At 36.6% G+C, this 144,179-nt stretch overlaps 7 protein-coding genes and 1 pseudogene across 7 annotated transcripts in view; 3 read left to right on the top strand and 5 right to left on the bottom strand.

Annotated features, from left to right (window-relative positions):
* LOC141911520 (uncharacterized) overlaps positions 1 to 1,547 on the bottom strand; it is a 1,678-nt pseudogene extending 131 nt beyond the window's left edge.
* The window catches only part of LOC141911963 (uncharacterized), a 16,962-nt gene extending 9,436 nt beyond the window's left edge, over positions 1 to 7,526 (top strand). Inside the window, exons 2-7 of the mRNA XM_074803093.1 lie at positions 1,837 to 2,194; positions 3,085 to 3,242; positions 4,230 to 4,458; positions 4,868 to 5,149; positions 5,507 to 5,648; positions 5,834 to 7,526. Of these exons, the coding sequence (XP_074659194.1) occupies positions 1,866 to 2,194; positions 3,085 to 3,242; positions 4,230 to 4,458; positions 4,868 to 5,149; positions 5,507 to 5,648; positions 5,834 to 5,857 (1,164 nt within the window). The 5' untranslated portion in view covers positions 1,837 to 1,865 and the 3' untranslated portion in view covers positions 5,858 to 7,526. The remainder of the gene's footprint in view (positions 1 to 1,836; positions 2,195 to 3,084; positions 3,243 to 4,229; positions 4,459 to 4,867; positions 5,150 to 5,506; positions 5,649 to 5,833) is intronic.
* Positions 7,527 to 23,038: 15,512 nt separating this feature from the next.
* Positions 23,039 to 37,454, bottom strand: LOC141911519 (allene oxide synthase-lipoxygenase protein-like). Its single transcript, XM_074802508.1, has 16 exons — positions 37,237 to 37,454; positions 34,805 to 35,066; positions 33,351 to 33,395; positions 33,011 to 33,145; positions 29,665 to 29,762; positions 29,361 to 29,493; positions 29,099 to 29,194; positions 28,920 to 29,016; positions 28,689 to 28,806; positions 28,002 to 28,094; positions 27,066 to 27,126; positions 26,877 to 26,982; positions 24,457 to 24,548; positions 24,157 to 24,330; positions 23,598 to 23,761; positions 23,039 to 23,356 (listed from the first exon to the last, which is right to left on the bottom strand). The coding sequence occupies exons 1-16, from the start codon at positions 37,452 to 37,454 to the stop codon at positions 23,242 to 23,244; spliced, it is 2,007 nt and encodes a 668-aa protein (XP_074658609.1). The 3' UTR covers positions 23,039 to 23,241.
* Positions 37,455 to 44,709: 7,255 nt separating this feature from the next.
* LOC141911694 (twist-related protein 2-like) lies at positions 44,710 to 46,982 on the top strand. Its single transcript, XM_074802695.1, has 2 exons — positions 44,710 to 45,582; positions 46,803 to 46,982. The coding sequence occupies exon 1, from the start codon at positions 44,802 to 44,804 to the stop codon at positions 45,525 to 45,527; it is 726 nt and encodes a 241-aa protein (XP_074658796.1). The 5' UTR covers positions 44,710 to 44,801; the 3' UTR covers positions 45,528 to 45,582; positions 46,803 to 46,982.
* A 2,386-nt stretch (positions 46,983 to 49,368) lies between these two features.
* On the bottom strand, positions 49,369 to 56,134 carry LOC141911695 (protein twist-like). The gene is made up of 2 exons (XM_074802696.1): positions 55,325 to 56,134; positions 49,369 to 49,491 (listed from the first exon to the last, which is right to left on the bottom strand). The coding sequence occupies exon 1, from the start codon at positions 56,004 to 56,006 to the stop codon at positions 55,365 to 55,367; it is 642 nt and encodes a 213-aa protein (XP_074658797.1). The 5' UTR covers positions 56,007 to 56,134; the 3' UTR covers positions 49,369 to 49,491; positions 55,325 to 55,364.
* Positions 56,135 to 58,352: 2,218 nt separating this feature from the next.
* Positions 58,353 to 90,597, bottom strand: LOC141911693 (testis-expressed protein 10-like). The gene is made up of 15 exons (XM_074802693.1): positions 90,492 to 90,597; positions 87,921 to 88,128; positions 86,188 to 86,846; positions 84,892 to 85,031; positions 84,012 to 84,121; positions 71,672 to 71,800; positions 71,077 to 71,263; positions 70,150 to 70,276; positions 68,810 to 68,991; positions 67,458 to 67,626; positions 66,456 to 66,520; positions 62,843 to 63,036; positions 62,283 to 62,580; positions 60,849 to 60,967; positions 58,353 to 58,455 (listed from the first exon to the last, which is right to left on the bottom strand). Exons 2-15 carry the CDS (start codon positions 88,107 to 88,109, stop codon positions 58,381 to 58,383), a joined length of 2,643 nt encoding a protein of 880 aa, XP_074658794.1. The 5' UTR covers positions 88,110 to 88,128; positions 90,492 to 90,597; the 3' UTR covers positions 58,353 to 58,380.
* Positions 90,598 to 90,828: 231 nt separating this feature from the next.
* On the top strand, positions 90,829 to 100,599 carry LOC141911811 (U1 small nuclear ribonucleoprotein C-like). The gene is made up of 6 exons (XM_074802865.1): positions 90,829 to 90,914; positions 92,291 to 92,333; positions 93,970 to 94,078; positions 95,405 to 95,509; positions 95,592 to 95,711; positions 97,726 to 100,599. Exons 1-6 carry the CDS (start codon positions 90,907 to 90,909, stop codon positions 97,830 to 97,832), a joined length of 492 nt encoding a protein of 163 aa, XP_074658966.1. The 5' UTR covers positions 90,829 to 90,906; the 3' UTR covers positions 97,833 to 100,599.
* LOC141911812 (uncharacterized) lies at positions 100,381 to 103,272 on the bottom strand. The gene is made up of 3 exons (XM_074802866.1): positions 103,132 to 103,272; positions 100,851 to 100,960; positions 100,381 to 100,599 (listed from the first exon to the last, which is right to left on the bottom strand). The coding sequence occupies exons 1-3, from the start codon at positions 103,190 to 103,192 to the stop codon at positions 100,381 to 100,383; spliced, it is 390 nt and encodes a 129-aa protein (XP_074658967.1). The 5' UTR covers positions 103,193 to 103,272.
* Positions 103,273 to 144,179: the final 40,907 nt, after the last annotated feature.

Genomic DNA, 144,179 nt, shown 5'->3' with positions numbered 1-144,179 from the left:
CTATAAGTCGTTCGATGTGCACTCTTGCAATTTTCCTGTCACAAAACAGTATTGTTTTTCAAGCGGTTTTTGTTTTTAAAGAACTTTGGCATATTTATCGATACATTTGACGCTACAAATAAGTCCTGCACGTTAAAGCCTTTATCAACCATTACGCTGTCTCCTGAAGTGCACATATCTTGCATTGCACTTATTTCTATGATTTGTCGATCACTTGCTGCACCGCCATACGCATCAGAAATATATGATATCAAGCCACTTGGTGTTGAGCCGACCACTACCTTAGCCGTATTTCTGTTTTTATATGATGAAAAAGTTGCCTGCTGGAGGAGAGGATTTTTTGGCTTTTTAATCGGGTATTCTGTGCCGTCAAGGATGACTCTAGTTGTTGGATATTTTGCTTTGAAATCTTTGGGACAGAAGAAATAAACAAGATCCTCATCTGGCCACCAATTAAACTCACTCCATTGGCATGACATAAAATTTATCCGGGTGACAAATATATTCGATACGTGATGAAGTGATATGTCAAATGTTCTCGACAGTCCGAAATTAGGACTGGTAACGGGGGTGTAAATCCATGCTAATAGTCTAGGTTATTAGCTTCTGGTCCGAGTGACAGGAATACTAGCATGAATTTCACATCACTAGTCCTGTATAATAATGCATTCCCTCTGGATCATTGATGAAGAATTCAACTGAAAATCTGGCTGTCGATCTACTACATTGTGTTCCTACATCTTTAACTGATTTTATTTCACCTCTTTCCGACTGACAGTCTGAAAAAAAAACCAAATGTGATCACTATTGTGAATCAAGAAATTCATATATTTTACTAGCACCGAGCGTCCTAAAGACAAATGAAATCAAAACTATTCCTGTACCTGGGACTGAGCTATGATCTTCATCCACGATGGTCTCCTCATACATATCTATGCCACATGATGTGTTGGCATTATCACACAGTTTCTGATGTTTCTGACTTTCTATTTCTGCAACATTTTCGATCTCTTGTATCCTTTTGGCCCGCAGCCTCCTATCGACTATACTTGGTGTTGGCTCTTTGGTCCATGGAAAAATGTGTGGGACAGCAGTTTTCTCGTCGTTGCAGTCTTTCAGTCCCTCAAAATAAAATCACAAAATTAGCTGATTTAATCAAACAACAGACAGTAGGATATGGTATTACTACTACAAGTCAACAAGATCTGCAGCCTACAGAGTGTAGGAGTATTAAAATCAGATATACAATATACAATAACATTGAACAGAATCTGGTTTCTCTCAACAAAATACCTCATCTTGGCTCTGAACTGAATAGTTAGTGAAATAACAAAATGTATAAAAAATGACTTACCGTACGTTGTGATTCCCATATAGTCGTTATCATCGAAATGCATCGGACATACAACAGAGTGCTTTGTAGGATTCCATGAACTTTCACCTCGTCGCACAGCGGTTTTCCAGGCTTTGAACCGCTTTTCATCTGATCTCGGGAAAGCATGACCTCCTCTATTTTTACACATAGGTACACAACACTCAGTTGGCATCTTCTACTAAAACAGAGCTTTTGTTACAACGAAAAAACCTCCAATTCAGCGTAAATACCGATTCAATACAATTCAATTAAATCTTTAAGCCCGAGTTGCGTTCAGCGCCGCGTAGTGACCGATCGATATTCGTAGCTCCCCATTGCCATTAAAACATATAGAGTACGGTAGTCATATTAGTAATGTATAAAAACATTGTTGTAACAGTGAGTTTTAACGGCGTAAAAAACTGCAGGTCAAATTTGACACTGACAAATACTTAACGTTATCATCATTTCTTTTTTTCAAGATCAAGTAGAGAACTCCCTTCTTACTAATATGAATGATCCTTCTATATCGATTATGAAGGATCCTGTTACAGGAAGTCACCCATGTAGCGACCGTATCGAGGAAGTACTAGTTCGGAAACGCCATTCTTTATCACGTCGAGATTCGGAAGAGTTCGGTATTATCGAGATGCGAAGCACTGACTCGAATATCCGCGCACGTGCAGCGTTGCGTCTTGCAGCACGGCCAAAGAATGAAGCAATCGTGGAGGTCCTCGTCGATGCTTTGCACGATAGCGATCGTCTGGTCCGTGAATCCGCGGCCCTGGCACTAGGACATTTGAAAGTAGAAGATGCTGTACCGGAACTTTTAGAATTGTGGTAAGTAATAACGTACACAAGCAGAATGAACATGAATACGTAATCCCATAATAAGAAGTTAAAAAATATCTACCAAGTTCATTGTTCTTAATCTCAGCTTAAATGTCACCACATCCATGGTTTGACGTATATGATTAACTATTTATGAATCCCAACTAAAAGCTTATTACTCTTTAGTAGTACAACGCACGTTGGAGTGTATGTTTGACTAAGTTGACGACAGCGAACAGCGATTTCACCTGCTGTGTACGTGCACCTGGAAAAGTAGCCGACTTATTTCTCAGCAGTGGCGGTACTAAAAAAATCAAAATTAGTAACATTTCTTATCATTTATAGATGTATTCCGTTCAAGAAATAGATTTTAAAGAATATTCTTTTTAGAGGGTTGACCGTTAGTCTCTACCATCGCAGGCTTGGCTAGACCAGAGGTCTGTCGCAGTCAGTGCTTCTCACCCTGATCCAACGTCATTGACGCTTAAATTTCCCCATTCAAACCATAAATGGTCGCAATCGTCACTTTTGGAATTTGGAATGAGGCTTTTAATTTCTCTCTTTTTAAGTAAGGTAAAAAAAGACCTGCCTCCCTCGTCAATTGAAGGGCTGATGAAAAACGAGGGTATTCTTTACGGGACTTACATTATGACTATTATTATGAATTATCGTCATTTAATTCTTATTGCCATTATAGTACTTACTGCTGCCATGCCATCACAAAATCTTTTGGACATTGTTTTAACTGGATATTCTTTACATATGTATTTCATCCATGAGTGGGAGAGTAATGATCGTTGTGTGTCGGGACAATTTTGTTACAAAAAGTTTTTTAGAGCTTATACGTATACATACTAATTTGTGCCAAATCATTTTTCACCGTGATCTTGTTTTCACAGGCGAAATGACGTCATATCTAACGTTCGCCAAGGTGCACAGTTATCATTGAAGCTTATCGGAAATGAGGATGCAAAGAAAGCCATAGAAATAACGGACATGATCGAAACTGCCGTCGATGAACTAGATTTTGAAGTGCTTGAAAGATTTGTCGGGAAAGGTAGGTTCTTGTGTAGGAACCGGAATATTGTTTTTTACCAAGTCCCTTCCATTATTACGGTAGCGTCCTGGGGACACAGACAACAATTCAATCATTGAATAGAAAATTCTATTATCGAAGGAAAACAAACCTATTTTTGGTTCGAAGAATGAGAATCTAAGCTATCGTCAAGTTGCAGTCATGAAGTCACGTGACAGGATCGGAAGATTTTTTTTTTTCAGATTGCGTGATACGCCGCAATGAAATAGGTCCACAGACGTAATTCGCTTGTCTTAAGAATATTATAATTATTATGATAAAAATATTTAAATAAATAATAAATGATATCATTTTTTGAAAAGCATGCGTAATGAACGCCGATTTAGCGGTTAAAACAAATCATTACATCTACTCGCGCATAAACACACCATTAATGCTGCGCCTGTTGTAAGCGCCAGTACCCGTACGTACAGCCTAGCTCTTTTGACATTGGCAGGTAGATCTTCCGATAAAAAGCTCTACCTGCCAATGTCAAAATATCATTACTGCAAATTGAAATGGGATTAATTGAAGATCAAGTAAATGTAATCATACGTGTTATGTTGTGGTGGAATGCAAGAGGAATGGTGTAGGCAAGCAAATCTTTCGTGGTGCAAAAAGAAACATTCCGAAACCGAAAAAAGCAAATTTGGAAAAGAGAAAATATTGGGGAAAATAAAGTGGAAAATCGGAAAGGAACATATTTGAAAATTTTCTATTATAAAATTGAACTTTTCGATGTCCCCAGGAAACTTCCGTACCTTCTTATATCATGATAGGATGATATAAATCGATCTGTAGATTATCATTACACGTGCGTTGGATGATGCGTAAATTTAGAAATAAAAAGAGCGGATGAATCGAGATGTCTTAAACTCATTCGCTATTCTTCAATAAATATTTAAGTGGCCTAAGTTACCACAGAAACATTTTTGAGATACTTAAACGCTTCACAATTTTTTTATCTAGAAAATGTTGGAAATATAGGTGGTTTGCGGCACCTGCTTTCCGGTAGTGACGCTAATACCCGGGCAGCAGCTGCTATCGGCATCGGTTTGGTTGGAAACATTGACGCTAATACGCTTGAATCACTCGTGCATGCTACAGAAGATAAAGACCGACTGTGTCGCCAGGCAGCATGTACAGTCTTGGGTTACCTAAACTACGACCAGGCCATTTCACGTTTAGCAAGTGTATGGTAATTACTATATTATTGAGGGAACTTTCCATATCATTGCATTCGTATCATACATCCGGGGTACTCTATATTGCGGTGCCCTGATTTGCATATTGTACTTACTTTTGTTGGTTCGAGTCTCCCGATTTCGCCATTTCTATGTTAACGGAAAATTGCGTTTCCAGAAAAGTTCCTTGTGCGACACAAATATCGAGGCTGCAGGTAGTCCTGTCCTATGCGTTCATCATGACGTATTGAAAGGCCCCTAAAATCTGCGTTTAGTAATCAAGAACTGGCATCGTTTTTAAATTCACAAAATGACGTTATCATTTTGTTATAACTTCATGGTACCCCATGTTTTTGCCTGGCCCTTTCAGCTTATCCCTTGAAATCCCCTTTATTAATATCTTACATAAATGTCTCTCGTTAGGAAAAACGACTTTATATCAAGTGTTCGACGATCAGCTGGTAGAGCTTTAGATCGAATAGGTGGAGATTCCGCCAAGAATGCGGTGATGGAAACGACGTTACTCTCTAGAGCTATCAACACTTTAGCCGGTGAAGGGTCTGGGGAAATCAGCTCATCAACGGAAGCCGCGGATGATTTCATTAAGGGACTCACCAGTCATGATCGAATAGTACGAGAGGCATGCTGTCTTGTACTCGGTCACTTGAAAACAACTTTGGCTGCGCAACAATTAATTAACATATGGTAATATATACGGTATAGATAAGACACCGAGTCAGCGTAACGAGTTTCATATTTTATCATCTGCCCTTGTCTACGAAGCGCTTTGCGCGACAAATATGACAGTATTTCTACGATACCTGTTTTGATATGTGAAAATTTGTTTTTGGCAATGTACGATAGCCAGGTATAAGGGTTTTGTAGTTTAACGGGCTTAGTTTTGAGAAAAAAAATTGCCACTGGAATTATGTATCCATTTCATCTTTACTGAAACTGAGCTAATTAGATATCACATGTTGGCTCTGCCAAAAGTGGATTCTATATTCGCATTTAAATTACACAGACATCCATGGATATGATTTCCAATAATTCATATTTCAGGAGTAACGATCCAATTTCCAATGTTCGCCGCGCGGCAGAAAATGCACTGGAAAAAATCGGAGGAGACGAAGCAGAAAAGGCCATTCGATTGACGAATGCAATTACAGATGAAATCGAACAATTAAGCAGGTCACAATTATATGTAAGCGTTCACATTTGATGCGATACTGTCTACATTCTTTGTTTCTGGCTAATGTATATTATCGAAGATGATACACGTGTGAATTATAAGATGAATAATAACGTTGAAATGAATATCATGGTTGTTTCTTAAACCCGACATGTTGCATATGAAACGTATGTAATTGTATTCCCCTTTCTTTTCAGAGAGCGTACAGCATCCAAGAATAGACGACAAAGTGCGACAATAATTTGCCCTGGGAGTAAAGAAAATTATCAAGATTCTCTTTAAATGTTTGTGGCGAAATTGGCAAGACAAGTTGCCGATATTCAAATCGTATATGCATGTATTTTTTGGAACATGAACGTCGTAAAGAATTTCTCTTTCATTTGAACCATTACCCGTATCCGTGTTATCCAAGGTAGAATAATGTCACTCTCCTGGTGGAGCAGATAATATAAATTTGATCACCACTTGAGAGAGATAACAGAAAATGTAGTTTTGTGGTCACAACGACTTGGAAGATGAGTACCATTTAGCAATTAAATGTCCCCGTTTTGACGATATTCGAAAGCTGTATATCAAGCCTTACTACATACGCCATCCATCAGTTTTTGAATATACAACTCCGCAATACTAACGATAAGTTTGAAATTTTCAAAATTAGCAAATTTAGTTTTTTGAGTTTTAAGCGCCTCACACTACTACAAACTACAATAGATGACTACAGTATATTGTATAGGAGCTGACGGGTTGTGTCAGCCATATAGTAATCTGGAAATTTCGGGTTTGTTTTTTGACGCTTTATAAAACGTTGCCATTATGAAACCTAAACAATGTTAACCATTCAGCGTCATTTTACAAATCACAACCGTAAATCGATGTGCAAAACGTCACAGGTCTATGTGTACACATTCAAGCTATTTGGCAAATATCATTGACAAAGATGTATAATGTCTTCCTGTGATTATATGAGCCATATTTGAACGTCGAAATATTATATTGCATTGAATAGTAAATCGGATATTTCGGTCAAAATTGCGGATGTAAACACGATGCGGAAGTCTGATATAAAAGTAAGACCCTGACATGGGGATGCTGGTGGAATGACGAAGCTATCTATGATCTGTGTAGGGCCGGCGTGCATTTTATCGGCGGCTACAAGCGGTCAATATAAAAATGTGTAAACAATATTCAAATATTTTAGAAAATATGTGCGATATTAGGGGTATGTAGGTTTCATGAGAACGATCGTCCCGATTAGCAATTTATAACAGCATAGCTGTCGTATTACGGCTCCGCGTCCTCTGATGGCATGTGTATCAGGGGACAATTCAATTCTTTATTGATCCGATTCCCAAATTCATTTAAGTTACAAATTTAAAAAAAAGAAAATACAATATACAAAACACAAAATACAAAACACATGCGTCATTCATACAGAATAACATAAACAAGTTATTTCAAATGACGTCCACTTCAATCCAGAATGTCAATCCGAGGATTCTCGAGTGGCAGCCAAACCGACTGGACTAGGCCACACGATATGCTCCAAAGTCATGATGAAGCAGACATCAGAAGAGCTTTTTCCTCAGCCATGAATGCAATGAAGTTGCAGACCAGCTTAGGGGCAAAAGTAAAATTGACAATTTGTAATAAAAAAATTAAACCACTATACAGTCGAAAGGCTGTATCACCTACCCAATCGCCAACTCAATTCCCCAAATTTCTTTAAACTTCGATTTCAAATTTGCAATCCTACATTAGCTCATCCATCTATACGTCTACACTTTTTTCCCAGGCGTCAACTAATTTATTAAGATTAATTTTCTTTTTTCTCTCTGGAATTAAGGGCCATTGCAGCCTATTCCATATATTATGTAATTGTGAATTATGTATGACGATCAAATAAAAATGATGATAATAATGATATTGATAATATAATCATTTTGATATAAATTCTTGAAATGTCTGTCTTATTTTTTAGTCCGGGCCCCATTTAACACAGAGAATGTCAACCATGTCCGTTCGTCTTGATTCGGTCTCGGACTTTGTGGAAAGTTCTCTGGACACTTTGATGATTTATCCTGTTATAATTGTCATATGTTTATGCATCCACTCGGCAGGACACACGTGGAGTAAAATACGTACGGTGTTGTCATATCGCGGAAAGACGGAATCGCGGAATTTTCCAAAAACGCGGAATTTCTTCATTTTTACTTTAAATAGTAAACGGGTTTTCCCACGGGGATACCAACTGTCGGACAGGGCACCGGACCGATCGATGCAACGACTAAGGTTCGAATCCCATTATTTGCAGGCAATTTTATATGGAATCATTATATTACGATACCGTTGACTGGCTGCCACCTGTAGAAGAAGTCAGAATCAAGTGAGGTGAAAGAGACCAGGCACCTAATGTCTATTTCTACTAGGCAAACTTCGACTATCGAAGTTCATCGACTTTTTGAGAACTTCAGAAACGAATATTATCAGATAAATATTGAGCACGTTCGCGGTGTCGGACTGTAGTTGTAGATGGTTGCAAACACGAAATCCTACGACCAAACAAGTACCGGTTCCAATTCCTTTGAAATCATTATAATTTTACGGTCGTCCAGTACCGGTACGAATAAGATTCTTTTGATCCAAATAATCAGCATAGGAACATATATGTTATAGCAGTCACAAAGTAAACATTAAAAAAACGAAACCATTTTATAATCTTTCATATCATTTAATTCTAAAAGATAAACCACATTCTTCGCTTATTACAACAATGTAGACACACAACACGCATGAACAATCCTAAACCAGAATGAAATACACATAATGTCTATTTATTTTCGTCTGACATCGATCCAGTTCCACAGTTGTGAGTTAACTCTGAGTCACTTAGAATCAATTCATTTCCAATGTTTTAAATCCAGAGACCAGAGTCAAATCTTACCTCGGAAGTGAGTCCTTGAGAATGACCCATGGTGTCACAAATCCTACGTTTACGTACCATCGATTTGTATTCATTCAGTTAATGCAGCGATACTCTGTATCACTGAATTCGCAAAGCACGTATTGCCTAGGTTCTCCATTATTTGGAACAGTATCGTTAAGTTGTTGACTAGCGATATAATAAATTATCAAATACTAATTCCCAGTGTTGAAAAGCTGGGTCCGGTGCCCTGTCTGACAGTGGGTATCCCCGTGGGAAAACCCGTTTACTATTTATAGTAAAAATGAAGAAATTCCGCGTTTTTGGAAAATTCCGCGATTCCGTCTTTCCGCGATATGACAACACCGAAATACGTATGCCTCGACTAGAATCAAGATGGCGATTTCTTAAGCTAAATAGCCACTTTCACGAAATTTTAGCTTTAAACAGATTCTCCAGGGGCAGGGCGGATCTAGGATTTTCCAAAGGGGGTGACTGACAAGAAATGTAATGACAAGACTGTGACACACTCGACTAGCGAGCCGCGCAGAGGCGAATTCCGAGCGAGGAGAGTTTGTGGGTATTTTCTCGCCTATCGAATCAGTCGATGTACTCACTGTGCAAGACACTTCCGGTTTATCAGAGACGGAACTGCCTCAGCCCCAGCAGGATCCCCATGATTTAAAGGGTCTTTACGACGAACTAAATGTCGATAGTCTCGAGATTTCGGAGGGTGATCGGAAGGATTTTAAGAGGGTCCTAGCGCAGCATCAGGGTGTATTTTCTCGGGGGCAGGGGGGAATTTGATATTGGGAGGACACCCCTCATAAAGTTTGAGATCGATACCGGGGAGCAGAAGCCGATTAGGCAGCATCAACGACGTCTGCCGCCCCGTTACAAGCAATTTGTTGAGGGGTACACTGCAGAACTGTGTGACCAAGGTCTTATAAGGCCATCCCAGTCGCCTTGGGCTAGCCCAATCGTCCTAGCCAAGAAAAGTGATGGCAGTTTGCGTCTGTGCTGTGACTACAGGAAATAAAACGACGTCACGTCACAACTAAAGACAGTCACCCATTGGGGCGAATAGATTCTACCCTCGAGGCGCTTTCGGGATCGTCATGGTTTTCCTCTCTGGATCTGACCAGTGGCTACTGGCAAGTGCCGATCCAACAATGTGACAAACCAAAAACAGCTTTTTGTTCTGAGAACCGTTTGTGGGAATGGAATGTTATGCAATTCGGTCTCAGAAATGCTCCGGCCTGTTTCACACGGCTCATGTCTTTGGCTCTTGACAAGGTGTTATGGAAAAAGCCTTGATCTACCTCGATGATGTCATAGTCCACTCTGCGGATGTGGCGTCACACATTTCTATTAGCTGTCAGAGGTATTCGGTTGTTTCAAAGCAGCAAATATGAAATTGAAGCCAAGAAAAGGTCACTCCTCCAAAAGCGGTTAAAATTCTTGGGCCATGTGATGAGCAGGAACGGAATTGAAACTGACCGGGCAAAAATTGACAAAGTCATAGGTTGGCCAGCCCCTACTAATGTATCAGAAGTACGAAGTTTCACTGGCCTCGTCACTTACTATTCAAGATTTATCAAGGGATTTGCGGAAATGTGTAAACCCCTCCATCTGCTCACAAAGAAGGGTCAGCCTTTCGAATGGGGTATAAGTCAGCAAGGAGCATTCGAAGGAATTAAATCTGCGTTGACAAGCCTTCCAGTACTGGCTTTCCCTGACTTTTCAGAGGGATCGTGGAAATTCATAGTTGATTGGGATGCTAGTAACTGGGCTATAGGTTCAGTTCTTTCACAGTTTCAAAGCGATCACACTAGTAATAGCATATGGGGGTCGAGTTTTGAGAGGCGGGGAGGAGAACTATTGCGCCACGAAGCGAGAAATGCTTGCTCTAGTCGAATCAGTTGACTATTTCCGCCACTACTTATTGGGCTGTAATTTCCTTGTCCGGACTGACCACGCAGCCCTAAAGTGGCTTCGGCCATCCAATATTCAATCAGGCCAAGTCGCCCGCTGGAATGAAAGGCTGGCGGACTACGATTTCGATATTGAGCACAGGCCCGGGCGCAATCACCAAAACGCTGATTCACTCTCGCGGATTCCCAAGAGGGTCCAGCGTAATGGAGATTTCCCTAGTTGCGGCGTTACCGGAATTCCAACAGTGTCATTCCTGCAAACAATTGGTATAGGGGATGTCCTAACTCCGGTCGAGATCGGTGATGCTCAGGATACCGATGATGACATTAGATAGTAGTCAAGGAATTAGTCCGAAAGGGTTTACAAAAGTCAAACACTGATTCCCTGTGTCAGTATGGTTCGAACGTGAGGATTCTTTTGGGCGAATTTGAACGCTTGGCTGTGGTAGAAAGCCTGCTTGTTCTGAAACCACTTCCTGGTGCCAGATTAGCCAAAAACCGGGTAGTTCTGGCAAATGTGCTATTACCTAAGGTCCTATCTCACCTCCATATTGGTATATCCGGTAGGCACTTAGGGACCACTAAGACAGAACGTAAAGTCCAACGGTTTTGGCGTTTTGGACTGGCGAAGGCAGTCAATAGCTTTGTCAAGCAGTGTCGTAAATATCAGCAATGCAAAAACCCTCCTAAACGACCTAGAGCGCCACTGGTACCAATGCCAATCGGTAGGAGAGGACAAAGGCTGCATATCGACATTGCTGGCCCACTGCAACGAACAAAACGTGGGAATATTTATATCATTGTGGTGCAGGACGCTTTCACCAAGTGGGTTGAGGCCTGGCCGGCTAGAAACCAGAATGCACCAACAGTTGCCAGGAAGGTCGTGAACCAGTGGATCACACGCTACGGATGCTCCGAAAGTATTCATTCGGACCTTGGATCCAATTTTGAATCTCGACTCTTCAGTGAGATGTTGAGCCTGCTTGAGATTGAAAAGAGACTAGAACGACCGCCTATCACCCCATGGGAAACGGCCAGGTCGAGAATTTTAACAAGTCTATTAAATCAATGTTGACCACGACGGTGAATGACATGGGGAATGACTGGGACGAGAAACTTCAGTCCTGTTTGATGGCTTTTCGTTCCAGTGTGCAGGAATCGACTGGCGAAACGCCATTTTTCAAGACATTCGGCAGTAAGATGACCTTACCACTGGACATTTTAGTTAGCCCTCCTGAGGAAGCTTCCACCTAACCAAGTTTAGCCAGGACATGTGTAGAAACCTGACTGAAGCTCATTAGAGAGTCCGTGGCCGCCTTGGAAAAGCCCAACGACGTCAGGCAGCAAATCACGATAGATTTGCTCAGCGTGGGGGGTACAACGTGGGTGACCGAGTATGGAGGTATAGCCATGCCCTCAAGACTGATGAGGCAGCCAAGTTCCATAAGCGCTGGATGGGTCCTCACATAATTGTTGAGAAAATCTCTGAGGTCACTTACCGGGTTCAGTGGGAGGGGGGTTTAGGCACCAAGGTTCGGACAGTGCATTTCAATAATCTGAAGCTCTGTCATGGACCCATAGCTGAGGTTTCCCCAAACAAATCGCGGATGAAAACACGAAGACGCCTTAGAACCCACCAACCGCCGGTCCATCCGACGAGCCCTGAACAGTCAGAGTCGGAGGATGAGGCATTTGTATTGGTACGGCGCCAGTAATAGGGAATATGGGGGTTCAAGCCAAAGGTCGAAGTGTCGAAAAATAAATTCTCGCACACTCGAATTTATTTTTCAACCCTTCAACCTTTGACTTGAACCCCCATATTCCCTATTACTCTTAATAATATTCATACATATGAATATGAATAACTTCTAAAATCAATTTTAATAGAATATTTGATATAAAAATGGAAGCAAATAAGAAGTACTACTATTCAACATGTAAAATCACTATAGATAAATCTCCAATAAGGGTAAAAAAATATTTTAAAGCGTAAGGTTTTAGCGAACTCTAACAAAAAGTAACGAGTAATTAACGAGTTGATGAAAATATCAATTTTAATAAAAAAATTACTAATAAATTATGAATGAACAGATACTACCTAACAAAAAGTAAAGAGTAATTAAAGAGTTGAAGAAAATATCAATTTTAATAGAAAAATTACTTATAAATGAATGAACAAATACTACAATTCAAAGAAATCGATTTACATGAATTAGAAAAATATTTTACAATTAAAAATTTTATTCCCAATAAAGATTTGATTAAAACTGCACGTTTCCGTTTTCAAGTGAAAAATATTACTGAATTAATGTTTAAAAATCATTATCTAATGATAGAGTTCTCGAATGAAAAAGATAATATCTTATTCAATACAATAATTCCAAAATTCACAACATTTGAAGAAATAGATCAACATTTGATAATTACAGATGAAATGCAATCACTTTTTAATAATGCAAATTCACACAAATCATTATTCATACACTTACGTTATTGCCCTTTCAGAGAATGTTATGTATTATTTTTCAGATTACAAGAGAAAAGATTTATCCCTGACATTCCAAATGAAAAATCATTCAAAGATGTTGGAATTCAATGTAATTTAGACAATAAAATCGAACCACCTAAATATGAACCTAATGAAAAAGCGTTATGTAATTGTGGAAAATATTATACTTGAAGCAATAAATCACACCATCTTAAATCAAAATATCATAACTCAAAAATAATAATTCAACTCTAAATATTCAAAATAAGATATTTCAGATTCCTTATCAATCTTTTAATTTTTTTTCTTAAATAAATGGAAGATTTCAGCATTCCAATTGGGAAAAGTGATTTAAAACATTATTTAGTTGCTGGAGGGTTAATATTGGCTGCACATTACTTTTACTATGAAAATATCAGTAAAGATCTATTGAATGAAAATATGAAATTGAGTAAAAAGTTAAAGAAGTTAAATGGAAACAATCACAGAAAAAATATTCATAAAAAAGTTAATATTGAATCAGATTAGTGAATTAATTAAATAAATAAATGGGTGAAAATATATTAAATTTATTACATCTTATTTACAGAAATCAAGAGCAACTGAAATTAATAATTATGGTTTCAGGTTTATTTTCATTCTCAGTTTACTCATTGAAACAGTTATTTGAATTTTATGATAACTGTAAAATTAGGTATACAGAATTAAAAGAAAACATAAATTATATTTCAGATAGAATTAATAATATTAAATGCTGTGAAATATGCAATAAAAAATATAAAAATTCAAAATCATTAAGGAATCATAAATATATTCACGAATTGAATGATAAATTACATAATTCAAATTAAGCAATAGACTGTTAAATTAGCTGAAAATGTGAAGTATATTGGCTGAAATATATAAAAATAAGCTATATTGTAACTATTTCTATACTTAGATTAATAATTTATATTTATAATTTTTATAAAAACTAATTTATATATGTAAGAAACCAAGAATTCTTACTTTCTTACTTTCATGGCAAGAATTCTTGGTTTCTTACTCGTACCTCTCATACATACATATATAAATTAGTTTTTATAAAAATTATAAATATAAATTATTAAACTAAGTATAGAAATAGTGATAATATAATCTATTTTTATATATTTCAGCCAATATATTTTATATTTTCAGCTAATTTTTCTAGTAATTTTTCTATTAAAATTGATATTCTTCAACTCGTTAATTACTCTTTACTTTTTGTTAGGTAGTATCTGTTCATTCATAATTTATTAGTAATTTTTTTATTAAAATTGATATTTTCATCAACTCGTTGATTACTCGTTACTTTTTGTTAGAGTTCGCTGAAACCTTACGCTTTAAAATATTTTTTACCCTTATTATATTGATTTATCTATATTGATTTTACATGTTGAACGGTAGTACTTCTTATTTGCTTCCGACTTTAGAAGTTATTCATATTCATAATATATATGAATATTATTAAGAGGAATAGGGAATATGGGGGTTCAAGTCAAAGGTGGAAGGGTTGAAAAATAAATTCGAGTGTGCGAGAATTTATTTTTCGACACTTCGACCTTTGGCTTGAACCCCCATATTCCCTATTACTGGCGCCGAAATCCAGAAATGAATTTGGACAGCTCGGGGTCTGAGGAGGAGTTAACCCCTGATCGGGTGGGGACTGACAATGAGCCTGGTCCGCAAGCAGCGGACATCGACCAAGTCGAAGCTCCAGCGATGCCTGCTGAGGTTTTCCAGGACAATCGCAACCAGCTTCGGTCTCGGAATGTTATTTGACCACCAGTAAGATACCGCGAGTTCGCCAGGTCATGTATCGGTTCATCGAAAACATGCACCTGCTGTCAGCAGCGCTGGTCTAGTGATAATGGACAACAAGGCAAAATGGCTAGAGAATGGGAGAGAAAGCACCTCCATTGGAGCGGTGTGGCCGAGCGGTTAGAGCGCTCGACTCTGGGAAGCCAGGTCGTGGGCTCGAACCCCGTACATTGCCGTAGGGCAAGACACTTATCCTCATTGCCTCTCTCCAGCCAGGAGTAAATGGGTACCTGGCCTGATAGATGACTCCTGAGCGTTTGTTGGCAGCTCGGTGTTACTTCTCGCCAGAGAGAGATGACTGATACATGTTAGAGTAAAGATTGGCCGGGGTAATAATATCGAAAAAAAATGTAAAGCGCTCTGAGCAGCCTGGCTGGATTTAGCGCTATATAAGACACATATTATTGTATTAATATTATTCATGGTTGAATCTCATAGAACGCATAACTATAGAAATGTTTTGTCGCTACTCTCTTTTTAGGAACAGACTGAAATATGGATTCTCCCACATTGGACGCCTTTAACTCCAAGACTAAGCGTTTGAAGGGTCAGCTCATCAAGGACGTGAGAAAGCTGCACGGGCTCAGGAGCCCTTATTTGAATTGAATGCGGGTGAGTTGGTACAGTCATGTGTTGAAAACCTTTACGGCCCTAAAATGGTTGTGGTGGGTGCGGTGATTCAGGGAATATAGGCAGCGGTCGCTTCGTCAAGGAGATCGCCAATCCACCTCTCCACTAGCCGGTTTAAGGTTCTGAAAAAGACCTTAATCCAGTACGGTGGAATGGGCAGCGTACTTGACCCGAAATTTTCGGTATTGGGCAGTGCGGCGAAGGTCGGGGAGCTTAGGAGTCCGATTTTACTCCTCAGTGACTCCATGTTCAAAGATTCCCGATCCACAAACGAACTGTTCATCATTGCTCACCCTGGGGAGCGTCTGGAGCAGCTGGATGGGGGGGGGGGGGTTAAAACAACACGAGTCACCTGTGGTGCAGTCGTTGTTAACCACGGTATTAATAACGTCCGTAACTATGGCCAGACAACGGAGAGTATTTACTCGCTATACGATGTTCTGGCTAGGAAATACCCAAACCTTCCTCTGTTCCACCTTTGGCCCAAAGCTCCTGTTATGAGAGGAAAACGAGAGACGGTGGACCCCATAGACCGGATAAACACGCACTGCGAGAAAGCGGGATTTCGGACCATAAACCACCCCGACCTGGAGGATGCGGACTTCAGAGAATCACTACCATCGTTCGGCTATGGAGACTGTCACCCGGCATATCGTCACTGTGGTTAAGGGTCACTTGGGGATATGATGTGGTAGTAGGGTGGGCACCGTACAGCGGTTAAATCATCCATACTCTCCTTTCATTACCCATAACTGGTTACCGAGCTGACATGTTTTACCTCGAATTTGGGTACGGCAGTTGTTTTTGATTTTGATTTTTAGCTTACCTTGTTGATACGGAATCAGACTCATGTTGGAACCTTCTACAGGAGGCCCAACCGACCTGATGAACCTTCTGTGATTTTTGCACGTAGAAACCTGCTGTTCACCGACCTAGGCAAGTGTGTTGATTATTGAGCGAGTACCTTCAAATGGTTTAATCGCCACTAATCTACCCCCAGTGGAACATAAGCGTAGTGTTGGTGTATCAGTTGGGTCGCGTTGGATAATTGGATTTATTGCGAATTGCGAACTGTAAATACCGAATGTGTGCGAATGTGTGTGTTTGCGTAACCCGTAGTTTATGACATTTTGTAACGGACACTGAATATCGACATGATATATGAACTGTAAATACTGGACGTATGTACGGTTGTAAGCTACGCTTACGACACTTTCGGGGGGAGGGGGGGGGGTGGTGTAACGGGTCTCGTACACGTTATTATGTATATAGTTTACCGTCGGTAATTAGTGTAATGTATAGTGTAATAAATCACCGCTAGGTGGGGTCTCTTTGAAGTGAATCCATTGTCCGAGTAAGTTCGTTGTTCTTTTGTTCGGGATAAATTGCCCCTTTATAGCCTATCGTCGGAGCGTAGATCATCCTTAAAGGAGGTATTAGACATTTAGAAGACAGGATCGTTACATTTGCCACTTACAATTTGTCATATTACTTACTGGTTTGGGGAATTTTGTTGACACAGATACGGAAAAATTCAGATAATTTTGACTGGGAAAATGACCGTTTACCGGCGGAATACCTGTAACCGAACGAAAAACTAGGGCGAAATAACACATCGGAGCGCTTCACTAACATAATGTATAGACTGCGTTATAGGTACATAATACCAAGTTGCTGCGCTACTGTTATTTCTGGTTCCGAGGCAACAATCTTATGGGGCCTACTGCAAATAATTCCTAACCATTTTCAGCTTTTTAATTCGTAACGTTGGTTTCTGGTATGCGTTGCTGTTTTTAGGTGTCAGATAACAAACGATGTAGTAAGCTTATCTGCCAACGCAGACCATAAATCAGCATACGTTAAAACAATTCTTTTTCGGTTCTTGGCTGATATACCTAGCAAAGATTCATAAATCTGTAAATAAGACCTCAGCATTAACGGAATCATATTTGGGTTAGTCTGAACATTGGAATTCATAAATAATACGGCTCGTGATGGTATCACTCTGATCCTTGCTGATATTTCTAAAAAGGAGAAAACCGGAAAATTTAAATAGACATTGTTGTTTTGATGTACGATAATAGATAATTGGATAGATAAATTGTCAGAAAGATAAATTAATCCAAAAATACAACACATTTTTCAAATATTTTTCATTAGATATTCACTTCCCTAGTAGTAACATTTGATAACAGACCTCCATTCATGTATTTCTTCCGTTTTTATGATATTTTGGGTGAAGTGTTTTTGGTTTACCTTTGTCAGCAGTATGAGGTTGGCATTGAGCCAATTCATGTAAAATTGCGTTACGTTTTTTTTTATGAGAGCATTTTTTTCATTGGTTCTCGGGTTAAACGACGTATAATCGATGCGATTGAAGACATGATGAGCCTCCGTCGATGACATGGTCAACTTTGTTTAAATTCGACGAAAAACTGCTTTTGGCGGGAAAATTCTTAGCTCTTGCGCATAAAATTGCAATGACCTCAATCGGGGGGCGTCGTCTCTACGAGCGAATGTGATTGGCTGTTTTTGGGATATACGGGGAATTCCGGCGCTACTAAAATAATTATGGGCAAGCCATTAATGGCGAACGTTTTATTGGACTGGTGCCGTAAATGTGCGAATTTTAAATGCTCTTTGCTGGTGAGAATATAATTATTTCACATATCGCCAAAGGTATTGTTTCATTTTAATACCCGGTGATTGGTGATTGAGATTGAAGTGAAGCGAACGTTCACTATACAAGGCCTCTACTTGCGCGAGAGTGCTTGCTAAACATCATCCTCCCCCGGCAGGGATTCGAACCTGATGGCATCGAGATTGCCACGGCACGAAACCCTGCCATAATCGACCGTGTGCGCAGATACATGCGCAGTTAAGATGATGTGATTTTTAGCCAATCAGAAATCCCGTTTTATTTTAGCCCGGGTTTTCCCATTTATAGTTCTTCCTTGAAATTTGCCTCAACGATTATACAACGAGCAATCTGATTGGTGCCGCCAGTTTTCGTTCGGAAAGCTACGCATGTACCTGCGCACCCGGTCTACTGATGCAGGGGTTCGTGCCGTGGCTGAGTGTAGCGATGCCATCAGGTTCGAGTCCCTGCAGAGGGAGGATGGCTAAACATAAGACTGTTGCACACACAAACATACGCTCGCTCATACAGACTACTATATGGTGATGCTGTAGCGCTGCTTGGTGCGTGCACGTTTGGTATGATAACAGGCTGAATAATCGTCGTAGCAGAAGATGAGCGCTGTGTTTTCTGTTTGATGGAATTTGTAATAAATTGTAATTTCTTGTGACCTGAAAATACTAAGCAGCAAACTATGGGTATAGGTCGAGGTCTGAATATTGTAGTGGTAAATTCCAGGATTTAAAACGATCTAATGCTTCGCCCCGGTGTTTTAGCTTCCGCGGCCATACATTGGAAGAGGTTTCGTTCCCAAGACTCAATATTCAGCCACCCTCTGTTATGTGACATCATATGAATTTTATTTGAATATTTTTTCATATTGTGAAAAATATTTTTTTGAAAATATGAAATAGTTTCCCTGCCGCGCCTGCCTGTAATTTTGGACGTAGACCATAAACAAATGTTTATCTTTGGCCTTATTTGACTACAAAATAATACTGTAAGAAAGATAAAATACATTATAAACTTCTAGAACTTTGAAGTCACGAAATAATAAGATTTTTCAAGCACTGCCCTTACTCCAAACAACCTCTAGCTTCCAAGGTAAACCACACTTTGCCCATGGGCAATTTATGTCAAATGCTTCAATTTTTTTTCATCCGTTTCTACCCTAATGTCAGAAGTACCGAAAATTATTCCTCGTTTTATAAAAAATTCATGAAGACTAGAATTCTTGGTTTTATCTCATTTCCAAAATTGGTCTGGAGTTTCACGCACCTTATACATACACCTCATAAAGTTTTCACAAAATGAACTTAAATTTCATTTCGAAAAGCGATCGACTCACCTGATGGCACCCGCGGCATCTACGTGTAAATACCGACATATAGCCCAGCGTCTAATGAACACTTTAAAAATTTCAGTATTGATTAAATGGTGAACGAAAACATCATTATCATACATTGATGAAGGAAAGAACTCTCCCAATAAAACATAAACATAAATATTTGCTTTCTACATAAGCAATTTTCTTTGTTTCAATGATTTTATAACAAATGGAGCGGGTGTCGCTAAACCTAAGACCTTATGTTTATCGGTTCTTAGGTTTAGTGACACCTATATATAATATACTAAACCTAAGGCCCATAAACCTAAGACCCCCAAATATACCGGCCAAAGTACACAAAAAACGAATTAGAGTCAGGTCTTATGTTAATGGGTCTTAGGTTTAGTGATACCTTTATATAATATAATAAAACTAAGACCCATAAACCTAAGACCCCCAAATATCTGGTCTCTGATAAATGAACCAAATTTAAATAGACTATTGATGGATCATTTTAACTAATACCTAAATATTAGAACCCTTTAAAATCGACCAAAGCACACAAATAAAGAATTAGAGTCGGGTCTTATAATTATGGGTCTTAGGTTTAGTGACACCTACTAAACCTAAGACCCATAAACCTAAGACCCCCAAATATCTGGTCTCTGATAAATGAATCAAATTTCAATAGACTATTGATGGATCATTTTAACTAATACCTATATATTGGAACCCTTTAAAATCGACCAAAGCACACAAATAAAGAATTAGAGTCAGGTCTTATGTTTATGGGTCTTATCTTAGGTTTAGTGACACCTATATATAATATACTAAACTTAAGACCCATAAACCTAAGACCCCCAAATATCTGGTCTCTGATAAATGAACCAAATTTGAATACACTATTGATGGATCATTTATTCAAATTTGGTTCATTTAGGTCTTAGGTTTATGGGTCTTAGGTTTATTAACATAAGACCTGACTCTAATTCGTTTTTTGTGTTCTTTGGCCGAGATATATGGGGGTCTTAGGTTTATGGGTCTTAGGTTTTGTGACACCTATATATGATATGCTAAACCTAAGACCCCATAAACATAAGACCTAACGGGTCTTAGGTCTTAGGTTCGGGGGGTCTTAGGTTTAGTGACACCCCAAATGGAGCCAAACAACTAGAAAAAATTTTTAGGACTACGAAATGGAGCCGTTACAACCAGAGAGCCTCGCTTGTCACATGATTCATTCAATCAAAATGTTGCACGAGGCTCGGAAGCCAACCTTAGATTCCAATACAGAGTATACATGTACAATAAAAGTTATCGGTTTTTGAGTCTCGTCTTTCCTCGTATAGCAAAAATATTCAACGACAAATATTTGAAAAAACTTTATTATAAAAAACTGTCAACTAAACTAAGTATTCGCAAATGAAAATAAGTTTAGTCTCGTGCATTCACACTGATCGACTACACGACATTGCGACAATGAAACAGCCGCCATTTTCTCATCCTCCCTCTGCAGGGATTCGAACATGGTGGCATTACGTTCGAATCCCTGCCTGGGGAGGATGCCAAAATGTCAAAAGTAGTACAAAAATAGTGGTAAAAAGGTCAACCCGCGAAGTGAGGAAAACTAAAATGTCGTGATGTGAGTGTAACATTTATTTTTGACAAAAATATTTTAACGGTGGTGTAATCTTGGGTCCTTATCGCAGTCCGGAAAGATTCGGCGTTTCGGCGTTTAGCGGTTACACTAAAAGCCCTGCCACTGGAAACTTTGCGGACTTCATATTTCTCGTTATATCAGTTTGAAATTATATTCAGTTGATTATCATTTGTCACTGATAATCCTATTGTGTAGACTTCTATTATAGACCGCATAGACACTGCGTGCGCATCTAAATTTAGCTTAGCCATACTGACAGGCGATGTCACGCCGATGACGAATTACCTATTTACAAAAACCCGTACCTCGGATCCTACAGATATGATAGGCGGCTTTTCGTTTCACTTGCCTTCGTCTAAGAATCAAGGTCAATTCCTTCTGAATGATACGACATGGACTAAAAGCAAACTCTTTTTCTGGTTAATACTGCGATTACAATCAACTTTATTATTATCACGGAAGAAAATACATTAGATGTAAAAGACATCATCGTGGGAACCAAAACAAACCGAAACCGTTATCAAACGTGCGGTCAAGTATTAATAAAGATAGGCGTTTGGTAGAAATAGTTTGGTGTTTTCTTTGCTCAACAATAATCAATGACTATCTGCGCGATATATCGCCGAATATTATGAATTTGATTATATGATTTTCCTGAATAAAATTGAATTGGATTTGAGGTTTTCCTTTACGAAATTGGATGTTTTTGTTGGTTTAAATCTTATTGAATTTGCAATCTAAACGCATGGCTAATTGGCATCATCCGTGCTTGCGGCGCTGAAAAAGTATTTTACCCAACCATTGCACATGTTAACAATGATAGATTTATACTTCTTATGTGTTTGTCTATTCAAGTAAGCAACTATCAGGAATCAATTCAAAAATGTAAAACTATAAAACCTAAGGCAGTGTTAGGTAGTATCCAATGTAAAGAACTCTTGATTATCATTGAGACAAAAATTATTGATCTGGAAACCGTTTTGTAGTGTTTGCGCCTCTCACCAGTCCGGAAGAGGCTGGCGTAACAAACAGTCAGACATCAAGCTCGTGACAAGTAAACAGTATAAGATATGCAAATGACATTGAACATTATACAAATGAATTACATATTTTTTCTAATAACTATGGTGAGCTGCTTGATCATGATTGATGAAAAGAATTAATGTACAGGGTAACTCGGTGGCTGGCTCGGTCAACGTTTAAGCTCCAGAAATGAGAAACAATGTACCAATTTTTAGCCTTGATCACATTGCTTTCAATTTTAAAATTCGAGGTAGGTTGTTTTACAACGATATCTCTAACGTATTAAAAATCGGGTTTTTCTTTTAGGACCATTCGGTATACAAAACGAATGGACTCATGTATCATATACTAGCGAAGTACCCGCCCCTCTTTAGAAATAAACCAAAAGAAGTAATGATATTGTAAAACGGAGAGATGAGTTTTAAGATCTAGCAATCAATCCTTAGTCATTCCCCACGTTAATCTTGTCTCATCCGGACAGAGCCTTCGCATACTCTGCCTCAGTACTCTGGAATACTTTACCTAGTCCAAAATCTAGTCCTTCAATCGATGTATCTTCAAATCTAAGCTCAAAAACCCATTTGTTCATCAAAGCTTTTAATTAACCTCGTTTTGCGTTTTCTCTGTTTCCATGTTTTCTTTTGTTGTATGATGAGCATATTTTATATTGATTATAGGCTGAATAAATTATTATCACTAAATTATCATTAAATAAGCCGATACTGCCATCTAAACATGCAAATAAACCTTTTGTCATTGCAACGATAAATATGGACAACTCAATGCAAATTAGTGCGGAATGTTGCAGTCGGAAAACATTTAACTGGCAAGCGAACAGCTGGAATTTGACCCTCTTCAAAGGAGATAAACTTTTTCTTACGCATTGATCCTTTGAAATAGTCAATCTTTCTGACATTTAGCTAAATATTTAGTAAAAAATCTCTTCTGGAATTTCTCCATCTTTTGAATAATGTCAACCGCACACAACAGTACAACAGTTGCGTAGAGTGCGAGAACAACCTACGTCTTTATTTATAAAGATATAATATTTTTTTTTCATATTCGTTTTTAGATATAATTTATATTTAGTGCGTATTTAGATACAAATTACGGTCGCTGTATTTGACAATCGTGAGTAGTATCTTAGATACTAATGGAATTTGGAACGATCGTTGGGTCTAGTATGCAATATTTGTCCTTGCGACGCGAATCAGACGACCTAATGGTTTTGCTGATTTTCTGTAACTTTCCTCGAAACCTGCAAAATAGAATGCAAGAGTAGATGTTCAAAACCCTGCAGTGATTTCTCCCTCTTGAGTTGCACATGTTTCATTTCCAATGTATAAACTCTAATTCATGTAGTCACAAATATCGAACTGGATCCAGCGTAGAACGCAACGTCCAAAACAGCTCGCCAAACAAGCGACAGAATTATTATCACGCCACGCTTTTATGTTCACAAACAAAATTTCCAAAAAACGAAATGAGAAAAAGCCTACCTTTGTACGGCTACCAAGGCAGGTGGATCGAAGAGGTAATTAACTTCGAAATCTCCCAGAGATTTAGTAGCCCGCTGACTCAGTGTCTGTGTCATCAACATTGTGTCCAACGTCTTCTCCTTGTCGGGAAGTGCATCGATCAAATGTGATTCGTCCAATGGATCCTGGGATAGATAGTATTTGCAAACCACCATTAATATGTACTGATTATAATATGTATGAACACCAAGCACATCATGAATACACCAATTAGATAATGCTCTATTAAACCTAATTTTACTTGATCGAAGCGATAGGTACGTATTGGCTTCCGTACAAAAATCAGGCAGTACTTAAAAACATCTCGACTTCATACAAGTTGTTTGAACTCAAGAAATGTGATTGAAAAAAATGGAATCCTACAATTGTAGTTAGAAATCACATCATGCAGTATCTACGGTAAAACATAACGACAATCTTCGCCTATTCTACATGATTATGAAATATCCGAAAAGTTGTGGTGGCGTAAATAAAGGGTACGAACTATTACGATATTAAAAAGATATGAATCTACGTGTACCTTATTCTTGGGAGGATGCCCTGCCATGCTTGCAGGATAGTTTGGTGGAAAGGCGTAAGCCTCATACTGGTAGAAATTAACAGCGGCGTGACCCACACTACACATAAATATAACAGACGTGCATACCGTCCTCAGCTCATCGGTCGAATTAAACTTCCCTCCTCCTGGCATACCCTAAGATGAATCAAACAAAACCAAACAAAGAAATTTAATCTGCACACTGTAAAGTCTGAATTAGAGCGTACGTCATGGAAGTATATGCAACATTAACCTGCAACATTTTACGTATTAATTGAGTACCTTAATTCCACAGCCATTAGCATTAAATGGCTTGCTCAGCTCAGCTGCCCAATTCTGTATTTCCGAGTCTTTCTTCAATTTTTCGTCAGCGTCTAATGAAAAAGCATATTCTTTATAAAGATCAATTTGTGTAAAAGGCACATCATTCTGCCGAGAAACCGAGACCCTGTTTCAGCAGTGTTCAAGCTACAAGCAACCATTTCAGTTTTACGATTTTTGCAGAAGTCGGGAATGGAATCCGTGCTGCAAGCAATTCTAAAATAAAGGATCAATGGTCCGGTGACTCGCTAAACTGGTGTGAAGTAAAAAAATTTTCATGTAGTACGCAAAAGTTCATTTCATTGAAAATTAAAAATATATAAAAAAGGATTTAATTTGATTTTGGTCAGTGATAATTGACTTTTTTACGAGAATGGAATCTTTGAAAAATCCATTACGGGAATTTTTGTCTCACCAAATTAATGTTCATAATCTTAATTCATCCCTGGAATGACATATAAAACAACTAAAGCTATGAGTGACCCATTAAAATACAAAGTGAGAGCCTGGGTTTCATCGGAGGTTTTTCATTATCATACGGCCCAATTGGGACAGAAGCTCCCAAATCTATGCAAATTTGAGGACATTGCCGGTTAATGACGAAATAAAGTTTATCGACTGACATGATTTTTAATAATTTCACGATAGGATTGCTTTTAGTCGGCAGGCAAGCTTACATCTTCACTCATACATAAATCGTTGTTACGCGCGACCTTCACCGGGGCGCGCGTTATCGACGACTGATACATACACGCAGTGAACGCGAGAGTATAAGCCGATATTGCATACGCGACTTATCAACGCGAACGCTCATCACTGTGCCGCGATTTACAAACTAATACAAATAATCAGGCTCCAAAACGGATCGCTTATGCGAACGTTAATAAAATGACTTCAATTAATGATGATAAAACAATTATTCCAGTCGTGTAAATATCAGACTCATCTTAAAAGATTCGATGCTACCAGCTGATCAGTATCATCAGTGAATTAGCCATGTGGCGAACATGGAAGTAAATTTCCGCAATTTGACACCAGAATTTCGTCAGATTTCTTGATGCAACGTTACCTTGTGCACGGGATTTCAAACTAGATGAATCATTAAACACATTGCACACAATAAATCGTTATATCATACGCCTTGAGTATCAGTATTCGCGCTAGAAATGATGAATATCAACCTCTTCAATTGTGCCGCCATTTTGTTAAGCGAAATAACGTGCGTACCTGCTGATCCACCTCATTTACATATTCAACGAATGCGATGACGTCATGATGGAAGTCAAACACAAATTATGTATAACCGAGATTTTGGGCGGTTTCGCCTTTGATGCCCATAACTACCGAACGAAGCGTCGGATCTGGACAAGAAAAAGTTCTTCCGACGTAAATAGCATTGTATTTTCACATGTATAATTCTGGACGGTTAAAGATGCTGCATAAAAAAAACGTGCTCAAATAAATCGAATATTTGACACGTTTTGGTTAATTTCTCAAAAAATATGAAACCTACGCTTTCAACTTTGCGCACCATAAAGAGAAACAAATTACGAAATATATTTCTACTCAATCCCTTCAATTCGCCGATTATTAGTGAAACTACAAGCTACTGAAATTGCGTTAATTGAGTGTGCTAAAAATAGCTTTGAGCGTAGTGTATTAAGCATACGAATGATTATCGATCGGCCAGACCGTTGACATAGGCTAACGCGAGCCAAAAATGGAAAAGAATGTCTCATTCAGCTATGCGATGTATTTTATCTGACGCTGAAACTTCACAAAACCCTGGGCGTCTATTTTGTTTCTCTGAAGAAAACTGAAAAAGTGTGTGTATTATTTTGCAAACCACGTTTGAATATACGTTGTTTTTTTTAATCCGTCTGACTTATGACGGGCTGTGAATGAAACATTCCTTTACCATGTGATTGCATTTTACTCGCGTATGTTGTCCGTCATCCCTTGAAAATGCTATTTTGTTCATCACTCAATCCCACCTTGGAGTAATCATGATTAGTCCAAGATTGGAGTAATATGATTACTCCAAGATCCCACTCACCGGCATCGTCACATGGACAGTGACAATGAAAACATTGAGGTATGGGCAATGTCACCTCGCGGATGACTGACCTACTGACCTGGTTGTCCGCTAGATGGTGAACTAGTCGAAGGTGGCTGCTCTAACTGCGCTACTGGCATATGAGCAGTCGTACAATCGTTGAAATACCCAAACACTAATTGGCGGGGGACGTTTTGCAATTCCTCGAAATGTCGAGAAATAAATAATAAAATGTCGAGAGGGCTATAGCCTATATTACGTTATCAAAAATCCAAAAGCACAATTGCATGGAAAAAATAATCGATGAACATCGTGTGGAACTTACCATAATACAGATCAATTATCTCTTTGACGTATTCCTCAATTGCTCCATATAGCAGCATAGCATCATCCCGATATGGGTAATTTGGTAGAAATTTTGGATCACTAACCTGCAAAAGAATAGAATGACTATTTTCCACGATTGCGTTCATAGGTTTGAAATACAAAATAGCGGAAGATGCATCTTACTTACACCACGTTTTTCAAGATCTTTCGGTAATACACCATTTACGTCAAAACGCCAATTTTCCCAACTAAAATTAATAAGTATTATCGACGTAAGTGACTTGGTCGAGATAGCTTTAACGAACTCTATAGTCCATAAGATATGGTCCAATCAATGACATTTATCCACTGCGACTACGCGCACCGACCCGTTTATCAGTCCTCGCAATGTCCCTGCCAGGGGCATCCATCCATTCCTAGGCCTGGTGTATAGGGGGACATTGATATTTAATTATATTTTTCACCATCAATCGGAACGAAAGCATGGTAATTTTGGAGTTCGAGTTTGAGCCTAAGCCCGAGAACCGCTGTCGCCTGTGGCTAGGAAAACATATTCTAACAAGTCTAGATATTCCATAATTGTTAGCAATGTCATGTGCTCATATTGAATTAGTGTTACAGTGCATTGTTCTCACCACCAGGATGAGTTGAATATTGAAACGTAGCTATTTATCACAATCATCGATAGCGAGGTTGTAGATTGTGACGCTTTTATGATCGTGGTCAGAATGATTGTGCTTTTTATGATTATGTCGTCAATCTTCAAATTGTCAGATTGTTGAGCATTTCAGACCACTTTTCCAAGTGGGCGGTGTCGCTGGGCCCATGGTACATCGATACAATGTATATGATTTGAATCGTATATGATGAGGAAACTGTCCAAATCATCATTATTATGAAGTTCATGGACACGGTACATATAATTTGGAACATTTGTGGAATAAAACTGCTGCGCATTTCCCCATCTATGCATATTTATCCCGATTCTGTGCGCAAAATGTGTGCAGTAAGGCTAGAAAAAGATATATATTTGACCTTATTTTTGCACTGATTAGCCCGACCGGCCATGAGAAACACGGTGTCTCCTTTAACCTTACAGAAAACTTCGAATAGGCCTACTTACGATTTGGCTAGCATATGAAACAAACCACTGCGCCCCATTGTCATCGTTTGATCAATCCAGCCGCCAGGAGCTACTAATATACTGACTGCTAAACTGAAAATTGAAAAACAATAGTTCATAATCAATTAATTTACTATGCAGTGAATAGCTTTAAAGTTAAGTACAATAATCCGTCACATCAGACCGTTTAGACGGACCACAAAACACATTTTTTCCAATGTCACTAAATTTGCATTAAAAAGGATTTAGCCCTTTTAATTGTTGCTGATAGATTCTTCGTTTTGAAGCTAGTAAGAGGCTCATATGAGGATTCCTTGTAGAACGTACACGATGGAGAATAATAAACAAAACAACAATATTCTGGCGATAGAATCAGGTTGGCGTGCAGATCTCATTAACAAATTAAGTCGATATTCAATTACGTAAAATTGAATTCATTTTGCAACTCAAAGCTCATCTCACACAGCTACTTATCCCAGTTTCCCCTGTTAAATCTAGTTTTCACCGACGATTTTTTTATGATTCATAAGTGAAGATTGTATGATCAAATAGCTGAAGAAAACCGTCATAAGCTGTATCACTAGATTTTCAGGTTTTAAATCTAAAGAGCTAAAGATGCTCGACTATCATCACATTAGTTAAAACTGAAAAAGGATTATTGTCGAGGAATGTATAAAGTCAATATACCTGTTTATCGCCATAACATAGAGAAAATGTGGTGCTAAAAGTTTAAATATGGGGTGCGACGGAGACAGGTTTCGATTACTGCATACGGCAAAACTTTCCATCAGCAGATGAGTGTATCCTGTAATGAAATATAATTTTCATTGTCATAATTTTGTCGTCGTGAAGCGTTGCTCTTTTTCACTTCGAAAGCCCGAGGATTTGAACTTTTGATTATACTTTAATGAGGCTTACCTAAGTGTGAAAGCGTTTGGTGATAGGCTGCATCGGCATTGTTGTACCACATTTTTGCTAGTAACCAGACGTTTTTATCGTCAGTTGGCAGGAAAACCTGTGCGGGCGTTGTAAAAATTGTTTCATCATTACATATTGTTATTATATATACTCGTAAATCATACATAGCAGTGTCTTACCGGATTTGTTTCACTCGGAACTTGAAACAGTTGAATTGCAAGTGGCATCAATGTGTTGGATTTATTGACAAAAAACAATGCCAAAGGTGAACATAGCTGGAAAACAGATGTAAGAAATATATATATATATATATATATATATATATATATATATATATATATATATATATATATATATATATATATATATATATATATATATATATATATATATATATATATATATATATATATATATATATATATATATATGTACACTCACTACTCTGCCCTCCGGGCATTTGATGCCTTCCAAAATTTTCAGATCCACAATATATAATCTTTTCTCCTCGATAATCTTGTCGAGACTTGCTCCTTCTAGCAGCGGCTTAAGCATTTCTTCATTAACAGCGAAACTTCAAGTACAGAATAGATTGTTAGCTAGCATCCTTGTGAAAGGATATGAAAAGGTTCGAAATGTTGCAATGAAAAGTCTTGGTGTATTGATTGTGGATGTATAACATATCATATAACACTATAGTAGAAGGTTGGTACAGAAACAATAATTTCAGACACAGAGCACTTACTTGGTGGGTATTTTCTCACAAAGCGTAATGAGGACTGGATTGGTACCACTCAATCTTTGAGCAGCGAAATGTCGATCCTCACTCCAGCAATTCATCACCTGTCGAGAGAAAGTGCACTGATAAAATGCCTGATATCAGATTTCTACAGTAGGTCTTATCAAAAAGTGTCTTCGATAAAAAGTTCTAATCACGCGTGAAGCCTTAACGTCACTTTTTGAAAGTGCATTGATACAGGATCGTATTTTATCGTGAATCAAATGAAATTGATAGGTGAGGCTAAAAGCTAAAAAATTCTTTGCTTTCTACAACTTACTTGCTCTGAACTTATGTGCTTTTGACGTGAATGGGAATTTCCGAGAATTCCAGCACATAACGTAATTATGGAAAAGCTGCACTCTGATTGGTTCTTCGGGGGAATTTCGTCATAGGGAACCGGACTTAAGTAAGTATGGCAATGTAAATAGAGCCCCGGCTTGAAAATGTCTTGTCTATTTCTTAATTGACTAGAAATACATCCTTTGAAAAAAATCAATTCCGGATTGTCGATCTGATATCGTTTTTAGCTGGAAGAGCTATTATGACGATGCCTGGAAATCGGTTGTATGTGTTTGCTAGTCGTGCGAAACACACACTCGTTCAAGATTGATTTCTGTAAAATCTTGAATTGAAGCAGTTTATGGAAGGACTTTTTCAAATGTACAAGAGAAAATTTATCTTTGACAAAATTGTGTAAGGGGTGGGGTAAAATAGCTGCCATAGGCGTCGATGTTGTGATGTGCTAAGTAGCCATGTGCTTGCAAACTCAATTATTTTTTTTTTCAGCTTAAAGCATCAAATTCAATTCTATTCAGATTACAACGAACAAATCCAATTAGATTTTATTCAGCAAAACAACAAATCTATCTAATGTGAGTTGTGTTCAGTATACATTAATCGCAAATCAATGAGAGAAAAAGAATATTGATTTAAAGCATCTGCTACTGCATGCGTTACTGAAAATATCAGTATATATATAGTGTGTTAATTAAAAACAGTAGCTCGAGAGCACAGGAGTTTTGGGCCTCTAGTCATGGGTTTCGACGAAACCTACGGAGTGAATTGGTTATATCATTTTCTTCAACCACAGAGTGCACTTTTTTCATTTTCTTGCCGCCGCGATGTCAAATTCAATTCAATTATCATTGGAGCATTATTGATTTGCCTGGATTGTATTGAATTTATGAGAATGTGGTAAGTAATGTACGGTGTGGTGTCCATTAAATGAGTAGATATATTTGTGTTTTTCTGATTCGATGTTCGCATATTCAGCTGGGTGAACGAGGTTGCATGGATTTAGTTGTTGTTTTGTTGTTTTGTCGTTTTGTTGTTGTTTGAATATACGGGTTTGTTTTTATTTGAATAGGAGCAAGTTTTTGCAACTATTATTGTAGTCTTGCATTCGGTTGGGGGATGAATGCAAATAGCTTGGCCAGGCGGCAGCTTCTGCCCAATTTGTTGGGACTTCAATTCATTTCCATTCATATATATATATATATATATATATATATATATATATATATATATATATATATATATATATATATATATATATATATATATATATATATATATATATATATATATATATATATATATATATATATATATATATATATATATAATATATATATTGTTCACAAAGAAAATTCGCAATGAACAATGAACAATTACAAATACATTCATACACAAAAATAAATGCAGTACAGAGTCGTTAAGGAACACGGTTTACATATAATATAGAAAGGGGGTTTCCACTAGACGCGGGCACAGATTTTATTGAATTCACGCAAATTAATTAGTTAATAATTAAGTTAAGTAATTTTTAACACGCAATGGGAACGGCTTCGGCTCAGTTTGTAGAGTACCTTCATGGAGTGAATTAATAGCTAACAGTATTAATGGAAATATTGTCGAACTACTTATGAAAGATATGTATAATTCCATCGAAGTTTAAAAGAAATTCTATTAAATCTCAATAAATTATTTAACCGTCTTCACCTTCTCAGATGAGACCTTGCTGTCTTTTTATTCATTTGATTTAAAGAGGCCGTTTGAAACTGGAATGATGGATGGATTACATTAAACTATAACCTACAGGGAAAGATTGCCAAAGATTGCAAAAAACCCTAGCTGGTGGCGATCATGAAGAGAATAGCTGGTAAGCTTTGCAAACCGAAAGCTATCAAATGAATACAATATTGTACGTACCTCTAGAAAGGTAAACCACTTTGCAGTTAGCAGTTATTGTAGGAAGTCCGAGTAAAAATGCCTTAGACGCATGAAGTTCTGAACACACGTGATGCCTGGACGGTTGCTTTTTGAAAGTGTACCGTTAAGTAGGACTCAGGTCGCCTTACAACACGACGCAACTGTTGCAGACCGCGCTCACGTCAAAAAATAGCAACTGATTTAAGCGTTCAACGCTATAGTCAGCTGCGCTCTCATCAATTGATCATGTAATCTGTTCAAATTAGCGCCGCCAATGTTATCAGTGAGTATTTTTCTTACTGACTGAATATTTAGTTCAAATATGTCTTGATTTGAGCAACAATAAGCCACGTCTCATTGCAGGGATGTATCAATTCAATTCGATTCGACCTGTAAGGCGATAAAGTAATTTGTCCTTTTTATTCAAAAATCACTTTTCAGGGTTTCTATTTCGAGATGAAGACTGTTATATTTGTCAGTTCCATTTATCACTGTTTATACTATGAACATAAAGTTAATTATTGACAAAAAACGGCCCAGATAAAATGTTTTAATAAACAATGGTATATATAGCAGGACAAGAACCCCAAAAACGCCGCGCAACTACTGGTAGTCGCTGCGATGCGTTGCTGAAAGTTCAACATGTTCAACTCATAGCGGCTGGCGGTTTTCCGTTGCCGACCCGTCGCTGTTGCTTAGGTCACCGCAACTGGCAAAAACCAGTCGCTGACGATCGCTGCTAGTTGCTCGAATTAGTCGTTTCCAGTTGTAGTTGCAGTTGTAGGGCAACCTGAGTGCCCCTTAATTAGAAATATCTCAGGCGAAGTTCTTAATGCACGAGATACCCGAACGATCACTTTTTGAAAGCGTACACTAATAATAAAGCATACCGAAAATGTCTAATGTCCGATGTTATACTTAATTTACAATTTAGAATTTCTGATTTGAAGTATTGAATATATGAAGTCCGGACGAACAACAATTTTGGTAGATAGGGATCTATATAGTACATGTAAAAATGTTTAATTGAAGTAACTTAAGGACATTCAATTTTTTTAACAGAAAATTCACAAGGTGTGAAATAAATAATCCTACTTACCATAGGCCGAGGCATTCCACAAAATTTGTAAACTTTAGCCAGATCATCCATCGTTTCCCATTTATTTGCTACTGACAATATCTTCAGAAAAATGGCCTCGCTCTGCAACTTAAAACTCGTCACAAGTAGTGGAATCTGTAAAATAGTTTTAAACAATTTTCATATCAAGAATATATACAGTAGAGTTCGTCGGATCCGGTTATATGTTATGGACAAACACCTAACGAATTCCACGATGTCCAGCATTTCTACGAATCCTGGAAATTCGGAGGTAAGATGAACCGGAGATTTGTCAGATTGAATTCGTATAACGTAATTTAAACAATGCCAATCGTGTTACCTGGTATTTTTCACTAAATTTTTCATCATCTGGTAGCGTTTTAACCTGTAAAAAATTAAAGGTCGTCGATAATCAACCACACCATTTAAGACAAATTGTACATGGACCTCTGGCTGAAAAAATCGAGTATTAATTTTCCGTGGGTTCCACGGGGATTTCGCTAGGTGATTATGATGTTAGGCACATAAAGTACCAGTGTTGTTTAACAGAGTAGCTTCATGCATCCGCTAGTCGGTGTAAAATGCTTATTAGACATTTTCCTTAGTTCCCAAATTTCTTGTTCTTTATGTGGTCTACCATATAAATGTTGCTTAACTTAAATGATAGATGGCGCAGCTGGCGTTGCCATGGACCAGTAGCAAGGCTGCCGTGAGGAATGAGCGTTTCATTCCTACTACATGTGCATTTCGTTAGCCTTTTTCATAACGAGTATGGATTTTTGGTCATGAAAATAATCTAAAAAGTGAGAATTTTTTATTGGCTTAAATTGAAATGGTGGGGAAAACGAAGAAAACTAAGTTTAGATGCCTAATTAAGACTGAAATGTCAAGGCTTTGGGTGATTTATGCCATATGGTGCTGGCAGAGGAAAGTCTAATTAACCAAGTCCTGGCTGGTTGCCGAAGTCTAGGGTTACAGAGCAAAGTCACGTACTGGTTCATTTGGGGTAGCCTATAACACGCGATTTTCGATAAGATATTTATCATGGGAAATGTACTCCGTTGAGTATACGGATCAGCCTAAAAATTCAATAAGAGTTATAGGAAATTGTCTGGTAAGTCCCAAAGTTTACTGAGAATAATTCAAATTTGTTTTCAAATGCCGTCTAGACGTTGGCCCAAGGAAACAATATCCACGCTACAGTTGATCGATTGAATTGGACGCCATCCAACCAGTGATGATTTTGTCTTAAACACATTAACACGATCACTGACAACACGAATAAATCGATAATATATTGTTTTCACTCTTTAAGTGGCGAAAATTGTGAAATAAAAATTGTTTCAGTTTTATAATTTTCCTTTCTTTAAACTTTCACAACATGCGCCGACAGGTAGCCGACCGTGATTTTGGTTCTATCGTCGAATTGCCCGTTGTATAATCGCTGAATCAAATTTAACAGAAAATATGGGCTAACAAGATTGAATTTCTGATTTGCTAATGACATCATCTAAGCTACGCATGTAGTGTGACAGGGTTTCGTACCCTGGTGAGTCTCGATGGCATCAGGTTCGAATCCCTGCGAGGGATTCTATAGTTAAAAATAGTCTAAAACAGGAGGTGCGTATTCTTAATGAATTGTTTAGCAATTCTACAGCTTTCCAAGTGGCTATGGTATCCCAGAACCTCTGGTTCCTTTGAGCCTAGAATCTATTTCTCGCAGCTGCTTCATTTAATAGAATTTCGTGATAAGTGTTCATAAATACGGAATTCATGATTGCTTTATAGATATACCTGCACAATTGTATCGGGGACATGGAGTGCATAAACGTAGTTCTTCTTCTTCTCGTCTAGCTCACTTTGACGTCGTTTTTGGTTTAGGTCATCTTGCGGAAGTGTTGTATCCAGCCATTGGAAACGGAGCGGAGTGTTGGGCTTGATCCAACGTTGAATTGGGAAGACATACGTTTCGCCTAGACGTTGATGTTTTACCTCGAATCTGTTTATATACCAGTCCGGATTGATTCCCGATGGATCCCTCAAAATTTCAATTTGTCTGAGAAAAGATAAATGATAATACCACATAATGCAATATGCCCTATATCAAGAATCCCATATAATCATTCGTCACTTCGCCCAAATTACTAAAATTGAAACGTTTTTGCTACGATGTCTGCTCCGAAATCATGCCTAAAACCAGGAGTAGATATATTCTTTCGATCCACACCAAGAAACATCATTTTCATTGCCCCTAAGTGAATTTACTCTCTTAAGACTAGTAGAAAACCCCTCTCTGACGGGTTCATGAGTTTTCGGGGGAAATGGAATACAGCAATGCGAGGGATCCGCCGGATAAACTCTAACCCCACCCCCACAAGATTTTGATGGGCTCAACGCAGCCTCAAAATCCTGAGTGATATTTTCTATTGAAAAGCGCATGGCACTATCCCTTTGGTGGAGGGAACAGCTGGAATAGCTTTTGAAATTAATTGTTTAAAATTTTTGACCGCTTGAAGCCCAGAATGCAACAAATAGGCCTGAAATTTCCAAATTCCCCTGTTCAATATTCTATCCACAGATAGCTCTGGAACCCTGCTGCTGCCCTTTAATTATCACAAACAAACCTCGAATGAAATGATGCATTACGCATGAAAGGAAAATCACTATTTTTCTATTACAAATGTTATTTTACTCATATTCAAGAGATACATTTGGACATTGAGCTACATGTATACTGTAAAACCGACATTTCAACGTTCATTCACAAAACAAGACAGAGCCGTGTAATAATATCATAAACCGATCTGCACGAGTTACAAAATGATGAAATACGTGTTGGTTGAATGAAAAACCTTATAACTGCAAAAAATGCAATCCTTAAAAATTCTTATAAATTATATCGAGCGGATATGAAGACAACGGGCCAGCCAGTTCTCGCAGTCACTATTTGTCAGATTTGTTGAGATATTAAGCCCCTTTTCAGGCCAAAGAACCGGCTTCCAAAACCTGGATACAGGTTGACAGTCCATTGCATATCGTTGCAATGAAATATGTTAAGAAATTTGCTGTGATCATCTGAAATGTATTCAACTCCTATCTTCCTATCAAATTAATCCAATTAGGCACAAATGCATGCAATTGCTGGGTCATTGCTCCAATAAATACAATAAACCATTTTACAGTTGCTAGCCGCCATTTTGTTAGGGTACTTTTGTCCTGTATTGTTGGGTCATTTTTTCTCTTTTTTAAAAACTATCCGTGATGTGTGTTGTATCATATTTCATCTGTCCATGGATGGATTTTGACAGTTTCAGCAACATTCAAACCGCATAAATCTCTAGTTTTCAGTTATGTAAAAATCATTTTTTAAATTTGCAACAATGCGACATGAGAGCGATATAAAAATTGGCGGTCAGTTTTTTCCGTGCGCATAGAAATCCAGGGTACTGAACTTTGAAGTTCGTTATTTTCAGAAATAATTTTCTAAAAAATCCAAGCATTTCAAGAACTGTGCGCATAAATGCCCTCTTTCGGGTGAACTTTGAAATGTTAAGATATCTTGCCTAGTTTATTTCCTATGGCTCTTTACCTGCAGCGCGTGTATTGTCATTCCGAGATTCGGCGCTGTTTTCTTTGCGTGTATTTCAGTATATGGGTGTTATTTTTTTCATTTTTACTACACTTTTCTCTACGGAAAATGGTTTGCTTGCAGAACCGTCGGTTGCTTGCAGAACCGTCGCAGCAACCGGAGACTATAAATCGCCTCGTGTTTGGCAGGCTTATGTCAATCCGAGACTATGCTTAAAACCTGTATTCTTTCAATCCCTCTTAAATATAGATTCTGGGTTGACTCCATAAAGTATACAACATTTATGCTTTACGTCGTTCCAAAAGTTCATGAATTGGTCGTTCCGTTGGTTCCCCAAGAAAGTATATTGGGTTGTTTATTTATAACCTAACGACGGGGTGGCCTTTAGAGCGCTGCCCGCATGGCCTGTTATTCATTGAATATATGTTTTATTCTACGCAAATTAAGATTATTGTTGTATTGACAGTTAACCCATTATCCACCGGCCAGTGCCTTTTCTTTTTTTACAAAAGGTATCACTTCATATTATCATTCTCTGCCATTTGAATCATCGACCAATAATGGTCATCTTAATTCGAGTTCGGGTTTTTGAGCGGTGACACGTTGGTATCATCATCTCAGTATCAAAACCACTCACCTTATCGGACCACTATCGGGGAAACCAGCAGGGACTTTGAAATTATCCTCCGCATTGCGTTCCATGTCGTCATTAAAAGTTTTATCCAGCTTTATTTCTGGTGATACCACCTCCATATCATCGATTAGCTTTATCTTAATATTTGCATCAGTGCCTGCACCTTTCTTGTCACCTGTTCTCACAGTGACAACGAACGGGGATGAAACGCCACTACCCATTGCGATAACTAAAACCTTTGCTTGTAGAACAAGTCGCACAAGATGTACATACGTCTGATAGGAACTTCGGATTACCTCCAATAAGTTATTTGACCACATATATTGATATATATATATATATATATATATATATATATATATATATATATATATATACAAAAATAGTGTGTATAATTTTAGCAGGGTTGTCAACGAAAAAAAACTGGTTTCTTTAACAAAAATCTGCTACAAAACCGGTTTTTGTATGAGTTTTTACGACGATTCTCGGAAAGATCGTTGGCCTTTTTCAAAGCAGTGCAATCTGACAGAGTGTATTCATTTAGAACACCCAAGTAAATGATCCAAAGCAATGGTTTGGTTATCATTTTCTCACAGCCGGGAGTTGTAAGCGATCAGGTCACAACGCAATAGATAATGTCAAACTGAAACGAATGTACGATCCTTTCTTCTCGTCCGATTCCACGATCAGCAGAAAAATGAACTTTCGTGCTCTGGTCGACCAGTTGATACCGTGCGTATTTAGCAGAAAGACTATTAAAGAGGTGTGCTCACTATTTTATGTATGTCAAAGCTCGCGACTCGCAGGTCGGTACACTGTTCTGTTCTGTTCTGATCTCCCCTCTCAAAAATGTTTATTAGATATTTATAATGGGTGACTGAAGTTGACATAAGCATTAAACTGACATGTGAGAGAGTGCCATGCTTACAATTTACTGTTCATTTTCATTAATTCTTATTTTTTGGAGTTTACATATTCCATTTATTTTGTAACATAACTATTTCTTTGTTAAGTATGGCTGACAGCATTGTTTTGATGAGTAGACATCGAGTATGACCAAGTATTGTTTAAAGCAGCTAATCAACAGCTAATTATCACAAAAATTCACTATTACTGACATGTTTATGTTTGGTTTGAACATAGTTACAGGCAAACTCGGTGTCAAAAACAATGCCTGACCAATATATATGTATGTATGTATGTATGTATGTATGTATGTATGTATATATATATATATATATATATATATATATATATATATATATATATATATATATATATATATATATATATATATATATATATATATATATATATATATATATATATATATATATATATATATATATATATATATATATATATATATATATATATATATATATATATATATATATATATATATATACATATATATATATATATATATATATATATATATATATATATATATATATATATATATATATATATATATATATATATATATATATAATATATATATATATACATATATATATATTTGTCTATCTTCTAGGGTATTACAGGTTTCTCAGGTTGTTCGCTCTCACCACGCTAGTTACCCCAGAATGAATTTCTCAGCAAACTAACTTGTCGAAAACCTTTCGATTTTAATTATCATACCTATAATTATACCTAGAAATATGCTTTATCTGAATTGTGCATTCAATATGTAAGCTCAGTGCATTCATTTGTTAATATTCATTAATTTAGAAATGTGTTATATCATGACTATGTTCGCTTTTTTATTTCAATTATATAAGAATATGTGCATTTATGTTTTAATTTCCAATGATCTAAGAATATGTTGTATCTCAATCATCTTGTACGAATATGAATATCGATAATCTTAATGAATTTCTTGCTTATGTCAGGCTTTATTCTATAGATTTGTGATTCTCTTTATTTTGTGAATTTGTCATTCATTTTTTTAATTTTTATTAGGAATATGTTATTCACGGTATATCTAAACTGTGCATTCATTACGTAAAATCTAATGTAAATATGAATATCAGGTCCAATGTTAATAAGTTCTTCGCTTAATATTCCTCGCTTAATTTCCTTAGGCATTATTACCTATGGCATTTTTACCTCTGGCATTATTACCTGGATTCATCACCTATTACAACTGCTATTGTTGTTTCCCCATCGTTTCGGGTGGAATACTTTTCTACCCATCTTCAGAATTTATTCGAAATTAGATATAGTTGTATAGATATATGAGATATATTCACAATAGCTCAATGATATTCAAGACTGGAATTAGTCTCAACTATTTACAATGTTCAACCTAACAACGTTTCACTGTGTAGACTAAATGTATACATGTATAGAAATTAATTTCTAAACTATTTTACTGCGCATCATGTCATAGATTATAGACTTTTACTTTTACCAAGGTAAATGTGCAAAGAAGCTGGACATAAAGACTAAGGTTTTGTGTAATCCCAGTTACCATGTAATCAATCGCAGGAACAACATTTTCATTGATCATCTGGATTCATTCGCACAATTTCAGTCTAGTTAGACCAGTCTAGTTATATAGCCAATTGAACAACCAGTCTTAACACCTTGGACCAATATCAGAACTACGTAACTAGCCCCGGGACATACACAAAACTTCCATGACAAATTGTTAAAATCAAATTCATAATCGATTTAAATCATATGTACCGGTATGAATACTCTCCCTAATCACATTATATGTGAAATCAGATTGAATGCACCATGTTTGGAAACAAAGTTGTTACTATCCCCATGTAAACGATACCAAGGAAGAAAGACACTCTAAATATTTGGATGGATATATGAAAGCTGTGGGTACTGGAGTGTGTAATGGGTAGTGTAGTGTGATCTGTGTGCATTTGTGGCCAGCACACCGATCACATTGTTCAATGTGGTTTGGTCCAGGACTCGCGAGATTTTCAACAACACGGAAGTAACGTGTAATAAATGATGACTTGAATTGACTACCTACCATCCCTCATTATTGTTGGAAAACTAAACGTTCGGCATGACTAAAAATTAGTAACAACATTTTAGAAATGGCCAGAATTTTAACTTAGGTTCTATCTCATTTTTATTTTACAATTGCGATTGGTATAATTTTTTTTTTACTCGGCCGTTAAGGCTTCATGTTTCGTCTGCAATTCACTGCAAATAGTTACGCAACTACGCACATTTCAGTGTTTTTGGTAGCTGTACACTCAATCGGCACCGTTCGTGACTAGCTTCACTGCGGAATTATCATTATTTAACATCGCCATATCACATCATCAACTTATATTGTGCCTTAAAGCCCTAACAGCCGAAATAATTGAAATGCACACACGATTTCTATCATTGAAAATTGAGAGAGTGGCCATGTTTGTGTTTGCTGCTTCGCGTAAATCCCGCGCAGAGTGGGGCCGATACGTCCAGTTGAACATTTTACCAAAAATAGTTAAAAAGGGATTCGTCATTGATTCTCTGATCAATAGTTTCGAAGAATACCAAGAGAGTTAGTAATTAGAGCTATGTGTTTCATGAGAAAGGCGCTCCTTGTGATGTCACCTCTCAATGATTGACATCGTGCCTGATAATCCCATCGACTTCGCTGCAGAGATCGCGTAGCATTTTTAGACAAAATGCGCACGGTCTAATAAAATCAGTCAATGCTTACCGTAGGTACATATGGTATCAATCTATAGACTAGTTACAGGTGCACACACATGCATGCACCATCACAAAGCCCACGAAAACCACATGGAAAAACACTATTTTCTCATGAAAGATGGTAATTCCTGAAGGAAGCCAGCTTTTACAGTGGAACCGCTCCTTACAGCGAACTTCACGGGACCAGAAAATATGATCTGAAATTAATCAAATAGTCTTACTTGGGACAAAATTCTATGTTCGTTATATCCGATAATTCGTTGCATCCGAGTTCGTTGTAACGAGGTTCCACGGTATATCACTTTTAGCAAGATACGTAAGAAATCAAAATCAACATGATATTTCATTAAATTAATGATAATATTAATGATATTAACGGATATCCTGGATTCCTCAGAAAACTTTGCAAAGATGATCATTTTCCGATTGGCAGGTCAGACATAGGCCTGCATCGGATTTGAATATAATAATTTCCACAAAACACAGATCTCGTGAAAACGTAGATTTGACAAATATCTAGCGTGGATACTAACCTCGATATAGGTCAGCAGATTCACTGGTTAACAAAAACATCTGGACATAGGCAACTATGATTTTGGCCATGTTATCAGACATACATCGTTAAAACATTTAGATACGAGAATACATTTGCAACTTAGATATCGGTGATGAATACGTATTATGATTCGAAAGATCGTCTTACATAGTAGACCTATACCTACCTTGAACCTTGGTAAAGTAGTTGTTTCAATTGATTTTGACATGTCCAGATATGGCCCATACGTATTAAAGTTATTTTATGATTACGATGGTATGACGTTTTATTCCATGGAGATACTATTGAGTCCATCTGTTGACTGCCCGTGTTGTGTACAAAAGAAATAACGTCAAAGAAATGTTCGATGAGGCATCCTGTATAACAGGTGAACTCAGGTTTTGGCTAAGTTGATACAATTGCGAAACAGATTTATCTCGGCTTTTCTGGTTGTTATTGTTGGGTTATTTATTTGTTATCGTTATCCGATTAGCGCAGTAATATCGAGCGAAATCTGGCTAACAGGCATATATTTTTAAAAGTCAAATCGTAAGAGCACTTCATGAATCAGGTATAGAATGATATAATATGATTATCATTATTTGAAGGTTTTGCGTTAATAATGTAAAGTAAATAGTCTAAAATGAGACGTCCACTCTGAACTCTACTCACTCGGTCAATATTCTTCACGTGTGAATTCAGGTCACACTCCAGCGATCGGTATTAACTCTTCGGTGAAAAACGATTTCAATTAGCGCCGATTTCTCGGATAGTCGGCATGACCTTCTGGACTTGATTGTATTGACTGTGAATCTTTTATCTATCTAAATATATCGAGTAGACTTAATCTTTTTTCAAAGTTTCAATTGGCGCTATACAAAATATATCATAGAACATTTAGAACATTCGACATCAAATATCAGACCCGTGGGAAACTGTTTTTGAAACTCGTCGGCACAGGTACCAGCGTGTAAAATATATATCCAGTTACACTTAGATCGCAAATCCATGTAAATCTACTGAAATATTTACCCTACAACGGCAGGTATTTTATAAACCAACCCGCATTTGCTATATATAATTTCAAACTAAACCTGAGGATCAGGTGCGCTATTAGCGCCCTTTTATAAGGGAGGTCACGCTAAATGTAATTGCATATACGCGAGACCCCGAGGAGCCAGTAGTATGGACTTTAACGAAGAGTCCAAGTGAGTACGAGGAACAACCATTTTCTTTTGATAGCATTTAGTGACTATTTACGGGCTCAGGGTGGAATAAGCAAGGGGGGACAAACATCCTACGCCTATAGCCGCGTTCACACAACTAGTTAGACCCGGTCTAAATGGGTCCGTACCTGGTCCGGTCCAAATTTTGGTGAGCGTTCACACGGCGTTTTGACACGCGTTGATAAAATCGCTTGTCACCGGGCCCACAAGATGTCGCCATCTGCTAGATAATTTACTGGGCCTGGATGGTAAAACGGATGATGATCGTGACATACGAATACGAATTACGCTCCAATCATTTCCATAGTATAGGGAGGAAAAACAGTACTTACAAATAATTACATAAACGGTAATTAAAACATTTAAAACTTAATTGATAAAATACCGCAGAGGTCGTGACATCTACCGTAGAGATTCGGAATTACGATTTAGACCGGACCTGGTACTAGTTTCTGTCCACACACATAGATTTAGACCGGTCCAAAATTTTGACCGGACCAGGTTCGTCATAAACGATTCTGTTTCGACAAAGTGCTTACACGAAAAAAATGTAATGAAATGCGGTCGAGCATTAGGCCGAGGAATTTTCAATCGAGTCATTTAAGTAATTCATGATACCTTAATCAAAAAATTTGCTCGAATGCTAATTTAGGGTGCAGAATCAACAGCGCATCGAATCATATCTCTGTTTTTATGGCCTCATTGTACCGTTTACATATCGAGAAATAATTGGCCTCATCAAAATAAATAATAAATACTTGGCCAATAACAAAAGATTTCTGTGAAGCTGAATATCTCGGCTCGTGGTACTATTCGCCCCGTTAGTCCGAATGAAAGACTAAAACTGACTTCATTTTTGTTACTAAAACACGCACGTGTGTATTGAAGGTTAATTGAACTAATTATTCGGCGTTCACGCCTTGATAACCCTGTTTGTGAGTTAACGTTATGAACCGATCAAACCCTCGAAATTTTCATAATCACATCGATGATGTAGGACTGAGAATGAACCACCGCGAATCTGCATTTAACAAAGGCACTCACATTGGCGGGGTTACATTTTCTGTCTAAATAACGCGTAAGTGGGTTCTGTCGCGTTCACACTTCATTCCGGCACGTGCTCTCTTTAAAGACATTCCACTGGCCCTTGACGGTAATCTACTGGTATTTATTTTATCATCCGAGTTGTGATATGGACCTACTCTAATTTGTACATCCATCCTTGGACTCGATAACGACGACATGGTTTCTCTTCATTTAATAGCACATGGTCCATATAGTCCATGGCTGTGGTAAATTGGTCTTTGGGGCGTTCTTAAACAAAGCGATTGAAAGCAAGCAATTTTAGTCCAGCGACAAACGCGTTTGGGGAGAACACAAGAGGCTTACTCTCGCATTGGAAAGTTTCATGTATTTCGGAAATGTTATACAATTTACTGGGAAATTCAGTATATTTATAATTAACCTAAAGTTTATCCAGCCCTTTTGATTATCATCGACGATCAAGTTTTCTCCAGCTTTCTCCTTGGAAAATATACTGTTATATCCCCATAGTCATATGTCGGGTGACTCAATCGATTGGACATTCAGACTCGCTGTTGTAATCATAGGCCGATATTAATCTTTATTTTTAAAATAAAGATGCACACAATTTCTTGCTATTCGACCAACGGTGATGTTTTACAGGGTTGTTTACACCACAGGATACAGTTCCACGAACATTGGCTCCACAACTCGAATTTGATATCTTATTTGATATCAATTTAATACTACGTATCTAATGTAACACATGCAAATTCGATAATTTGGATTAGATAATAATATGCGGATGATGAAATATTTTACGATATTTTTGGGGTTATGTAGCTTATGTACCACACATGAGGAAAACCTGGATGAAAGCCATGTTCTATTTTGCGCGAACGTATCTGTCAGTTCTGTGGTTACGCGCGCTGATAGGTCAACAATCACTATGGGGCGTATCTCGTTTAGTAGATGTTAAGTGATAAAACATATCAGTTAAATGTGTAAGTTGGAGTGTGCCACTTCGTTACTCCAAAAGCAATATCGTATCATCTTCCAGAGCTTTTTCGTCGTTCGTCGTAGGAAATTGCGTATGGTAAAAAATTTCGATGATCCCTATTAAATGTTCGACCGCTGCAGATTCGTTGACGGAACTCGACGTTGAGTCTTCAAATATCCACGGGTTTCAACAGCACCGTCACGAACAGACACAACGCGACATGTTCGGTATTTTGCAAAGTGTTAATTCACCGCTACTTCTCGAATGGCAACAGCAGACAAGCCCAAGCTCGTCTGGACATTCAGCTGGCTCGTGTTCCCCGGGTTTAGCCAATGGTGAACTAAGTAAACAGCCACTACATTATTCGCGTAAAAGATCAGCTGATCGTGATAACGAGCTGAGAATCAGTCGGCAATCGCCGAAAGCACCTGCTTTGGCTAAAAAAGTGCGTCGCACAACGCCAACAATGAAACTGCAGCAACCACAGTCATTTGAGGAACTACAGAATCAACGTGTCTTGGCCAACGTCCGCGAACGACAACGAACTCAAAGTTTAAACGATGCGTTTTCGTCACTGCGAAAAATTATACCCACTTTGCCATCGGACAAACTATCTAAAATACAAACGCTCAAATTAGCTACGCGGTATATTGACTTTCTGGATCAGGTTTTAAGGAATGACGACGAGACCGTGGAAAAGAAAATAAACAATAGTTGTAGCTACGTCGCCCATGAGAGACTCAGTTACGCTTTCTCTATGTGGAGAATGGAAGGAGCTTGGGCGATCCACAGCGATTACATGAATGCAGACCACAACACTCAAAATTTACTTTAGGACGTCCAGTAATATATGAACTCATAATATTTGGTGCTACTTGCTACATCTGGAGGTAAGGACTCTTTAAGTTTATGTATCCCTAAGTTAATTCAACAATTTCTCCTTGGGCAAAATTGGATCTTGGGGCCCCATTGAGAAATGAAAATTCGTATAGACTTGATGATGTGCATTTCATCACCTTGGCGATTTTACTGCGGGTGATTTCAAATGAATACCTGTACGTAGGCTATCATTCAATGATAGTGACGTCTTTCGCTTTTTCTGTAACCCGATTGTATTTTCAACATTGAAATTAGAATTTACGGTCAGTGAAAGCTTTAGAAATAAATCATTCTTACAAAATAAATATGGTGGCGTTTCCCTAAATCTTCAATGAATTGCCATCCCTTGTGTTGGCTCACTAAGGGCGTGTCCACCAACACCGCAGCAAAGAGGAATTGGTCTGCATGAACTCGTTAATTTTCAAAATGAATACCAATACGAGAAAAATTAAACACTGGTTAAACAGCTGGAAGATAACGTTCATAGCCTACATCGTTTTATATATCATTCAACAAATGTGGGACATGTGGCCTAGAATGACTATCCAGCCGGTGGGTTTTTTATTTAGTCTACTTATCGCGAGTTCGGTATTCTCACGCCGAATTTTAACTATTCGCCAATTCTGTAAATCAGCATTGACATCGTAAAACCTTGAGGACTCAAAAAACATGTTATTTGTAACTCGTTTTTGCGTAGGCCTATAGTTTGAGCTCAACTACCATTAAATTGAGTTAATCCTTTGGATTGCTCGACGCATAGACGAGGGTGGTGTTCCCCGCGTACACGCAGAGATACGCTCTCATCAGATTTGATACTGTGGGTCTCCCGAGTGCTGCGAATCGGTCGTTTCTATCGACCCGGCGACACAGAGGCAGATGATCTACGCGGCGTCGATTACCGATCATTATATATCAGTACGGTGCACGCATTATGTAATCAAACAGCACGCGGTTAATGTAAACATGTCTGTCCGTATCACTTGCCCCGCACACGTATTTAGCAGTATCAATCATATTTCAATCTTGACGAGATTAGTTTTGAAGTTATGACTTTCGTCGATTTGTCATTGATCTGTAATTTTACACTGGGTTCTTCAGTTCCGCAGTGCGAGTTGAATCTGAATCAAAAGTTGAATGGATAAAGCGTTTGATCTAACTCTAAACCGCGGAAAAATTGCCGCTGCATTTTCATTTCTCATTTTCTAATGAATATCATTCTTTGTATTTACAGGATTCATTGATAAGTATTCCAAAAAGGCGGTAATGGCCGAAGCGAGCAAACTAATCGAAAATTACCGGATACTGAATGAATTCTTCAACGTCGCACGTCGCATATTATCAATCATACCTGCTCTGTATATGTATAGAATTTATTCCGAGGTTTTTGTTGTAATAAAAACATGAAATCTATTTCTACATACATGTAAATGTTTCATTTCCTTGTTGAAGTAAATTGATGGGTATACATTGTCCTGATTACGATTGGTAGAACACTATATCCGTGTTGACGCGATGAGGAGAGAATCCCACAATGATAATAAAAAGTCCGAAAATGAAACTTCGAGATAGTAGTTTATTTCAACGTTTCGACTATATCCTAATAGTCATCTTCAGGAATAATGAATAATAATTTGAAATAAACTACTATCTCGTTCGGACTTTTTATTATCATTGTGGGATTCTCTCCTCATTGTCCTGATTGTCTAGAGCGGGAGTACCTCTCAGCACGTTGGATCGGTCAAACAAGAAAACTTTATATCAACAATTTACACGCAAAAAGAAATCATTTTTGGTGCAGGGGAATTTAAGTCTACATTTGAGCGGCACCGAGATGTCTACTCACAGTCGTTATTTAGCGATATCATGAACGTACGTCTATGGTGATATTTGACACGCTGTCGTGTAATTCGAGAAAACCAGCGCAAACGAACGAAGACTATCAAGCGTTGAATATTCCCGCCGTAGTTGTAATTTTCAAATTTCATGGGAACTATCACTACAGTCCAAGTGGGAGGTATTTTGTGTTGGGCTGAGGATCGCGGAAACAACTGAACTAAAAGTATTAAACTAATCGAAATGGTTTACTGTTTATTGTAACGTAGTGCGGCAAGCCGGGTGAATTTTATTAACGAATTATTGAGTCATTTCAAATATTTTAGAACGAGAATGTATAGTTTCGAAGACTTCTGAGCTGTAAATTATGATAATGCGATCAAACCAATACAATTGAATTAAATAACAGATTGTACATTCTGTTACTTTAGGGTTATCAACGAGTTAGATGAACTTAAAAAAACTACATATCTAAGTGGAAATATACATAGATATTTTGAATCCATATTGCATATAATTCCAACCTATGCCAAAATAAGCTGGCCATTCACACAATAAATCAAATTGACTTTCCTTCCTATATACTTATGACTGATGCGTTGGCTACGTATATGTTACGAGTATTTATAACTAGCGAGCTGTGGATGCGATGATGCTGTTATTTCATGGTATTTTCTAGTGATCTATATGGGTAGGTGAGAGTGCGAACTGACTGTCGGCATCTGTTTTCGATTTAAGAGTTCTCTAATTGGTGAAATTACCGTCAGGTATAACGTATGCTATAAGCGCAGGTGTATCCATCGAGCAGGTTCTTCGCATTTCTTCCTTTCTTATAATGCCTGATAATTCCACCTTTTACCTACCTCAACTCAATTTAGGTGGAATTTCTGAAATCATTTAATAATTTATGATTCAATACCTGTGAATGTTGAATCAATCTGTGATCTGTGTTTGAATATAGATAATTCATATGAAATCCCACACTAAAATCTATTCCCGATTATGACCATTAGGATATAGCGAAAACGTTAATTAAGTCCATCTAGAAATCACTCAAAGGTGCCCGGTTAGATTTTCAAACCTTGGAAATAATTGTGCCCGATTACATGCCGAACTTTACAGTAACTCCACCAGCAGTTGCAATTACATATAATAGAGACAAACAAGAAAAAACAACCCAGTCATCTAAAAATACATCACGGATTGGAATTTTTTGTGTTCGTTTCCTTTGAACTCATAGCGAATCAATCCAGATGTTGATAGCTTAGAAACCATTCTTTTGGAAAAATCAACAAATGACCCAGAACGTAGTGTAAATCTCAATTCAGAGACGATGCCAAGTAAGAATATCGGTTTATACAAATCTCTCTCGTAGAATTTCGGCCGAATATAATCCGATCAGTGTAGATTAGGGCAGAGAGGTCCACCTTCCCTGATTAGAGACAGTTAACCCGTTTTATGTCCATTTCAACTTTTTTTTGTAGAAACAAGATAAAACATTCAGTAGATACCACATTTTCATTGCAACCTGGGCTGAAAATCGTATCGATTATATAAGTCTATAGTCTATAGTTTAACGACATGGAAATAATGAGAACAAACATTTCAAGAAATGAATATTGTCGGCAGGTAGGCACAGTGAAGCAGTAAACAGTTTCTGTATTGGGATTAATAGATTAGTGAGGATCAAACCAGACATGTGTCTGGCTTCATCCCAGGTGGCTTAGTAACCGAGGTCCTACCAACCGACCCCAGGAAGTCAAACCAGTAGACTACATCGACCTACTCCTACGATGGTCATGCAGCAAAGTATCCGCGTTTCACACTTTGCAGAAAAGAATCATGCATACATCGTGATTTTTACGTTCATCAGCAATAAATAAAGAAAAAAGCATTTCATTCTATAGTAATTCTTAAATGTTTATTGGCAGTTATTATGTATATATGTACAAATCTTTTAGAATATCCATGAATACCCATTAGTCACCAGGTGCGTCAACTGTACTCCAATAATGAAACGCGGATGCTTCTATCAATTCATGTAGCCCTATCGGTATATACCAAGACTTTCCAGTTCCATGCCACATCTGAAAAACACGTAGATTCATGTATTAGTGCCATTGAGTTAAATGAATGATTTGATTCATAACGTATTGTAAATTGAAAATGGATACAAATGTATGAACAAGGAAGGGGCTGTCTTCAGTTAAAACCCACTATATACGAATCTAGAATTAAATTAATCACTCACAGAGTCCGGAACGCCGTGCCCTCAGTTTTAAGTCTAAGGAAATAGATTTAATATCAACTATTTCAAATTTGTATTCAGTGGGTTCTAAACTTATAATCTACTCTCCACGTCATGTCTAACCTATATAAAGGACTGCCATACGAAATAACGAATGAACGAATACTCAAACAAAGTTTAAAAAAGCATATTAAGCATATTCAATAATCTTTTTTGAGTAAATAAATACGAGATAACGTTTCAGATCCTGGCTTTACCTCAATCGAGGACCTGGCGACACCTCGTGCATCACATATATTTTTCTTTAGGGGACAAACAAAAAGAACAGACAGTGAAATAGCAGTTCGTAGAAGCAGCTGTTGTCTATGGGTTTGTTGTCTCAGCTGACAACGTAAACAGCTGATGGAAAGTGTTTGAAATGGCAAGTGCTTTTATAGTCGGCGGCGATACACTTAATGGAGCCACCCAACTATTCACACTTAACCGTTATGATTTATCTTTGATTGACTAACTAAATGCCCTACCATCACCCAGGCCCTCATTTTCAACTACTTTTTAAGCCTTCTATTTAAAACTAGAGCAAAATTACGATTAGGATTTAATATCTTTCATAATCTTGCAGTATTGATGGGTAGCTTTTTATAGCGGATTTAATAGCTGTTTGAGTATTAAAGCAGCAACAATGTATCTAAAACTTCGTACGTCCAGTAGGCAGGATTGGCCAGTTGCAGGTAATAATCCCCCGGTAAAAATCCCACAAGATAACCCCCATCCCCGACGTAGAAATCAAAATTCAGTTTTCTATCAAACTAGAGTATAAAACTTACATAAAGACTAGATTATACTTTTTACAACAATATCAAGGAATAAATATGTGCATCATTACAAACATAGTTTTAAACTATATTTCTTCATAGGAATTTAAAAACTACAATGATGGCATTTATGATGCATGTAGCTTGTCACAGATTATCCAAGGTTCATTGTGACCAACAACAACCGCAGTAAATTTGAAATTTTTCAAACCTATCAAAGTTTTCTAACATAAGAATACTACAGTAATACCCGTGGAAACCACGGGTGATTTCCTTTGGCCCAGAACTTTAAACTGTTCAATGTATTCGCAATGGAATTAAGTCGGGCCATTGAAAATCTATGTGTCGATGCCCGTGGAGACCCTATGAGCTTTGATGAACTGTACCCGTGGACCGGGAACTATCGGAGGTAAAGAAAATATGTATAGGGCTACGCGGGACTCAAACTCCTAACCCATCAAGCGCAACTCTTGACCTTTACTATCTGGGCCATTGCAACTAAATAATGATATTGTACAGTAGAATTGTTTTGATGCAGTAAGAGTCTATAATTAGAAGTCCTGCTTACTGATTGGCTGAAATTTTGTCTGCCTCCATTTGGCCCCCTATAAATATTTTCACACCCGTTCATACCCGTTGCATTATACAGTGATTGACTACCACACAAAATTTCAAGGCTCAATTCTTCTCCACGGCGACACTATTTGGTACATAGTTTCGTATTAATATATAGATTGAAATATTTTGTTGAATTTTGTGTTGTGAAATCCTGAGAATATCACCGAAATCAGACCATGGACTCTAGATGTAGAATTCAAGCTAAGAAGGCATTTACTGCAAGGCCATGTTTAGCGAATTAATTCAGAACGGGAGAGTCTGTTGGGAAAGATAGCGAATCCACGATATATTTCACCCATGAAACTGCGCATAAACATTCAACCAGAGAGTAGGAAGAACAATTTCATCCATTCATGAGAACCAAGTGTGTTTACAGTTTTTTTTCTTGCGCACAGGATGCAAACATCATAAGTCGTTACACGGAATTCATGGTGAACAGATGTCGAAGTGTTCAGTGTTAATTTGCGGTTACATGTGGTAGACATTCGGGTCCTTCAACAGCTACCGGGTTACGACTTACATATGGCTGCCACACCGTCGCAAAGCAGGCTACTTTTCGTATAGCTTCCCAACAGTGTGTACTTAGCGGAAATGTAATAAGATAGTTCACCAGCCAAAAAAGTTTTAGTCTCCATTAGAAAGTAATTTCCCCATTAGAGTTGGGATCTTAAAATAAGATATGTAATATATATCTTAAAAATCTAAACCCTCATCGCTAAGTTGAATCCGTATCTGGAAAATGTGGGTTGTTATGGTTCTTATGGTGTTCCGGTGTTTAACCAAGCACCGTGTCATTGTGGCATTTAGCCTTAGTAACGGATGAGTCTTAACTTAACAGGTGTTTCCGGATAAACGTATTATTGTTGTGACAGAGTGCTTTCATAGCCAGCTTAAAGACCAGCTATGGCATAACAAGTTGTTATTTCAACGATGTTCATAAATGTCTGTAGTGGAAGGAAACATTGGCAGAAGGATAAAAAGTCTTTGGAATTGGAGTAAGCTTTTCTGATATAAACTGGGTGTTTTTCAGTTGGAGTGCTATATTTTTAATCCGGGCACTCTCTATACAATAAACAGGTAGTCTATTCATCACATCTTGGAGTAATCATTTGATTAATGAGTCAAATGATTACTCCAAGATCACATATACATATAATATGGATATCCCACGCGGCGTTGTTTATTCTCCTAGTAATAGGCGAGGTCAAAGAACGTAAAAAGATGCAGCTGCTTTGTTGCAGCTGGCGTCAGTTCAATGTCATTATCGATGTGTGCTTACGTAGTGATTTATTAGGGTTCGTCGTGTGAATCAATTGCTCGCGTAGTGTCGAGTCATTTTTCCCATGCGCAGAAATTATTATTATAGTTTTCAGGCTAAACGGGCATCGCCCCCAGCGAGCTATGTCCATCTTATAATCCTTGGTCTCTAATGGCCTTGTTAATATTTAATAGACTTTCCCCACCCTACAGTTAATTTCTAATGAAATGCAATATTTTCAATGTATGCAAAAGCCTGAACGTTATAAACCATAATTCTAATGTTTTTTTTTCAGGAATTTTTGTCAAAAAAGACTAACTCCTGTCAGTTACCATGTTATCCCGAAGTACAGGATCAACATGTTGAATGATTGGGTGACTTTGATCGTTGGTGCTTGTCCGCCGGTGACCTGACCATACCCAGCAACTGCTTGAACGCAACAGCCGTCTTCATCCCTGTACATCTGCTCCAGTATCTATGGTACTGGTTACATCATATTGCCAACAGTCTGGTCAGTCATCTCTCAGTGCTTATTTATTCATCAACTACCTTTTACAAGTCAGCGGCCAAAATGTACTTTGCTGCGGTATCCATGGTCTGCGAGACCATTCACCCCGAGTGATCGAGGTCGAATGTAGGTAAAAATCCCCCGGGTAAAAATCCACCCGGTAAATATCCCCCGGTAAAAATCCAACAAGGTAAAATTCCCCCCAGGTATAAATCCCCCGGTAAAAATCCCCCCTAGTACAAATCCCCCACGTCCACTTTTCTATAAACTAGAGTAGAAAAAAATTTACTTTTTAAACATTATTAAGGAATACATAAGTACATTAGATATTTTATTTTTACTTTTAAACCATAGTTTTTATAGAAAATTTCAAAATTATGATAGTGTCATTTTTGATGCATGTAGCTTGCATGTCGTATATGCTAAGTCATTAAGTCATTAAGTAATTTTTGTGAAATCAAATATGGGGGGATTTTTACCTAGGGGGGATTTTCACTCAATTTCCTCGCCTAAACATACGCGTCGATGGAATCAAAATCTTCGTTTGGAAAATCAGTTCCTTTAGGCGATATCAGTAGAAATCCGGCATTGTAATTGGTAGATTCACTATTATTGATTACAACCTTCAACAACAAGCCAGAAAATGATAGCTTTTTTCTCATCACCTCTTTAGCAAGCCATGACGAAGGTGGGAGGTACATGAATTTATTTTATGAAGTTTTTTTTCGAAAAGCAGCAATGCCCCTTGTACATGCTTTTTCCAGATGTGGGAACTGTCGTTTAATCATTATTTGCTATAATTTCGGTCGCATATATATGACCGGCCACTGTACTGGATTCTGGCTGCTATATATCCGGGCAGATATCAACATTTTAAAACCAGAATTCCTAAGTGACGCAACGACCCTCTGGTAATAAAAATTCGACAACACACTGCGCTAATTAACGATCTCACTTGCCAGGTGATAGATTTTACGTATATAATTTGTTGAAAATGAAAAAGAAATTGACGATTTAAATCACAAATGTTTCTAGAGCATTGAGGTGGGAGGGCGAATTTCATATTCATGGCACTATTGCTAGATTATTTTCCGACGCGGGTGGGATTTTGAGTGGTGAGAAACAAGGTATGATTATTTTCCCTAAAACCAAATTGAGGTTATCATTTGGCATAGAGTAGTTTATAAAATTGGCATGTTATATAATCACATCCGACTTATCAAAGATTATGACCGGTCATTTGGTGAGGTTCAAACACGGGATCATCTGGAGTCGAATGTAAAAACGCTCGCAACTCCACAGATCAAAGAAGCCCCTTTTTGAAACTGGCCATAAGACACTCACTGTACATAAATTCGCACAAAAGAATTTTACCAGGGAATTTATCAAAATGAAACAACAACGTTTCGATTGTTGACTAACAGCCGTCATCAGGTGGATAATTGATGGCTGCAAGTCAAGCCGAAACGATGTGGTTTCATTTTAATAAATTCTATCACAGTTTTCATCGACCATTTTGGTGCTCAAGCGACCTTTTTTAATGAGGCACGGGATTGAGGTGTCGTGGTTGAAAACAGGGAGGTGGGATAGAACTCCGTGTTGATAACAGCGAAGCGGAGAGAAAGTGTGTTGCGGTAAAAATGATGCAAGTGTAGGCTGACGAAACAGCTGTTGTCTTCATCACACGGCCACCTGTGGGTTTGGCAGACGACCCGTTTGAAGCCTACGCGGATATCATGAACACTTTCCCACGCTGAAATGGTTTTAGGGTTTCTTCATAACTCCACCGGTCTGTACAACCCTGGCCTTGTATATTTGAATTTCCCACAATGCCCACCATTATGAAAGTAATATAACATATGACGGAGATGTGTTTATCAAAAGTAATCGATGAGTGGTTGAATATTCCGAGTTAAGGATCGAGTTAGTTTAAGTCCGAGCAAGGCGATTGATATATATCGAATTGATATACTTTGTAATAGAAAGGATTTAATATCACAAAAATTCGTGTATGAAGAAAGGCCATGTTTTTCGATGCTATTTTTTAGTGTTCAACGCTCACTTTATGTCAATGCTGCAACGTACTGTTCCGCATTTATCATCATGTATTAACTATCATTCAGTGTTAAGTTCCCTTACGAAGAAATAGATTATCTATAGGACCAAAATTTACAGGAGCAGACCCAGAAATTTGAGCAGAGGTGGTAAGTGCAGTGTTTTCCCAGATATAATCTGTTTATATTTCAATGAAAAATGCTTTGATAAAAATTTGTGCATCACCTAGAGTAATTTCTGGCACTCACCAAATTAGCAATCGGATTCTCACTATCGGAAAATTTTCGAAAACGGAAAAAGGGGCCGAGACCCCCTAACCCTTTGGATCCGGCCCTGCTATAGTATATGTACATAGATGGTAATATTAACAGAACGAGAAGAGTGCTGCAGGAGTGATAAAAAAAGTATCTGCTCATACCTTATAGATTCTTTCTTGAAATTCGTGATATTGATTATGGTCAGCGCGATGACCAGGCTCCTTCCATTCTCCATACACTGAACGCGTAACTAAGTCTCTCATGGGCCACGTAACTACAACTGTTGTTGATGCGATTGTCCATCTCGTCGTTACGTAAAACCTGATTTAAAAAGTCAATGTACCGGGTGGCCAGTTTCAGTGTTTGTATTTTCGATAGTTTGTCCGATGGCAGAGTTGGTATGATTTTTCGAAGCGAAGAAAATGCGTCGTTGAGGCTTTGAGTGCGCTGTCGTTCCCGGACATTGGCTAGGGAACGCTGGGCAACCAGTTCCTCCTGCGACTGTGGAGGGATAGGTTTAGAGACGCGACGTTTTCGCGGCGCAGGCGGTCGACATTCGACGTATTCACCGGGTCCGGGGTAAACGGGTCGTTTGCGAGAGTATACACGTGTATTATCACGAGTTGTTGCGCGCAGGTCACAAAGTGGACTAGGTGCCGGGGAAATAGCACCTCTCGAATCTGCGTGACAGTCTACGCACGACTGGTCTCTAGCGACAAGTTGCAAGGCTAAATGCACATCATCCTTACTGTCCCTTTCCGATTCCACTGTATTCGTGAATTCACTATTTTTCTGGACATGCATCATTCCAGTCTCCGATGAAAGTGTCAGTTCTGGTATCATAACTGTGTTGATATGTTTCACGAAATGACTTTTAATATATCCAAGTCCAAGGTGTCATACGACTTGCGAATCTGAAAACAAATCGCCTGATCTTTATCCAATTTCGACTGTGGGGTTTGTCTTTAGAACTCCAGATAGCCGTCCGTGGACTACTCTCGGGAAGTTTCTGAAACTCCACCCACCGCGGAAAACTTCTGTCCAACCAGCATGCGGATACCATCTGCTTGATTCTTCCGCTTGATGCTCTGATGCATAGTAACTGATAGCGTCTCTAAATTTAGGTTATCGTTTCACTCACACAGTTCGATCCGATTATCAGCAAGACGCAACGGAACGGAACGCTGAACGGGTCATTCGTAGATCAGAATATTTCAAATATTCTTTAACTTTTTGATCCTAAAATAGGGATCATTCTTTAAATAAATAAATTTAGCCCGAGTTGAATACGTGTCAAGGTTCCAAATAGTAAGATGTATCAAAACTGCAGATCGGAGGCTTAAAAACGCTATGATTTGTAAGATCAACATTAAAGGATTATTAATCTTTCTAAGCGGTAGTTCTAAAGCATTCGAGCGCGTTGATGTATTTAAGTAGCAGAGAATTTTCTCGTCCCAAAACATCCGACTACGAAGGATCCATCTCAAGCGCGTTGATGTAGGAACGAATTGTATGGTGAGGGGGCAGACCAAAAATAAATCTGCGTGTTTGTGGGCCGTAATGACGACGCTGCCGTAATGAGCGAGCGCACCGAAAGGGGGTGTGGGGGTCCCCCCGGATAAAATTTTGAAAAATCAGCTGCATTTAGGTGCATTCTGAGCATTTTCTGGTTGAATCTTAAGAATGATCTATGCTAACAAATTCACCATTCCCACCACTGGCGGTACCTACGGAGACCTAAGACCTACGGAAGCTAAGGATATTCATTGTATAACATGAAGCTCAGAATTTAACAAAGCCTACATGAACTGTCAAAACGTTTCAAAATATAACTTTAACGCGTTGCAGAAATACGAAAATGAAAATAACGGTAATTCACACTATGGGTCTTGAGTTGACTATGGTCGGTGGTCATGTTTTACAGTCGTTAGCGCACTAGTGAGCTGATGATTCCTACTGTCTCATCCTCATCATTTTCGAGATACATGTAATGTCTGACGAAGGCAGGCGAATTTCAATCATTATCAACTATAAAAACCTGAAACATATACAATTTCCTCACTCTTCAGGAGAAGGGTGGGCGATTTTCTTTTTTTTATTCTTGAAGTTAAAACCAATGGTAGCAACCGACCAGCTTAAAAGGAATAATCGTTTTGAAGCAAACGTAATTTCTATTGACAAAATCATTAAAGCCATTCACGGAAGCTCTATGACCTTGAATTCCATCACCGATAACAGTACACGACGTAGATGAGCATAACTGTTATTTAAGATTATTGAATCCCCAAACTGTATAATTAACAATCAATCACACAATAATTACGCATCCACATTCTGCTGAGTCATTTTGTTAATCATATTTGTATAATTTGTGTGTATTTTTGTTACGGTACTTTGTTTGATTTTTTGTATGGGTACTAGCGTTAAGCGGCCTTTCTGGCTTTGCTAGGCCTGTGTAGATTGTATATATGTTTACATATTGTATTCTATGCAAATAAATCTATTGAATTGAATTGAATTGAGCAAATAAAATAAAGGACAATTGGTCCAGTAGGATCAACTAAGTACATTTTAGTTTTGAGCACAAAAATCGATTTGTTCTTGGATTTGCAAACAGCTGATAAAGATGATCATGGTGCATTATGTTCAACTTAGCTGATATACATTGATATAATTGGTTTTCCTTACGAATCACAAGTCTCTATAATGATGTCACTGGGAAAGCCCTTCTAGAGGGATTTCCAAGTGATGCCCTTCTGAAGGGCTTTCCCTGTGATGTCATGAAACTAGGTCAAGCATCGATTTATATGACGTTACTCATTCAAATATTTATAGCAACAATGCACACTAGTGGGGTTGTAAACATTGATACCATCTTCCAGTTGATTCAACTTGAATCGGAGCGTATTTTGCAAAAACTCATACAGTGTAACCTCTTTACAGCGAATTTCACGTGACCTAAAAATATGTTCGTTATGATCGATAGTTGTTATATCCAGTATGAAGTTGTCTTGGGACAAGATTCTATATTTGTTATATCCGCTGAATTCTTGTATCCGAGTTGTCACGAGGTTCTACTGTTATTCTCAAATTCTCGGTAACTTTTCAGAATCAATAAATCTAATTTCTGATAGAACATAGTTTTCCCTTCACGTTACCGAAAAAAAATAAAACAACACATCTAAATTTTTCTGGCTTATATCTATTTTTCAGAAAATCATGAGACAATCGAAATTTCATATTCCAAATGACTGCGTAATTTTTCCACATCAGGTGACACAGTTTGCTTAGTCTGAAAACATAACAAAAAAAAAAAAATCCTTAATCAAGTATCATCGATTCACTAGGATATGAAACCAAAAACCAAGTCCACTCGGTGCCAACCCTATTGGATACAGTACATGCCTAAAAACCAAAAAATTTTTGTCATGAGCTGCAACTTTCCAATTGATTTTGGTAACAAAATATGCTTAAGGCTTAAGTATCAATATAATGTGGAAAAACTTTTTCCCACTTACGAATGAGTACTGATGACACCGAGATGGCCGCCAATTGCGCTCATAATTGCCTGATCAAATATACCTGTCTCGGGTATAAGAGATCCTTTTCCCAAGAATACCCATCAGTCGGCCATCTTGAATCTGTCAGGGCCAGTCTATGGGCTGAAGATGTGTCTAAGGTAGATACGTGTATAAACCAAATATCAAGACATTACCTTGAAGCGTCTTCAAAACTTCCCAAAATTACTACGGACGGACGGACGGACGGACGAAAAGTGAACGCAATAGACTGCTGTGACTTAAGTCCCAAGTGGGCTAAAAATGAGAAATTAAAATCGACTGCCCTGGTGGCTATATTTGATAGCTGATGACCTCCATGTTTGGTATATGGGGCGAAAAGGACTTCAACGTGTAGCTAAGATTCTGGCCTAGCAGCCAAAAGCATGATTTCCCCAGGATTAAAGTGCTTATGTTTGAATTTAATCCTTGAATTTCTTGTTCTTGCTGTAGGATACAGAAGATTTTAGAAGGTCTGAGAGCCGATACAGCCAAAATAACAAATTTTGAGGTATTGATAAAATTCAAATGAGAACGGGCAACGGGCCGTTAATTTTCGGGTTCTAGGATCCCTAACCCAACTGGAGATTGTGTACATACTGAATGACTGAATTTCTCCATGAGTGATGTTTTGTCTTCTTCCGGTAAACTACCAATCAAAGCAGTAAACACAAGCATGTTTTAACCGATACTTGTGTTTGCTGCCGGGAGGTCGTTAAGACGTTCGAGTTGAGAGGAGTTTGAACATAATTTTGGTAAAAAATGATTCGAGTTGAACGAATATTCGAGTTGAACAACTTCGAGTAGGGTAGTTCAAATGTAGGGTTTGACATAGGAGACAGAAAAAAAATTTGTTGAACGGATTTTCGACTTATTAGGATTCAAGTTGAGAGGATTCTACTGTACCAACTATCAAGAAAATCGCACGTAATTTGAAGTATATAGAGTGCTAACAATATATTCAAGATGTCCACGATGGTGGCCATATTGGAACAGCAAGAAAGCTAATTTGCGATTTATCCCTGGACCCAGGAGAGTAGCAACCAAATAATTATTGGTCAGACATATAATATAAATAAATCATTGCCTATGCGCCGTGCACTTAGGGTTTGGAGTGTGCATCAATTGGCAGTCGAGGGAATTGATGAACGCGTAGAACCGGGGGAAGAGTGCAAGAGGGGGGCAGTTCATGCAAATTTGAACGAATCAGAAGAACTACCGTGGTAATTATTGGTCCGACATATGCCAGACCAACCGCACCGGTAGCTACGCCGCTGGGACCTAATCAATTATAGCTATCGACTTTCAAGGAAACTGCACATAATTTCAAGTGTGTAGAACGCCAACTCTAGCAAGTGAAAAAGCGCTGAGCAAAATCGTAGATCACGCCCTACTGTGGTGACATAATTATAGGCTGTATCGCATTAACAAGAATTAATAAAGATGGCTGCCCTAGTGGCCATATTTGATGGCCGATAACCTCTATTTTAAATAGGGGTAGATATCTCGCCTGTCCCAACTCTGGCACTGAGCTTCATAAAAATCCATCAAGAATTGTAGGCTGTATTGTGCTAACCAAGAAATTCAAGATTACCTGCAACATGTCTTCATTATCAGGTATCAACTTTGAAGGGCCTATACCCGGGTGGTAAAATTTTAAGGCAGATGACCTCCATTTTCAATAGGGGCGACAGCTTACCTGTCCCAATACTCACACCAAGTTTCATGGAAATCCATCAAGAATTATTGGCTGCATCGTGCTAACTAGAAATTCAAAATGGCTGCCCTGGCGACAATAATTGGTACCGATAACCTTCATTTTCAATAGGGGTGGCATCTCGTCTGCCCCGATCCCAACCCAGGATACATGATAAAATATGTCGCGTTTATTAGATGATCTGAAATCATCATTCTTTTATGCATTCAGCACCTCCTGGTGGCCACATGGAATATCACGTGACCTTGAAACTTTTGCACAGAGGCTTATCATTCCACCAACTATATATCTGCAACATATCATCATCATCAGGTATCAACTTTAAAGGGCCTAAACCCTGAATAAACTCTATTTCTACTTAGTCACATTTCAATGTTTTACTGACAACTTAACTACATCTAGTTGACATACCATTGTGTGCATGCATTGTAACCAGTCAGATATTCTGTCTTTGTAATAACTAGGGTTCTCTGCAACTCTCACAACATGGATCATGATGGACAACCAGACATGCATTACATCATCATCTACTGAAAGATAAACCACAATAAGAAATGTATGTTTTATATGTATGTATATGACGGACAAAATACAGTATATACATATAACAGATACTGTTATATATACATACAATACTGATTTCATAACATAATGGACAAAAAATGCTGGTCCCATCTAATACGTTATGCTCAAGGTTTACTTTTACAGTACTCATGTACACCAAGTTAGAGAGGATACTATGGTAGTCAGTATATTTTGTTTCTTCTTCTTTTCGGGGTTAGGTCTTGTTCCAATAACCAAGCATCAATCGATTCTAACTTTATTGAATATATGATACCGTGGCGCCACCTAACGATTAACTATGGAACCTTCACGTAAATACCAACTACCCAGGTCGCAGAAAAATAGACGCGATGATAAATAGACACGTCGAAAATATACTACGGTGCCGCAATTAGACTACATCGTAACAATGGTCATGTTTATTGCATGAATCGCGTTCCATAGTTTAGCTCTCTGATTGGTTTTTTTTTTTAACTTATATTTTTGCGTTCAGATTTTCGCAAAAACAACTGTAAATTTTAACGAGGCCCTTTTTAAAATTAGGCTTTACAGGAACTTGAGAATGGATAATGCTTGAATGCATGATTGTATAAATATATGCTCAGTTGCATAGTGAAAAAGCCTTTCATCTCGAAACCATGTCATTTGCTCTAGTTCTATAGAAACAGGCCTAAAAACAATAGAAATGTTCAGGCTGATTAGCAGTTTTACCGGTCATTGCTCAGACACCGAAGGGTTAACTGCATCATAGTAACCACGAATTTCTTCTGTATAACCTCAAGGAAAATAGAAGGAAGAAAACTATTCTTCTCAGTAAGAACAGTGCCTCAAAAATTCTACAGAAGTCTCAACTCAAAATCGCTGTAATAAATATTAATTGCTAGGTCTGTGTTACACACATACCATATCATTTTTCATGTAGGTGACATTAAAATATACACCCAATTGGTTTTTTAATTTATTGACTTGAACTAATGAATAAGTGGCCAAAAACTGATTCCCATAGGCATATTATTACTGCCCTCTTTCCCAATTTCACTGCTTTTCTCTATAATCGGCTGCTACTCATGGCCGTAAATTGTTTTCTATTAATTCAAATCAGTATAATGCGACAAGCAGCGAATGAAAAGCTCAAATCTCAATCGTTTCACGCAATTAAGTAGTGATAATTAGAATTACTGGATTCAGATAGATTGGCTCATCAATTACAATCCATGTAGAAATGAACTTTGATTAAAAACTTGAAATTGAAATTAGAATATATCAAGCAAAATTAAGTACCATTAACTGATGTCACAGTGCTGATGAATTCTTGTCGTAGATCAAAAGAAGCTGATAAAGCAGCCTCTATGACATTCCAGATATCTTGTATCAATGATGCTTCTAGTGGAGGATTCTTGGCATCAAACTCTTCAGTGACGAGACTTGTGGCAAGAGAAATGAGAAGATAATTCATGGTTTCTATGGGGACAGCTCTTAATGTCTTCACGGTTTTATTTCCGTCATTCTCCCGAAATAATGCCGTTACTAGCTTGATAATGGAAAATGCAGACGAAAAAGACAGCGAACACTCCCTAATCTGAAAAAAATATGTCATTCACATGAATGCAATAGCCCGTTTGAACTTAATCAAAAGTGGACCAAAATTGATCAACTGTTAATTTACATTGTTGATCTGTCAAACATTTTTGGGGAAGATAACATTATCACGAAAGGTATGGTGCATTTGGGTCCGGAGATTATTCGAACCACATAGGATCATATGTCAAATTTCAATTACTGATAAGATTTTGCTCCACTAAGTTGCCATTCAAATATTGACGCACACTGGGAAAACTTACATTTGTTTTTGCTATGAATGCTGGGATAATTTCTCTCATATCCAGACATTTCTGCCATTGTTGTAAAGAATTCAACACTTCACCCAGTATTAGCTGTTTACGATTCCAGAGGTCAGCGCCTCTTATTCTAAACTTCGCGAAATTACCGTTAGACATGCTTGCATCAGGATCATCAGATGGATGGATAGAAATGACTGAAAAAATATTTTAAAACTAGAAAGAAACTTTTTAATAGGACGACGACAGAGAATAGAAATTAAAAGTGGAACTCAGGGTGAATAGGTTGGTTGCTAAGGCTTACACACTGTAGTGCCTTTCAAACTCATTTGCAAGTCAGGTCCAAACGAAGTTCCACTGTTAGACAAAGAGTTGAACATATAATGCAAGTTTAAGGTATTACAGAGATTTAAGGCCAAACGGAGCAGTTAGCATCCCTGCAAGTTTGAAAACTAGAGGGAAAAAGGTCCCGAGGCTCGAAATATTGTAAGCTCGATCAACGAAATCGTTTTCGGTATGGATTGATATTGCCTTACATACAATTAGAGGGGTTGAGAAACGAAGGTACCATTTTAGCCATCGGTGCATGTTTAATCAAAGTTATACTTACCACGACCATCAGATACAGTCTGCTCTCGGCACAATCGCCAAGAACCCATGACATAGGCCAATGACCATGCAGTCCATGGGGTACAAGCTTCACATCCATCTGTTAACACAGTTATTTGAAGCTGTTCACAGACTGAACCAAAGGCAACTGCTAACTGTACCCTTAGGCCCTGGAGCTAGTCAAACGATCGACCAAGTGGAACAGAATGAATTTTTACCAGCAGTCTCATAAGAATTCTTACATGATATCTTAAAGATTGATTATGGGAATCTTTGACTTGAAAAATTTTCGATAGATCAAGGAGAATGATACAAAACAACTACGATGAGGGTGTAGGCCGGTTACTGACAAGAAGTTACCTAATCGTTGGTGGTTAAAGCTTATATAATCGGATGGGCTATTTGTGAAAATATCCGAACGTGAAACTAATATGGCTACAGTCGAAATTAAAACTAGTTACTGACGAAATTAAGTTACCGACTTAAAGGTTTTAATGATTTCACAAAAGGAATTTTTTCTAGTAAAAGTTATCGTGAATAATATTTCTTCTGCTAATTCAAGACCTTTTTGATATAACGAGCATGCGGATTGTAGCCTACGCGCGACCCGCTCCGTAACGCGCATTATCTATTACTGGGACATACACGGTGATCGCCGCAGTATATAAGGCGATATTGCCTACGGGACTGTAACTAATGTTATCGACGCGCGCTCTAATCACTGTGCCGCAAACTAGATACACATAATTGGGCTCTAAAAACGGATCGCTGACGCGAAAGTCCAAAAGAATTAATGACGATTAATTATTTTACTAGTAATAGTAAGATAGTTATCAGCGTTGCTCGACGTACGAGTATCGATTCAACAGCAGCTAATGTTAAATCGATGTAGCACGTGTACTCGCCGAGTCCATATCACCAATGCGTAAACATTCAATTAATCCGCTGACACACACACCAAGAAAATACGGAAATTTCGGGCAATAAACGACAAAATAAATCTCCCGATATCTATACACGGAAATAAACAACTAAATCATGGAATAGGCCTATGTAAAGTGCTATTTCAAAAATGTATGCGTGGCACTATTTTAAGCACAGACTAATACAGTTTTACTTCTAGACATGGGTGGCGCTACAGAATTTCAATTTATTTATTTCGGCAATATTCAATTAACCAAGTAACAAAAATTCACCATATACGAACTGAACCTTCCTTTTTTCATATTTAAGCGACTGTGAAAGTTTCAGACGCGTACGTGGCGTTAAACGGACGTAATCGTTTGACGTGACGGATTTCACGATAACAATAGGACGTGTACTACGTACCGTCGTCCTAAAAACCAATACCATTCTAAATTAATCTCCTGACTTAGATCAAATCTAGATGTCAAAAAGCCTTCTTGATATCAAAGGTCATTCCCCGAATCTCAAATTAATGTATGAATGAATGACTTTGTTTCATGAACTTAACTTTTCAATTACATTTTCGGACTTTGTTCTTCTGTTATTATTGTGGGATTCTCTCCACCGAATGTAGTTATTTACATTGTCGTATCTTATGAGTTAACAGCAGGCTATGTAAGAATGTTCAAGTGTCAGGAAAGTGGGTTTGCAGCCCTGAAAACTGTGTGTTTCGCATGTTTCGTGTATGTAGTTATTCACTGTTCGTGGATGCTGGACTGCAGTGGGTCGTGATGGATCATTTGTGTTAGCTTAGCATCTATCTCACAGCTCACATGGTACCGGCGCTTTGATGTGGAGGAAAAGCCGACCGTCAACTTGTCAATAGACGTGTTAATTCTACATTCCACTAGTGCTATTGCACTGATCGATTTCGCTGCTTTTGCAAAACCCATTTAAAAATTTTGTTTGTTTGCCCACTGTTTCTACGGCCATCTTCATACAAAACATCAGGATCTGAATCAAAGCGTCCCTCAAAAATTTCCAATGGCAACTTAAAAAATATTTAACCGCTGATTTAACCAAACATTATTTGCCGCCAGTCAGCCATCCTGAACCTGACCAGGCCAGTTTGTGGGCTGCAGGTGTGTTTAGGTTAAATACATGTATTAACCCAATATCAAGACAATCCCTCGAAGCGCCTCTTCAAAACTTAACAAAATAACTGGATCCCATCTATGAATGGACGAACAGATGACCGGTTAGATGGATGAATAGTGAACGCAACAGCACGCTGGGACTTAAAAATTCCAAAATACCAGAATCAACAGAGAATATCATATACATGTATGCTTAAGACTTAAGAAGGTAAAAAAACTTAAGGAAGCAGTAAAAGGGTTCATGGGTATTATTCCCTTTTCGATCCACAATTAAATTCATTTGCCATCTACATGTATATCAATTAATTCTGCTGACTCAGTGTGTTATCAATTGTACAGTAAACCTGATCAGAAGTACTATTGAAATTATTGAGAATAATAGAAATCTTCTTATTTTAGTAGAAATTAAATCTTAACAATCTCCGCATTACTCACCAAACTGTGTGAAGCTAAAGTCTGTCATGCTCTAGGCCTATCGGTATGCAAAAATTCTTCTTTGAAAATTGAACAAGAAAAGAATCTATCAAAAATCTATTCAATTGTGCCGCCATTTTCCTTCACGCTTAGGTCAAACCGGGTAAACACAAAATATATATAACCTAGATTTTGAGGGGTTTCGTCTTTGAAAGAAACTGCATAAAAAAACGTGCTCAAATAATTTTTGACCCTTTTTGGTAAATTTCTCAAAAAATATGAAACTCACGACTTTCAACTTTGCGCACCATAAAGAAAAACAAATTATGAAATATGTTTTTCATTAATCCGCTCAATTTGCCTATTAGTAGTAAAATAAGAGGCTACGGAAATTGCGTTTGAGTGTGCTAAAATAGCTTTGAGCATAGGAATGATTATCGATCAGCCAGACCATTGATATAAATCTGAATTAAACTGATCAGATTGAGCGTACTTGGCTGTGATAAATACACATATCTCAACTCACTTACCTAGTGACATAACAAAACTCAAGTAGTCAGCGACGGAACAAAAGTAATCCCCATCATTCAAACATCTGAAATAAAGGGCAATGGTTTCAATTTGACCAATTTAAATATATCAAGCGATCACATTATTCTAATGTCAATATTAATTACCGTTAAACAAGGCCTGTGCTATCAGAAAATTTCTTTGCTGCAATATCATTAAAACAAAACATGCCAAATGCCGATGATCCACATCGCATCAAACTTTACATCTTTACATCAACTTTCCAATTGATTATGGAAACAAAATATGCTTAGGTATCAATATAATGTGGAAAAACTTTTTCCCACCTACGAATGAGTACTAATGACACCAATAAGGCCGCCATTTGTGTCATAATACCTGTCTCAGGAGGTATAAAGATCCCTTTCCAAAGAATACCCATCACAAATTGCAATGAGAAATGGCAAACCAGTAGGAAGCTACAGGACTCGGAGTTCAAAATTGACATTTTTGGCCACAAAAAAGGTCATAAGACGGCCATCTTGAGTCCGATTGACCCAATATTTATTATGCTGATGGGCCCTTGGGGGATACAAATACATATGTAAGATCAAGATAACTAATCAAAGCGTCTTCAAAATTTCCTTCAAAAACTTCAAAAATGTGTAAAAAGTGCTCATTTTGGCAAACAACAATGGCTGCCAGTCAGCCACCTTGAATCTGACAGGGCCAGTTTTTGGGCTGAAGATGTGTTTAGGGTAGATACATGTGTAACCCAAATTTAAAGACATTGCATTGAAGAGTCTTTAAAACTTGCCAAAATAACTTGATTCCATCTACGGACGGACAATTGAAGCAAAGTGAACGCAATAGTCGCTGGGACTTAAGTCCCAAGTGGGCTAGAAAATTTTATGTAATTCGAAGCCATGATATTTTCCTTTTCATTTAGCTTTGCGCAAAGACTTTCTACTGATTTAACAATAATTAATCACCTACATAAAAATGGAAAAGCATTCAATTACCTGAAGTTGAGTAACTGAACAAGGTATGACACGATGCTGGTGCTTGTTGCCGGTTTCTTGCAAAAGTTTAGTAAACAATGAATAGTCAGTGTGTCAATATAGTTAATGAGTCCAATCAACTCTACGATTCTGCGCTGATGCTTTTCAGGTAGATGATGAAATAATGCTTCTGAAAAAGATGGAATGAAGTTTTTATGTTTCCATTTTAGGTATTTACATCCCCAGTAAAATGGTATTTACAACCCCAGTAAGCCAGCTCAATCCGAGAAATCAGAAAGAAATTTCAAAATACGATGAGCAGCGATCATTGAAACAGGCACCCTCTGGGAAGAGATTCAAAACCCGAAGTAACATGCCTGGCAAGGACCAAGTGCACATTCGTAGGTTTGTCTACTTAGTGTGCCAATCAGTTTGCCTATCACTGAAACAAATTATACAGATAAACTATAAATGGAAATACCTGGACTTATATAAACCAGGATTTCTGATTGGCTAATAATGAAAACATCTAAGCTGCACAAGTAGCAGCGCACTGGGGCTAATCCATGCCGAGGGAAGATTCAGACTTGCCATATACTGCAGATGAAACTAAACTTATGCATATAATATAACATTGATTGTGTCTACGGACGACGGACACCAGACAACATAAAATATGGAAAATCCTTTTGTAACAATGAAGTTAGTGCGAACCCACTGCAAGGGTTAGGGGGTCATCACCGAAGAAATTGTTTAGATTTGAAGCCCTATCAAAGCATCTGAGGCTATTAAATAGCTGACAGTAACACTGAAATTTGTGATAAATCACTTTGCTTTTAATGCGGGCTGCTAAATTTCACACTTAAGTACATACATACATTGGTCTGGTCAGCAGTAGTATCTTAGCGGTGTAAGGAAAACTTGGTCAGCAGCTCAGTAACTACGAAGGTAGTCTATTTTCAGAAGCTGATGTTACTAATACGCGACAAGGAATGAATGCCCTAACAACAAAAGCATGTGTTCATTGACATGTTTTTGATAATGGCGCTGAAATGAATTACCTCAATATGTGGACAATTCAAACTGCCAAATTGACAATTAAAAAATCCGGAACACAGGAGAAATAAGGAGAAGTCGCTACTCTGCAGGATGTGAAACAGGGGCCATGATATTATAAAAGCTCCACAATATCCAAACCAAATCTCAATTGAGCAGCTGAAAAAACATGCCAGGATATTCGTAGCTACTGGTTTTCTAAGGAACTGCAAGTCTGATGTGATCATGGGTATACAGAACACAAATGGTTAGGGCGAAAAATGAAAAAAAATATCAGTATTAAATGCATACAAGCGTTCATTCATAGAAATTCATACCTTGACAAAAAACCTTTGGTAGAATTGCAAGTAGTTTTTCAGATATGTTTGGAATTTTCTGTGTAAGTGCGCTCTGAATACACGCCAAATACATTTCAAGAATCAGTCCATCATTTCCAAGCATTAAAGTGTCAAGTAATCCATGAGGTAATTCAAGTAACCACTTCTGGGTTAAAGGGAAACTGAAATAAAACATACAAGCAGATTAGGCCTATAGCTCACATAGCTTCTCATAAAGCGTGTTGACGCACTATGCAAACTTATTCACACACTATGCAAACTTATTCGTCGTTGTCTGGGATATCATAGTGTGTTTGCTTTCCTTATGTGATCCATCAAATACCATAATTGCACTAATCAAACATGTTTGATATTTTCAGGGAGAAGTTGATCGCAGTGATTACGTATTATTGTCAAATAGTATAGACATGGGATGCGATTTTGGCTACAAACCATACAAAATTGAGGCAATAGGTGGTGAGCTTTACATTATGTGATCCACTCTGGATGCTGCTATCTTCTAGGTCTGGTCTAGATCTGGTGGATCTGTCTAGAACAATCCGATTTGATTTTGGTCAACTCGGTCCTTAGTGCCCAATGAAACTGGTTTGTCCGTAGGAAATACAATGATTTAGATAGGATGGCGGAGGAAAACTGTTCTCTGTGTCTGAATACTCTGCCATTTTATTGGTCGAATTATTTGCCCAGTTTACCCAAAACGATGCGCTGGTTTTAGTCAGTTGATTCATAAACAAACATATGCAATCATTCAGTTAACCGCGACAAGAATGGTTGGAGCTTCACACCTGTAGAAAGTGGTGGTCATGACTTCTGTATTCGCTTTCATATGATTTTAAACGAGCTAAAACTACTTAATCTCTCAATCATAAACAAGTTATATTTGATGTTAATTAGATTATGTTGTCTTTGCTTCTGCACAATGTTGTCAATTTTTTTTTAAGTAGCCATAATGGCAGTCGCTTAGCGAAAATACGACAAAGACCTGTACAAGTGAGAACTTTCCTGGTTTAAGTGACAGAATAACAAGAAAATTTTTGGCCCGGTCCAATGAGGGCGTGTTCCCGCATCAATCACTCAATACTGAAATGTTATCAAAACATTGCGTGGCGAAGTGAATCACCGCTAGATTCAGATAGCATTCACATGCAATAATTTGACCCATGCTAAAATTTGGCACAGGCTTTGCCAGATGTTTTTGGTCAAGCCAAATTTGGTCCGTGTCAATCAGGCATAGACCCAGTTGGCACCAGTATGAACTGGTAAAAATGCTCACGTGATTGCAACCATTGATTGGAAATCTGCGGGAGTCATTTACTTACGATATAAGCTCATTATGTGGAAGCACATATTTTCTCAGAAATGCCAGCAATTGCGCTCTCTCTGTAGATAACGGATGAGATTTAGAGAAAATGTTCCATACTGCTATTATTCCATTTTCGGCAAACTCTACCAGAAAAGAAAAAAATCATAGTATGGGTGATTTGAAATGGGTGATTTGAATGTGATATTATGTTCAAAAGGTGCTTTCCATTGAATTAGTATTATTACCCCCAGCCTATAATTCTAACCATTTATCAGTCATCTCTCCCTGGTGAGAAGTAACATCTAAGCTGCTAGGTGCTCAGGAGTCATCTTTCAGACCAGATACCGATTCACTGCTGGGTTTTGAGAGGAAGTGTCTTGCCCGGGGACACTACAGTGAAGTACCCACGACCTGGTTTCCCGAGTTGAACGCTCCAAACACTCACCCACACTGCTCTGCTCACTTATCAAATGTAAAAATTTATTCAAGGCAGACTCCTTGTAACTTGATTCCTTTCTAGTTGAATAATCGTTTGTATGAATCAAACACAAATCATTAGGCTAATGAACTGTTCCCACAGAATAAAATTGATAATTTCTTTTGTCTAACTCAAATTGATGAAAATTTAGAGTCTACAGTGTAGTCCTATTGATGAGTATTATGGAAAATCATGAACACCATGAGTGGAAAATAATTTTTTTCCACTCAAGCAAATCAATATTTATTCATGATATCACTGCGGTCAACACGGATGTACCTATAAATCCTGGTAGAATGCTACAGAAAATGTTAATATAGGTCTTGTCTCAAGACCTGGTACGTATTTGTGTAATCCATGCATTTTTCCATTCCAGAAAGAGGTCAGCAATGAGAAGCCCATCATGCAAAGAATGTGCTGTGGTAGTGTTCAATTCACCAAACTGATGATCTGATAAAAACTTACCTTGTACATTAATTAATCGCTGTACAATACTCAGCATAACATTCAGATCATCGCCGATTAGTTTCTTACGTGAAACCTTAGTAACATAGTCACTGACATTTTTTATCCAAATTTTCCGCCCTGGTGTTTGACACATAGCGTGTGACATAATCTTGCATATGTACAAATTCAACTTCAACATCAAAATCTTGAATAGAAAAATACAAGATAGCTTTAGGTTAATATTTGAACAGCTTCGGCATGAACAAAAACATGGAACAGCATGGAACAAAATTCAAAGAGAACATCAAAATCAGAAATAAGGTTTGCAAGGTAGATATTCTTAAATCAAGCACACACAGCATGAAAAAAAAGTATGAAACATAAGCAATTCTTTCATGTTTTCATAACTCCCTTGCTCTGACTTTATATAGTATGAAACCAGCTAAACACAACCAATAAGGATAGGAATACAGTGACTAGTCATATCAGGTTCGAATCCCCGACATTTAACAATCCCTGACATTTTTTTATTTCTATATATAGCTATATCTTAGGATTACCCTTTTGAACCATCATATGTGCAAAGAATCGTGATTTATTGAACACAGCTCACCTGATTTTGAGGAATAGGTTTTCCTTTATCCTTATGAAGAGTTTCAGGCGCTTCCTGTATGCTGTATGGAAAGTTCTGCATGAAGTGTTGAATGAAATCCTTTTCATACTGTTGAAATACTAGATTTTCCTGAAACAATATATACCTTTTTAGTCCAAAAAATGACATAGGTCCTAAAAGAATCTTGAGAAAAAATGACTTAAGCAGGTAGGGATATCAATTTTTCCGCACTGCAGGCCAGAAAGAACTAGCAGGGGCAGATCCAGACCCAAATTTAGGGGGCATCACTTCTTCAAATGGGCACTATGTAAACGAAGCAAGAAATCTAGAATAGGAGGGCCCAAAACTTCCCAGGCGTTGTATGAACTATGGTACATGAAAACCGAATGCCATAGATGCGATGCTTCTTACGGGAGTCGGTGGGAAAAGCTGAAAAGATTTCTACAGCATCTTGAGTGATTCTTAAACAAAATTAGCAGCGATAATTTGCCACTGTTTGTGTGTCTTACCTTAGCCATGTTTTAAAAATATCATCTTGGCAAAATAGGGTGCCCAGATCCCCCTTTCCCCATTGAGATACAATTTAGACGCTCCGAAGCTGTCTGAAGAGAACATTACATAACCCTGCTATGTAGATCATTCGAATGCATGTGAGAGTAAAATGTATGTGGAAGTTAACAGAACCTTTTTTCATTTCATTTACTTCGCCATGAATTTGAGAATGTTGATACCAATGCTTTTGAAGTAATGTGTAATTTTTGGCATCATGAACGAGCCCTTCAATGGATTTTTTAGCAATTTTTAATTTTCGGAAATTATTTCTGCCCTCAAAAGGATTTTAAAATGAATTTCAGGTAATAAATGTACCCCTGCCTAAAGAAAATTCAGACTATAGAACCCGACTGGAAGTGCCGGTGGTCAAGTATACACAATCTGCCGGTTAACAGAGAGGCTGTATTATTGATGAAACAGAGAAATCTGACTGCTTGTAGTTGAGTGCTGTAACAGGATGGTATTTTTTGGCAATACATTTTTTGATAAGGGCACTAGACAAATTTTCGGGGTCGCCCGTGGCGCAGATGTGACCCCCCTGTATCCGCCCCTGACTAGGCCTACCAATTCTGTGGTAACAATAGTTAAATATCAACACCCTCAGTTAAAACCTGTTGATGTTTCCTTCAGAAAACTTTTTTCAACGATCCAAGACTAATGATACTAAGATGGCTACCGATAACTTGAAAATAGACTGATTGAAAAACCCATCTCAGTTGTTGAAGAAAAAAACATACCCGTACCATAGATCAATATTTCATATTCAAGTTAAGTTAAGTTTATTTTGCATAATCGATTGACATAAAGATATGTAATTATACAATACGATACAGTATGAAAATATAATAACAATCAATCATTGTAGCAATAGATTATGCGAGGAATTAGGAAAAGCCAAAGTTGGCTTAAACTAGTCCTAATCCCTCATCCATTCACTCCCACATGCACACCCTCATTCACTCTAATGTGCACACGTTACCAAACATAAGGATATATACATATATTCAAAATGGAAGAACAAGCAAGTAGAACGCAAAGGGTATCTATCAATATTTAGAACTAAGGAAATGAAGACTATTTTTAAAAGCTGATGGAGATTGAGGGCATTTGAGGCTTGTGCTTAAACTGTTCCAGAATTTTGCCCCTTCGATTTTGACAGACTTGTATTTGTAATTGGAGTTAGCAAATGCTATATGTAGGTCCCGCGGCCTGCGAGTCGGCCTACATCTATAAATGTTGTTTCTGAAGTTAAAGAAATGATTGAAAATTTCAGGTAGGAGATGGCTAATCTGTTGGAAGACAAAATAACCAATTTGGAATTTGTGGATATTCTCCAGTTTTAGAATATGTAGTTTGCGAAATATTGGAGAGGTGTGTTCAAGCCAATAGGATTGAGTAATGGTTCTAAGGGCCCTTTTTTGTAGTATAAATAAAGGTTGTAAATATGATGTACAGGCGTTACCCAAAACAAGATTTGCATATTGCAAATGCGAGTGGACAAAACAATGATAGAGATTTTTGAGAATATCGAATGGCAGGAAGTTTTTGAGTCTATTGATTATTCCAATCCCCCGAGAAACCTTTTTACAGACAGACGATATATGATCTTTCCATGTTAAATTACGATCAAAAATTACACCTAAAAATTTCGCACTATCAACACGATTAATGATTTTATCTCCAAGAAAGATATTAAGTCCTAGGTGGCCCCTATTGCCAAATACCATATACTGAGTTTTATCTATATTTACAGATAATCTATTGGCTCTAAACCACGGTAATAAACTTGATAGTTCTGAATTTAACGTATGCTCTAATTTTTTTGGGTCTCGATCACTGTAAAAAAAGTTGCTGTCATCGGCAAATCATATTGATTGTAAAAGCTTACAAGAGGATGGACAGTCATTGATATAAATAAGAAACAGCAGGGAACCTAAAATAGACCCCTGTGGGACTCCGGAAGTAATAATTTTGTGGTTAGATAAACAGTTATTAAACTTTACAGCTTGTTTCCTATCTAGGAGATAATTATAGAACAAACTTTAGGGGGAACCACGGATACCATAATGTTCTAGTTTAGTAATTAGAATTTTATGGTTAAAAGTGTCAAATGCTTTGGACAGATCAATAAATACACCGGCTGTAATGAGGCCCTTATCAAGAGATTCAACTATTTTGTCAGTGATGGAAGTTAATGCTGAGGCCGTGGAACGGTTTTTCCTGAAGCTAATTTGGCGCTCAGCTAAAAGGTTAAACTTATCTAAAAATTTCAATAACCTGTTATAGACTAGTTTTTCTATAATTTTAGAGGTCGATGGAAGGATAGAAATTGGGTGATAATTGCTAAAAATAGTTCTATCACCCGTTTTGAAAATTGGTGTAACATGTGCGATTTTGAAAATACTCGGTACAACTCGCGAAATGAAGCTACAATTAAAGATATGAGACAAAGGCTGGGAAATTGAGGATATAATAGCTTTGAGCATTTCCATACTGATATTATCACATCCGCTGGAAGCTTTCTTTTTAAAATTCATAACTATTTCTTCAATTTCTCTAGGACAGGTAGGAGATAGAAAAAAATTATTATTATTTTTTTCGCCAAGAAAATCTAAAGTCTTTTTCTGATGAGGGTATCCGAGATTCTAATTGTGTAGCTATATTTACAAAATAATTATTGAATTTGTTGGATATTTCTTTCGCATCAATCAATACCATATTTTCGTGCAAAAACTGGTCCTCGTGGCCCTTATGTTTGGCCTTACTGAATAAAGTGTTAACAGTTTTCCATATTTCCTTTGGATCCGATTTACATGATAAAAATTTCCCTCTATTTCTCTACTTTTCTTAAGTAGAGCATTTAACATATTTCTATATTTACAATATTTATCTTTATTCTGCTTGCTTTTATTCTTAAAATATTTCTTATATAATTTATCTTTACACTTAATAGAGTTTCTAATACCATTTGTAACCCACGGCTTATTGGCTTTTTTCGGTGTGATTTGTTTAATAGGGAAACATGTATCATAACAGCTGTTCACAATTTTATAAAATTTGTTACACAACATGTCAGGGTAGTCGTTATTATATACATTCTGCCAGTTACTGGCCAACAAAGAGCGTGAGAAATGTTCAATTGACCGTGAGTTAATATCACGGACCTGTGTTTTCGACAGGGATTTGTCGGGTTTAGTCTCACACACACCTTGAATGGCGGCAAAAGTTGGGTATTGATCCGTAAGATCAGCAAAAAAACGCCGCTTAGAGTTTGGAATTCGTCGATAAAGTTAATTAAAATGTTATCAATAACTGTCGCAGAGTGCTCGGTGACACGAGTAGGTAAAGTGATGAGGGGCAAAAAGGAATTAGAAATCGCAGTATTCATAAAATTACAATTTTTGGAACTAAAATTTGTATTTCCGAGTAGTGCTTACCCTTTCCTATGGTTTTTGCCAATATTTTCTTAATTTGGATTGATCGCCAATGGTTTTTCTATACGACCCGGCCCTGCGGTATTGCATTTAGCCACCGGCGAAATCCGCCATCTTTTTACGTCATAGCAGACCAAAAAAAAAACAGCTATGCGGGGCAGGTGGGCAGGATTCCCACCATAGGAAAGGGTAAGTACTACTCGGAAATACAAATTTTAGTTCCAAAAATTGTAATATTTCCGTCGAGTACTGTACCCTTTCCTATGGTTTTTGCTAGACTAGCCTAGCACAAGGATGGTGGGAAAGGTAGATAGAAAAACCACCGCTCAAACGCAAGGTAAGAGGGAAAAAGAGAGCACTTACCCAAGCACGGAATGGAGCACTGTAGCACAGGGAAGATCGGTTGGCCACAGTGAGTCCGTCCAGCTCAGGGGCCCCCCCAGAATTTTGCGAAATTAATACTTGCAGATATGAGCCCAAACTATGTACAAGGATACACCCCCTGTGATCCTGATAATGCAACATAAATATTATAGACTAAAGGGTCCGATCGGAAAGAACGGACACCTTGAGCCATGACAACAGGACCAAGTGAAGCTAATGAGCCTAACTGGCCTGAAACATCCCGTAATTAAAATGACGTGAATGTCGATGGAGAATTCCAAAAGGCGGCCCGACAGACTTCCTCCAACGGAGCACCCGAAAAGGCTGCGCAGGAAGTAGCCATAGACCTCACTTGATGAGAAACCACTCCCTCCGAGGAAAGATTCTCCTTCAATAAAATGTCCTTGATCAGTGAAGAGACCCATCGGGCCACTGTGTCCCGCGAAATATCACCCTTTAGGTGATCCAGCAGCGGAATAAATAACCGCTCCGGTGAACCCCTCCGTGAAGCAGAGCGATCTAAATAGAAACACAACGCCCGCACAGGACATAAAGTCCTGTCCGGGAAAATTCCAAAGCAGGCCGCAGCGAAACAAATTCCTTCGCTGGCCCAAAGACAATATGACCTTGTCGGACTGAAAGCGCATGAATCTCAGAGCGACGGGCCGAGCAAGCCAAGAACAGCAAAAATACAGTCTTTTTTGACAAAATTGCAAATGACGCTGCCGAAAGAGGTTCAAAAGGAGCCTCCATTAACTTCTTCAAAATTACAGACTGATCCCATGGTGGAACTGTCCTTGGTACCCGAGGCCGGGAAATAGAAAACCCTGCAACCAGCTGGGATATCCGATGATCCCCTGCTACATTTGGCCATCCAGAAGCACGCAATGTATGAGAAATCGCGGAGCGGTAACCTTTAATAGATATGACCTGCAAACCTTTTACTACAAATAGGTGCAGTAAAAAATCTGCCAATTGAGCTACAGAGGGTGAGCATGGATCAATTTCCCCTGCAGCACACCAATCCGCAAAATGACTCCATTTGGCATCGTAAATGGTACTTGTTGATGGCCGCTTAGATCCTGCGATAAAGGAGGCAGCCTGTTCTGAAAAGCCTGAAGCTGACAAGGATCGCTGGACAATGGCCAGGCGAGCAGATTTAACCACTGGCTGTTTGGATGATCCTGAAAGTTCCCCTGAGACAGAAGCGATGGGAAATTCGGAAGAATCCTGGGGTTGTCGCACAGGAGGTTGAGAAGTGGTAGGAACCATTTCTAAGCCGGCCAACATGGTGCTACCAGAACTATGTTGCAATTGACTGATCTCTCTATTTGATCCAGTAAGCGCGACAGGACTGGTGTGGGCGGGAACGCATACGCATGCATCCCCGACCAGTCCAGAGAGAAGGCATCGACCCCCACGCTTCCGCGTCTGGAAACGGGGACACAAACAGAGGACACCTCCGATTGAACCGGGTGGCAAACAGATCCAGCAGCGGATTGCCAAACATGCCCCGAACCCGGCTACTTCTTGGTGGAGAACCCATTCTGTCGCAATAGCCTGACCTCGACGAGACAGAGCATCGGCCATCACGTTCCTTTTCCCTGCTAAATGTGCCACAGTCAGGGACACGCCCTTTGTCTGGCACCAAAGAAGAATTTTGGCCGACAGACCTGTGAGGGTTTCTGAGTGAGTGCCCCCTTGGTTCTGAAGGTAAGCCCTCACTGTTGAATTGTCTGTCGCTAACCAAACGTGGTGGCCCTCCACTCTCCTGTGAAAGAACTTCAGGGCCTTCCACACGGCCAGCATTTCTAGGAAATTTATGTGGTTGGTGGCCTCGTAGCGAGACCATCTCCCGGCTTTGACTCGGTTCTCCAGATGTGCCCCCCATCCTTGGTGACTGGCATCCGTGAATACACGAACTGGAGCCTCTAACGGGGCTAGTGACACCCCGAGCCGAAGATTCGTAGTTGCCGCCCACCACTGAAGATCCGGACTTAGATCGGGTGGAGGTACGGGAATCAAGGCCTCCCAGTTGCCCTTCGACTGAGACCAGAAGACCTTCCAATATTGTTGCAAGCGCCTGCTTCTGAGGCGGCCTAAGGGCACCACCAGACCCATGGAGCTGATGGAGCCTAGAAGCCGTGACCAGTAACGAGCTGTTCTCGGGGTTGTAGACACTCCCGCTACAGCTTCTTGAAGTTTGGCTACTCGAACCATAGACGGAAAGACTTTGCCGATTCGGAGATCGAAGTCCATGCCGAGATAAGTGAACTGTTGGGCCGGCGTCAACTGAGATTTTTCCCTGTTCACGCTGAACCCTAGCTGATGGACTAAGTCCAAGACTGAGGTCATTGCCTCCCGACATTCCTGAGCCGAATTTGTGACTATTAACCAGTCGTCGAGGTAAACGAACAGTCGAACACCCCTTGACTGAAGTACCTTCTGAACTGACTTGACCAACTTGGTGAAAACCCATGGGGCCGTATTGAGGCCAAATGGAAGAGACCTGAATTGGAACTGGCGGCCTTTCCAATTTATCCTGAGAAATCGCCAAGATTTTGGGTGAATTGGAACCTGAAAGTAAGCATCTTTCAGGTCCAATGAAGCCGCCCATTGACCCGGACGGAGCCCTTGAATCACGTCCTTGGGCTTGGTCATCCGGAACCTTGGAATGTCTAGGTGCCGATTGAGGGATGACAGATCTATCACTGTCCGTTGACCCCCTGTGGCCTTTGGTTCCATGAATATTCGAGAAAACCAGCCGGGAGAAGTTTCGTTGCAAACTGGTTCTATCGCTCCCTTCTCGGCCAATTCCTTGAGAGCCGGAGAGATTAAGGCCTCCTGACCTGGTTTTGACTGCATGTCGGGAGGTGACCTCATCAGGCGCGGTCGCCTTAGGAAACGGAGACGGTAACCACGAGAGACGACCCGGGAGGGCCAACCGTCTCCAAAGAGGTCGGACCAGTGGGTTGCTGCCTGCTGCAGACAACCTCCCACTGGTCCCAAGAATTCATTTCGAGTTTTTCCGAAAGGAAGAGCCCCTTTTTGGAGCCTTCCCCTTGCCTCGATATGCACCGGAACTGTTACGACCGGACGAGGCTTGACACGATTGTTGAAGTTGCGCGCTAGTTCTCCAACCGGCATCCGAAGCCGCCTGAGAAAGCGCTGAAGTTTGAGATGGTCCTGTTTGCGTCCGTGCTGAACCTTCGACGCCGGCGTCGGACCAGAACGCTTTTTCCACGGAGTTCGGGGGTTGGACTTGGCCTGAACCTCCAGAATCTTCCTCAGCTCTGCGGAAACCGGAGCGCACCAACCGGAGAAGAGACGTGAAGACGTCCCCAATGGGGCTCTCAGCAAAGCATTGGACACCATATCCGGTAGACGAGTTTTGGAACTGGAGTCCATCACTGACTGACGGGAGGCTAACACAAGATTAGCCTGACCCCGAACCGACAACGGAATTACATGCGAAACAGACCGAGCCAAAGATTGGATAACCCGGTCCATTCCCTCCAGTTTTAGGGCAACTGACTCTGGGTCGGAGCCCGCATGAACGGCGGCGTGAGTCTCGCGAAGCTCACCCGTCAACACCTTAAGTGCCATATCTTGAAACGAACCAACCCTGGTAAGATTGTCCAGGATTGACGTCATGGCCACCAAACCGGACTTAGGCAAACGAATACCCGACTGTGCTGTAACAGTATCCGGGCTGATCAAAGTAGAATCAGCATCCAGGCAGTTATGACTGTGATCCACAGCACCTGGAGTTGCGTAATACGCCGAGCGAAATTACGCCTATAGGTGGATCGGTTGAACTAAAATATTTCCCAGATTTCATACCCCGTTCTGGAGGGGGAAATGAAAATGTTCCAGGCCGACATTCACCCCATAATTGCGTATCCAATCGAGCCCATTCTCTCGAAACCGCTGACGATTCCCGTAAAACGTTAAGATCGGAGTCCGGAGGGCGATAAGCTTCCATTGACTCACCGACCAGAGGAGCTGCTGTGGGCTTAGCGCGAGTTGCCCCGTGCTTGACAAAGAACTCACTTATCATCGCTCTAAATGGCATGTCTCCCGCTGGTTCGGATAAAACTGAACGGGACGGAGATACATTGCGAGCCAGGGAAGCCCCCATCGTCTGGGGCAACCCACAATTGCTCGTGACAGGAACGACCCCAGAAGGAATTGCCGCTTCTGGGACCGGATCCTCAAATCCTGAAATCAGACCCTACCGCAGCATCCAGGAATTCAGAGTGAGAATTCCGAAGAACTGAGTGGGCTGGCGAACTTCTAACCGGACAATCAGGAATAGGCCTACCTGTTGTAGAGGTTGCAGCAACTTGTTGCGACGAAGATAACAAGTTTAAAATTCTCTCTTCAAATACATGGAAATCCTTCCGAGTCAGGTATTTTCCAGTATCCTGACGATCATGCCGACTTCGGTGACAGTACCTCGAACGGGATCGAGACCTACTAGAAGAATCGCTTTCATCGCTAACCGACGTCGACGAACGATGAGAAGACCGACGGCGAAACTTCCGACAATAACGATCGTAGTCCCTCTCGTGATCAAACCTTGATCTGCGAGAAGGAGATCTTGCTCGTTTATTACGCTCACAGCGTCTAAATCTAGTGGGAGAGCGAGCTCTATCCCCGGAGCGACGATCAGAATCAGACAATGAACGTACCGGATGTTTTGAACCAGACGACGTCTGGACCGGACCGGTGCCCGAACCGGACCAATGCCCGACCCGGTACCGACCGAACCGGTGCGGGCTGTTCGCGACTACCGCGGCGCGCGCTCGGTTCCGAACATGTAGTCTGAACCGGCCGAACCGGTGAACGACCAGAGACCGTTGAATGACCGGAGACTGGTGCCGGTGAACCAGCGTTCCCCCCCCGGTGAACGCAGTTGGGAAGCCGATTGTACCTGAACGACCGGCGACCGCTCCTCTTTACGATAAGAAACAGGATTAGAAACGTCGGTAGGCACGTCGGCCGAAACCGACGAATCCCTGCTACTCGACGGAGATCTCTTAGTTTAGGAGCCTTATCGGCCCGAAGCCAAAGGTCCTCGGACCACACCTCGCAAATCTTGCAAGGATTGCTCCTTGCACATATTTGACCGGATTTGCGCCAGCACGACGCACATGAATCGTGGTTGTCCCAGGCGCCAAACAAATGCCCGCATCCCTCCCCGCCACGATGTTGACCCTTAGGAGGGGGTGGCATAATTATCCTGTTACAAATCAAAACAATTCAATTCAATCAAATTATATTTGTAAATAAAATTCTTACGGAAAAATAGAAACCAGGGATAACCCCCAAACCGAACGGACTCACCGTTATGAGAGTGAAAACTCCCTAATATCTTAATTCCCAGATTTTTACGGCGAAAAAATCCAACGCGTTCTACTGCGAGAACGCCAAGAAAAAAGATGGCGGATTTCACCGGTGGCTAAATGCAATACCGCAGGGTCGGGTTTTATAGAAAAACCATTGGCGATCAATCCAAATTTAGAAAATATTGGCAAAAACCATAGGAAAGGGTACAGTACTCGACGGAAATATTGTCACTTAAGTTTTTTTTGCCAAACTTACTGAAGTCAATATTGTAATCACCCATGAGAATAACATTTAGACCGTTAACCTCTCGTTTAAATCTGAGTCGGATGCGCGATATAGAACGCCAATAATTAGCTTACGTTTAGAATTTGCAGATTGTTTCAATAAATAAGGACTCAGCTAGATTTAAGTCATCCCTGATCTTAAAAGATATAGCATTATTGATCAAAAGACCGACTCCACCCCCTCCCTTATTTAGTCTACTTCGGAAGACACTAGTGAAGCCAGGTAAATGAAACAAAGATTCATTTGGTACATTGGAGTCTGTCCAAGTTTCCGATAAACCAATTATACTAAAATCATGGTTAATTATATGGATATATTCAGCCAAACTATCAAAGTTTTTCCTGGCACTGCGTACATTAGAAAGGAATACACTCAAGGGCACTCCATCACTAGATTTCAGATTGAATCCGTAGAAGTATAGTAACTACAATTGACACATTCAGGTAGATCCATTCGATAGATATGATTAGATTGAATAAAGTATTCAGATCAAATAAGATTATAGAGACTTTAAGCATATTTGGGGAACAAATAATTTGATATCCCACTATACAATATCAACATTTTGTTTCTTGATTGCTTTTTCGGTACTTGGTGGTGTCTGTGTAAGTGAGCGATCCTTCCGCTTATTCGTGACGGGAGTACTGAAGACTTCAGCTTGACTATCAAAAAGAATGTTGTAGAAGTGTGATGCGAGTGCGGATTTCCCGAGTTCGTTTAAGTGAATGCCATTCTTGTCACTAGGGCTGTAGTAGCGATCTCTGATCGATCCAGAAGGTTTCAGAATTGTATCGTTGTTAATGAAAAGTAGATTTTGTTTGCTACAGAAACGATCCATGTACGAGTTGACCATGCTCGATGCAGCATTAAAATCTTCTGTAGTGTTGTTAATCCCTTTCTTGGGAATTATGCTTGAAACGCAGACTTTTGCATTTTGAAATTTTTGGCAATGGCAAGCGTCATGTTAAGTTTAATACAATCAGTGTCTGACTTGTAACGGTTGACGTCGTTCGTGCCGAGGTGTACAATAGCCTCGGTAAAGTATTCCTGCTAACTTGGTCGGCTGGGGCTGATATTGGTTGACCTGATTTTTGGGGATCACTTTCAATTGATTTAGCAGACAGTTTACTGCTGTGATTAATTCATCGCTGGAAACTGGTTTGATCACAGTTTCCTTAATTAACGGACAGTCTCGGACCACGTGATTGGGTGATTTACACTCACCGCAAAGGCGACGATTGTGGCGATCACTAGCCCGTTGCGGGCAGTTATAGAATTTATGATCACTACTCCTGCAAAGCTGACATAAGGTGTCACAATATAAACGTATATCAAAATTCCCGATTTTTTTGAAATTCGGCATGATCTCCTTGATGTTATAAAGCTTCAAATATCTTGTTTCGGTGACAATAGAGGTTCCCTTTATCACTCCTCTTTTAATAGATCCATTAACATAGTCCCCGAATTTCGAGATGAATGAAGCTATAATATTATCGTCCATCTCAATTGGAGCGTCGACCACTTTCACGTTGATGAAATTTACCGACACATCTGTAATTTCTACAGTACGATCTAAAATACTCAGCTCAGTTTTAAATAATTTGTCCTTGGTAGCTGCGTCGGCGGTAGTCACGATACAGTACGAGTTCGTCAGCTGGACCGATATAACCTTGCTAACGTCAATTTTCTCTTTCAGAGCGTTCACTATGTCCAAATGTGACAGTTTTCTCCCGAACTGCCTCAAACTTACATGAATTGTCTCTGTTTAAAGTATAATCCATGATTAAAGTATTATCCAATAATTGACAAGTAATGTCGGAGATCCACTATTTGCGTGCGTCCACTAGGCCGCTATCTATATCTATCGAGAATATACAATTTCATTGTCATTTCATTCCATATCCGTAGCCGCGTTCACACTAGATTCGGTGCTAATGAAGTATCCTATTTCGCTGGTGCCGAATTCTCGAAAATATGCTCCCCATAGTTATAGAACATGTCGTGAGCTACAATCTTGCAATTGATTGTGGTAAAAATATATGCCAACGTACCAATACAATATGGAAATAATTAACATATTCTGGTATTCAACGCCCCCTGGTGACCAGATACAAAAACCAATGACCCTGAAATTCACCACAATCATAGAACATTTCATGAGCTACAACTTAGCAATTGATTGTTGTACCAAAATATGCAGAGGTACAAATATAAATAGACAAATTGTATGCTATGACAGTGATAACTAAGTCCCAAGTGGGCTAAAAAAGAACTCTTTAAATTATATTCTAGTTGTGATTAGTGATTGAGCTCAATTTCTTGAAGTCACTTACATCATATTGAAATCCATCAAAGGTGAACAGATATACACATTGCCAGAGCAAGTGAATGACTTCAATAATGCTCATCATTGTCTTGGCTGTTTCAGCAGCTGAAGAATCACCTGAAATGTACAGTTTTAGAAATGTAAAGCACAATCCCGTGAGATTCTGCTAATCCAAGAGCTATACTCGTCTTTCAATACAATATGGTCTTTATCAGAAAACACTATGATTTCACATTTTCAAGAAATAATTGAGTTACAATGGAAGCTCACATCACAGGTAAGAAAAAATCCAGTGTTTATGAAATACAAGCTTTGACTTTAAGGAAAAAGCTCAATAATACAACAGGACGTGTTGTAAGGCCAAACTATGCAATTATAGTGAACATGATAATGGCAGAACTATTTTTGCTATTGTGATTCTGCTCCGGGCGAGGTACCATCTCAAAATATACAAATCTCAGAACAAAACATGCAAAAACTGTACACAAATCTAGCAGGCCAAATAATGCAAGGATTCTATCCCCAACAAACGACTAACGTTGCATGATATTTGTGAATTGAATGAGAGTTTCAGGATGCTTCCCGGTTTCAATCAGACGTTTTCCTGTCGATTGTACACTTTTTGCCAAGATAATAGTAGTACTTCACCAAGAGACTTTCATAAAAATAGCTCTCCATCTGTTGATATATGTGTTTCAGCAGGAGGTTTATTGAAAGAACAAGAACGCTGCCTGCCCTCAGTAAAACCTAATTTCATTCATTGCAAGGGAAAGCTATAGCTAATTTAACATATCATGTACACATGTATGCCAGAAAAATATCAATCCATGTAAAATGTGCACTGTTGATAACGAATTGATGAACTAAATAGTGAACAACATGTATACCTGAGGTGTTAGCAACAAGCTGAGATGGAGAACTTTCGACCCAGATCTGCAACATCAAAGGTAGCAGAATGTTGATAAGATCTTCCATTTGCTTAGGATCGCTAAATATATTTTCATTCTGTTTTCGGATGTTGCTTGACCTGGAATTGAATTGAAAGACTAGAGGTCCAGGGACGCTATGCCCACTTGGTGGTATGCTTGACAATCTGACAATTTTGATAAGCTTATTCAACACAATAACTGGATTCCATATGAGGACCAAAATGGTCATGCTGCCGAGGAAATAAAATCCAAAATTATGTTTTGTAATGAAGAAGTGGAACACCGAAGCTGAATGTTCCCGCATCCTGGCCACATATCGTATTTTCCGGCTAATAAGCCGATTTTCTAGCCTCAGATTTTTAACTCAAAATATCATGATCGGCTTATTGGACGGATAAGATCTGACCTAAATAATTACTTCCCGAACTATGTCACCCTAATGCTCCTGAAGATCATCAAAATCAATAAGTTTTCCATGTTTATTTGAGGTCATTATTTACTACCAATTATCTATTTAGAACTATCTTGTTAGTTTGTTTCTTTCATCACCTCACTGCGGCTATCTAATACTGCAGCACTAGTACATTTGTATATACCAGCAGTCAGCCGCGTGATTGCGAATGTGTGCTAGAAATCACCTGATCGAGTCTAGCAGTGACTCGGCAATGATAGTATACACAGCACTCTCACACATCGGCAGGCACGTATTGTCAGCCTCATACACCGTCAATTAAGACAAATTAATAGACAAATCAGTGAATTAAAATCTCCTGATGAAGGGCCTCGGCTTATTGGGCGATGCATTAAGAAATCCATGTATTTTAGGCTAAAAAACCACCCTCGGCTTATTGGCCGAGTCGGCTTAATCGCCAGAAAATACGGTAAATTCAATCATCGCAATCTACAAAGAATACACTCATGAGCCCCTAACTAAAGTGACATGCGCAGTCTTACTCCATGAATTTATTGTCCTTTGTACAATTTTGTAACAGGTAGTGATTGATTTATTGGTCTTTGTACATTTTTGTAACAGGAACGCATTGAACTAGTCAGTGTGTGCTCTGAAATTTACAATAGTTAAAAGCTCACACATCAGTCCCTCAGAACTACCAACAATATCAGTATTTCATTTACATATCTGTATGAAAAAACGGACGATGAATGAAAAGCGAATGTAATAGCCGTCAAGGGTGGAGTCTAAAGTGGGCTAAAAGGATATTCCCAAAAATTCGGAAGAATTAATGGATTGCTTACCTTAAAGTGAAGTTTCGAGCCAATGAACATCGGTGCAGAGCAGGTATTTCATTTTTATGGAAAAAGTCGCCTTCAACTATTCTCAAATCAGAAACATCTGTGATGCCTTTGTTTCTTTTCATATCCATGCATAGAGCGGAGAGAAAAGCATTTAAACGTTCCAAGACCTTTCGCCGCCATTTTTGTCCACAAAGCTTGTTCCCCTGACTAATCGTAAGAACACGATCACCGCCAATGGTCCCACGTTTAGTTGATTTATCTCCTTTCGATATCATATTGATAAAGTTAGTGAGTAATTGAGAACAGTGTTGCATTACAAGTGTCGGGTATGTTTCCAAACAGAGATCAATGATTGATAATGAATCCATCTGCACATCATCGTATATGTGCGTCATTGCGCAACAAAGATATGCATTCAAAATCGAAAAAAACGGTAACATTTTATTCACAGAAATCAATGGAAATAAGGCTGTGTATAGTTTCAAAGTCGCCTTACGTACAGCGGCATCTTTGTCGACGAACAGACTTGAAACTCTCTCAATCAAAACAGAAAGATTGTCAAAGAGCAAATCTGGTTTATCGGACAATAATTCTTGAAGGCCAATTACAGCATCCTGGCGAACTGTTGTATTATAGTGTTGTATTTTTGATAGCAAATCCTGAAATTCAATTTGAAAGTAAAATTAAAATTAGCATGTTTCAGCAAAACTCCAGCCATCAGTACGCAGTTATTTGCACTTATGCACCAGTCAGTGGAAGTCCCCACCCTATAGGGGCCGGGAAACAAAAATTAGCGATCCATAGCGCCGGAACCGAGGCGATCCAGTGAAAAAAAGAGAGGATCGCTTAAAGTAACAGCGCAGCTTTAGCGACTAGTCCTTGTGTACGGACCTGATCCACAGCGTCAAATAGCGCCGACGTCCTCACCCGCAACGTCGATCCATAGCGATCCACAGCGCTAGCCTGGCAGTAATGAACTATAATTATGGAATGGCCCTCTTGCACGTGGTGAACAATATTAAAAGTTTTAACACATGTACAGACATCATAGACCAATGGTTGAAATGGTTTTCAAATATCCGATATCTAATCCTTAAAATCATACGCCCGTCAATTAATCCACCATCTGCAACGTATTCCTTGTTTGATATTTCTAACCGTACCAAAAGTAAAATGTGTTTTCGTACTAAAAAGTGTTAATGAACGATTCTTGAAATGATTTTGAAATAGTATAAATTTTAATGGAGAAAACTAGGCCGAATATATGCAAAAGCTTCGTAGTTTATCTAGTAAAAGTATTCCCCGTATACCACGGCGATCCAAAGCGCACAATTCCCCGCATACTTAAGGGCTCCATAGTGCAAGAATCCCCGTGTGCGTAGGCGATCCATAGTGCTACGGCAGCGATAAAAGTTTATTGAAATATTAGAAATATTTCGCGTGGTTGTTTTTGACCCAGTTCTTCAGTCTGAAATAAGTAGTAACTTGTTCAGTCCAAAATTAAAATGACTTGCCAAATAAGTGGCAACTTATTTGTGTGTTCGGTTAGGACTATTAGTTCTGACCACTAGATGACTGGCTATGAAACCGATGTTCACCCAGACTGATGACCGAATGTATGGCTAAGAAGGGAGAACCCCAAACCTTTAGCTGAGTTGGAAAAGGGGAGCTAAAAAGGAGACAAGAAATGTATTCTAGTATTAATCAATATTACAAAAATAATGCTGACTAACCGATATATTCTGATGTCTTTTAGTTGTTGGTTGACTGACATCAGTAATGAGTTGTTCTTTCAATACGATCGAATGCGATTTGAAATGTGTAGCTGTAGTATTATCCGCTTTCTTCAATGATCTACCAACTTTCAATTTCACCTTCTGGAAATCCTTTTTATCATTTCTTTTTCGTCGTGATTTTGGCATCTTTCTAGCTCACCAGAACCTGAATCATACAACATAAAATATCAACGTGAATCACTCTGGACGATTGGGCCAAAAAATGTGAGACCTAAAACACATAATTGTTAGGCCTACATGAATGCTAGCGCTGTAGAGGGCGATTCTCCGGAAAGTACCGAGATTTGTGAAAACTTAAATTTGCTATAGACAGCCAAGTAAGGTGTCAAGTATTAGCAAACACCCTTTATTTCAGGATTCTAAACATGTGAAGTTCTCTATGCAATCAAAAATGTGAAATTTCTCCTACCAAAGTCATATCCGGAAAATAATTGTGAAATGCGTCACTGGGCACCATAATGTTAAAGGGCCTTTATGATTGGAATTGGATGAAGTTTCAATGATTTTTGTTATTCTACATAGAATCTATATGTGTCTAATGACTAAAGATGACAAGGAAATGAGTTTAAAGCAATTTTATTATTCACTAGCCTCAAATAAGAATCTGTTGTATTTTGCATGTCCTGTACAACACCACAACTACCTTTTTTTAAATTAGTTAAAAGTGAGAGTTAAAAGTGACCCAATTGCTTAAACTGAATCTAATTTCTTACAATTCTGATAGTCCAAATCATCATGGTTAGCATGGGGTATCCACAAACTGCTAAATAATTTTGTCCTGTACAACACATGATATAATAAGGCCTTTAAATCAACTTTAATGAATCATACTCTGCAATTTAATGGTGGAAGATGTTAGATAATGTGGCTGCTTATAGACACTTAACTCAAACCATTTTTATACCTTATTCATTAGGCTAATACTTTTTAGGACTAATCTATACTATTTAGTATGTGTGCCTCAGTTAATTGAAACTAGGGGTCCAGGGACACCATGCCCACTCCCACCCATGGGAGTGGTTTCAAATGCTCAACAATCTAACAATTTCAATATTCAACACCCCTGGTGACCATATACAAAACCAATGACCTTGAAACTCACCACAATCATAGAACATGTCATAAACAACAACTTTGCATTTGATCATGGTAACAAAATATGCCTAGGTACCAATATAATAAGGAAATACTAGGTTATTCTAATATTCAACGCCCCCTGGTGACCATATTCAAAACCCAATAACCTCGTCACTTACCACAATCATAGAACATGTCATAAACTACAACTTTGCATTCAATCATGGTAACAAAAAAATATGTCTAAAGGAAAAACTAGGTTATTGTACTATTCAACGCCCCCTGGTGACCATATAGAATATCTAATTTCCTTAAAACTCACCACAATCATAAACGATGTCATGAGCTACAACTTTGCAATCGATTGTGGTAACAAAATATGTATTGGTACAAATATAATATAGAAATACTAAGATATTGTATTATTCAACGCCCCCTGGCCAATACAAAAACCAATGAAATTGAAACTCACCACAGTCATAGAACACGTTATAAGCTACAACTTTCTAATTCATTCAATTTGACGAACCCCCAAAGAAGTCATTCAAGGCCTGAAACCCGGGCAATGGGCTGCTTCTATCGACCTGAAAGACGCTTAATTTCAAGTGCCGGTGCACCCGAAGTCACAGCGGTATCTCCGAGTAAAGTGAAAAGGCGTCCACTATCAGTTAACGTCGCTCCCCTTCGGCCTCAGTTCAGCCCCTATAGGGTATTTACCAAGGTCGTAAAGGCGTTCCAGAAAAGGCTACAAAGGAAAGGTATTCGTCTAGACAACTCACAAAAATTCCTTTATCTCGGAATGTTTTTTCGATCTCATCCGTGGGATAGTCCGGCCGGCGGACAGCCGAATAGAGAAACTCAAATCGGCAGTTCTCGGCTTGACCAGTGGAACACAGCGTTCCGCTCGTTTTTGGTCGCAGGTGTTGGGACAGATAAGTTCCATGTCTCTGATAGTCCCTCTTGTTTGTTGGTCCCTCTGGGTCGACTGCACGGGCGTACGCTGCAGAGGTTTTGGAAGACCTCCTGGTCTCGTTACGGCAAAGTCTGGGACTCCCAGCTGCCTCTGCCGCAGACCTCCTTCCAACCTCAGTCCTAACGCAGAAATTTGTTATCTTTGAGAATAATCTTACTTGGAAGCGGCGGATTGGATTATCAATCAATAACGAAGTTACGAACAGTTGAAGTGACATACCTATTAACCGATCCGACAGAGAGTTGGCTCCCTTGTCTTTTTATATATAGTACTTAGGATACTGGGGTCAAAATCCTTTTATTTGTGTCAAGTCCATGTGACACATGTGCATGGACGAATAAATTTTTAAATTGAATTTGATACTGCAATCTTTTCAAGAGCTCGAGTCGAAGTAACCGAGTAAAAAAAAGTGATAATGAGTCTAAGGATCTGACGACAAGATACGCAGAATACGATACCTTGGACAATTATGAAAGCTTATGAAGCTTCGTTGTTTTCTCAGTTCCTAAAGCAAAATCAGAAATTAGAACCCAGCGCCGGCAACAACCGCAACCTAATCAAATTCAAGTCAATTTAATTTATTCGACTGGGACCGCTAACTCAGTTCATTTTTGGTGGCTCAACTACCAACTAAAGGACACACTCTAAGAAGAATAGTGATGCGCATGTTACCGGAGATCCAATTTTGATGTCACACAGCGTGGGCAAAAGAATATTGATCAATAAATACATTTGTATTGTATTTCCGCATCCATCTCCTAAAAACGGTTACTCGTGACTGTGATCAAACCCTAGCCAGCGGCGAAACAACAAACAGTGTTTTAGAACCACGTCTCTTTTTGGAAATTTTGCACGAAGGAGACGTATAGAATTATGCCAAAGTATGAATTTAAGCAACGGACTTGCCAGATTATGTAGCTGAATTAGATCCTACCATTTTTGGCCGGCCGTATGGCCTACATTTCAAATAGTTAATGACAGCCGAGTGCGACGATTTCATTTTATTTTCAATATCAATTCAATTTAATAAATTCGCAGTGGATATTTTACCGTATACGGCAGAGTGTTTTATTTCCGCTATTTTACTGTACATCGTCGCTGATTGGCTCATTTACACTGTGGCACATATGCACAAAAGTGCGTGACTTAGAAAATTCAAGGAAAGAGTGCAGAAGATCCTCCCCTGGCAGGAATTCAAACCTGATGGCATCGAGATTGCCGCGGTACGAAACCCTGCCACATTATACCGTGTGCACAGCTACTGTAGCGTAATTGAATTACACTCCCCTCTATCGGCACACCGGGTGACTACTATTCTGAGCTTACCAAATGCCGAATTGCCGACTCGTGTGAACGTAACTGGCTGTCTAAGCGCCGTATAGGACTTCCAGTTATTTGTACCAGAAAGGACTAGCAGTTGACCTAAAAATCGATATTAAACTGTTTTGATATCCAAAAGGTCTTCGTTGAAAGGGGTTGGAAAAAGAAAAGTGACTCAATGATTTAAAAGTTTAAGAATATGTTTCAATTGATAGCATGATTTAAATCACGGGATCACTTTTTATTATTCAACCCCTTACAATGAAGACTTCTGGATATCCTTCAATACAGTGAAGAATGGATTGAAAATGATGTTTTAGGTCAGCTCCCTGTCCTTTCTGGTCCCAATAAGACTTTTATTAGGTATGCACTACCAAAAATGACTGAGCTAGGCCACCTCGTGTGTTCTCCAGTCAAGTTGAAATAGACATCAGTATGGCCGGGGGTGTAGCGATGCCATCCGGTTCAAATCCCTGCCGAGGCAGGGTCGGCCAACCAGAATCACAATGGCCGATTTACCTTGAAGTGTTCTTTCAGTAATTTCCCTATAATCTAATTTTGACAAGGAATGAACTTGTATTATAGGTGGCTGCCATTAAGTGGATATTGAATGACATTTTTTCTTTACATATATGGCCTTATGTTTTTGACAAAATTGAGTTGAATTTACCGAGGCAAATAACCGCGATAATAAAAGGCGATTGGCTGCGGCAATCAAAAATTGCTTCTGACGCGTATGCCATAAGCCCAACTGCCAGACCTTGTACATTGATTCCCAGTAGGCCTATGCATTGACAGGGGTAATAGTTTCATCATACAACACATATCACACAGAATAGGGGCCTATGTTCTACATATTTCTTAGATAAAAGGCCTTGCTGAACCCAAGTTAACTTTCGGCCAATCTTTGAATTAATGTTGTGTTTTTAACTTTCAGATATTTTTGTGATTATTGTGATACCTATCTCACACATGATTCGGTGAGTAATACTTCCTTTTCGATGTAGGCCTATGACACTAGGGCTTGTAAACTGGTTGGATTTTGTTTCCGGGTTGGTGATAATCTTGCAAGGATGGCGCTAAATTTGAACTGCAAATAAAGTCAAAATATGACAGAAATGCCTTGTGTTTATATTGTTTATTTGCAATAAAGTTCCTATAGACAATTGGTTGTTGAGTATTTATGCGGTGGCGAGCTGTCATTCAAACCACAGTTTACAGTTTTTAGCCCACCTGGGACTTAAGTCCCAGCGGGCTATTGCTTTCACTTTTCGTCCGTCGTCCGTCCGTAGACGGAATCCAGTTATTTTGGGCAGTTTTGAAGACGCTTCAAGGTAATGTCTTGATATTTGGTTTATACATGTATCTACCCTAGACACATCTTCAGCCCAAAAACTGGCCCTGTCAGAAATAAGATGGCCGATTGGCAGCCATTGTTGTTTGCCAAAATCGGCACTTTTTACACATTTTTGAGCTTTTTGAGGGAAATTTTGAAGACGCTTTGATCAATTACCTTGATCTTTCGTATATATTTGAATCCCCCAAGGGCCCATCAACTTAAGAAAAATTGGGTCGATTGGACTCAAGATGGCCGTCCTATGACCTTTTTAGTGGCCAAAAATGTAAATTTTGGCCCAAATTCTGAGTCCTGTAGCTTCCTACTGGTATGCCATTTCTCATTGCAATTTGTGATGGTATTCTTTGGAAAGGGATGTTTTATACCTGAGACATGTATTTTTGATCAGCCAATTATGGCACAAATGGCAGCCATCTTGGCGTCATCAGTACTCATTCGTAGGTGGGAAAAAGTTTTTCCACATTTTATTGATACCTAAGCATATTTTGTTACAACAATGTATTGGAAAGTTGTAGCTCATAACGTTTTGTATGACTGTGGTGAGTTTCAAGGTCATTGCTTTTTGTATATGGGCACCAGGGGGCATTCAATCATACAATACTTAGTATTTCTATATTATTGCTTCCACAATCAATTGCAAAGTTGTAGCTCATTACATCGTGTGGTGAGATTCAAGGACATAAGTTATTCTTTATGGTCACCAGGTGGCGTTGAATAGAAGAACTTGGTATTTCCTTATTAGATTGGTTCCTAGGGATATTTTGTTACCATGATCAATTGCAAAGTTGTAGTTCATGACATTTTCTATGATTGTGGTGAGGTTCAAGGTCATTGGGTTTTGTATATGGTCACCAGGGGTTGTAAAATAGTAGAATAACTTAGTATTTCCATGTTAAATTGGTAACAAGGCATATTTTGTTATCACAATCAATTAAAAAATCATAGCTGCTGACATATTCTATTGTGATGAGTTTCGAGGTCATTGGTTTATGTATATGGTCACCAGGGGGCGTTGAATATTGAAATTGTTATATTGTTGAGCATTTGAAACCCCTTTCCTAAGTGGGCATGATATCCCTGGACCCCTAGTTTAATATCGATGACATAACACAAAATTGTGAAAATTCTGACTTACTGGGGGGTGTTTGTATTTGACCTGAACTAATGATACAACATTGAACAATCCTTAAATGGAATTGAAAGTTCACATAGATTTCAATAACACAGCATAACTATCTTCTTAAATTTTTGGTTTTCAGCCATCAGTACGAAAAACTCATTGTAATGGCCGCAAGCATAAAGAAAATGTGCGAATATACTACACAAAATGGTTAGAAGAACAAGTTCAGAAACTCGTAGATGATACAAGTATGTACAGTGCTGATAGTAGTACTTATCAATACATGTAATAGTACATGTAGTTGTACTTTTTTGACGGCTGATTATGATCCCTGTAAGATAACTTCTATTTACTGTCTGATGATGTTTTTTATCATCTGCATGTATGCCAATACATACGTATAACTGCGGCAGCGTGCTGTAGCCGAGCCTAGCGATGCCATCCGGTATCCCTGTTGGGGAGGATGAGAGGTACAATGCCCGTGGCTAAGAAAGGAAGATCAACTTGGTGAACATTGAAAGCGGTGGAAATAAAGCCTAATAGCAAAAATCCAAATATGATATGTATGATTGTCACCGGAAAGTTTGGACAGAAAAAAAAACAATCTTTCAGTGATATTTTGAAAAGTAAATAGAAATTTTGGGAAACAGTCAAAGGTGCATTGAACTTAACTGGTGACCAGGCTTTTCAGGCATGGATCCAGGGCAATTCAATGACTACAGTACTGTGAAAAAAGGGGCACCAACTATGAAAAGGGCCAACTGGGTATCCATGCCCAGCGAGCGACATAGCTGCGAAGCAGATAAAGTGGGTCTTGAAATTTCATGTTATTCTAATGCATTTTCCAAGCTCTTGATCAAGGTAGAGGAGATACGTCAACAAGGCAGATTCCAAGTAAAAACTGACCTTAGCCTGCCTTTACTGGCTCTCATCAGTCTCTAACTCGGACTTCGCTCAACTGGGACAAAAATTTACGATCCCAATTTGTTCGAGTTAGGCAAGGTTTGAAACTGAAACAGTTTTTGCAAAATTGAAAACATTCATGACAGTTCTATTATCAATGAAATAGAACCGCAAATCGTGAAGAGATTCATCGCACTTATTCAAAGTAATTTAATAGGTTTTCCACGTTAGCTTATTTATTGTTCAATTAAAATCTGTGGTCGAAATACACTCGCGAGAATGTCTTATCTTTGTCTGTGGTCTCTCATTAGAAAATCAATAGTTCCAACTTTGGCATGTGTCTAATCAAAGGGGATGTGGGGTAGGGGGTTAAAACCAATTAGACAGTTATTCTAATTGACAGAACAAATAAAATTTTGAGATGCTCCCTTAATGTCTTGTAATAATACCAGTACAGAAGAACCCGCTTAATTGGGATCATTTGGGACCAACAAAATTCATCCGATTTACGTGAAATCCGTATAAGAAGTCCTTTTCTTGTAGGCCTATATCAATGAACAAGTAGCTTGCGGATAATGTCCATATTAGACCAATCGGGATTCAGCGGGTTTGACTGTATTTCAAATCATTGCTAAAAGTTATAGTCTAGATACATGAACTTATACTTTCAGCTGCTGCCTACAAGTCGGGTAAAATAAACACTAATCCATTCAACAGTGGAGGCCCTGGAAATGGACCTGCTCAAGGTGCAATGATTCCACCACCACCCAATCTAGGTTTGTACAACTGAATATTTTTAATTGACAGATTCTTCATTCGTATACACATGTGTTTTGAGTATCAATTTTATACTTGTAGGAGGAGCGATGCCCCCCAAAGCTTCAGCAGCACCTATGCCACCGATGGGTGGCCCAATGCCTCCGCACATGCCCCCTATGATGATGGGGCCACATGGACCGATGCCTCCCATGATGCCAGGTATTTCCACATTTTGCATACACTTATTTCAATCTTGCCAAAATGTCAATTGTCTCGAGTGGGGGTTTGGTCAGGGTGCAAGCCAAATTTCTGATTTATTCATCAAGGGTCGAGCATTTCATTCACTACTTCCATATAATCATGAAATATGCAGTCTTTCTGCTTATTTCACACCCAGTTAATTTGTTTGTTGGTTCCAATGCTTCTGTTACGAGACCCTTTTTTCCTACTTTTTGTATATGTGTGTGGGTCTGACTTTGAACTACCTAGCTTTCATTGAAATAGTGGGTTGATCTTGGGTACAACAGTGCAGTGTTTTTATTAATAGCCGGGTGTCAGGTCCTGGACCCGTCTGTCAGTCCTTTTAGACCCGGCTGATTTTTTCAACCAGACATCGTTCCTGAATGGCTTTTGTCAGCTATCAGCACGACCGTGTATTTTCTGGTCAGAAGTATTTGTGAATATATGCTTCACACAGAGTCACTCACGACTACTGCAGCGTGGTTTGACTCTACTCACTGTTGCTAGCTATGAGAAAAACGCGCCGTGACGCGCGTGACCTTGTTAAAGTTTTCCAAGAAATTGGCAATGTTCCAATCAGCTGTCAGCGAAGCTGGATGTGCCACACAAGTTGGCATGTTCAATGATTGCAAGGTCCGTAATCATTGAATTATTGAAAGGGAAATTCAAGGCCTTGAATTCAGCAAAGATCTTCAAAATCGATTTAGGGCCTTCAATTAAAAAATGTTGCAAATCTATAGATTTATGATAGTTTTTGTAATAATTGAAATCTTGGCAACAGTGTGACGATGTTTAATGTGAGATATATAAATAGTTTCGATAGATCCATGATCTTAGAAATCAATATATTTTATATAAGATTTTAAATTTTATTTTCTCCTTCAACCTTTCATTTATGCTGGTAAAATTAGTAGGCCTACTCCAACCAATTTAAAGGGCCTTAGTATGGGCATTTGGTCACTAGCTCAAAAAATTGCAAATTTCTTAAAAAGTTGCTGAAGTTGGCAGTGAATTTTACATAAGATGGTCAGTCAATGGCAGTGAAATTCACTTTTCTAGCCTGATTTTCTTGTAAAAATGCGTTTAAGTGCTTATATTTTTCCTATAGCCTTACAACTACGAACCCTGTTTTGGTCTCCAGTCAAAGTTGGTCGAGACCCGCTGTTTTACTAAATGACCTGACGGCTAAAATGATTAATGAAAACACTGCAGTGGTATGGGGGTCTAGTGGTGCAGTGCAAAGAATGGGTCCATTGGTTAAATTCTTTACAACTTTAAAGACTATAATTTACAAAGCGCTTGTTTAAAGTCAACACTTAACTCATTGCCTGCCAAAAGCGTAATGGTACCTTTGATATCTCCCATCACTTTCCTGCCAAAACTTAATGCCTTTTACTACTAAAACAGATTATCATCAGTCATTCTATGCAGTGTGTTAGTCATGTCATCTATTGAAAAGGGGGCTGAACGCGTATGCTCATATGCTCATATGCTCAAAATTCCCGATTTAAACCCCCATGTACATTAGTATATTTCTAAGGAGCCCCTAATGAGTACATACTTAACAATGAAAGATATTAACGAGGTCCAATGAAAACAAGAAGTCAAAAACTCTCTGATACAAACGACTGATTTTCTAAGTACGTACGCATGAACTACGGCAGGGATATTCATCAAAATCGCATGCCTTTCGTGCACAAAGTACCTACTTTCAACATTAACACTCTCCCTTTGAAAAGCATGTACACTTTGAGCTCACCCCTCCCCTCCCCCTGTACGCTTTTGTAAGGATATTTGACATCCAGTTCTGACTAGCGCCATCGTATGGGAGCATTTTAAACTAAATCCCAAATATTCCCTCTTCTAGGGGAACCCAAATACTCAAACAACACATTTGATCACGACAGACATACATCTGGTTGATGTCAACTTTCCAGCTGAAAATCATATGAAATATCATATTCATTTGTTTTTTGTTCGTTTCTCTATTAAGGCATGAGAGGTCCAATGGGTCCTATGATGGGACCGCCAATGATGGGACCACCTGGTATCCGTACTCCAATGATGGCTCCTCCACCTCAACAACCGCCGAAAAAGTAACTGGGCAACTATTCATGATAAGTTTGATAAGGATTTTTGACGAACAATGTATCCGATGGTTAAGCACTTTTAAGAAGAAAAGCTGTAGAAAGGGAAAAGTGGAGCATGGAAAATTTGATTCTATTAACCGTTTGTTGCGAAAGTGAAAGAACTCAGATACGGGTTTAATCTGATGTTTGATAACAAACTCAAAAATTTCACAAACGCGGATGAGAAATTTGTAACGAACTATCTACGAGAGATCAATAAATCGTCATGCTCCCGGAAGTTTATTGTAATTGACGTTCCATTTTATTGCATCAAAGATATTAATCCCAATCTATCAACATTGTTTGTGCCCATATGTCAGCCGAATTCAAATTGATATCCATCAAGGCTGAGACGAGTGACCAGTCGAATACACTTAACATACCACTTTTTTTGTTTTGGTTCCTGGATGATGCATTTATATCCCTAATCTGGTGTAATTACTATTGAAGCATTGGTTTATTTAGAAATCAGATAAATCCTCAATATATCTGAATCATTATTTGGATGGATCCTATTATTTTGATTCATTTTTTCCAGGTTCAACATCATTGTAACGAATTGAAATAATTTGTATTGGTTCCATCTAAAACTAGAATCTGACATTACTTAGGGTCCGTTTATTCATAAATGTTTGTAAAATATGGTGTTTATAATCTTTCTTGATTTTATCATGAACCAGATTAATTTCATGTATAGCGTCAGCTTTCTATCCGGAATGAAAGAAGTACCGGTAAACTTCGGCGTACTCGGCATTTCTTGGAGATGTCTGATGTTATCAGAAGCAATTTAAAAGCTGTGAGGTCTGACTGTGAGTGTGAGCAGAAAGTAACATTCTAGGGTATGCAGAGTCTGCTGTAACAACAATGATCATGCGATAAGGTTTTATTTCTGACAATTTCCACATATTATTGTGGGAAAAATGAACAGACATTCTAATACGAAAGTTGAATAAAGTACCGATAGTAATTGTCACGCTGTATTATTGATATTTTTCATATTAGCTCACTGAAGGAGCTGAGGTATGTAATTGGTTTAAAGCTACGTAATGGAAATTATTGACCTTTGAATTATTCAGTGGCCAATTACTTCTATTGGTTCGCAGCAACTCAGCCAATATTTTCCTCTGGCCCATTGAGCAAGCTACACTGCAATGCCGGACAATTTTTCTCACTATCAGGCAAAATAACTTTTCCTTTACAAATACTATGCCAACTGTTTTTGCCCAATTGAAAAGCTCACAATTATGTAGACACATTAGAGTAGTGAATTACATTTGGGTTCAATTCTGTGGCCCCTTTTCAAAAGGTAAAAATAGCTTAGCTTTGTAATTGCGGGATCATAGACAGGGCAGTCAAGTTTTGCCGCTGACTAATATTGATGTTAGGCCATGCAAAGAAATACCCTTGTTTCTCATCAGCCCTTTTTGGAAAAGTGACGAGGGCGGCAGGTTTTATATTTTTACCTCCCTTATGAAAAGAAAAGATAGAAATAAAAAGCCTTATCCAAAATTCCAAAAGTTATGAGGGCGACTATTTTTAATTTTTTTAAATGGGGAAATTTAGGTGTTAACACGACCTTGAATTGGACTGGAAAGCATCATTATCGAAATACCTGCCACAGTAACAATTGGGTGGGCAGTATGTGATTAGGTTGTTTATCGGAATGCTTGTGGAATCGAGTTTTCACTCTATAGAGTACCAGACCCGGTTGTGCAGTTAGAGTCAGAGTTAAAAGTTTATTTTCAATGAGTAAATTCTTGAGTCAAAAATACTTAACTCATAACAGTGGAACTGGGTCATGTTTAATGTTGATGGTGGATAAATCGTACTCTCATGTTAATTTTATGGAAGTCCACATTAAGAATTTTGTTTCTTGTTATTTTTACCGACACTTTGACGCGCGCACAGAAAATGAAACTGATGAGAAACAAGCAATTTCTTTGCGTGGCCTTATCAATCGATGAAGCATTGTTTGATAATTATAAGGCTTATTTTGATATTTTACATGTAGTTGAACCTCATAACAAACTGTGGTGGTACATGATATTTCTTTATTTGTCAAAGTATTACATTACTTATGTGACATTCATATATATGATAAAGGTGACGTTACTCGTCAACAACAAACCGCTTTCTTTCACTTAACATCCTAATGAGGTATTTCCCTGTTCTTATACTCAGACTGTGGGATCTAGTGCTCAATAAATCAATGAATTTGAATAGAAAATATTGTGTGTGCAAAGCGTTTCTTGCTGAGTTGTATCGCGTACAGCACAATAAAGTATGGTACTCGTCCTCAATTATTCTGGCACAAGAGTACAGATACATGTACAACAATCAATCACTTATAACAAAGAAAAACTATTTATTCTAAATGATTCGAAATTATTTCTAAATGACAAAATGTGTTTCATTCAAACTAGGTATAACTAACTAATTAATGTATTGGTTTTATAATGAAATTTTCTGGTCCACTCCAGTTTATCGTACCAAGGTTCCATCATTTAAGTACATTTCAATCAGATATTTTGTATTGTATGTACAATGAGGGCTACACAGACGGATATGAATGGGATAATTGTTGCGAATTTGTATTCTGTGCCATTACATGCATCTTCATTGCAGCAGTACATATCAACTGTGCCGACATTGTCTCTGTCATTATTCTGTTCATCATTGCAAGTTTTTGCACATCCTTTTGTTACATACTCCTTGTCTTGCGTCTTGCCGACCTTTTTCTGCAAAAAAAAGAATAACATGTAAAAACATGTCTTTATATAGGCTACTGGTAATCACACATATTAAATTTCCTGATTTCGGATTATTTTTATGAAACAAAAAATTAGATCATTGACGATGAAGTATGTAATTGATAAGTCAATGTGTTTATGTGTTTGTATTTGCTCTTGTAATATCAAACTGAAAAATAAAATGCTTAATCCTTTTAAGACAGTTGTTTCTTCTTGGCGTTCACATGGCGGATGCGTACAAAACAGTGAGCAGCTTCTTGGGTACAGAAGTTTTTCGCTGTGGTTTTATCGCCAACATTGCATTTATTGTCTTTACACGTGTAGGAGAAGCACACCAATCCTTCAGAAACTGAAAATATTTTTAGAAATGCATTTAGGCCTATGTACATGTTAAAGTTAACACCTTTCTACAGTAAATACGTCCATGAACCAAAAAATGTACTATACTTGTTCTAAAATACATTTGTATTTGTGAACATTGATTACTACCGTGGTGTAGTAAACGGAGCCACATTTCTCTAAAGGCAAATTGGTTGAACACTTAATTAATTCATTTGTACATTCAATTCCTCTGCAGATTTTTAATATATCTTTAATTCGTGTTAGGCCATTCAAAATTGATACCGCCTTTCTGATTTCTGGTTTCTTTTAAGTGATGAGGGAGGTATCGTTTTTGGTAACCAATTGAGATTTATTCCCCAATATCCCATGTTCTGCTATCTAAGGAAGTTTTTCTAGTGCATTTATGAACGTAGGCTATTGTTTCATATTAAAGTGTTTTTTTTTAATATAAAGTCATAATAATTATGAATTTTCAATGTATGAATATTGTATGAATTCATGAATAGTCATGCTGTTATTATGAATAATCAATTAAACAATTATAACAGAAGATGAGCATTGTGTTCTATGTTGGTCGAATTTGTAAACAAACATCGTTGCTTAATATTTCTTGTAACCTGAAAATATTCTCGGCTCGGAGTATAAGTCAAGGTCACGGTTTCAGTGGTAAAATCCGGGGTTTAAGACTAAAGTCAACCTCGCTTAATTCCAGTGTATCTCTTGGGACCGTGGTTTTTCTACGCATTAGACGTTATACGGATTTTATTTAATTCTTATTTTCTATGAATTATGTATAATTCGTAGCATTAATGATTGATCAATTAGTGCGTATAAACTACGAATTAAAACCTGCTAAAAATTGTTTCTACTGGCATTGGAACAAACGCCGCGTGTCGGAGCCATTTATTGTTAAGAAATAAATGGCAGGAAAATACGTCGCGTGGCTGACAGGTCACTGGCAGCAGGCCCAGACGCAGTTTCTCGGGAATGGTGCTGGGGTCCGCGTGCGTTGATCGAAATGACTGTGGCGAATAGACAGCAGTTTTACATGTTTCAAAATCGATAGGATGTCCGGCGTATCTTACTGAGGCAATATAGATGGAAGTTTGCTTTCTTACACACTTTTTATTTAGTCACCCAAATGAAAAAGAATTATCAAAAATAACACCAATGTTGACTACACTCATTGAGGGATAGCGAGTGTGATTACTTTGGTGAGTGTAGGATAAAATGTTTATTTTCAAATTCACTTCCTTATGCGGTGTTGTCATTGCTGGAGACCATACGTATGAACGTGATAATCTAGCTTTTACTACGCCAAGTAGGCTTAAGTTCTCTGTATTCATTCTCAATTCCTAGTCAGAAAGGAACCCTAGGACATGAACTCGCAGGACGTGGAAGATCTTCAGTTGCAAATGTTTATGCTTAGAAACGGGGGAAGGTTATAGAAATGCTTCCCAAACACTCTGAAGTCTTTTTAAGTGTTCAAAGTGTGTACATTTTTATGACGCTTCATTCAATTATCCTGATCTTCCTTGTATCCTCAAGGGGCCTTCGAAAAATTTGGTTGATCATACGCAAGATGGCCATCCTGACCATTCTCTGCCTGAATTCCGAGAGCTGAGGCTTCCTGATGGCATCGGACATTAATGTCCGATGCTACTGAACTTACGTAATAAGTTAGGTTATTGTACATAGCCAGTGTTACTGAAACCCGTTAGATCATTTGGTTTTCTGACAATTTTGAAAAAACCTAAAATCAATCTATTAATCCTCCAAACAGAAATCTTTGTACATTTGACGGATGAATTCCCTGGCCCTCGGTTGAAAGAAAATAGTTTAATTTGTTGGTGCACAGAATTACCGTTTGCTTTTCGCAATATTCAGAATTTGCTGAGAAAAGCTGCAGTTAACCTGAAATCCTCTAAAATGGAACCATTTTGAACGAAACATTTTTAAAAACGCCTAGGTTGTGGGGGGAGGGCACCTGGCCTCAAGCTACCAGGGGTGGATACAGCTTACCTTCCATGCCTTCCGGAAGGCAATTCAAAAATGCCCTTTTAAAATCAAAGTGTTGATTTTTGGTTAAAAAATCAATCTTTCTTCTGAGAAGTTGGTGAAGACAGATAAAAAGGGCACCATTGGTAGGCTACACATGTATGGTAAAAGGCAACTTACCCGTAAAACCTACTAGAATTACTGCTAATGCACATTCCGCTGAAAGTAATTTCATTTTCATTTCCCAGTTTAGAACACTTTAAGGTGTAGGCTACTGTACCGGGTACATGATATATATGTGCGATATAGACCCTGTTTATGTATTTGCCTTAGTGTTAAGGTTTTATATTTTCCATTATCTCCGATATTTTCTGTATCCAAAAACAGGTTTTCCTGAATACAATGACGTCTACGCGACGAATGGTAGAGGTAAATTGTATGGTATTATACATTAATCACGGAACTGGTTCGATATCTAAATCTGGAATAGACAGTGTGTTTTCGTAAAATGCACAACCTCTGACAGATCCACTTATTACGGCTTTACTGTAATTTGAATTAAGATTCAATTAGGGTGATTCATTATTGTGTTTGTTGAAATAAGAAATGATTGGGCCACCCATAAATGTATGATTCCGTGCCCATGAGTCCACTTTGTAACTGACCACCATAGTTCCCGAGAACCATGTCGATAAACATACGCAATGATCAATCATTAATTTGTACAAACATCAATAATAATGTATTTTGACGGGTAAGTATTGAAAGTAGGGTGGCTAAGCGTTTTTATTATTACTGTATGGGTGGACAAAATCTTAGTTGGCCTATGAGGCGTAAGCAGGATTTCCTCTGCATTTACGCGCTTATATGAACTAAACGCTCGAATTTCTTGATTTTACTACAGGATATAGAAGCTTTTGGAATAGTGGTCCCATAAAACCAGGTGCCGCCATCTTGGAAGTCATATCACTGCCGAGTTGGTCGATCGCAAAATGCGTTCCTGATCATGACGATCATGACTCCAAAACGAAACTCCGTGGTACGATTGAATATTCGAAACACCATTCAGGACCCTAAGAAACATTTGTTTGGGGCACATATCAACGAAAGTTTATCTGATGAAAAATTTGTTTCACGTTCATTTCGAATTTTGCTGCTAGTATACTCCTCCTGTCTAAAGGTTGGGTATGTGGGGCGAAAACCACTTCAATGCATTGCTTAAGATGCTGGCCTGTGAGCCATAAGCAGGATTTCCCTTGAATTTACGCGCTAATATGTGAACAGAGCACTCAAATCTCTTGTTTTTAGATATAGAAGATTTTGGTGTGGTTTGGGCTCGTTACCGTTCAGCAACTGCAGTCCCAGGATCAGCCATCGTCATTTAGAACTACTGCAATGCCCTTGGAATTTCCCACAAAATCACTTTCGAGAATGATAAAGGATTAGAGCATGATTTCTCGTTTCTAATTTGATCTTTGTTCTACATGTAGGCCTATTTGTATTTTTCAGTGCCAAATTTATTGGATGTGACATCAGGTGACCATCTCCAGGGCTCGCGATGCATTTAAGTGGTACAATCGGATTCTCAAATTCTTTGAGTGGTAAATTCACCATATAGATGAACCTAAAAGGTCTAGAGAAGTGATTTGCCCAATTACTGATTAGGGAAAGATGAAAGAAAGAAAGATGAAAGAAAGTTCAGTGAAAATGAAGATTTGACAGGGGTGTCGCACTGATGCGCACGTCTAGTGGGATAGCTGGATAGTCCTCATTAGTGGAATAGAATACCTAAAATTTCATAGTATGTTTCTGGTGTGAAAAATCTCAGTTTGCAAAATAAGTGAGGACGTGTATCGATTGTAATGACTCGTGATACAGATACTGATATCGATGCAGCGCTTCTCTCTCGCATTGAGTATCGGACCGCGACATCATCATCCGCTCCAATGGATAATATCATGACGACTGCATCCGTGGACAGAATCTAACACGAAGGCATCTGTCTTTGTTTTTGTTTGAGTATTATGTGTGTATAAATGTGATGTGTAATGTGTCGAACAAAAAGAGAAATTTTACGATTGTCGACCGAGTGGATCTCCGACTCTGGATTAAAACTGCTATATCGATTATTCTACATCGGTTGTCTGTTTGTTGATCGCCATCGAGCTACGTTCCCCTTGCAACTACATGGAAATCCGAGTTGCTACAATTGCAGTCATGGGAACATTTTGTAATAACTTGACTTTAATGTAAATGAAACATAAAATGGATATATACCAGGTGCATGAAAGATTTTACAATGGCATATTCGTGTTTTCTAGAATGAAAAAAATCAAACTCACTTTACGGGCTATCTTTTTAGATGGGACGATCATTATATCGCCAACTCATACAAATGACGATTATCAATTCGTAATTATGTTGGAAGTACAAATTGAATTTTAAAGCCCAACGTACACGGCACTGAAAAAAACGTTTTTTCCTCGTGGAAAAACGTTTTCGATGTTTTTTTGTTATGCCGTGTGCGGGGGAGGCAAAACACAAAACGCCGAACTGAAAAACGTTTTTCACGAGCAAAAAGCGTTTTCTAAAAGACGTGTTTTCTGTTTCGGCAAAACACATGTTTTGCTGTGTGCGTTGGGCTTTAAACAGAGACGACTTCAGTAATATGACGACTTATCCGATGACTTTGTCCGAGTTTGACATATTATTTGATCATGTCGCGTTTCGTTGACATCGGTCTCGTATAAATTTAAGAGCTGTTTTCCTAAACGTACTATTCACAATACAGTACAGGAAAAAGTTAGTGGTCGAATTTAACGGTGGAAAAAGAGCCCAGAAAATTGGATCGACATACATATGCCACTCGTCTGGCAAAGGAGGAAGATCGAAGCGAACCCGTATGTGACGATATACTGTAGAGAAAGAAACGGGTGTTTCAAAAACCAGAAAAACCAAAACAACTGATATTGCCATTTTAGTAGCTTTAATATCAATACTTCTATTTTTATCCTCACCTCCGTGTGATGTGAAATCTTCTTTACGTTTAGCCTGAATTTGTCGCAGTTTTATTATCATAATAGTATTGAAAACAATTAATAGTAAAATAGGCAGGTATTCCTTAAAAAATGGTCCATAAACAGCAAAAATCGACGAGAAAATTGCTTTCAATCGTTTCGATTTCTTTTCTTCAAGTTTCATTTGAAGACGATTTGAGCAGACATCGAAAAAGTAAATGATTTTGATGGTAGCGAAATACGGACTATAAAGCAGTCCGAAAATTATAAAACATAAAACTATCATGACTTTGATTCGATATTTCGTAATAGTTCGTTTAGCAAAAAATGGAAATAAAATTGATAAAGTTCGTTGAACGACGACACCGACGGTTAACCAGTTCCGTGTCAATTGAGATGCATATCGTGGTACTAATGCTATGACGTAAAGCCATGGCATGAAATAAGAATGCCACCGTACTTCAAATATAAACTCTCCTTGTATTAAAAATGCTAGTAGATAACGTACTGGTCCTTGTATCCCGCGCCATATCAAAAACGTTACGTCCAACAAAGCTAAACAGCGTAAAAGATAAAACGAGATGTGAGTTGAACTCTGTGCTCGCAAGGTAACGATAACCAAAATGTTTAAGAGAATGCCGAGTATCATGACGGGGAACGCTCCGCAAAGATAAAGATATATGTCATAAGTGTATAGTCTAACCCCGCAGTTATTACGATGATAAATTGAGCCATCGATTGGCTCGGCTGGAGCATAGACTCTAACCTTCGTGTTAGAGTCAACTGATGGAGTCGTCATGTTTTCATCCATAGGAGCGGATAATGTCGCGGTCCGATCTACTCAGGTCCGATCCACTCAATGCGAGAGAGAAATATTTTTTGTCTGGTCTCGACCAAACCCTAATTTAATTAGCGCTGCATCGATATCAGTATCCTGTATCATGAGTCATTAAAATCGATACACGTCCTCACTTATTTTGCAATCGGAGATTTTTTTACACCAGAAACATGAAATTTACTAATTGATGATACACAGGTATACACGTTATAATACGATTTATGCCGCCTATATGTATCCTTGGAGTAATCATTTGACAAATGATGTATCGCAAGCACCGGAGATGGTCAGTAATTGGTAATGTGTTTGTTCAGGCCAAAGGTCGAGAGGTCGAGTGAGTAGAAAAATAAATTCTCGCACGCTCGAATTTGTTTTTCTACTCACTCGACTCAACCTTTGGCCTGAACAAACACATTACCAATTACTTTAATATTCATATATATGAATAACATATAAATGAATAACATATATAAATGAATAACTTCTAAATTCAATTTTAATAAAAAAATATGTTATTAAAATGGAGTGTAGTAAACAAGTACACAGTGAGAACAAAAAATCATTTCTAGATAGAATAAAAGATATCACAAATGCTAAATCTGTAGACTATAAATTTAAGAAGTTAACAGAATTAACAATTCATAAGAAATTTCTAATTACAAATATTGATACAGTTTCTAACAAATATGGAGATAAATTAGTTATTCACTTAGAATATGAAGGATTAAAAGGAAATGAATTCAGAACATATTTACCAGATAGATTTCATAGATTATCAAGTGAAGATTTAAAAGAATTATGTTCAGGTGTTTTCTATTTCATATATAAGGGTAAGAATGAAAAAGGGCACCATGAAATAGATTTCGAATAAAATATGTAAAATCAATTTTAATAAAAAATTTGATATTAAAATGGAAGCAAATAAGTACTGCTGTTCAACATGTAAAATTGATATAGATAAATCTCAAAAAGCAAGACACAATAAAACTAAAACACATTTACAGAATAAATTGAAATAGAATATAAAGATGATATATTAGAAACTAAATTAGACGAATTGAAGAATGAAAAAGAAACATACAAATGTGATACATGTAATCAATCATTCAGTAAAAAAATATATTATAAAGAACATTTAAAATCTAAAAGTCATATTAGAAATATGAATAATGATATTTTAGGTGAAGATTATTTTGATAATGATAATAATAAACCGAAGACCATTAAAAGAATAAAAGATACTCTAAATAATAAGAAATCATTTATGGAAGATGTTAGAAATTATATTAATTCATTAGATAATAAAAAAGATATTGAAATAACCGAAGCATTTAAAAGTGATATTGGTCCAGCAGCTATCGAGTTTAAATTTCATAAAGGTAAACCATTAGAAGAAAATAAAAAACATTTAGAAAATATGAAAAATATTATAAGAATAATTACTGACGTAGAATATCCTAAAATTAGTATATCTTCTAAAGTTAATTTTTAAAATCTGAAGATAAACCAATATATAATATAAATTCTCATTCACAACATATTATTTCAAAACAGCATATAAATGATAAATTAGAAAAATGTTATAATGAAATAAAAACTAAAATAGAAAAAATATTTTGAAGGATCTGGTCTAATATTTGATGAAATAATATTTATGACTTTACATGTGTACAATACAAAATATAATAAGCTAACTAAATCAAAACCAATTGATGAAAATGATTTATCATATTATAAAGATGATAATATAAATGGATCAAGTTATATCAAATTACCATTTAACACTAATGCTGTTATAAATGTACAAAATGAAGATGATAAATGTTTTCTATGGACAATAATAAGTTGCTTACATCCAGTTGAAGATTATAATCAACATATTTATAGATTAACAAATTATAGACAATTTGAAAATAATTATAAGATAGATAATTATCCAGTTAGAATTAAAGATTTTCCAAAAATAGAAAGAGAAAATAATCTAAAGATAAACGTATTCGATTTAATCAAAAGATTATGATTCAAATGGTGTTATAGATATATTATATTATGAGAAACATTATATGTGGATTAAAAGAATTGATTTATTTTTCAAATCAGAAAATGATTATACTCGTAAAATATATTTATGTAGAGAATGTTTACATAAATTCAGTAATGAAAGTGCATTATTAAATCATAAAAAATTATGTGAAAATCATGATTATTGTAAAATAGTTTTACCAAATGAAAAGGATAAAATATTAGAATTTAAAAAATATGATTACAAGAATAAAGTACAATTTGTAATATATGGTGATTTTGAATCACTAAATAAGGAATTAACTGATCAAGAAGGAAAAGAAATATATCATAAAAGAGAGAAATTAAATTCTGAAAATGATATAATTGATTATTCAGATCCTCTAATAACAAATACTATTAAAAAGATTCATCAAAGTGCTGCAGCTTTCGGGTTATATATTAAATCTGATTATCCAGAACTGATTAAAAGTGAATATTATAATTATAGAAATGAAAATGTTATCAATCATTTTTGTGACTTATTAATTGAGTATGAAATCAAATTTAGTAAACTATTAGATACAAATAAAGAAATAATTATGACAGAAGAAGATGAAGAAGAATTTGAGTTTGCTGATAAATGTTATTATTGTGAAAAGATATTTAATCTAAAAGATAAAAAAGTTAGAGACCATGATCATTTGAGTGGAAATTTTAGAGGCGCAGCACATGAGAATTGTAACTTCCAAGCTAAGAAAATCAATTTTGTTCCGGTTATATTTCATAATTTATCAGGGTATGATGCTCATTTATTTATCAAGCAACTGTGCCATAAAATAGAAGAAATCAATAATGAATTTGAAAGATTAAATTCAAATAGACCAAAAGATAAAATACCAACTTATGAATTTAAAATGTAAGCTAAAACATCTGAGAATTATATATCTTTCCAATTTGGGTGTCTAAGATTTATAGATTCATATAGATTTTTAAGTAGTTCATTAGATAATTTATCAAAATCATTAGTTGATGATGAATTAAAAATATTAAAGCAACACTATCCAAATAATGATGATTTTCAATTAATGAGATATAAAGGAGCAATTCCATATAGTTTTTATAAATCGCATAATGATTTCAATATAACTGAAGTATTAAAAGAACAATTCTATGATGAATTAAAAAATGAATATGTTAAAGATGAACTCTATAATAGAACATTGAATATTTGGAATCATTTCAAAATAGAAAATCATGGACAATTAGTAGATTCATATCTAAAATCAGATGTATTATTATTAACTGATATATTTGAAAGGTTTAGAGATGTGAATCTAAAATATTTCAATATTGATCCATGTCATTGTTATTCTAGTCCAGGTTTAACTTGGGACTGTGGTTTGAAATTTACAGATATAAAAATGGATTTGTAAACAAATATAGATCAATTATTATTATTTGAAGAATCTATAAGAGGAGGAGTTTCGGGTGTATTAGGCGATAGATATTTCAATGTAAATGATAACCCTGGTTATAAGTTATTATATATAGATGCAAATAATCTATATGGTTGGGCAATGATGGAACCTCAACCTTATGGAGTATTTGAAATAACTGAAGTTTTACAACATGAAAATAATGATAAATTTGATTGGAAGAAAAGAATTCTAGATATTGCAGATGATTCAGATACTGGTTACTTCTTTGTTGTAGATTTAGAATATCCTGAAGATAAAAAAATTAAATCTAGAAATCTAGCACACTGTCCCGAACACAAAACTGTAACACATGAATAATTATCAAATTATCAAAAAAAGAATTAAACCCGAAAATCATATTCATACAGAAAAGTTAATGGTAACTCGGGAAGATAAATATAGTCATGAGGAGAGAATCCCACAATGATAATAAAAAGTCCGAAAATGAAACTTCGAGATAGTAGTTTATTTCAACGTTTCGACTATATCCTAATAGTCCTAATATATCCTAATAGGAATAATGAGATACTACAGAAATTATGAGATATATATACAATCCAGAGACAAAGAGACTAATTCAAGTAATCAGAGATGATACAAACTAAAGGAAAATTAACGTAGAAACAGTTACACGCTAAAATAGATTAAAGGGAAGCAAACTAAGGGGTGATTATAAACAACAATAGTGAGTATAAATATAAATGAAACTTAAAGTCAGTAGTAAAAAGAAAGACAAACTAAGGGGCACTTAAATTAAAACAAAGGTAAATACAAGTTAAGTCAGAGACGAAATTGATGCGAGAACAAATAACAAATAATCAAAGGGGAAATCAAGTGTTGAGTTTAACCAGTTTACAGAGGAATTTTGATATAAGTTTATTATGGGGTGAAAAACCATTGTTAAGGTTTACAACGTTGTTCGAATTTTCAATAATTAATGCAGATTCCAAAATATGTCTTCTAGTTTTATCGCTGCAAGGGTAAACTAATTCAGCATTAGCAAAATCAAAATTGTGTGAAGTCTGAAAAACATGACTAGCAACTCCGCTTTCAGGTTTAAAGTTTTTTACATATAATTTATGCTCTTTTATGCGTTGATTAAGATTCCGACCTGTTTCTCCTATATATACTTTGTCGCAAACTTTACAAGGTATTTTATAAATTCCACAGTTTAGGGATTCGGTTTTCGGTTTGTTGTTAATCAATATGTTACTAAGTTTATTATTGTATTTAAAGATAAGTTGTTTATTTAGTGACCGAAGAGAAACTTTAGAATTCTCGAGGAAAGGTACATACGGTACAATGATAGGCTGTTTATCGGTAGCCAACGTAGGAGTTCTAAGGTTGTTATTTCTAAAATGCGTAGTACGAGCTTTAAGTAGAGCTTTTTTCAATAGGAAATCGGGGTAGGCAAGTTTTTTGAGAGATTGGTTAATATGGTGAATTTCATCGGGTAGAAATGAGGGGTCGCAAATTCTCAAGGCGCGAAGAAATAATCCTTGAGCTAAACCGAGTTTAATATCCGGAGAAGTAAAAGAGAAGTAATGGAGGTAGGATTCAGCGTTGGTAGGTTTCCTATAAACCGCGAATTTCAAAAAGGATCCACAGTTAAAAATCAAAACATCCAGAAAAGGTATTTTACTATTAGATTCCCATTCATACGTAAAAGCCAGAGACGGGTAAAGGGAGTTTAAATATATAAGAAAGTTATCAACATTGAAGTCAAAGGGAACCAAAGCCAGAACATCGTCAACATATCTGAGCCAGATTTTAGAGTGAATATCAGTGTAAAGAGGCAATATTTCAGATTCAACATGTTCTAGGATTAAATTAGCTAGAATAGGACTAAGAGGATTTCCCATAGCGATACCGAATGTCTGTTCGTAAAAACAATTGTTGAATTCAAAAAAGGAGTCCGTCGTACAAATAGAGATAAGGTCGATGATACAATCCGTAGGAATGCCGAAGTTAATGTTAAGTGATGGTAATCTGCGTTTTAAGAAATCAAGAGTAGGTCCAAGAGGAACATTGGTAAAAAGGGAAGTAACATTAAATGATATAAATTTGTCATTGCCAGGGATAATATTCTTAATACGTTCAAGTAAGTGTTGATTATGGCGAAGGTGCGACGGAGAGAACGAACCGAGCACCGGAGATAACTGTTTCGCGAGAAATTTAGATAACCGGTATGTAGGAGAATTACAATTGGAGACTATAGGGCGCAGTGGAACATTATCTTTATGAATTTTAGGCAATCCATAGATATATGGTAAAGAGGGAAGACGTGAATGGAACTTATTCAGAGTTTCTTTAGCGGAGGGGAAACGTTTAATAATATCCGAAAGACTTCTGTTGAAATAAGCTTGCATACGAGGAAGAGGATTCGACTTAAGTTTCTTATAAACACCAGGATTATCCAAGAGAGATTGCATTTTAACATTATAATTATCCAGATCTAAAATCACAATCTTGCCACCTTTATCAGCCTTAGAATTAGGATGTTAGGATATAGTCGAAACGTTGAAATAAACTACTATCTCGAAGTTTCATTTTCGGACTTTTTATTATCATTGTGGGATTCTCTCCTCATCGCGTCAACACAGATATTGTGTTCTACCTATCGTGAAATATAGTCATATAGTACATTATAGAATGTTGAAGTTTTATTTGAATCGAGGAATGATCCTAAAAAAGTACATAGATATATTTCATTCAGTCAATCTAAATGGTTAGAAAAATATATAGATTTTAACACCAAACAGAGAACTAAAGCTAAAACTGATTTCGAGAAAGATTTTTTCAAGTTAATGAATAATGCATTCTATGGTAAGACTTCAGAGGAGTCAAAAGAGAATGAGATTATGAAAAGAATTCTAGCATGTTAATCAATTTTAATTAAAATATGTTTTATGAATGGAAAGTACACCAGCACAAACTATAAATATAAACAATAATAATGGTGTTGTAAAAATATACTATAAGAAATGTTCTAAGTGTGAATTTGATAAACAATCTTCAGAATATTATAAAGATAAATATTCTTAAGATGATAAGCAAAGTAACTGTAAAACTTGTAGTAAACTATATAATAAACAATATCAAGTGAATAATCCAGAAAAATTTAATGAAAAAAATTGACGTTGGCTAATAATCGTGAACATTTTAATGAATATCAAAACGAAAGGTATAAAACAGATTTTAATTTCAAAATGAGAAAATGTCTAGGTGAAAGATTAACACAATTATTCAGTAAAGACAAAAACTCGTACACACTTTCTTTTCTAATTTATTGGGTTCTACAGATGTATTCTTTAAATCATGGATAATATATCAGTTCAATGATGAAATGAATATGAACAATTATGGTGAATATTACACCATTGATCATGTGTTGCCGATTTCTAAATTTAACATGAATGATGAACACAATCAGAAATTAATCTGGAGCTGGAAAAACTTAAGACCTTTAGAAAAGAAGGAAAATATAATTAAATCTAACAAACTATATTTACAGTTATATTTAGATCAACTGGTTAAAGCAAAGACATTTGTTGAATTATGGAATAGTAGCTCGCAGAATCAACCGCATTCTTAGGTTTTAATCAGTGGTTAGAAAACCGGCAACTCTATTTGAGCTCTGTATGTATATAGTTGATTACAAAACATCTGTCGCATGATTGTTTTCATTTGTAAGGAATTAATTAACTTCATAGCATAGGATATTCTCTCTCGAAACACAGTATACAGTTCTAAATCAAAATGTAAGTACCGTTGTTTGTAGTTATTATGAAAGTGGGGACAGGGGGGTACTTTAAACATATTTAAGTACAATAATTCATTTTCACAACAACGCTGTGAGTATGAGACACCCGAAAGGGGTTATTTGCATTGATATATATTTAACAACAGCTCTGTGACTTTGGAATACTCCGAGCTGTAATAAAGTGAGATAGGAGACACTTTCTAAACTCACAAGCTATTTTTTGACTTGTGTTAAATTTTAAGCGTAAACCTGGTTCAACTTCAAGTTAATTATTTTCTACGCTAGATATCTTTTAGATAACAAAATGAAGACCATTGAATCAAGAAGGTGAAGATGGATGGATTTTGAATCAGAAATTATGGATATTCATAACAAGAAACTGAAGCTGTTTCATCATGCTGTATCATATATGCCGGAATTGCAGTGGCGCGTACATTAGTCGTTCGGTCGTTATTAATGGTGACGGCTATTCTGTATTGATTGTTTACAGTTCTATGTTTGAATGTTGTAGTTTACAGAATAAATTATATAATTGACGCATGCGCACTGAGCAAAAGCGGTCTTCTAGGACCGCTTTTCTATTGTTCTCCATTGTTCTATCTTCGATCGCTACAATTTGCATAATAAATATATGTGTTTATGAAATAGTAATTACACCCGGTGTTTCGTTGAATAGATTTTCAGTTGAGGATTTATTATCGAGGATCCGAAATGACTTATCTGGACAGTTATATTTACCGCTCCTAATAGATAGACAATAGTAGTGAGATATTGAATCCTAATTTAAATAAAAAGTATTTTAAAAAACAATTACTTCAACTATAAAGTGAATTCTATTATATTTTTAATATTTTCTTTTGCAATTCTAATTGACGCTAGATTAAAATAGATTGGATAAAATTTGAATAAGAATTACATATCTTCAAATAGATATTAAATTCTATTATATTTTTATTCAAAATCTATTATTTCTTTTCAAAAGGAGAATACTTTATTTTTATTTTACCGATTCTTTATTATTCTTATTTATTATTCTTATTCTTTATTTTGAATAGATTTGAATAAAAATTACATAACTTCAAATAGCTAGTATTTAAAATTCTTTAACTTTAACTAAATAGTATCATTTGAAGAATACTTATAATATCTTTTTCGCTTTTTCTCTAATATAAATGTCAAAGAAATCTAATAAGAATAATACCGATATTGAAAAGACAATTGAGGATTTAGGTATTACAGATAATAAAGATATAGTTGTTTCTAATTGTGCTCAAGTTGATAATAATATTGATTTTGAATACTATTTAACATGTAAGCACCATCTAGAATTATTAATTGCTAGTGGTGAATGTAATGAGTTTATTGGCAAAATTATAACTTTTCAAGAATTAGATAATTAGTAGAGGAGCAGCCAGATCCTATCTTGCAAAATAAGAGATTCTCATTGACACATTTGCTCTGCTTGGGATATTGTTATTTTGTGATAGGGGGGTCATGTACGGTTCTGGTGATGGTCGTTTCCATGGTAACAGGTGGTGCGAAAATGGTTTAACGCCCCCTATTGTCAGCCGAGGGAACTAAAATTGCATCATTTACTAATCTGCGAATAAAACAAAGAGTTTTATAGGTATGGAAGTAATTCTCTTTTCATTTTATTTAGATTTATCAGGGCTTTCATTTCATATATTCATATCACGAAATTACGTACAAGTCTGCGACAAAATCAAAAAGTTTCATCCAATTTGAGAAAATTTTACGTTTTTTTCGAGGCACCACCTCATGGATTTTGTATTAAAGCTCGGTTCCAAAAATTCTAAATCGTAATTTTAGACATTAATCATTATTGCGGAATTAAATGCTTCACATTTATATCATTCCTTGATGATTATCTTAAACACTTTGGACACAGTGATGTTTTAAAGTTGGAGAAGCGTGAATGTAGCACATCACCAAAAATACGACCATTGTTGGTTTTTCCAGTGATTCACGCAAACGTCAGTATCTCCTTGAAATATCAGTTATAATATACAGTAAACCGGTCCCGGTAATCCACTCAACTCGGTAGAATTGTCATAAGATTCTCATTTGCAATACAGTCAACCCCCGATATTCCGCCCACATCGGTGCAGAACGATTTTGGCGGTATAGAGAGTATGGCGGTACATTAGGGGTGTTTTACTATGTGTTTGTTTTGAGATGTACATTTAGAAAACCTGGCGGTAGGCGGGGTTGCGGTAAATGGGAGGGCGGTATATTGGGGGTTCACTCTACATTAATTATTAATTTGTTCTATTCGGTAACCACCAAATTTGGTGAAAAATAAAACTAATAGTGAGTCGAGCTATCAAAAACTCCTGGCATGTGCTGCAACATTAACGACGACATTCCGACCCGTAACAGAAACATCCGACTGTACACGGTATATTAGCCCGAGCACAAGAACAGTTTTTTGTGCACATGCTTACAGTACATTTACAGACTTTGCGAGACGTTGTCACTGGTTTTGCCGTCTTTGTCATTAACACCGGTGCCATCGTGCCAGTATCGGTAACTTTCCAACCAAAGAGTGTCGGATTTGGGATGATAGGTTGATATTCTACTGATTCCCTGTAAAGCAGTAGCTGATAAAGTGATCGCAACGTGTGTTGCCTGAATGAATCTTCGGTTGGTGGTAAACAACGTAGATCTGACGATTTCGAAGCAAAAAGATGCTGACGCAAAGTATCTAATGATTTAAAATGTTCTGTAGATTTACCATACAACGACACAAAGATAGAAACAGCTTCGGCGAAAATCTCATCAGTTGGGCTATGGTCTTTATTTGCCATGTAGTGAACCAGATGTGACAATTTACCAATAAGTTTTATAGCTACACTTGCTGATCGACACTTCCCCTTTCGAAACGGGTAACTGACACTGTCACATCCTGTCAAAACGTACGTGCTAAGTAACGTAACCATTGCATTATGGGGATCGATTTCATTCATACAGAGATGGTTGACATACTCATGGATGGGGAGGAAATTATTAGCTAGCGGTAACCATTGCATTATGGGGATCGATTTCATTCATACAGAGATGGTTGACATACTCATGGATGGGGAGGAAATTATTAGCTAGCGGCTTTTCAACCCACAGCTCACCAATGTCCAATTTGGTCTTGTTGTACAGGGCCAGCATTATTATATCGGTATCCGTGGCTCTTATTACTGCTCGATTGACTTTCAGCGTCTCAGTCGAATACCGGAGATGAGCAAAAATCCTGGTATCTGCCTCTTCGTGGCCCTTGCATTGGAAAGCTATTGGCTCTTCGACGCTGTGTTTTGTTGCGGCCAAGGTTGTATCATATATAATACTATCCCAACAGGGATTACATCGTGACTTCTGATAATGTATTCTGCGATGTAGTCCAACAAGTTAGCTTTATTTCTATCCACACTCAAGAACACTTTCCAGTCTCGTATCTTTAGGTTGTCTCGCACACAGTATTCTTTACAAGTTTTTCCTTTCTTTCTTCTGTCTCTCTCTGCTTCTTTCAAAATTCTCTCTCCAAAATCATATCGGTCGCCTACTAGATGTATTTGCTTGCAGTTTTTTGGCATGATTACGAACAATTTTCTCATCAATGATTCGGCCATACTTTTAAAATCCGGTGCGCTTAATTTTTCGTACTGGTGGATAAGTGCCATGGCATCAATTATATACGTGGTTGCTTGGTTGTTACCAGGTGGAAGGCTCTCATATGTTGGCAGGTCATGAAGTAGTTTCTTCGTAAAGTCACTTTTATTGCCTTTTTTCATTTGTATACCATTCTCATTTTTTTCAAAGAGTGATGATGGGAAGTCTGTCCACTCATGTGTTAATGCTGTGCTACTTTCCTCTTCGGGCATGAAGCATAATGCACGTGTGTCGAGACTTTCATCCTGGTATATGTTGACTAGTTTTTTCTCCTTGCTCACCTTAGACACTTTATTTGAGTTGGAGAATGTCATAAGTGCAGGAGTCTTGATGGCCATGAGGTTTTTGTTTTACGCGGACTTGAGAGAAGATATACCAATGTCTCGCGCATTTGCCAAATCGGAGGATAACAGAACCTCCCCAGAACTGATGTTGATGATGTTGCTTTGGTCTGTAGTCTGAAATGGGTTGATGAATTGGGATTTGAAGGAAGAAATTATCTTTTTGACAGCATTGTTATCTTTTCCAGTCTGCTTTTTTGTGTCGGCATGATGATTTTTAGATATGTTGGTGTTAATTTTGAGCATTGACTTGAGACAATTCGATACCTTTGCCAGGAATGGGTCAGACTGGACATATTTCTCTTAGGTAACTGGTTTTGTTGTTAAGCCTTTGAACAGGTGATTCTTTCCATGGCGGTTGATTGACTGTTCCAGACCCAGGTCTGTCCAAACTCCATTACATTTGTTTGTGGTGTGATGGACTGTGAAATTTAATTTCCATTGATAAATTGTCGGTAAACTTCAGGGAATTTTGTTGGAAGTTTTCTCATATCGTCAATATAATGTGATAATGCTGATGCATAGTTGGAATGTCCCACAGCGATAGTGTATGGGATCATTCTCTCGACTTCCGTGAGATGTGCTACCCATGCCCCTGAACGCTCAGCCTTGATGTATCGCAATAGAATGTGTACCATATCCATGTACATTAACCAGAATTTTGCTGTCATGTTTGCTTGAATTAGATTTTTCAAATGATCTGTCCATCTTTCGTTCAGCACCTCGATTTCTGACCTAAGTTCACAAAACATACGTTTGAAATTTAAGATATCTTCATTTTCACAACAATTCGTGAATTAGGAGAAATAATGACATTGATTTATTTTACTGGAGTTATAACATTTTCTAACATTAAACCTATAGTATGTAAAGATAAAAATAAATCAGAAGATATTGAATCAGAACAAAAATTAAGTAAAATAAATGAGGGATGATATTAAGAAGAAACCTAGATCCGAAAAGAAATTAAATGGGCAAGGGAATTGGGTAAAAGATCTTCAGAATTGAAAAGAGCTAAGAAAAAGAAATTAACTGTTATAAATGAGTCACAGAAATTATCTGTTATTGATTCGAATGATAATCCATCTGATTCTTCTAATGCTGGAAGTAATAATACATTATATATTACAATTGGATTAGTAACAGTTATAATATTATCCGGTGTAATATATAAATCTAAATTTAATAACAATAATGATGACGATAAACCTATTATACCAGAAAATAGATCAAATGTTAAAATCATTGAAAATAAATCTAAATTAATATTGATGGATTAAAATAAGATGAAAAAAGAACAGTATTTAAGAGATTTATATTATAACCCAGAGAGTAAAGTATCATATTCTAGTGTTTCAGAATTATGGGATAAAATTAAATCTGATAAATAAAATATAAAATATAGTGAACTAAGATTATGGTTACAAAACCAACCAACATATCAAATCCATAAGAAAATGGATAAAAATTATTCAACAAGAAAAGTAATGGTTTCATATATTGAACAACAATGGCAAGCAGATTTAATTGACATGAAGAACTTAGAAGAATACAACAAAGGATATTTCTGGATATTAAATGTTATAGATATATTTAGTAGATACGCATGGTCAATTCCAATCAAAAATAAAACTGGTATAGAAGTTACTAATGCCTTTAAATAAATATTTAAAGAAGCTATTCCAGGTAAGATACAATTCGATGAAGGTAAGGAATTTTATAATAAACATTTCAAAAAACTATTATCCGAAAACGATGTAGAATATTTTTCAACACACTCAGATAAAAAAGCATCTATTATAGAAAGATTTAATAAAACATTGAAAACTAGAATGTGGAAATATTTTACTGCTAATGAAACATATAAATATATAGATGATTTAGTGAAAGGTTATAATAATTCTAAACATTCAAGTATTGGTATGAAACCTATACAAGCTAGAAAAGAAAATAATGAAGAAATAGTATGGAATAATTTATATGGAGCATTTGTCACACATGATTTTGGAGAACCTAGATTTAAAATTGGACAACATGTAAGAATATCTAAATATCGAAAAACTTTTTATAAAGGTTATACTCCAAATTTTACAGAAGAAATATTCAAAATTAAAAAGACAATATTAACTAAACCTTTTGTTTATAAATTAGAAGATTTAAAAGATAAAGAAATATTAGGTTATTTTTATGAACAAGAATTATCACTTGTACCAAATCCAGATGAAATAGAATATAAAATAAAAAAAGTATTGAAAACAAGAACTCTTGAAGGAAAAAAGTATTCTTTGGTGAAATATAAAGGGTATGATGATAAATTTAATGAATGGATTTTATCTAGTAAAATTAAAAGAATGAATGAATAAAGATTTATTTATATTTGAACCACATAATATGTTAGTTACTGGAGTAATCAACTGTGGTAAAACGCATTTCATATTAGATTTGTTAGAAACTATTTATATTATTCTGCCCCACTTATGAAATGAATAAAACATATAATAGAGACATAGTTAAGAGAAAAAAGTTTATTATATTAGATCCTAAAACAGTGAAAGAAAATTTAGATAATTGTATTAAAATAGCAATTGATATTTATAAAGGTTCAAATACATTATTCATTATAGATGATTGTGCTAATTTACATGATTCAAAAGTTAGAGAAAGTGAGTTATGTTATCTAGCTTTCTCTGGTAGGCATTTTGGGATAACAACATGGATTTTAAATCAAAAATATAAATCAATTGTTAAAGATTTTAGAGAAAACATTAGATTTCTAGTTTTATTCTACAATAAAGATAGAAAATCGATGCAACAATCATTGGAAGAAAATCAAATTATACCTTCTGACTTACATGATGAATATATGAATAAATTAAAAAGTAATAAAGGTTCAAAATTACTTCTGAAACTACAATTTCCTTATGAATATGAATTTGTGTATTTGCATTTGTGTATTAGATACGTATTAGATACCTTAATACGTATTAGGTACGTATTAGATACGTATTAAATACGTATTAGGTACATTAATACTTAAAACCCCCTTTTTAAAAAATATATTATTTATTTTAATTTTTCAACTAATATATTTTTATTTTTTTTCAACTAAGTTTGAAAATAATAAAGGTTATATTGATTGATACGTATTAGATACATAAATACTTAAATACATATTACATACGTATTAGATACCTGAATGCTTAAAACCCCCTTTTTTAAAATAACTATATATCTATGTACGAGTGTACAAGTTGTATGAGTGTACGAGGGCAACATATATAATGTACATAATATATTATTACACTCGTACCATTCGCACCATTCGTACACCCGTCATCGATATGTAAATAGAAATTACTCTTTCATTTTCATATTTTTCTTTAAGGTTATTGTTTTCTAACCATATATTCTTTTGCATTGTCATTGGTATAGTTCCTAAATGATTCCCGAGTTTTTATTTATTGAATGTTGCTGTTGAAAATATTTTTTGAATAAAATTTTCGATTTCAGTTTAAGATGGATGTTTATTTAAAAATTCTATAAAATCATCATATTTAAGTTCAAATAAGTTCATTGCATAAGTTAGATTTGGTTTAAAGTTAGATAACTTTTTCAATACAGTAACTATATCATTACTCGAGAAATAATCTGTAAATGTTTTTCTATACCACCGATAATCTAATATATTCATTTTATTAAATTTCAATAGTTATTTCTACTTTTGTTATTTCAGGATTATAATACTTATCAACCTGTATTGCACCATTAGAATATGTTGCAATTGTAAAAAATATTTATATATATTTCTTTAATAGATCTTCTTTGGAAGTTAATATTCTCATTAATTATTTCATCATTTGCATTAATAGTTACAGTTTTAAATTTTTCAATATAATCATATAAAAATGAAAATCCTTGATTATATTGAGTTTGAATTGTGCTAGCAATAATTTCATCAGTTACTGTATCATATTTTAAACATATATTCGATAATTTATATCCCATATCTTTAACAACGCTAGATAGCACAATTTCATTTAAAGGAGCAAATGTTATCTCGGATATAATATTTTCTTGAATAGCATATTTATATAAAGGTGCATTATTATTTATCAATTCAAAATCTAATGGAATTTTATATTTGCTTCCATAAATCTTTTTTATCAAATTATCTGTAGCATTAGTTATTATTGCATTATTAGCTTCTGATCTTAATTTATTATGGTTTTCTAAATTGATACCTTAAAATATCATAGTATTTCTATTTTTTTTGTTAACCATAAATCTTTATAATGCATAAATAAATTATAATCATCTAATGAGAAAACTGTTTCTGGTCCTATCTTTATAGTTAATTTTTAATCAAATATCTCCCAACATTATCTACAACATAATTATTATCATGGCCAGTTACTTTTATATCAGCTGATAAATAAATACTATTTGGAACATAAAAAGTATTTTGTGTTAATCTCGGGATTCTAACATATAAAGTTTCATCAGGATTAATATTAGAAGGATTATGAGTAATTTTATGATGAGATCTCTCTGCTTTAATAGCATAAGATATTCTAGAATTCTTAGAAGGATTTATATAACTCCCACTCATTTATTTAACAAAAAAATTAATTATCTATTTTTTATTATATTTACTAACCCAAAAATAATTGCACTTACAACTGTAATTAAAAATAAGATTATATGTTCAGCAGCAAAGTTAATAATATTTCCAGCAGATTTTAATACAAAACCAACAATTGATGCTATAACTCCGGGTAAAGCTGCAGCAGATTGTTTAGATAGTTCCCATAGATATTTTGCTAATTTTTTTAAACCATCTTTAACTTTATCTTGTATAGAATTATTATGACTTGTAGGTTTATCCGGTTTATTGGGTGTAGGCGTAGATTTTAATGAATTTGAAATAGCTAAACCAATTGTTGTGAATATCATAGTTACAGCTGTTAGAATTGAAAGAATTGTTACCTTCTAGTTTAGATGATAATCTAATTCTATCTTTCAATGATATTTTAGAATTTGGTTTTAGTATTAAATCTTTAAAAATAATTTTTAATTTTCTATCATATGATCATATGATTTCAATAATATATCTCTTTCTTTTTCCTGTAATTCTTTGTTATATTTTAAATCATCATTTGCATTCATATTCAACTTCATCAATTACTTGAAGATCTCTATTCAATTCTATTTGTTTTAATTCTTCATTTGCATTAGTTAATTCTTTTTCTAACATGGTTATTTTAGAAAATCTCATCTTAATATTAGCAATTTCACCAGCTGATTCTTGCATACCTTTAATTTCTCTACGTGCTTGTTCAGGAAATATTTTTAATTGTTCTTCATTTAAATCAAGTAATCTTTTTTTAAATAAATGTGGCATTTGATTTGTTCCAGTTTTAGTACCAGGTGTATCTAAAATACTATTCATCTCTTCTTCAAATGAATGAACTGTATCTAACATGCTATCAAAATGTTTTACTAATTGTAATTGGCTTGAATCATTATCAATTTGTTGAATATCTCTTCTCGATGTTCCTGGTGTTGAAGTTCTTAATTTATCTAATCGATCTCCATACTCTTCCATTTCTGGGTCAACATAAGTAGGATTTAAATTTGGATTTTTGAATGGTGAATATTTGTGAATATAAATACCAACTGGTTCTTTTTCATTTATTCTATCGAGTGTATTCCATATAATTCTGAGAAATTCTGTACCACCTTTTGAATGTTCAATTGAAGACCTGCTAGCATTCCAGGTTCAGAAATATTTTCTTGACCCATTCTAGATAATTGTATTGATGCAGTTTTGTTATTTAATTCAACATAATAAAACCATGCATCATTTTTAAATTCTTAATTATTCATGAAAAATGGGTCATCTTTTAAAATTTGCATTACAACACCTTCTGAATCAATTTCATCTTTTGGTAATAATTCGTTAACAATTGAATCTATTACTCTACTTATCATTCCATATAATTGATCTTTCAAATAAGGATCAGTTGTATTTACTAATCTATTCATTAAATCTTTTCTAAATGTTATGGGTTTAATAACTTCCCTTTCGGGAGCTGTCATATATTCTTTAAATTTTTCATGCGTTTCGTAATCAATTACACCATCATCTTCATCAGCTAAACTAGAATTATATGATGGATCGTCATCTTCATCATTATTTGAATTATTATTATATGCTGATCCATCATCATTATTGATACTAGTTTCATTAAATTCAGGTTGTGGTTCATCACTTATACCAGGTTCATCTAAAGGATCCATGTCATCCAATGGAATTCCTTCATCCATTTATATAATAAAAAATTAAAATTTAGAATATAATATTCCTCCAATTACAATTCCTATACAAGTTATAGCTAATTTAGTATTTTCATGGGATTTATTATCATTATTAGTTCTAATTATTTCGTGTTGAATATTATCAGTTTTTATATTTTCTGATGTATTGTAATCTTTTATCTTAGAATCATCAGGCCCTATACAATAATTTAATCTTACATGTGATTTATCTAGATAATTTTGGTACCTAACTATGTTTTCTGGAATCGATCTATTTTTATCATTATGAATAGAATCAAATAATACTTTAAATTGTTTTTGTGTATCAAATGATGTATTTAAATTTCCAATTATCGGGAATCTTGTTTCAACTTGAGCGCCTAGTATACATATCAAATAAGTTCTAATTGATTGATTTATTCTTTGTATACCAGTTTTAGTAAAACCTTCACTATTATCTAAAATGAAATAAACCCAACCATTATTATTTTCTTGTTTTAAATTATCATAGAATTTCGGTAATTTATTGAAATTTAATGTTTCTAAATCCTTAGTTTCTATTTTACCATAACCTAATTTATTATTATAGATATTATAAAAATGATTAGATGGTATGGGAAGTGCACAATATTCTGCAATCTTTTTAGGGCAAGGAAAAGATCTTATTGTTCCGATTTTAGTTCTAAAATCAGAATGATTTATATCTATATCAAATTCATTACAAATTTTATAAAACTTTGATAAATTGATATTATTATCTAATTCTTTAAAATATCTAGATCCTGGCAAAGGGGTCTCTAATTCATTTAATATTAATCTTATTTGAAAGTATGTATGGAATCTAAATAAACTTTGAATTAATTTATATTTGGAATTATTCAAATGATCATTCCAACTTATACCACACCTGTTGTAGCACAATAAACAGCAAAATTTAATTGGTTCTGCCAATACTTCATATTAGATTTTAATAACCATTGTTTTTCATCTTTCATTTTTTTAAAATTAATTATATATACATGAAATATATTTTCCATCTTTGCATTAAAATTATTAGTTTAAGTAACATAAATATCTCAATTAATTAATGAATTTAAAACTTCATTTCTATATGAAATATTTTTATTACAATCTATTGCAGGAATATTATATTTAATTGATTTATTATATTGGAAAGCTTTTGGATAACTAATAGCCATTTATATAATTAAAAAATTGATTATTAATTTATTCTTTTAATAATTTATCTTGTTCTTCAACTGTTATATTACCATTTAAACTGATTATATAATCTAATGTATTTTCTAATTTATTAATTTCTTTTATATTAGATTTTATTCTTTCTTTATAACTTTTTATATTTAATTTTGAACTTATTCCGGTTAAAACACTTGAACTTAATCCTAACACGTCAATTGATTTAGCTAAAGGTGTTAATGGACTGAATATTGCTAGAAATGTTATAACAGAACTAATTGTAACTGAACCACTAATAATAAAATAATATATAATTTTAGATTTTAAATATTTTTTCTTTTTTATCTTTAAGTCACTTTCACTTTCAAATTCTAATATTTGTTTTTCCAAATATGATTTTAATTTAGTTTTATTTATATCATGAGGAATAATATCAATATTATCAACTTTATCATCCATTTGTTAAGAAAAGAAATTACTAATTAGTAAATTTATATGCAACAAATATAACAATAACTGTTCCACCTAAAATCCATATTATTTCATATTTCTGTTGTTCTTTACTTGGGGTATAATAATCCGATAACTTAGGTTTGTATAGATGTAATTTTTCTTTATTTGTTACTGCGTTATATAAACTCACAGCTTCATCTACTGATTGAAAATCTCTATGTGTAATTTTCTGATTATATAATTCTTTATTGATATAATCCATATAGTTTGGTCTCTTTTCTCTGTATTCTTCTGCAGCTTTATTATATTTTTCTCGCAAACTCGAATTTATTTTTAATTTTTTACTCACTCGCCCTCTCAACCTTTAATCTAGAACAACACATTCCCTCTTAAAATATTAATCTAATAACTTCTAAAATCAATTTAATAATAAATTTGATATTAAAATGGAGAGTAAACAAGTACACAGAGAGAACAACAAATCATTTCTAGATAGAATAAAAGATATCACCAATAAGGGTAAAGAAATATTTTAAAACGTAAGGTTTCAGCGAACTCTTTTTGAATTTTAACTTATTTTTATAAAAATTTGATATATAAATGTGCTCAACGTTAATTAAAGTTCCCGCGAAGGACATGAATAATAAATATATAAATTCAATATTATATTATTTAACTGTGAATGATAATTTAGCTGATATTTCAGGAGTAAATATAAATAAGTATTATAAATCTGAAAATAGATAATTAATATAAACGTCAGATATATTTTGCGATAATATAATGCTATATAAAATCATGTTAGAAAAAGAAATTATTAAAGAAAATAGGAAAACTTTTCTTAACGTTAATCAGAGAAAGATAATACATTATGAAATTAAAGAATGTTTTAATCGAGGAAACATTATATTGGATAACTTAGCTATAAAAATTACACGTGTTTTAACAATTCATGATGATAATTCAAAATCATATATCTTAAGTAGATTTAATCAAGAATTAAAATTAACTGATTATATTGCTGTATTTAAAATTTCATTATGCAATCAAAATTTAAATGAATTAATACAGAAAATGGATAATATTGAAACATTATCAAATGAAAAAAATTACAGTAGATTAGATGTAGATGTGACACAAGATTTTAAAGGATCATTTAATTCAGATTGAAATAAAATCAATGTTCGAAAATAGAAAATATAAAGTTCTAAAAGAATTTTCCAATAGTTGTGTTTCAGCATTACATAAGGATGATAAAATAAAGAGTTATAATAGAATAGCATGTCAATTCAAATCTCCTGGTGTAAATATAAATTTCGGTTCAAATTTAATGAGTTACATAAATTGCTATCAAGAAAGGTTGAAAGAATCATTTGAAAAATCAATTGAAACAGGATTGATTAGAATTGAAATAACAAGTATTTCATTTAAAAGAGGATTATAAGTGATGGAAAAAATAAAACAATACTTAAAAGAACAAAATATTTACTATTCACCCGCATATTTACAACTTAAATCATTATTTGATGAAGTTAAACAGACTGTATGTATTTACGATTTGATTGAAAAATGCTTTTATTTCTGTTATTATGGTGATTTATTAGCAAGGAAATTTATAGGATATAAATCTAGGATAAGTAAAAATATTGAAGAGTCTTCCTATTTACTCATTTCACCAATGTTTACAATCAAGAATATCCCATGTTTATACCTCACAATTGATCAAAATGATGATAAATCAGAATTCATTATTGAAGCAAAATAATATATTAAAACTGAAGGAGCAACTAATTCAATGTTTACAGTATTGAATAAATTTATATTTAGATTTAAATTACGTGAAACAGGAATTAGTTTTACAACTTTAAGAAAGAGATACAATATAAGATCTAAACCTTTTTATAAATTAGATGTACTTGATATTGAAGAAGATTTTGATTTAAAATGATTATCTAAAAGTGAATTAAAAAAATTAGAAGAAATGAAAGAACTTAAACAATTTCAAGAAGATATCGATGAAAATAGAAATAAAAATTGTAATGAATTAAAGCAACAATTAGATATTGATAATAAATTATTTGAGACAGAATTTAAAAAACTTGAAATAATTCCTGATGTTAAAATAAATGATTATACTCCTAAAATATCTGGAATTGAAAATAAGACAATTTTTGAAATTAGAGGTTTTTCAACTAAATGTAAATGTATAACAGATCTTTATTTCAGTTATATTTTAACAGATCAAGGTTTATTTGAAACTACTACTGATTTAAGAGAATTATTGATTAAAACATTACAATTAGACGTATTAAATAATATTTATTTTGAATTGTCTTCGATAGAAAACATTATTAGAAAGTTAAAAATAGGAGTTCATAGCCCGGATAGACACTTAATTTTATCAAAATTAGAAAAACCTATTTTCCAAGTAAAGAAGATAACACATAATCATTTTGAAATAATTGATAAAATGGATTTTGAATTGATGAAAAAATATACTGAATATTTAAAGATAAATTCAAATGATTTTATAAATGTATGTGATATACGTAAAGAATCTGATTATTTAAGAAAACTAAATCTTAACAATATGAAAATTAAGCAATGCGAGCGTTTAGAACTATTGAAAGATAATTCTGAATATACTATTGATTTCATTAATCCTAGATATTTTAGAAATCAATTATGCCATCTAATTTTAATTCATAATGATGAAAATATTTACATATCAAATGAATTTTTCGATAAAGAAATGGTTAAGAATAATATAAAAGAATATCAGTTGATGAAATTGATCACGCACAAGCAAAAATATAATTCTCAGCGGGATAAAAAATTAGTAGTAAGTTTAATTGTTATTTGATTTGAAACGTATAAATATTTAATATTTAATAAACTGTTTAATTGTTTTCTTAAATAAATGGATGGTTTCATTCCAACTGGGAAAAGTGATTTGAAACATTATTTAGTTGCTGGAGGATTAATATTGGCTGCACTTTACTTTTACTGTGAAAATATTTCAAAAGATTTGATGAATGAAAATATTAAATTGAGTTAGAAATTGGAAAAATTAAATGGAAATAAAAATAATCATAAAAAATAACAATAAAAAAGTTAATGACTTAAAAGAATTAGAGGATTAAAACAGACGATTTATAGTATTAGGCAGTTTTTAGAATTCTATGATAGCTGTAAAATTAGATATACAGAATTGAAAGAAAATATAAATTATATTTCAGATAGAATTAATAATATTAAGTGTTGTGAAATTTGTAATAAAAGATATAAAAATTTAAAAAGTTAAAAATTTAAAGAGTTTAAAAACTCATAGATATATTCATAAATTAGATGATAAACTGTATGAATCAAAATAAGAAATCGACTGTTAAATTGGGTGGAAAATATAAAATATATTCGCTGAAATGTATGAAAGTGAGTAAATTATATTTATGTTAAAAAAGGGGGTTGAGGTATCAATGTATTAAATTACGTATTGAAGGTATTGAAATACATATTATGCTTTATTTCTGAAATTGAAGTCACAGAAGTAATTTATTCATACATGATATCAGATTTCTTTAGATTTGACAAGGATAATACAAGATGATACAAAGTTATTCAAGGTACAGTTTTTCTAATATTATTTTAGTCAAATGTAAAGTAATGTAGTATCAATAAGAAATATTAGAAAAACATTAGAAAAACAATACAATTGAATTAGCTAGTGTTGCTTATTCAATTGTATTGTTTTTGCCAGTTGTTGCACAATAAACAGCAAAATCTAATTGGTTCTGCCAATATTTCATATTAGATTTTACTTTATATATATATATGATATTCATCTCGAGTAAAAGTAACTTCATATGTATGAAATATATTTTCCATTTTAGAAATAAAAAACTGTGTTTCAGTAACATAAATTTCTAGATTAATTAATTAATTTAAAACTAAATTTTTTTTATATGTAATATTTTTATTAAAATCTATTGCAGGAATATTATATTTGATTGATTTATTATATTGGAAAGATTTTGAAAACCCCATTAATATAATGAAAAAATTAATAATTTATTAATTCTTTTAATAATTTATCCTGTTCTTCAACTGTTATATTACCATTTAAACTTATTATATAATTAAATGTATTTTTTAATTTATTTATTTCTTTTATATTAGTTTTATTTTTTTCTTTATTACTTTTTCATTAATTTTGAACTTATACCGGTTAAAACACTTGAACCTAAAGCTCCAATTGAGATAACAAAAGGTGTTAATGGTGAGAATAATGCTAGAAATGTTATTACAGAACTAACTGTAACTGAACCACTGATAATGAAATAATATATAATTTTAGATTTTAAATATTTTTTCTTTTTAACTTTTAAATCATTTTCAAATTCTAATATTTCTTTTTCCAAATATAATTTTAATTTAGTTTTATTTATATCATGAGGAATAATATTAACACCATCAATTTTATCATCCATTTATTTAGCAAAAAATAATATATAATTAATTTGTAAATTTATATGCTACAAATATAACAATAACAGTTCCACCTAAAATCCAAATTATTTCATATTTCTTCTGTTCACTACTTGGGGTATAATAATCTGATAATTTAGGTTTATATAGATGTAATTTTTCTACTAAAATTTGTTACTGCATTATATAAACTCATTGCATCATCGACTGATTGAAAATCTCTATGTGAAATTTTCTGATTATATAATTCTTTATCGATGTAATCCATATAGTTTTGTCATTTTTCATTATATTCTTCTGCTGCTTTATTATATTTCTCTAATGCTAAATTGTCTTTTTTGTTCTGATAATGATCCATTTTTATCAATATGCTTAAATAAATATCCACCACCAGTAAATGCCAAAGCGTTAACAATTGCCGATCCTATAATATTTATAATTGCAGATGCCATTTATTTAACAAAAAAATTACGCGTTTATATATGAGGAATATATTTTTGTTTTTCCAAATAATCAATTGTTAAATTAGATAAAGTAACTGCTAATGTTAATTTTAAAATATCATTGATATCAAATCTATCAACATTAATACTACCCATTCTAAATACTTTTTTTAATACCATTGTATAACCAGGGAAGTGTGATGAGATCATCACACTTCCCTGGTATAACCAACAGTCCCCACTGATAATGATGCTCCATTATATAAACCGGTTATTATCCACTTATTATCACTCATTTATTTATCAAAAAAATCACCTAGTTCAGAATATTTAGTTATCTTATTTATGATTATTTCAACATTTATTTCATTACTACTTTTACGATTATCATATATTTCAGTTAATATGTTTTTAATATCATCGATAATTCCATTTTCATTTCATTCATAATATTCTAAGGGTGTTTTACTTAAATCAATTTCTTTTTTTATATTATGATCTCTTTTATTAATCATTGATGCATTATTAAATGATTGACGTTTAATATCAGTAATTACATAATTTAGTTTAATTCTCATTTCTTTACCATGTTTAAAATCAAACCCAAAACATACACTCGGTCCAACAGTTATATTCATTTATATAGTGAAAAAAATTACTCTTTACATCTTATAACTAATTCGTAAATTACAGGGAAATTATTTAAATCAATTAAGTATCCATTGTGATTTCTAATTTCTAATCTAAAATCATTAAATTGAGGAATACAAGGTTTGGAATCACACTCGGCTAAATCATAATTTATTTGCGTTCCAAATTCTTTAACATTCTTCAATGGTAGAATATTCAATAAACCAGAATTACAAATTGTATCTTTAGTTGTATCAAATGCCTTTGTAGGGTCAATTAAATTGCAATAAATATTAAAGTGCGTAAAGGGTATTAAGTTTGGTGTAGCATCAGCATTACGTATCCTTACATCTGGGGTTATTCCTAAAATTTAAGCTAAAGGTTTTTTAACTAGAAATTGATGTTGATCTTCATTTCCTAATTTTATTCTTACTTTATCAGAGCTATCACTTTTAATCAGTCTTAATCCAAATCCAGCAGATGCACCCATTTGAGCGTGCTCTTTTATTAATTTCTTGCGCTTATGTTTCTAAATTATATAATCCTGGTTTTAAATAAAGATGAAACCATCTATTTTTATTTCTATCATGAATTAAAAAGACTCTATGTTCAATACTTTTATCCGATATATTATAAAATGAGTTACATAAACTTACATTTACTAATTTCAAATCTACACAATTTTTAAATTCTCTATCTAATTGTACTAGTAAATTATGAGATTTATGATTTGTAAGTCTTCTTGAATCAACAAATATTCTATATTCTTTTAATTCTACCATTTATTTTACATATTTTATTCAAAATCTATTTCATGGTGCCCTTTTTCATTCTTACCCTTATATATGAAATAGAAATCACCTGAACATAATTCTTCTAAATCTTCACTTGATAATCTATGAAATCTATCCGGTAAATATGTTCTGAATTTATATTTATTTTCTTTTAATCCTTCATATTCTAAGTGTATAACTAATTTATCTCCATATTTGTTAATAACTGTGTCAATATTTGTAATTAGATATTGCTTATGAATAGTTAATTCTGTTAACTTCTTACATTTATAATCTACACATTTAGCATTTGTGATATCTTTGATTCTATCTAGAAATGATTTGTTGTTCTCACTGTGTACTTGTTTACTCTCCATTTTAATATCAAATTTTTTATTAAAATTGATTTTAGAAGTTATTAGATTAATATTTTAAGAGCAATAGGGAATGTGTTGTTCTAGATTAAAGGTTGAGATGGCGAGTGAGTAAAAAATGAAAAATAAATTCTTGCACACTCGAATTTATTTTTCATTTTTTTACTCACTCGACCTTTCGACCTTTGATCTAGAACAACACATTCCCTTTTACTTTCGGTGATATTTTACTGTCGGTTTGTTCGACGGTCTGGGCTCGATTTAACTGCTGAATCATCGAGTTATCTAGTTTGACTGATTTTTTGGTGCCAGATATTGTTAGATATTGTCCGAAATTTAAGGGGAAATAAATTTCATTATATATTTGTGTGACAAATGATAAATTCAGAAAAACAACCGTTGTTATTCTAAGTAAATTTTCGTCTCTTAGTTATACAGTTTGGTTGAAATGATATTACAACATCTAATATAAGATCATAAGAAGCGTAGGCTATAATAGTACATTACATTTTAATCTAATACCCATTACTCATTGAGCATGCTAGTGAGAATAAGCCTAACAATTATCATTATTGATTGATTAAACACTGAAATAATTTCAGTTGAGATGTTCACGTAATTTTGAAATCAGTATACATTTGATAGAAAAAACCTCTTTTGGTCTAATAAGAAGAAATACAAGGCTGAAATTTTAGTTTCACATGCTTTCCTAATTTCTAAAGTAAATTGTTTATATAGGTCATCAAAAGCCCAGCTGCAGCTATCAGTTACCAGGTGAATTACACTGGCTTAATTACACTGGACAGTGATTGATGAACGAATAAACAAACTGCACTGACCACGAAAAGACCAGGAACCGAAAGCAATGACCTCTATAGTAGTAATAAACTTAGCATCGCAAAAATCTGAAGATGCCAATGAATCGCTGAATTTTAAGATACTTATAAATTGTTTCCAATTTAACTCATTTTCTCAAATTATTGTAAAATAAAAACTACTTTTATATCAGTGGCACCATAATCGCTGACAGAAGTGCATTCAGAGTAAGACTATACCAGTACGTTAAATTGGAAATGCGGATTAGGAACAACAAAGGTGCCGATTTAAGATGCTGATATATACAGAGAATCTCTCCCATAGCGACTGAAACGGTTGTATATACCTTCTTTGCCGAAAAGTAAACTATTTTCAATCTAAACGACCAATGACCCGAATTAGTCGAATACAACACTCTAATCCGATAAATGAAGAAATTCCACGATAAGATTTTATATGATGACATCTATCAAAGTCAAACCACAACGTTTCGTATTTTCAGTGCCAGCCATCTGAGTTAAAGCCCGCCCAAATCACTTGGAATGTCTACATCCCCCCTGATGATGACATGTTAGTCAACAGTCAAAACGTTGCGGTTTCATCTTAACAAATTCTATCAGGATTTCTTCATGCATGACCCCCACGGTGAAGATCACCTAAGGCCGTTATATTTGTTAAAACGAAACGCAAAAATGCGCAGGAATGAAATAATCCGTTTCAAAACAATCAAAACAATGAGATGTGTAGTTATCATATTGATATCGTCTTCCCGATAATTCAACTTGAATTATTGCTCATCTCATTCAAAAGTTCGTAATTCTTACAAATTTTGATTTACATTTTTTGAAGTTTACAGGATCAATTGACATCTATATGTGGTCTAATTTATATACTTTTTACCGTTTTCAATTATCTTTTTTAGTTTAATTTGTAAAGTAATTGCGAGTCAAACTTCCAAAACACGTTTTCTGGATCAAGTATAAAATATGGTAATACAGTCCCTCATTGCGGAAGCTTGAGATAAAATGAATGATTCGGTTCATAATTCTGTATTTGAATTATAACATCGGCAATCCCGACATTCCGACACTCCCGACATTCTGGCAACCCGACAATCCTGACATACCGGCAATCCGACATACCCAACAATCCCGACATTCCGACACTCCCGACATACCGTCAATCCGACATTCCGACATACCGGCAATTCGACATACCGCGATCCCAGCACCTCTCTACAGGGAACCGAACGCCCCACAATCCCGGCACCTCTGTACAGAAAAATATCAAGAACCGGACGCCCCACGATCCCAGCACCTCTGTACAGGAGAATATTAGGAACCAGACAACCCACGATCCCAGCATCTCTGTACAGGAGAATATTAGGAACCAGACAACCCACGATCCCAGCACCTATGTACAGGGAAATATTAGGAACCAGACAGCCCACGATCCCAGCACCTCTGTACAGGGGAATATTAGGAACCAAAAACCCCACGATCCCAGCACCTCTGTACAGGGGAATATTATGAATCAAACACCCCACGATCCAAGCACCTCTGTACAGGGGAATATTAGGAATTAAACACCCCACGATCCCAGCACCTCTGTACAGGGGAATATTAGGAATTAAACACCCCACGATCCCAGCACCTCTGTACAGGGGAATATTAGGAATTAAACACCCCACGATCCCAGCACCTCAGTACAGGGGAATATTAGGAACCGAACGCCCCACGATCCCAGCACCTCTGTACAGGAGAATATTAGGAACCAAACATCCCACGATTCCGGTATTTCTCTACAGGCGATTATTCGGAACTGAACGCCCCAGCCTTTAGAATAAATATTCTCAAAACAACTGACCTGTTTAAATAATGACTGGAATATCTGTGTGGAATGTCTGGAATGTCATCAAATTCAAAATGGGATCAAATTCAAAATGGCGGCACTGATAGATTGTTTGTCGGGTCGATCTACTTACTCGGACCATTTTTAGTATAGTTTTTGGTCAGGCGAAGTGATTGAAAATTGATATAAAACGACCATTAACCGTTGTATGTTTCGGCACGAGATTTTCAGAGGAGGATATATTGAGTAAGCTTGGAGAAAACACAAAACATGTTCGAGCCATTCAGTTTTTTAAGAATGGTGAGTGTAGAATTACTTTTAACAATTTTGAAGCTATGGAAAACTTCATTACAAGTGGTTTTAAGATCAGAGATCGTTAAATTAAAGCGTGCAAAGTTGACGAATTAATTGATATAACGAACATAACTATTAAAGACGCGCCGGTTGAGCTTTCGGACATGTTCATTGTTAATCAGCTACAAAAGTATGGTAACGTAGTAACCGGTTCACTGCGAAGAGGCAAAATTAAAGACAACGAAATTTTAAACGGATGTATCTATGCAAAACTGTCAAACGTGAAAAATATTATACCCGTGGAGACTAAGTTTGGAAGATTTGAAGTAAGGCTTTTTTGCGACAATAATAAAACACAGTGCAAACATTGCGGGGACACTGATCACCCGTACTTCAGATGTTTACTGAAAACCAGCTGATCATATATGGCTAATGAATGTCCGTACGGCATAATTTGTTATCGTTGTCGTGAAGATGGTCACAAAAAATCTGAATGCCCAAAAACGATTGAATTACGATATGGACGAAAATAGTGTCAGTGATCACCAGACAGACACAATTCAAAACTCAGCGCGAGTTGAATTTACAACAACGCCTCTTGTCGTTGACAATCTGACCGCGGATTACCTGATCAGAGGAGACTCTAACTGCAGGCGCCTAATATTCACTGACTTGCCCAGTAGTATACATGTTGACAGTTTGCCAGGAGCAACCGCTCATGGTATTGATCAACAATCACTCAAGCTTAACCCGAAATTAGACAGTAGCCTAGTAAAACGCGTTATTTGTCATCTAGGAACAAATGACATTTCTTTAAACAAGGACGATAATGGTCAAACTATTCTCGACTTATCCAAATCTACAAATACACTACTAACCAGATTTCCCAATTCTGAAATTCATGTATCCAGTATCTTCCTCCGTAGAGGACGGAACAAGACAATAACGACACTAAATGAATCGGCCACGGCCGTCAATAACTACTTTAAAAAACTGTGTAATAGCAACGAAAGACTTTTATATCGACAATGATGAAAAGTTCCGCCCTAACCAAGCTGGCGTTACTCGAGCCCTCTTCGATTCCATGGTCAAGAGCGGAGCTCATTTAGGAATAGACGGAGCTGAAGAACTGACAGCCACATTCCTGAATGTATTTGCTTTATCGTCGGGTAGAAACAAGAAAAGATCTCATAAGCCGCGATCACGCGGAGACGATTTGACTCGGGCAAAATTGGCACAGATCAGGCAGCTGATCATATTTGATCCAATAAACCTCAGCCTTGGCCTTCAGCTCAGGCGCAAGTAATGGGCGAAACGCTCGAAGGATTCGACCAACAGGTCGGTTTGATCTGCGCGAACAAACGATTAATTGTAGCGGTGCCTTTTGAACAACGATTTCGCAACTTAACAAAACATTTCAGGTTTCATTTTAAACCACCCGCCAAAAAGTTGATGTTTTGTTTCACGTAGCGTAAAAGACAATTCTGCGCACACTACGAACCGTTGAAACTAAGCCATTTGACCGTTGGATTTGTCCCGGGGGCGGTCCGCGGGCCGTTGGCAGCGGGCCGCCGCTCGAGGCGTTTTCCAGTCGGGTCGGTCGTCGAAGTCCGTATCGAACGAAGTCAGTCTCTGTCGGAGTCGGCCCGTCCGTCCGGTCGGTCGTCGCTCTCCCTCTCTGTCGGTCTAACTCGTCGCGCCGAATTGACAATTTCGATCGCGCTGCGAAAACTTTTTCGCGCTGCGAAGACATTTTCGCACCGCGAAGTCATGCGCCGAAATGTCACTAGATGGCGCCACGTACGTATGAATTATGTCATCTTGGTAACCCGGAAATAATTCTTTCAGCGTTATCATTTTAGCTGTTTCGGTGTTTCGACTAGCAATCTTCTTAAAATGACGGATATTTGGAAAACCCGGAAATAGTTCGCCTTTTAACTGGGAGAGTGTAATTGTTTTCTTTCGGCCACATTAGATCTCCTCACACCGCATGCTCAGAGGAAGTAAACAAACACACGTGTCTGATGTGGCGGATCGAAAACATTAGGTGGTGTCGATTTTCTATACAGTAGAGCAGGATCGTTCAACTGCTGTGCCAGTGGTGGATAGAAAATAGGTTTCTTTTCGATTTTCGGCTCAAGTATAAAATATGGAAAAGTAGTCCAATTGCCTTTCTACCTGACGTATCAATACGCACAATGCTGACCAAATATCTGCCAATCTTAACATTCCCGACATATACCGACAATCTGACATACCGGCACACCCGACATACTGGCACTCCCGACATACCGGCACTCCCGACATACCAGCAATCCGACATACCGGCACTCCCGACATACCGGCACTCCCAACATACCGACATTCCGACATACGGGCACTCCCGACATACCTGCACTCCCGACATACCCGACATTCCGACATACCGACACTTCCGACATACCGGCACTCCCGACATACCGATATACCAGCACTCCCAACATACCGATATACTGGCACTCCCTACATACCGGCACTCCCGACATACCGGCACTCCGGCAATGCTATACAACCCTACATACAGACATACCAGCCATTATCTAACCAGGCCAGTTGTTTTGAGAATATATATTTGTAAGGCTGGGGCGTTCGGTTCTTAATAATCCCCTGTAGAGAGATGCTGGGATTATGGGGCGTTCGGTTCTTAATAATCCCCTGTAGAGAAATACCGGGATCGTGGCGCGTTTGGTTCCTAATATTTCCCTGTACAGAGCTGCTGGGATCGTGGGGCGTTTGGTTCCTAATATTCCCCTGTATAGAGGTACTGGGATCGTGGGGTGTTTGGTTCCTAATATTCCCATGTACAGAGGTGCTGGGACCGTGGGGTGTTTGGTTCCTAATATTCCCCTAGGATCGTGGTGCGTTCGGTTCTTGATATTCCCCTGTAAAGAGGTGCCGGGATCGTGGGGCGTTCGGTTCCTAATAATCCCATGTATGCTGGGAATGTTGGGATTGTTGGGTATGTCCGATTTTCGGTATGTCGGGAGTGTCGGAATGTCGGGATTGCCGATGTTATAATTCAAATACAGAATTATAAACTGAATCACTCATTCATTTTGTCTTAAGCTTCCGCGATGAGGGACTATATTACCATTTTATACTTGATCCCGTTTTTCTATCCGTCAGGATTGTTTAACTGTTGTGATGGGTAGAGGTTTCTTTTCGATAATTTAACCGTCCAGAGCAGGATCTATAATGCAGGGCTACTTTGGTCGGTTGGTTTTCGTTCAACACATGCTCCAATTATTTCAAAAGTATCTTTGTACGTATCAACTAGCAAACTAATTTATCTCCTTAATCGAATGATTCTTATGTTTTGGCAATTATTTCCGGGTTTCTAAGGATCACGTCATTTACATCTACGTGGCGCCATCTACTGACATCAGGGGCGGATTTAGACCGTGTCGACCGTGTCGCCAGACAAGGTCGGAATTTTAAAGTGCCTTTTGATTTTTTTCTCTGTATCAATATTTGCCGTTTTAACCACCTGAGATACACAATAGATATTTTTCCTAGATATATAACCTATGTTTCTTGACCAAATGCCTCTCGGAGATGCTCAGAAAGCTCTAAAATGATAGTAAAATTTCAAAAATTTCGCTGATATGCCTTTTCGCCCTAAATCAAGAATATATGCCATTTTCATTGGTCGACATGGTCACAACATGCCCCTGGATCCGCCCCTGGACATTTGGCGCATGACATCGCGGCGCGGAAACGTTTTCACGGCGCGGATTTGTCTTTATCGAGGCTTTAATACTACGCTTTACAAAACACAGTCTTTTTGGTGGGGATCGTCGCCCGGGGATCGACTTTTCCAACTCTGAAAATAACACCCGTGAGCACTTCGGATACCAGGACCATACTTTCATCTGAATAATTTGCGTTTCGAGATATGTGCTTCAATATTTGCGGATCAACGTGGAGAACTTCTACACCAACATCTACCCGAGAAAAAACTACAATAAACTATCGGACTATTAACACGTAGAAACCGACCAAAAATGGACAAAATGATCTTCAAACTTGTAATATAGTTATTTCCAAAATTTCCGAAGCCAAGAAAATTAAACCCAATCAATAGCCTCCCGGTTTAGACTGATTGGAAGATTGTTTGAATGAACCGGAACCGAATTTTCCAATTATGTTCTTCGATTTAAACAAAGGATTCTGTAAATTCGACCGCCGATCACACAACTATATCTGTACTTAGATTTCCGAATTAAAATCAAACCACCCGTTTCGCTCCCGGCAGGTGTGGTGGGTTTGTTAGGGACACTCAATCAAAAAAAAAATCAAACGGCAATTTCCAAATTAACAACAGGGTCAATCCTTATTTTAAGATGAAAAAAGTACTCAGGGAGCGAACAATCTTTCACAATTCGAACAATGTCAGTGCGTGCGATCGAACTGTTTCTTACCTCTTACTCGGAACTCTCAAGACGATTTGATGCACTAATGATAGATTGAGCAAATCAGAGACCGATGACGACAAGAGCCCCCAGAATTGATAACTCATTGTAGTAACTGGATGATATTGATATATTTAAGATTTAAGATTTGATCATAGGTCAAACCTATTCAAAATCTCCGAGCCTGGATAGATGCATCAAGTTTCTACCAATTATGTTACATTTATCTCTTATTCCTTGATTTAAACTTTTAATAAGATGTTTTTGATTGGATCGCCATTTTGCCTCCGTATCAATTCTAGTGTATGCCTAGTGTTGAGTTTGCCAATCACGACTTGAGAGTTCCCACCCGATTCTTTTTGACCTTGACGATGTTTCACTTCAGTTGCTCATAGTTTTTGGTGCGTAATTTCAGTAAACCCTGGTGCCCAAGAGAAAATAATCAAGTAGGTCCAGATCTGGAGAGTATATGCTGGCCAGTTCACTGGGGATCCGCAAAATTTGGAAACCGTCGAATTCGACTCGAATACCAAGCATCGCAAATAAAAATGATATATCGCAAATGATGCAACGTAAATCCATTAATTTGCGAGGCTGGTGAATAAGGCCCCGGTGGCCATGACGTCATCCTCGCTTGTCAGGGGTCCGATATCGCTCCCCGAACTCCACAGGTCAGCCCAGCGATTTCTGGCGCTTACGCGCATGACGTCATATATCGACTTGCGAAATACTTCCTTGTTCAGTAAGACGTTCGCTGATTGGTCCAGGAATTCCCACAGTTTAATATTCTTACTCCCTGTTGTGCGGACAGAAATATATAGATATGGGGAAAAACCGGTACTGCCCAAGCGACGCACCAAACACTCCGAAAAGACAAAACCATAAAACCCCAAAACTAACATCCCATCACCCAAACCCAAACAATAAAGGGGAGTTAAACATTAGATCAAAACGGCGAGCGCAAAGAAGCAATATTGAGAACATATGTAAAAGCCTTACGGTACTGAACTTCCCTGAATCGCTCAAAGATAAAATATAAACGTACAATGGTTTGTAAGCATCATCAGCCGCTGTAACATGACCAGAGGGAAGGAAAAGCAACCCCTAAATAGTTACCCAACGGTAACCACAATCGTCGAAAATAAAATCGGTTAAAGTCCAGTATAGCGTGGAATAGTTCCCCGCTCAAAGATTTTTTTTTTTGAAAAGGAGTAATTCGTCTGCGGTACTTTTCAAGACAAACCGACATACCGAAAAACCGACATACCGACAAACCGACGAACCGACATACTCGTAGTCCCTCGATCCAGCCACGGGTAATCCACGGAAAAACCCTGTCCCTCGATCCTAGCCACAATATATAAGGGTAATCCACGCAACAACGCAGCCCCTCGATCCTAGCCGCTTTATATAAGGGTTATTCATGCACCACACAGCCCCTCGATCCAAGCCACTTTGTACACGGGTAATCCACGCACCACACAGCCCCTCGATCCCAGCCACTTTATACAAGGGTTATCCACGCAAACACGCAGCCCCTCGCTTCCAGCCACTTTATATAAGGGTAATCCACGCACGGATTTGTCGGTTCGTCGTTATGTTGGTTCATCGGTTTGTCGGTTCGTCGGTATGTCGATTCGTCGGTATGTCGGTTCGTCGGTTTGTTGGTTCGTCGGTTTGTCGGTATGTCGGTTTGTCGGTATGTCGGTTTGTCGGTTCATCGGTTTGTCGGTATGTTCGCACGTCCCTATGGCGTAATGTCGTAGGATTCAAACAGTCCAATATTGGCGGATTAATTCCAAATACCAGTCCAATGTGATAAGTCTCTGCTGAAACTATTTAATGCTATAATGGACTGGAGAGCCATAAAATCCACATCCTCAAAATAGATCGTACTGCATCCCTAAAAGGAGTATACTAAACTAACCCCCAGCCAACATGACCGAAGCCATGACAACGGACGCAATAAAACAACAAATTGAAACTTTATTACCAGCGTAAACAATCAAAAGGTTTCAGACGCCCAAATCCTTTGAAGTTGTATTTAATCCTCGGAAAACGGTAAAAGACAAATCGACCAACAAGTAAAACCCGTGGAATAGGCCTCCAAGGGCAAACGCAACACGACGCCAGCCATAAACAAGAACAATGAAAATGCTAAGATCTGAGTAGTCAAAAGGCTCGCGTAAAACTGTAAAATATAAGGTATTTGTCACGCGTCCCGCACGAACGGAGCAAACTAAATCAAGCTTTGAGCGCGATTAAACTCTCCACGGAAGCGATTTATGCGCTAAATAAAATCCCCGAAACAGATTAAAAAAACCGAAATAATAAACGATCCCCCTGACCGATAAATCTCACAATAGTGGGACCAACGAAGTATACCGAAACACACTTAGAATATAGAGAATTGACAACCCCGACCTCTCGAGTTTTCTCTGCCCTAAAAATTCATTATTCATCATCACTCTTTATTTCAAACGTAACGATTCTTCCATACTTTTCCATTCAGCCCACCATCCCGCACCCAGCAGGCAGCACACAATCCTGAGACGCACACAGCCTCTGATCCAAACACGCCGTGGCTACAGCAATTTTGTCCAAACACATTGTGGACGCCCGCACACAGTGGGCTTCAAAAATCTACGCAAACACATTGGATCTGACTACACACAGTGGACTACCCCCTATTCCACATTGGAATACCCTGGACGACAGGCTCCGAACTGCACAACGTAGGACACAGAGTTCAACACGAAGTAATGGTTACAGCACAAAGCCAAGCCGTGAACCTACACAATCGCACAAGCACGTTCGACAGCGAGGAAAATCGAACTGATTTCTACGATTACGATTACGATTACGATTACGATTTATTTACACTCCAACCATTTCCATGGTATATGGAGGAAAACTATTACACATGTATATACAAATATTTACAAAACAACACTAAAGTGATTAAAATTTAGAGAATGAAAACGTAACGAAATATATATATACATCAACTATTTACAATACTATATATACTATTATATACATCAACTATTTACAATACTATATATACTATTGGAGGGATCTATATACATCTAAGCCGGTCTCAGGTAAAATATAGGACCCGACCCTAAATTCAAATAAACTAGTTCCTAAGTCATCACCAAGTTCTATTATATACTTCTCTAACCTAATATCATTCTTATATTGCCTAAAGTTAGTGTATATCGGATTAGTATTAATGGCAGATACAGTTTCTTGAAGGTGCTGGTCACGGAGTATCTGTTTTATTCGTTTTGAAAAAGATTTACTGTTAGTCATGAATTGCTGCGTCCAAATGCAGGACAAACCACAGTCATCAAACGTTTTCTTTATATATGATAACCAAGGGCTCTTAAATTTATCCCTTAAAAATAAATTGAAAGATATTTTATAGAGTATTGAATTAAGTTTGGTTTGCTTTCCAGATACTGTTTTCACCCAAAAGTTAATCATCCTGCGTCTAACATCTATATTCAAAGGGTAACGTCCTAGCTCTGATAAAACTTGTAAGTTGCGAGAATTGTTCGTCACTTTCATTAAGATTTTACAGAAGAAGCAATGAATATTTTCTAATAAATCAAGATTTTCATATCCCCAGATCTCACACCCATACATGGCTATTGGAGCAACACACGTATCAAATAATTTAAACATAACATCTATGGGCAATTTCAAACGTCTGCCTTTTTGAACGATCGAAAACATAGCTCTGATAGCTTTATCGTAAAGATAATTTTTTGCCTTAGCAAAGTTACCATTCCAATTGAATTTTACTCCGAGATAAACATAATCTTCAACTACCTCTAACTCTTGATCACCAAACATAAATTTCGAAATCGTTTTTATCCGGGATTTACTTCGCGCAAATACTAGTACTTTAGTTTTCTCTGAGTTAACAGTGAGACCATTAGCCGCGCAATATTCAAATAAGGTATCTAAGTGTAGCTGAAGAGATTTCTCATCCTCAGCAAGAATAACTGTATCATCT

The sequence above is a fragment of the Tubulanus polymorphus genome, chromosome 10, assembly GCF_964204645.1.
Source record: "Tubulanus polymorphus chromosome 10, tnTubPoly1.2, whole genome shotgun sequence".
Classification (NCBI taxonomy): Eukaryota; Metazoa; Nemertea; class Palaeonemertea; order Tubulaniformes; family Tubulanidae; genus Tubulanus; species Tubulanus polymorphus.
Note: the sequence above shows the minus strand (reverse complement) of the source record. Positions and strands in the feature narration are given on the sequence as shown.

What these genes read in the sequence shown, in the direction of transcription:
- LOC141911693 (XM_074802693.1), bottom strand. Translation starts at nt 88,109, where the DNA reads ATGCCAAAATCACGACGAAAAAGAAATGATAAAAAGGATTTCCAGAAG. An exon ending in AAAGACATCAGAATATATCG is followed by an intron (nt 86,847 to 87,920) that starts GTTAGTCAGCAT and finishes ATTGAATTTCAG; the next exon opens with GATTTGCTATCAAAAATACA. An exon ending in GCGATTAATTAATGTACAAG is followed by an intron (nt 70,277 to 71,076) that starts GTAAGTTTTTAT and finishes CTTTTCTGGTAG; the next exon opens with AGTTTGCCGAAAATGGAATA.
- LOC141911694 (XM_074802695.1), top strand. Translation starts at nt 44,802, where the DNA reads ATGATCCCTATTAAATGTTCGACCGCTGCAGATTCGTTGACGGAACTC.
- LOC141911519 (XM_074802508.1), bottom strand. Translation starts at nt 37,454, where the DNA reads ATGGGTAGTGGCGTTTCATCCCCGTTCGTTGTCACTGTGAGAACAGGT. An exon ending in CCAAACGCTTTCACACTTAG is followed by an intron (nt 28,807 to 28,919) that starts GTAAGCCTCATT and finishes ATTTCATTACAG; the next exon opens with GATACACTCATCTGCTGATG. An exon ending in CTAATGGCTGTGGAATTAAG is followed by an intron (nt 24,331 to 24,456) that starts GTACTCAATTAA and finishes GATTCATCTTAG; the next exon opens with GGTATGCCAGGAGGAGGGAA.
- LOC141911695 (XM_074802696.1), bottom strand. Translation starts at nt 56,006, where the DNA reads ATGATACCAGAACTGACACTTTCATCGGAGACTGGAATGATGCATGTC.
- LOC141911811 (XM_074802865.1), top strand. An exon ending in GAAACTCGTAGATGATACAA is followed by an intron (nt 94,079 to 95,404) that starts GTATGTACAGTG and finishes TTATACTTTCAG; the next exon opens with CTGCTGCCTACAAGTCGGGT. An exon ending in TCCACCACCACCCAATCTAG is followed by an intron (nt 95,510 to 95,591) that starts GTTTGTACAACT and finishes TTATACTTGTAG; the next exon opens with GAGGAGCGATGCCCCCCAAA.
- LOC141911812 (XM_074802866.1), bottom strand. Translation starts at nt 103,192, where the DNA reads ATGAAAATGAAATTACTTTCAGCGGAATGTGCATTAGCAGTAATTCTA. An exon ending in AATTCTAGTAGGTTTTACGG is followed by an intron (nt 100,961 to 103,131) that starts GTAAGTTGCCTT and finishes AAATATTTTCAG; the next exon opens with TTTCTGAAGGATTGGTGTGC. An exon ending in AAGAAGCTGCTCACTGTTTT is followed by an intron (nt 100,600 to 100,850) that starts GTACGCATCCGC and finishes TTTTTTTTGCAG; the next exon opens with AAAAAGGTCGGCAAGACGCA.